Below are 136401 nucleotides of genomic sequence, written 5' to 3' on the forward strand. Positions count from 1 at the left end.
TAATTTGTAATATATCCATAGTAATATATACTTTGTCCTAGCCATTTTGTTCATATGTTAAGAATTTTGAGAGTTTTTTATAATTGGTATTTTAATTTTCAGGCCTGATTAATCTTTAACTTATAAAGAACATTTAGATATTTTATCTTTATCACAACAAGATACCACAGGCTGTGACAGAAAACTTTCAGCCCTATTAAAACACACTCTTGGACACAATGTCCCATAACCTTTTATTTAAACAACCTTGGCTGAATGTGAGCCTGCTAGATGCTAGTTAAATCACCTGATAGCAACATGACCAATATGTTATTTGTGTGTACAGATGGATGAAAGTTATTGTAGCTATTGCTGTTGTAGGCTATCTTGGCAGCTCATCTATACATTGCCACTTATTCCATGCATAGAATAGGTACATGCCAACATATTTTCTCTGTGACATTGTCAGTTGATGTCTGGCTGAATTAAGCTAATGGAAACCCCAGAAGGATCAACAGTGAGAGTTGCTGTCCCAGACCCACCCCTCCAATTTTACTTTATAATACACTTTACTGTTTACCATAGCGGCATCCTCAGTGACTATGGTAATAAACCTGACTGGCCATGTCAATACATGCCAAGTGTAAACTATGACGGCGGTAGTTGAATGGAAGCGAGAGGCGGGGTTGCAAAGAGATGCTCTTTATTATCCATCAGGTTCTTAACGATGGAAGCAGGAGTGTAATGACAGAGTGTGGCCAGTAATCAGCTGTCTGGTGAGTCAGCTCGGTGGAATTAACTGAGGGGTGTGACACCACAGTGGTCTCCATGGTGACTAAGGCTGTACCAAGACCTACTGGCCCTGTTAGTGTCACCAGTTCCACCACACCACCTCTCATACATAACAACATTTCCTCAAATCATTATTAAAACACACCAACAGTACGATGCATGCCTGACTTGGCTACAAATCCACTATTTCCTGTCTCCGTAGGCCTAATATGTGCTTACTATCCATGATCCCTTACCTCAGCTCTGCATATTCCTGCTTCTTCCTTTCCTCAGTTATGCATTTGTAAATAAACATGCACATCAACTCCAGCACATATAAACACTATATATATATATATATATATATATATATATATATATATATATACAAAAATAAAGCACACCGTTTTCTCTTTTTTGACAGATCACATTAACAATCATGAATAAAGTTACACAGCAGTGATAACTTTAATATTTTAAATATTTTAAATCTAGTACCTCATTATTGGGCAGTGGTGTTGATTGGTTTGGTCCAGCTTTCCTGTAGTGAACTAGTCCAGCTGACATTGATCGACATTAATTTCGTTTTTATCACAGAATTTCTGTGGGGAACAAAATTTTTTTCCACATTTTTTTCACAGAATACAGCTGACAGAGCAGTTAGAACTAGAGCAACTGCTAGAAACAAATAAATGGAACTCTTTAAATATTCTGGGGTCAATGATTGTCTCATATGCCCATCTTTCATAGTTACACTGCTGAAATACTAGGTCTACAGGAGAACTTCTCCTGTAAGTTTATATAATCGCAATACCTCAATAACCTCAATTCCCCTATGCCCACCCAAGATCTGTTTTTAGATGTGAAATGCATAGTTTAATTATCATTCAGCCCTTTTGATTAACATAATGCAGTGCTATTCTTGCTTCACATGGGGTTAAGTGATAAATCAACCAATAATTATTCAAGAAGAAATACAATATATATGGCATCCTATGATAGTACCTCACTGAAAATCACTGAGCTCTTCAGTTTGACAGATCTATCAAGACTTCATGGCTATGTGCTTGATGTTATACACCTGTAGGCAATGACTGTGGATGAAACACCTGCTTAATTGTTCAGAAGAAAACTAAAGAGAACCAGAAATGTAACCTTCTGCTTTAGGGTCCAAGTTGTAATGGACCACATGATGCAAATTTAGTGTTTTTGTCACCTTTACATAACAGTGGCCAAGTGTTAAATGTGCAGAGATGCAGTGTGTTAAAGTGCAGAGATGCCTATAATAACCACTAAGTGTGAGGACATAGCATTGCCTCTCCAGTTCTGCATTTAAAAAATACACTATAAGTGAAGAGCTAATGAACTATATCCAGTATATACAGTGCCCATAATAAGTATACAGTGTACAGCATTACAGAATGTACAAAGACAAGCAGAGGTTTTTGCAAGTACCACCTTTAAGAAAGCAAGTAAAATCACTGAATTACAAATGCTTGCTACAAAAATAAAATGCAAAACCCAGCACATTCAATATGCATTCATTTATTGTTTATATACAAAAAGTTAAACTGTGAGATTTCCTATCTTGTTCATCTTTAATCTGAAAGATTTATGTGGATGAGAGAATTAGACATAGAATAGGGGGAAATGCATGTTTAACCAGCATCAGCCAATTTCACCATAAGACTAAGGACATGAAAAACAACCAGTTTTAAGACCCAGCAGCAATAGCTTCAGCTGAAGCAAACACAATAATAAACACAGTTTAAAACTTCAGAAAAATCACTGAGCATTTAAATTGAGTTTCATTTCGTGAATGCTTTTAGAAAAACTCATGCAATTACAGTTATTACAAAGACAATGTGTGCAAAAATAGGTACAAGTGGTTAACAAACTGTTTTGATCAATCAGAGACTCTTTGCTTACTTGCTCATATGGTTAATTTGGCCATTTAAAAAACAAGGAGACCATAACGGAGGTACATTGTCTTAAGTGACCAAGGAATACTGTCATGTTTCAACAGCAACGTTAATGTATGCTACAGGCAAGCAACAGAGTCTCTGATAAATCATGGCAGCGATAAAGCAAAGGCAAATTTGCAGGAGACTGAAAGGCTATAGAGAAAACCCTGACAATGTTTGAAGATTTTAGCCAGTTTTGTTCCCTGTAGTCCATCATGGTGGCCTCCTGTGATAGCTAGTTATTGTGCAGAATTACTAAATGTGGCTTAATTCATCAAGTTACAAGCCTTAGGTAACAATGTGGACTTTTAACAATACCACCCTTTCCCTTTAAGTGTGATGCAGGACATTTCTTCTTTTGATGCAAATCTTCTCAACATGCTCAAAACTATGAAAGCACCAGTCAACATAAAGTATTGTGACTGTGATGTTCAAAATTTGCAGAAAAATATGAACTATACAAATGTTTTATGTCCCCTGAAATGCTTTTTAAGTAGATAAATGCAGTTGTTTTCCATATAAACCAAGACTACTCTAGACAAAGATAACATGAGTGAGTTCTGCAAGAGGCAAAATTGCATTAGCAAACCTAAATATATCTACATTCTTTTTTTGCCTAATTGTTTGATAATCTTCATGACTGACAAAACCATACACAGGACACTTAAACGGTAATCGAAAGTCTGCCTTCCCCTGAGTTGGTGATAGACGTTCGTCGGACTGTGCTCCTTTGCTCCTCCTCCATTGCACTCTCAATGTTCAGCAGAAGTGCATAAAACGTCCTCTTAAAATCCTTCCCCATGAAAGCATAAAGAAATGGGTTCATAAAGCTGTTTGCAGTGGCAAGAGTGGCAGCAATATTTTGTCCAGTGGGAACAAGACTGTGATATTTACTGTCAAGTTCCATGAAAGCAACAGTGTGAAAAGGAAACCAGCAGATAAAAAAGCAAAGAATCAGCACTGTCATAATCCTAAACGGCTTTTTGGACTTTGCCATCTGGTTGGTCTTCAGCTTTTGGATGATGACAGCATAACAGGTGACGATGACCAGGAATGGGATCACAAATCCAAAAATGAATCGGCACACTACAATGGTAATATGGTCTTGATTTTTAACATCTGTGTATCTGTAGTAACATGTTTTTATTGAAGTCATGTGATCTTCCTTGATGTTCCGGTAAATGGCTGATGGTGTGCTAAGCAGTGCTGAGACAATCCAAGCCAGCATGACTATCACAGAGGCCTTTTTTACAGTGCGCTGGTTCTGCGCCCACACAGGAAACATAACGACCACACAGCGGTCCACGCTGATGATGAGGAGGAGGAAGATGCTGCTGAACATGTTAATAAACATGATGAAGGACTGGAGCTTACACAAGAAGAGCCCAAAGACCCAGTCGCCTTTAACCAAGAAGACAACATGAAATGGCAGGAAGGCACAGAACAGGCAGTCAGACACGGCCAGGCTGAGGTACCAGGTTGTGTTGACCGACTTCTTCATCCTAAATCCAGTGATCCAAATCACCAGACCATTTCCAGTGACACCCAGCACAAAGATGATCACATTGGCTGTTGCTAAGATCACACACATCGCATCTCTGCATGATGGTGAAGACACTGTTGGGGTATCTGTTGTGTTGAGGTAGTCATAATCATAGTAATTTTGCATCAATTCGATGGAATTCATGATGCCTCTTAATTCTCTACAGCAAACAGAAACAGAAAATGTAGTTATTCTGACTTACAACAAAAAACTCTTTTAATGACTTCACTTCTTCCTAGATGCGGTTTGATAATGAGCTGTAAAATGTAAAGATTAAGCTAACAAAAAGAGAAAGACCTCTATGAGGATTAATGCTAAATTAAATAGGATTAATGATGCTCCTGAATAGTGAATATTAATAGTGGCACCTATGTGTCCAGCATTCAGTATCTTAAACTTGTATTAAAATGTGCAGATATTTGTAATAAAAAGGCTGTTGGGTTATATATTTCTTTTTATGGAACAGCCTAATTGCAGCGTCTTGCCCAGTATGGTACCCAGCCAGGACTCTCACACCAATTACACCAGTTACACTTTAAGCCCCACAGATGTCTGAGTCCAGTGCTTCCCACTGATGGCCTCTACAAGCCACCTAGAGAATGCTCAAATCATCTATGCTACTAAAGTGAATTTTCTTTTTTTCTTTTTTATCCTTCTGTCTCGACAAAATAAACCTGCTTGTTTCTTGCCTTGCTCCTAACTTTGACGAAATGTCATACACAGGTGTTTAAAAACTGCGTGTAGTTAAATGTACAAACAAGCCTAAAACAATACTAGTCAAAAAGGTTGTTCTCAGTTCTCTATCAGGGTAAAACAAATACAAAATAAATCATTCAAAAAGATTTTCTCTTCTACTGTCTAGATATTCTATTCAATCAGTATGAAGGTATTTCATGAGTTTGTATATATGATGCATTTGTGTAGACTGGTCATCTTCCCTTCACTTTGACTAGTCAGGATATGATTTGACAGGGTGTTTCAACCCAGTTAAGGGGACAGAACCAGACATGGAAGACTGATTCTTTCTTTATTCTTCTGTCCATATCTAATTTTCAGTGCCTCCTCATCTTTATCTCCATTTTTCTCCATATTATCTCCATACATGGTGTTACATGCAGTGTACACACAGTTTGCTATACTGTCTTACAGCAACCCAGTCACTGTTACCAGCTGTCTTCTGTTTGTGGTACTCAGCCAGTATTTCAAAATAGTATTTAATTCATGTCCAACCTAAAGACAATATCTGTACATTTTGGAAAGGTTTGCTACTTTGTATAACACATGTAAAACTGAAACTATCTGAACCAAATGAATCAAATGTATAATATTAAAGTGTGTAGGCATAACATTGGTTGGGACTTCCTGTGTAATACAGTAGGAGTATCTCACAAAGATATGCACAATACACATTATATCTACAATAATTCAATTTCTTAAATGCAACTTCCTGTATATTCTGTAAGGTGACTCTAGCCTATATGCACAGATCTGAATGATGATTGACTCACTTTTTGATGTCTCTCACTTTGGTGTCGAATTCGTGGTTTTAATGTCTGTAATGGAAAACCTTTTCGTGTTAGTAAAGCTTCCTATCATAGAGTTCCTTGCTGAGCTGAATGTAGTTTTCGGCTGAAAGAGGGTGTTGCAAACCACATAGTCACACTCCCCCTCCATCTACCACTGTCTGCTGCAGTGCCTCCACTGTTCTGTTGAGAAACTGGTACCAGAGGAGTTACACAGTGATAGAGCAGCAGATAACAAAATGGTTCACAGTTTATCAGTTAGATCAGCTAACGTCTCCAGCCACCACCATACTCCCCTTAACAATACACACACACACACACACACACACACACACACACACACACACACACACACACACACACACACACACACACACACAGAATACGTGTGAAGCTATATGATGCATGTGCAGAGGGTTCTTATAGTAAATCTATAAAACTTGAACTTGAACTTGAGACGTGCATATGTGTGATTGTGCAAGAAGACCTGTATATGTGACAGTTAGAGGCGAGGGCTGAAATGGAAAAGTACTAAGCAGAAGTGGCGCAAGGCGAGAAAACTATAAGTCTGTGTGTTGCGAAGTTATGCTTTGGATCTCACTCGCACAGCGCTGTGAAGTGACATCTCCAGAGCTCTGCATTAATAAAAGGCCACAAGGTAACGCACTGTTTCCGGTCTCTTCTTTCATGCATCAACGGACACGACAGTGTCTTTATCAAATCAAGCAGGAGTCTGTAGTGCATCTCTTTCTGAGACTTATATATTCTGTTGGGGGATTTAACTACAAAGAAGAATGTAACCCGCATACTACCAAAAAAGTCATGAAATCCTACTGAGATTTTGATCAAATTTATTCCATTAGTATGATTAGATGTCAGCCAGTGAAACAAGAGCAAACGTTTCAGGTTGACGTGCTATCGTCTAGATTTACCCAAGAAACGTAAATCTAGAAGAGTGTTTGGCTTCTCTAAATGGCGTGCCACAGGCGAAATGTGGTCTAATCTGCACTGATGTGTTCAATAATTCTAGTGCGTAACGCTGGGTTAGTTTTTCATCGGTTAGTTTGTTATGTATCGAGAGGGTTGGGGTATAAAAAAGAGGGGGAGACCGAGATAAATCACTATTACACAGGGAGATTTTTATATTTGTGATTTGGCTTCCATGTTTCCCATGGGGATGAATGAAGTCCTTAATCTTAAACTGTTTTTTGTTTGTTTGTTTGTTTTTGTAAGAGGGTACATTGCCATTTCTTAACATATTTTAATATATCTTTTTATTGCTTCTTGTTATATACACCCCCTTGGGATTGCACACACGTGCACAGGCTTTGTCAAGTGTTGCCATGTCTATTTAAACCCCTGTCCGTGTGCGCTTCCTTTGCTGGTCATTGTCGCTACGTAAGTCGTTTATCATATGTATGATATGATATACACATATCTGCCTGTGTATCGTACCTTGATTTTGTATTTCTCGTTGCTGATTTTTGCCTGCCCCTTGGATTTATCTGCCTGGTTTTGGATTGCTCTTCTGGTTTTGACACAGATTGTTCTTTTTCCAAGATTCGGATTTCCCCTTACCTTGCCCTTTTGGTTTGGAGCCTGGTTTGTTCAGCCACCACTGTGTTTAACCCTATTAAAGCTCCTGTTTTATTTCCGTAAGCGTCCGATTCTGCCAGGCCCGTCACACACTACATGTAATCATTTGTATTTATTGTTTTCCCACATTAGACAGACACCTTTTGATGGAGCTAATTACACAAGTGGACATTTACAGTTACACTGTTTACATTGCTCTTCTGGTGTTGACACAGGCTGTTCTTTCTCCAAGATTCGGATTTCCCCTTACCTTGCCCTTTTGGTTTCGACCCTGGTTTGTTCAGCCACCACTGTGTTGAAATGCATACACATGACTGTAATCTGTGCTACCATAATCACTCCTATGTAAAACCACATGAAAGAACTCTACCCAAACATTTGTATTTATTGTTTTCCCACATTAGACAGACAACTTTTGATGGAGCTAATTACACAAGTGGACATTTACAGTTACACTGTTTTTTATTAGTATATTAGCATTAGAAATAGTAATAGCTGCTATAACAGTAATATAAACTAATAATTTAATTTTGTTAATGATGCTAAAAAATAATCCATGTCAAATCCAGTTATAAGAGTATCTGGAGTGAAAAGGTAGAACAATGCAAGTAACAAAAACCATGTAAAAGATCGACTGAGGCATCAGTCTGAATCTGAACACACACACCTGGGTTGCATCTAATGATAAAGTTCAAATTACCAAACGTGTGGGATTCTGATGTTGCTTATAGTGTGAACCAAACAAACTACCTGGAGAACACCTTTATCAGTGGTTACAGGAGTATGCAGAGAGAAAAGGTAGAGTGTGTGATCTGCTCTGTTAATGTAACTGCACCTGCTTCTCAGACACACTGCATTCCCCCTCATCACTGTAACCCTGCTGTTCAGACTTATGTTTTTTTGGCAGGATAAAGGAATAACCAGCACAAAGAAAAGATTATTAACCCACAGAGAAGTACATCTGAGAACATTGATCTTTACATAGAGACCTGTATGGGATTGGGGATAGAAGTAATACAAATCATTGGAGAAATATGCTGGTTTGGGAACAAAATGAAAGGTTCTTGTGGTGACAACAGGAATATTCATAAGCTTTATGGTATTCCTGTGGGAATGGTAATAAAAAGACCATGGTATTGCTGTGTGTAACTTCCACATGGTTTAACCCAAAACATTCTCAGCTCCCGTATTGAAGTTTTGTCTGACTCTTGAGTGGGTTTTTTTGTATGATGGATGAAGTAGTGCTTAAAAACAGTTGTGATTGGCTGAAAGGCCTGTCAGTCAGTTCAGCATCAATCACTTCTCACATCATCCATTACTAGACAGAAAGCCAACATTATTAAGATGGATGTTCTGTCAGTTATTGATCTAAAATTGACCACTTACATTTTGAAATGAATGTGAAAAAGAATGACTGGAAACAGTCTGCACTGATCAAAGACTTCCATACTGTCCAGCACTCAGCATTACATGTTAGTTTGCTGAGAATATGTTGACTATGGCATTCTGGTATTGTGTTGTATCCTCTCTTGAGTGTGTTTTGCGTGTTATCTTGTTATCTGCATACATATCGGGACCGCTGTGTGTTCTTAATTTCCTTCTCATTATCTCTCTGTTTCTCTTCAGTTCCTCCTGAGGAGACTCTGTTCCAGAAGGAGTCCTCTTCTCCAGTGGTGTGTCATGCTACAGGTTTCCTCCCCAGAGGACTGATGATCTCCTGGAAGAAGATTGGAAAGAACCATGCATGAAAACGTGGAGCTCACAGAGACGTTACGCAACCATAACGGAACCTTCCAGAAGAGAATCATTCTGGCAGTCTAACCTGAGGAGCTGGACAAGAATGAGTACACCTGTGTAGTTCATCACAGTGGACTGGAGAAGGACTTAGTGTTAAGAGTGGCTGATCGCAGGGCCCTGAACACAGGTAGGAAAAATCTGACAAAAGGCTGTATATCTCTGTGTTCTAAATTATTAAATTGTACACACAGCTAATGGGAGTCTACAGTGATGTAACTCACTGGTGTTTCAGGTTGATGGTCGGTTCGCGTCATTGTTGGTATAGTTGTGGCTGTTCTCCTCCTGGTCTTTATTGCTGTTGGATTCTTCTTCCGGTGGAAGAATAATAAGAAGAGATCTGGTAAGGGAGGATGCAGTCTAATCTAATGTTAAAGAAAACAAATGATTTATTGAGCATAGTGGTTTTTATATGTACATAACTTGCTTTCCATATCAAAATTGATATTTGATACAAATCTGGTATCAAGTATTTTGTGATTCTGGTCAGGTTTTTCTTTAACCTCTAGATATGTTAGACTGATCTTCACCACACTGACATGTTTACCCTCATACTGTCATCTGTGCTATTCTGTTTTAAACAGATGTACACATTCACACTAGCAGTTCCTCATCACAGATCCAAAGGCAAACACGCAAAATACCCGTCTAAGAGTTAACAATGTTCACATAGTTAATACAGCTAATACTCACGTATTCCTACTACATCTGTCATGCAGTAGTTGATATATTCTACACAGTTTGTACAATAATTCCATATCTATCTTGTCTTTTTAGGCTTTAATCCTGTTTCAGGAAACCCCACTGCATGTAAGTGATACAGTGAACACTAATGGATTATTTCGTTCTATTATTCAGTTCCCTTCATTAATGTCTGAGTATTTAACTTTAACTCTGTTAACCTACAGGTTTTGAATCATCGATCACCAGCTCCCCCGATTGCAGAATTCAAATAGTACATTTGGTGTCAGCTGCATGCAGAAAACCACAAGACTGGAAATTACATTCCATGTACTTACCTTGACTGAACTTAAACTGCAATATTAGATACTCTTGAAATTGGCCGAGTTATTTTTTTCTTCCTATTGTTTATGCCACCAAAATAAGTACATCTGTTTTAAATCATTAGACAATGTAGATAAATTAGCTACATTAATAATGTAAGAATAAATCAAAGAATAGTAGTGGGATAAATAGTGATATTTTGGAACGAACTAAGAAGAGAAATAGACATTAAAAATAAGGATGATGTGAGTTGGGCACATTTATAAAACAAAAGAATGAGGTCAATAGAGTAATTGAAATAAATAGAAAGGCTTACTTCACAGAAAAGATAACTGAATATATAAAGGATTTTAACAAACTATGGAAATCCTTTAAACAGCTTTGAAGTGAGTGGCTTGGCTTGGAGTAGCTTGGAGAAATAAATAAAGTTTATATTAGTCAATGGAGTATCTGCCTGGTCAGACTGGCCTGTGGGGAGAGTTATGTGTCTGTAACTATTATAATCAAACAGGATTACTGGAGATAACTGGTCTCATAGTTGTGCTTGAGAAACATACGAACTAAGCTTAACAGTCTGGTTGTAGAAGGTCTTGTTCTACTGATACATGTTTAAGTGATTTTGTTAGGACTGAGCTCTGATACAGTGATGTGTATTAAGGTGCCATGTTTGCCATGTTTCACCTGCATCTTATTGTTGGGTTTGTTTATTTGTTTATTTATTGGATGAAGAACCTGTGTCTGAAACATCCTGCATCTTCTGCTTGTATGGAAACTTTGTGTAATTTATTACAGTTTTGAATCTCTACTTTTTTTTACTATAGTACATTCCAGTACATTGCTAAATATATGAGAGAGATTCAAAATCCATCAGCAGCAGTGTATATATATTTAGATTTCAATAGTATAGATATTTTAGATTAATAATTTATTAATGGACTATCTAGTTTTTAATACAAAATGTTAATACTTGTATTGTCTAATGAGTTTGTTTTTTTCTATGAATATTAAAATACTTGCCCATTTAACATGTGCTCTGTGGTTTCCTTGGAACTCACTTTAAGGCAGGTCATTAACCTGTGACAGGTAGTCAGTCAACTTTCAGATCTACCACATGCAGAGTGACACAGGACAGCTGAACATGCTGAAAACACTTAATGTGACTTCACAGGTGCTCCTGCTAAGCTTGGCCCTAAGCTAAACCCCAAAAAGACCTCAAAACATGAAAAGACATGAAAAGTGTTGTTTGTTTGTACTGGGAAAGAACAGATTCACTTGCAATGCTTCAGAATCCCTGTCAATATATAAGCAATTTTTAAAAAAATATCCAGCCATGCTGTATTTTTATCTCTGGTTCAGCACACCATGTGTTGTAAACAGTTCTGAGGATAAGTGGGTGTGTCTGTCTGTGTACAGGTAGCTCACCTGCACCTAAACAGCAAACAGTGGGTCTTAACCACATGATAGCCTGAGGTAGAACCACCTTTCCTTTCTGCTGTTACACTAGCAGCCGTTCTCTCTGTTCTTATTGCACTGCACTAGGAATAGTTTCCAACCTCCGCATGGATCCTCTGTTTATTTCACATATCCTACATCAACAACTACTGAGTGCTGGTCTCACTAGATACCCCTTGCTTTTTTCCAACCCATTTTTGTTGACTGATCACAGACGCTCATTTGAGGAGCTCTGTTAAAACAAGCCTTCATGACCTGAGAGTGTCTTCAGGTGAAACAGGGCCTGTCTTTGGCATAAACCTTTTTAAACTCTCTTCTCTGTTTGTTTTGGGTTTCATAAGGAACTCTTTAGAATGTGAAAGTATTCTAAAGAATTCCTCATAAAACGTGTTTATTTGCATATGTGCATTTACTCATTATGTGTATTTATTTATTTGTAATTAATTACCAATTTAATTAATTACAATTTTAGTTGAAACAATGACCATCTACTACCAGTCCATATTACATAATAGCTTTCTCCCTGTGACAGTGAGAGTTACCATGTTTTCTCTGTGACTCACAGCTATAAAAAGATGTGAGAAAAGTTAGTCAGTTGGGGGAAGCTCTTACCACTGTATGCTTAAAGGTGGTACTTGCAAAAACATCTGCTTTTCTTTGTACATTCTGTAATGCTGTACACTGTATACTTATTATGGGCACTGTATATACTGGATATAGTTCATTAGCTCTTCACTTATAGTGTATTTTTTAAATGCACAACTTTGCAATGTTGCAAAAAGGACAGGTGATGTTTTGTCCTCACACTTAGTGGTTATTATAGGCATCTCTGCACTTTAACACACTGCATCTCTGCACATTTAACACTTGGCCACTGTCATGTAAAGGTGACAAAACCACTAAATTTGCATGCATCACGTGGTCCATTACAACTTGAGCATTTAACACTCCCTAAAGCAGAAGGTTACATTTCTGGTTTAGTTTTCTTCTGAACAATTAAGTAGGTGTTTCATCCACAGTCATTGCCTACAGGTGTATAACATCAAGCACATAGCCATGAAGTCTTGACAGATGTGTCAAACTGAAGAGCTCAGTGATTTTCAGTGAGGAACTATCATAGGATGCCAAAAGCCAGTCCTGGTCAAGTGTGAATGTTATTGTGAAACAGAAGCATCTAGGAGCAATGACAGCTTAGTCACAAAGTGATAAACTACACACACACACACATACACTGCCAAATTCCACTGAGAGATAATACTTATGCTAAAGACATTGTAGAAAAGCATTTACTTCCAACATTGTGGGAAAAGTTAGAGTTTTTCCAACATGCCTATGCCCGTGCGCACAAAGTGAGGTACATAAAAACAGTGTCCTGCACAGACCTGACCTCAACTCCACTGAAAACCTTTGGGATTGGGATTTGAAACATACAGCAAGGCCCTTCCCTTCAACATCAGACCCTGACATCACAAATGCCCTTTTGAGGCATGACATCCTACAGACACATTCCACACTTTTAAAGGCCTTCTCTGAAGAGTTATAACTGCAAAGTGGTGGCTACCTCCATAATTTTGGAATGTCCCACATACTTGGAATGTCCCACATACTTGGAATGTCCCACAACTTATCTACTATAAACAGGTACATCAATTGGTTAAAACATGTAACAGCTGAAAACAGGGACCAAGCGTGACTTTTGAATGCAAAAGTTGAATGAAGACTAAAAAGAACTTAGAAGTGGCAGGGACCACACCACCCTGCACACGGAACACAATGGGCACCATGCCACCACCGTGCCCACCAATGCCTACATTGTGCAGCAGAGACACTTCCCTCCTGCATCTACAATCAGCAGCCACCTGGACAGGGGTTACTCAGTTCTGCCTGACTGTCTGGAACTGCTTCTGTACCATGATAAATATTTCTGTCAGTCCAACTTCAGGCTAATTACCCTAAATCCAGCTGTCAGGCCTAAGCCAGGACTTGACCTGATTTTTTACTGCAGTAATTCTCAACATAACTGGAGCCCAGTTTTTTACTCTGGGCAGAATATGCGCAACATTCATAATTTGCTGGATTCACTGTCCCCTGTCAGCTGAACGTATTCTGCCTACAGCTGGACTCACTGTCCCATGTCAGCCATACAGTACACAGTGTGAGGAGTACTGCTGGTGCTGACTTTGGTCTGCATCTCACAGGAATGAGAGAGGAGAGCATCAGGTGGCCATGTTACATATACAGTAGTGTGCAAAAATCTTAGGCACCTAAAGAACAGTTCATTTATTTCCTCCTGACAAGCTTTTGTTTGATAGTTTAATAATTACATTGATCAAAGGTTATTACTAGTATCAAGGTGAAGCAGTAAAATTGTAATGCATACAAAGTTCATTTTCACAATGATCATGTGTGACAGACGTGGAAGAGTCTGCAGAGGCTGTGGTGAACATTATGCTGCCTGCAGCACCATCCAACGTCTGACACTGGAATTTCTGAAACAGCTAATATATATATTCAATCTATATATGAGGGACAAACACAACAGGCTTATAAAGAACACAACATAATAATATAAGAGACACACACCACTGCAATGCCACTACTGTATAAGGGAAGCTAACAGCGGCAGTCACACAGACCAGAACATGGCGTGTTGGTCATAATGGTCATGTTGCTATCAGGTGATTTAAGTAGCATCTAGCAGGCTCACATCCAGCCAAGGTTGTTTAATTAAAAGGTTATGGGACATTGTGTCCAAGACTGTGTTTTAATGGGGCTGAGAGAGAATCTGGGAGAATTAAAATCAGAATAGTGCTGTTGGAAGGACAAGTACCTGCTCTGATTTACATCACGGTGTGAGGGCAGAACTGTGAACGCACCTGGAGTGCAATGGCAGAAGCAGTTTTCTATAATTATTTGCATATCTTTTAAATTTTATCATATTAATTATATTTTAATGGATATTGGTCAGTTCTATAGTTGAAAATCGCCTACCATGCAAAAATGTCCAGCCAATCATGGTCTTGTAGTCAGAAACCGACCTCAAGTATCTTGCATGTGCTTATACAATATTGAGACTGTAACCCAGGTTATGTTACTCACATGGGTTAGGGACTGTTTCCTTTATAATTCTTAAAAGCTCCATAAAGAAATCCAAGTTAAAACGTATAATGAGTGTACAGCCAGTTATACTGCAGAATTTTAAGTACATGCCTTAATGGGATATACTGAACCAGTCTTGCCAAAGGGTTGCACCTTTTGTTGCCAACTCAACATGTCCTGGCTGGTTATTTTTTTGCCACCCTGTGGATTACTGCTACAGCTGACCTTTCTCACTCTGCTGCCAACCGCATTTACAGAGATGTCTTTGCTTTCATCATCTATGTCTCAAAGAGTCTCTTCTTGAGCTTTGATTTAAGTTTGCAGAGTGCGTTGTGAGGCATGTGGATAAGCACAAATGGTTGGCAGAGCTGGTGCTACTGGCTAAAGGAACAAGAAGTGTCAGGGAAAGGAGTTTAAACAGAGCCCCTGTACAAACTTTATTTAGCTTTGTCTTTTGAGATCTCAATAGTAATTTTATTTATTTTTTGTTGGATAAAACATATTTTAACTCATCCAACCTAAACTGTGAGGAGTCGTGTCAGTGCTGTCTGTGGTCTGTAGCTCTCATGAGTGAGAGAGGTGGAGCATCATTATCTCATGCTGTCACATATACAGCAGTGTGCAAAAGTCTAAGGCACCTACAGAAAACTAGTTAGTTATTACTAATATCTATGTGAAGCAGCTAAATTGTAATGCACACAAAACAAAATACATTGTACCTGCTCACAAAGATAGAGGAGCATAATTGGTGTGTAATTTAAGCTTATATTTAGTTGCTTCTCCAGTAAACCCAGTACCAGTGATGGGGACCATAGATGTGAGAGCTTGTGAGAGTCTAAATGGGGATTGTTCAAGTTAGAGAGATGTGCAAAACAAATTCATGAGACCTTGTATAACTCTCACCTTGTATATATGTTTACTATGTAGATTTATGAAATGGTCTCCACAGACCATTCCATTTCAAATAAAGGATGTTTGAAAATGAACTAACTTGTTGATCTAGACTGGTAGGACCAGTCATAAAGCTTCTCAGCTGACAAGTCTACAGACCGGCCCACAGGTGAGGAACACTACATGATCACTCTAATTACACAAACACTATAAACCTTCACAACGTTCAGTCACTATCTCACAATACTTTATTTCTTTAGAGTGAGGTCTGATCTTTGAAAGCAGCTGATTAAAAATGGCAGAACAGAACAAGAAAGACATCACTAAGATAAGATAATGTGGACCACACTATATTAACTAAAAAGGAGATCTGTCATTTGCAGTTAGCTAATTATTTTTAAGCAATGTGCATGTGTGTTTGTGTGTGTATGTGTGTGTGTGTGTTTTTTGTGAAGATCTTCAAGGTCTTCAATGACCCCATCCATGGCCACATTCAGATGCATCCTCTGCTGGTGAAGATCATCGATACTCCACACTTTCAGTGCTTAAGAAACATCAAACAACTTAGTTATTATGGTTATATGGTTATATATATTGTTATTATGGTTATATATGAGGTTATTATGTCTTTCCAGGGGCTTCCCACAACTTTGGGTATAATAAAGTAATTGGGTACAATTACTTTATACTTGAAATACTTTATTGGGAATTATGACATTAGCTACAAATAACAGTATGGCGACAATGATAATTAATCTCATTTTTATTATCAGTGTGACACATTTAGCAGGGAACCTTGTAAAAAAATCTTCCCAAAAAAAAGAAAGAATAAATGAAGAGAAAGAGAAAGAGGAGAAAAAGGAACTCTGTGTGCAGATTGCAGGATTGTGTCATGACCTGGGTAAAATATTATTGACTATTAGTGTTTGACCATTACCAGTACTAGTGAGACTCTGCTTACATTATGGAGCCTGACATATAGGCACTGACAGTATATATATATATATATTTAGCCTGCCATGTGAAGTGGGAGAATCATTGTTTGTGGCCACAGCTGCACACACCTGCACCTTGTTTTGTTTATGTATTTAAACCCTTGTCGTAGTATGCAGGATTGTTGGTCATTGTGGATGTAACATGTTGATGTAATGTTCCTTTTGTCGTTGGTAAACGTATTCATGTTTTTTTATTGTAGACCATTTCATGTTTGGGTTTAGTGTTTGTAGTGCTTGTGAGTGCCATTATCGTTTTATATTTATACGTAAATAAATGTACGTCCCAGTCGCTGGAGTCTGTGCGTCCTGTCCCTCGCCCTGCGGTACTCGGGCCACCATGCATTATATATATATATATATATATATATATATATATATATATATATATATATAAAATCAAACACAAACAGTAAATAATATATATGTAGAGAGTGCATATATGTCAAGTTCCAAGATGTAAGCAGAGTCTCACTGGTACTGGTAATGGTACTGGTGTATTGTACAAACATAATGCAGAATACATAGAATAAAGTAGATGGGGAGTCAAGTCTATATGAGTTGATATTGTTTGATGTTTGAAGCAAATCAGTTCAATTAACATTTATTACACTTAATCCAGATTTATCGTGTATTTCTTATTTAAGGCCATGGTCCATTCTCTCATTTATTTGAGGAATTTATGAAGAAAAAGGAGCCAAACTCGAAGGTACAGCATTACCACTTGTATTTAATGTTAACTGTCTCATAAACCTAAATAAGTGTTAATAGTATTCAAATTTTAATTTGTTAATTAGTGTTATTAGTATTTTAGTATTCAACGTATTATTTATTTATTTATTTGGAAAAAAACATCCATCCATCACAAAATTATTCCATTGTTGTTTATTAATATTGTTTATTCTTAAATATGTGCTTTTCCTGAACATAATTTATGTATAATCCTGTTTTCAACTAAAACAAATTATAGAAATATAAAAACAGTCATAACAATATTGGACACGTTCACCTTCAAACTTTCGTTTTCTCGTTGAGACAGCATGAAGAGCAAGGATTCACAATGTTTGAAGACCTGATAAAAGACAGAGAATTTGCTAAGGAAATGAAACAATATAAAATTGACCTGCAGGATAGAGAATTCATCAAGGAGTTGATTCGTCGCAGGGGATATTCTAAGGTGAACATTCATATGAAACTCTGTTTTATACCAGACCATGCAGAGCCTTACAGGAAAATACATGAGGTGCATTTAAGACACATGCATTTTAATAGAATTTTAGTTGTTGGCATTTGAATGCACAAGATGGTGGAAACCGCTTCTTAGTCAGAAAAGGTGCCAACACTGACCTAGAAGACAAGTTCTTTCTCTTGTAATAAATTTAAAAACATCAAAAGACAAAGTTTACCTGTTGTCCTTATGACTGGAGAGTTTGGTTGGCCAAATCAGAGCACTAAATTGCAGTTCTGATTATTTTCCTTTGTGTTTCCTCATGTATATGAATCGTAATGGTCTTGTTACATAATAAATATTATTGTTTTACTTGTGTTGTCTGAAGACATTCATTGCTGGCTTTAGTTTAGCAGGCATTAGATTTACAATAAGAACCCTCTGCACATGCATCATATAGCTTCACACATATTCTGTGTGTGTGTGTGTGTGTGTGTGTGTGTGTGTGTGTGTGTGAACTGTATCAAATGTATCCCACGTGTTACTTTAACCTACGAGTGAAACTAAGTTAATATGCCTTTAACAATATGACGCAATCGTAAGAGCCGACGAGTTAGTGACGGAGCGTCACGGGACGCTCGCCTCTCACGAGTGACGTCGTTTGGCCAGCCGCATGCAGTGGGAGGGTCTTGTTTGTTTATTTGTAACCACGCCTACACACACCTGCACCTGCTTAGTGTTTTGTCTGTGTATTTAAACCCCTTTCATTGTGCGCACCCCGGTCATTGTCGTTGTTCAAGTCGTTTAAATGCTTGTCCTTATTGTCAATGTTAAATATATTCGTATTCATGTTCACCGCCTGTGTTATATGTGAGTGCCGTTGTCTTCGTATGTCACTTCGTGCGTCCTGCTCTTCGCCCTGCGGCACTCGGGCCATCACACAGACAGAATAGCCTCGCCCTTCCTCACGTAAGCACAACGCTGAGAAGCCCAGGATGTCAGTTCTGCTTAAAAAAGCTTAAAAATAAGAAGATTGTGATAATTATAGTGAAACTAATTAGTGGAACTTAAACTCAATACCTGAGAAAACTGTAAAATGTAATACAACATTGAAGGCATTAATTCTGAGGTGTCATTTTTTTATAAGGGGATTTTCTATTATAGTTTTTTTCCCCTCTTATAGATCATTCAAGATTCAAGGGCACATACTACTCCTAGAACCTGGTCCATATGCCCTCCTTAGTGTTACACCTGTGGTGGAAATTTGAATAAACAGCAAGTCAGACGTGATTAAAAGAGTAATTTAATAAAGAAAATAGAACATACAAAACACAGCTGTGTGAGAGCTAATGCTCTAAAGCAAAAGCTCTAAAGGGGTAGAATGACTCTGCTCCTTATATCTAAACTTCACATCCCGGAAGGGATGTTCTGTTGTCCTGTTTACCCATTTCCTGCTCCTTATCGCGATAAACACTCTTGCACATACCGGGATGCTTTGTTCCACCAGGACGGACACAGTTTTCTAGCTCCTCTTTATCAGCATTAGTCGCGCGACACATGCAAAATCACGAAGCAGGTGATTCAGCAGTTGTTTTGTTCACACAATATACAGAGACAGAGTGTGCAGACTAAACTATTCATATAGGATTATATGATGGAAAGGATTAACATGATTATATATGAATCACATGATAATACATGATCAAGTAATATTTTCCATCACACACCCATTACCTGGTCAGATCAGAGAGGAGGGACACACAGGTTACAACCCATTTAGGAGTACATTCATCCTCATAGGTTCCTCCTGAGTTTCCATATACTGGTTTCAGTACATCATCTTTTACTGTACCATCAGGAGGACAGTTGAGGTCATGGCATTATTTAAAATGCTCTCTGAAGCAGGCTCGAGAACACATGCCTCCTGTCTGTTCCTTCGGGTGTGCAGTATATCAGTAGGTGAAAATCGCTGAGTTACATGTATGAAATCACGTTGTTACTTGACAGCTCAGTATTCTTGACAGCAGCTGTGATTTCATACTTTGCTTATTTGCAGTATAAGACATCAGGGCCTGCTGTCTGATGGTCACTTACCTCAGTGTCGTGCTGCTGAAGTACAGCAGGGAACATCGGCGTGCAGGGGAGGCTACACCTGCTGATCTGAAGTTGTGTGAACCATCAGAAATCGTATTTTGGTGTGAACCATACTGGTATTGTATATTACAATTTATATTAAAGTATTTTATGTGTCATAGGTATGAAAACTTCTAAAGACCCTTCTTCTCTCAACCATTAACTTCCTTTACTGCCATTTCTAACTAAAATTTTTCACTGGTATATTTAAACTTGTCCTGACGTTAGGTGATACTCCTAAGGGAAGGTGTTAGTCCTAATGGCAGGTGTTACTCATGCAATGTTACAAAATATAAATGTTTCAGTCAAAGGTTAAATAATATATTTATCATTCTGGTTTGATTAAAGATTCTTTCATGACTTTGTGGTTGAAGTTTGGTTTTCGATGGATCACCATACTGTGATCACGAAAGCCCTGCTTTTCCTCATGTTTAGTATTCATTAGCATGTATGTAGCTGGCTAATGGTTAGGCTAGTCGGGCAATTGTCAATATATTCAGAAAACGTATCAAAACAATATTTAGGCAGTAGGCTAAAATGATATGTTAAATGAAATATGTGAATTATTGGACTGATGTTCTGTCTTGACAGCATCTGATCTGTTACAAACATTCAGCTGCTACTAATACGTAATTTTAGTGTAAATATGGAAGCTTGAATCCGAGTTAGCCTCCCTCTGTCCAACTGGGTTAATTATTACGTAGTTACTGTAGTTATATATTAAACTGGATGTCCTGGTCTAGAATTTTTTACCTTGAAATTTTTCTATGCTATTTGTGATCTGAAAGGCTGCAAACAGTATATTGATAAATTTCCCCCTAGCAAATTATATCCTAATGTTTTGAATTTTACCAACTAACAATTTTAAGGAAGGAAGTTTATTACAAAAAGCAAACATTAACAATGTCTGTAAGAGCATCTGCTAAATGCAATGTAACATGTCTAAACTGTTCCAATTCAAGTACAAAATAATTTCAGCAAATTTATAACTACACCAATGTTATACAGGCCAGATAGATTTTATTACACTGCTTGAGCTTTGCTTGTACAATAAGGTGTTGTTCAAAGTGTGTGAGTGAAGTGATTATACAATCTTTTATTTTGCCCCTCAACCTTGTTCAACATCACTAGACATTTTATATGGAAATCTGACAGTTAACACAGAAGACTACATATAAAAACGTATTCCAAATAACTAACCTTCCAACATCTTTAATATCATAAATGGCAATATGTAATGACATCCTGTTTTTAGTGGTATAGTAGTTTTGTGGATTATTGATTATTTTTGTTGTTTTTTGTTTCGTTTGTTTCTTTTATTATTTACTTTTAAACTTGTGCCTGCCCCCCACACCTTTTTGTTTTCTTTGTGTTCTCCATCCTTCAATAACTGTCCATTCCCTGAAGCATCAAGTTTCTTTGTCAGCGAGTTGCCTAGGAGCACCTGTAACCTCCTGTGCTTGTTGCTTCCAGGTATCAGTGTAGTAGATGCAGGATAGTGCTGTTTCCACCATACTCTGTTGACACAGGAGGGTGCTGTGCCCTGAGCTCCAGATGTTTATCAGTAAAATTGTCCTTCAGTGGCATCAGACCATTTAAGTTGATCTTCATTTCTCGAATGCTTTTGGAACACTTGCAGAACTACATGGTTCTTCGAAGACATGTCAAATTGTTCACAAACTGCCTTGACTAAGCAGAGACACTTTCCTCATTTGCTCATGTGGTTCATTTGACCTTTCAGAAAAGAAGTAAAGGAAGCGTGTGGTTTTCCGTGGAAAATATTATTCATGTTTCAACAGCAGTTAAGAGACAGCAGAGATAAAAAAAAAAAAAAGGTGCAAGTAAAAATGTGGGCTTGATTTGTAAAAATATCACTTGGGTGTCTTGTCTCACCCAAGTGTGTTGCAGGACATTTCTTCTTTTGATGCATATCTTCTCAACATGCTCAAAACTATGAAAGCACCAGCCAACATAAAGTATTGTGACTGTGAGGTTCAAAATTTGCAGAAAAATATTAACTGTACAAATGTTTCATGTCCCCTGAACTGACTTAGTGATAGACGTTCCTCGGACTGTGCTCCTTCACTCCTCCTCGATTGCACTCTCAATCTTCGACAGAATTGCATAAAAGTTCCTCTTAAAATCCTTCCCCATGAAAGCATAAAGAAATGGGTTCATAAAACTGTTTGCAGTGGCTAGAGCGGCAGCAATGTTTTGTCCAGTGGGAACAAGACTGTGATATTTAGTGTCAAGTTCCATGAAAGCAACAGTATGAAAAGGAAACCAGCAGATAAAAAAGCAAACAATCAGCACTGTCATGATCCTAAATGGCTTTTTGGACTTTGCCATCTGGTTGGTCTTCAGCTTTCGGCTGATGACAGCATAACAGGTGACAATGACCAGGAATGGGATCACAAATCCAAAAATGAATTGGCACACTACAATGGCAATATGGTCTTGATTCTTAACATCTGTGTATCTGTAGTAACACGTTTTTATTGTAGTCATGTGATCTTCCTTGATGTTCCGGTAAATGGCTGATGGTGTGCTAAGCAGTGCTGAGACAATCCAAGCCAGCATGACTATCACAGAGGCCGTTTTTACAGAGCGCTGGTTCTGTGCCCAGACAGGAAACATAATGACCACACAGCGGTCCACGCTGATGATGAGGAGGAGGAAGATGCTGCTGAACATGTTAATGAACATGATGAAGGACTGGAGCTTGCACAAGAAAAACCCAAAGACCCAGTTGTCTTTAACCATATAGATGACATAAAATGGCAGGAAGGCACAGAACAGGAAGTGAGACATGGCCAGGCTGAGGTGCCAGGTTGTGTTGACCGACTTCTTCATGCTGAATCCAGCGATCCACATCACTAGACCATTTCCAGTGACACCCAGCACAAAGATGATCACATTGGCTGTTGCTAAGATCACACACATCGTATCTCTGCATGATGGTGAAGACACTGTTGGGGTATCAGTTGTGTCTGGGTAGTCATAATCATAGTAATTTTGTATCTCTTTGATGGGATTCATGATGTCTCTAGATTCTGTACAGAATCAAGAAACAGAAACAGAAAATGTTATTCTGACTTACAACAAAAACCTCTTTTAATGACTTCACTTCTTCCTAGATGAGGTTTGATAATGAGCTGTAAACTGTAAAGATTCAGATAACAAAAAGAGCAAGACCTCTGTGAGGATTAATCCTAAATTAAATAAGATTAATGATGCTCTGATGGCCTCTGATGCTACTGATGGCCTCTACAAGCCACCTAGAGACTGCTCAAATCAGCTATGCTGATAAAGTGAATTTTCTTTCTTTTTTTTTTTATCTTCTATCTCAACAAAATAGACTTGCTTGTTTCTTGCCTCACTCCTAACTTTGATGAAATGTCATACACAGGTGTCTAAAAACTGCATGTAGTTAAAATTATTTTGTTGTTACAAACAAGCCTAAAACAGTACTAGTCAAAATGAGGTTCTCTATCAGGGTAAAACAAATACAAATAAATCATTCAAAACATTTTCTCTTCTACTGTCTAGGTATTCTATTCAATCAGTATGTAGGTATTTCATGAGTTTGTATATATGATGAGATTTGTGCAGACTGGTCATCTTCCCTTCACTAGTCAGGATATGCTTTGACAGGGTGAGTTTCAGCCCAGTTAAGGGGACAGAACCAGACATGGAAGACTGATTCTTTCTTTATTCTTCTGCCCATATCTAATTTTCAATGCCTCCTCATCTTTATCTCCATTTTTCTACATATTATCTCCATACTTGGTCTTACATGCAGTGTACACACAGTTTGCTATACTGTCTTACAGCAACCCAGTCACTGTCTTCTGTTTGTGGTACTCAGCAAGTATTTCAAAATAGTATTTAATTCATGTCCAATTTAAAGGCAATATCTGTACATTTCGGAAAGGTTTCATACATTGTACAACACGTAAAACTGAAACTATCTGAACCAAATGAATCAAATTCATAGTACTAACTGTGCAGGCATAACATTGGTTGGGGCTTCCTGTGTAATACAATAGAAGTATCTCACAAAGATATGCACAATACACATATCTACAATAATGCAATTTCTTAACTGCAACGTCCTGTATATTCTGTAAGTGACTGTAGCCTATATGTACAGATTTGAATGATGATTGACTCACTTTTTGATGTCTCTCGCTTTGGTGTAGAATTTGTGGTTTTAATTTCAGTAATGGCAAACCTTTTCGTGTTAGTATAGCTTCATGTCATCAAGTTCCTTGCTGAACTGAATAAAGTTTTTGGCTGAAAGAAGGTGTTGCAAACCACATAGTCACACTTCCCCTACACCTACCACTGTGTGCTGCAGTGCCTCTACTGTTCTGTTGGGTAATTGGCACCAGAGGAGTCACACAGTGCTAGAGGTAACATGGAGAGCTAAAAATGATTCACAGCTTATCAGTTAGATCAACTAACGTCTCCAGCCACCACCATACTCCTCTTAACAACACACACACACACACACACACACACACACAAGCTATATGATGCATGTAGAGAAGGTTCTTATTGTAAATCTAATGCATGCTAAACAAAATCCAGCAATGAATGCCTTCAGACAACAAAAGTAAATCAATAATATTTATGTAACAAGACTATTACAGTTCATTAATCATGACAGATCATCATGCACATCATACACAATCTACAGGAACTGCAGAATGAAAGCATGACTATGCAGATTACAATATATATTTACACTGTGCCTGAGCATCAGAAATTGCATTTTTTGGACTAAAATATATCCAATCTGGAGCTGAATTAAATTTGCTGATTCTGTTTTAGCTCTTGATCAAGATTATCATCAAGACTAGACATAATTTGCATCCATAAGAAAATTGGTCAGAACTTGATCATAATCGCAGACAGAGGTCTCACTCCTTACCTTCAGTTCAAGTACTTAGAAAACCTGAGTGTATTTACATTTTTTTTCAACTGGAACATTACCTACTTAAAAGAATAGTTAGTTATGGAACTGCATTAATTTCTTTACCACAGCTCCAGATGAGGGCCAGATGTGAGTGGAAGCTCTGCATCCATAGAGCTGGAGCATGACAGGTAGTGGCTCAGCGTGCATTGCTCCTCTCCTATTGCATTCACCATCTTTGAAACCAGCGAGCTCTTGAACTTTCTCCTGAAATCGTTACGCATGAACACGTAGAGTATCGGGTGAGGAAGCTATTTGCTGACACAATCAAGGTGCCAGCTCTGAGTGAGATGGGGATGACCTCAGCATGGATGCTTTGGTTCAGCTCAATCAGCACTAATGTTTGGTATGGAAGCCAGCACAGGAAAAATGTCACAATGAGTGCTGCCATGACCTTAAACAGATCTTGCCATCTGGTTGCTTCTCAGTTTGAAGATGATGATGGAGTAACAGGTGATGATGATCAGGAACAGGATGAGGATTCCAATAAGGAACCGGCTTGTAGCGATGGTTTCATGACTGTACTGACTAGTGCTATAGTTGTTCAGGCACCAGCTTGTGCCCAGATGTTGCTGAACATTGCAAAAAATGATGGATGGAATGCTGCAGAGACGACCCAGGATTAATGCTTGAATTAATAAAATAATTGCTGTATGTGCAGACATAACAGGAAATGCCTTAGACGTGCATATGTGTGATTGTGCAAGAAGACCTGTATATGTGACAGTTAGAGGCGAGGGCTGAAATGGAAAAGTACTAAGCAGAAGTGGCGCAAGGCGAGAAAACTATAAGTCTGTGTATTGCGAAGTTATGCTTTGGATCTCACTCGCACAGCGCTGTGAAGTGACATCTCCAGAGCTCTGCATTAATAAAAGGCCACAAGGTAACGCACTGTTTCCGGTCTCTTCTTTCATGCATCAACGGACACGACAGTGTCTTTATCAAATCAAGCAGGAGTCTGTAGTGCATCTCTTTCTGAGACTTATATATTCTTTGGGGGGATTTAACTACAAAGAAGAATGTAACCCGCATACTACCAAAAAAGTCATGAACTCCTACTGAGATTTTGATCAAATTTATTCCATTAGTATGATTAGATGTCAGCCAGTGAAACAAGAGCAAACGTTTCAGCTTGACGTGCTATCGTCTAGATTTACCCAAGAAACGTAAATCTAGAAGAGTGTTTGGCTTCTCTAAATGGCGTGCCACAGGCGAAGTGTGGTCTAATCTGCGAACCGCACTGATGTGTTCAATAATTCTACTGCGTAACGCTGGGTTAGTTTTTCATCGGTTAGTTTCGTATGTATCGAGAGGGTTGGGGTATAAAAAAGAGGGGGAGACCGAGATAAACCACTATTACACAGGGAGATTTTTATATTTGTGATTTGGCTTCCATGTTTCCCACGGGGATGAATGAAGTCCTTAATCTTAAACTGTTTTTTTTTTTTTTGTTTGTTTGTTTGTTTGTTTTTGTAAGAGGGGACATTGCCATTTCTTAACATATTTTAATATATCTTTTTATTGCTTCTTGTTATATACATTTTCCTTTTCGGCTTCATTATATTTATTTTTCTTTTACTGTTACTGTCCCTTTAAGGTTTACATTTATCGCATTTAGCTGACGCTTTTATCCAAAGCGGTTTACAATTATAACTGAGTACAACTTGAGCGATTGAGGGTTAAGGGCCTTGCTCAGGGGTACAGCGGTAACTTGGCAGTGGTGGGGCCTGAACCAGCAACCTTCCACTGAGCTACCACAGCCACCTTTAAGGCACTAATTACTCAACGTGAACGTCAGTTTTAGCCTATAAAAGGTAAGCCTATAACAGATGGTTTCTCATGGTAACCTGAAACGTTTATTATTGTTTCAGTGCCTACCTGTCACGGACTGCTCCTCCCCCATAAGCCACATGGTACGGCCCGCTAAGTGTGGGGGATCCACATGTGTATTGTTTATCTGTTTTGTAACCACACCCCCCTGGGATTGCACACACGTGCACAGGCTTTGTCAAGTGTTGCCATGTCTATTTAAACCCCTGTCCGTGTCCGCTTCCTTTGCTGGTCATTGTCGCTACGTAAGTTGTTTATCATATGTATGATATGATATACACATATCTGCCTGTGAATCGTACCTTGATTTTGTATTTCTCGTTGCTGATTTTTACCTGTCCCTTTTTTGGATTTATCCACCTGGTTTTGGATTGCACTTCTGGTTTTGACACAGGCTGTTCTTTCTCCAAGATTCGGATTTCCCCTTACCTTGCCCTTTTGGTTTCGACCCTGGTTTGTTCAGCCACCACTGTGTTGAAATGCATACACATGACTCTAATCTGTGCTACCATAATCACTCCTATGTAAAACCACAAGAAGGAACTCTACCCAAACATTTGTATTTATTGTTTTCCCACATTAGACAGACAACTTTGGATGGAGCTAATTACACAAGTGGAAATTTACAGTTACACTGTTTTTTATTAGTATATTAGCATTAGAAATAGTAATAGCTGCTATAACAGTAATATAAATGAGTAATTTAATTTTGATAATGATACTAAAAAATAATCCATGTTAAATCCAGTTATAAGAGTATCTGGAGTGAAAAGGCAGAACAATGAAAGTAACAAAAACCATGTAAAAGATCGACTGAGGCTAGATCTGTTCAAACATACCTGAAGAGTAAAGGAAAACATCTTACATGTTTAACTTGTTTGTGTGTGTTTTCTGAATGCCCATTAACAACTGTTTAAATAGGTGTTGTTAGTCACTCTGCACAAAACAATCCATTCATAAGAACACTGGTAATGTAAGCATCAAATTAATAATTACACAGTTTTAAAATATAGATGTGCCCCACATACTGCAGTATTTTAGGCACTAAAACAGTTTTAGAGTCTATATATTTAATGGACTTCTAATTGCACAATAGCCTCTTTAGAAAATATGCAAAATGGTGAGCCCTTTCACTAAAAACCCACAATGGTGTCATGTTTGCGTATCTGCAGGGGTTCACACAGTACAGGTGATGAGATGGCTGTGAGATGGATGATGATGGAATCAAGAGAGGATCCATACAGTACAGCTATTACGGAGAAGAATACATCAGTCTGGATCTGAACACACACACCTGAATTGCAGCTAATGATAAAGCTAAAATTTCCAAACACGTGTGGGATTCTGATGTTGCTTATAGTGTGAACCAAACAAACTACCTGGAGAACACCTGTATCAGTGGTTACAGGAGTATGCAGAGAGGAAAGGTAGAGTGTGTGATCTGCTCTATTAATGTAACTGCACCTGCTGGTCAGACACACTGCATTCCCCCTCATCACTGTAACACTGCTGCTCAGACATGCTGCATTCCCTCTCATCACTGTAAACTTGCTGCTCAGACACACTGCATTCCCTCTCATCACTGTAAAGCTGTACCTCAGGGGTAGGTGTACCTTTGCAGAAAGAGAGACTAAATAGGCTCCAGCTGATCTAGCTATGGCAGCACAGTTAAAAGGATAGAGTGAGAAGGAAGCACAGGCATGAGGGCACACTGGAACATCAGCACTCCACCACTCTCAGTCTATAAACCAAAAGAGAGTGACCAACAATGGTGCACACACTGACAGGAGTTTAAATAGACAGACAAACATACAACAGTAAACCCTGTGCAGGTGTGTGCCTAACCCTGTTAGCTCTTGTCTCTGGTGTGAAGGAAACCACCCGGCCAGTTCCTGGCTCCGTTGTGAGAGATGCCGCCTGGCCATTTCCCGCCTCTAGCGCGAGAGACGCCGCCCGTCCTGACCCAGTTCCACTCCCCGGCACGAGAGACGCCAGCCGTCCTGAGCCTGTTCCCAGTTCCCAGCATACTGGATGCCGCCAGTTCTGTTCCTGTTTCCGGCATAATGGATGTGCCACTTCTGTTTCGTGTGTCACTCCATTCCTGTAGTGGTGCAGCCCCGCCTCTGGACCCCCCAGACCCGCCGCCGCTGAATGCCACGTCACCGGACCTGCCAGTTCCTGTTTCTGGAGTGGAAGAAGCCACTCCACAAGTCCCCGTCCCTCGTACCAGGCCATTCCCTGTGGTTTCTCCTCGAGACTCCACTGTGCCCCTAAATGCTAATACCATGTGCCTCCTAAGACGCTTAGGACTCCTTCGGCAACACCTCGCAGCAAGCCAGTGACTCTTAAGCCCTCTCTGTCGGCCTCACGGACCCCTACGACTCCTATTTCTACACCTTATATATCTCCTCTGCTCCTTCAGACTGCAGCGCCAGACCCCATTACTGCCCCCTTGTCTGCTTCTGTGTCTTCAGTTCCTGTGTTGCCTACTCCTGTTCCTGGTTTTGTCCTTGTCCCTGTTCATGTGTCTATTCCCATTTGTGTGAAGATTGTCCGTCCTGTTACTCTGCCTTGTGGTATTGTTGTTGCCGTACCTGTACCCGTTCCCGTCCCAGTACCTGTACCATGCCTGCCGTGTATTTTGTTCCTGTGTCCATCTCTGTCATAGTTCACATCATGTCCTCTGTTTTTACCTCTTCCCCCGTGCGTGACACCAGTTTTTCTCCTCTCCTCTCTCTGCTTGTCTCTGTGCTCATCTCGAATTCCGACCGGGTCTCCAGTGACTCCTTTTCCCCATCAGGCTCCTGTCCTTTGGTCTGTCCCTACTGCACTGCCTGTCCACGGTTTAACCCTGAGACCGACACATATCCCTGGTCCTGTCGCATTCCATGTCCGCAGTCCTGCCCTGTCTCCTATGCCTGTTTGTAATCCTACCCCTGGCCCGGCTTCTACTTCTCTGTTTACTCCCTGTGTCCCCTCAGCTGTTTCCTGTCCTGCCTCGTCATCCCTAGCTCCTCCTTTTATTCCGGTCCCTGCATCGTGTAGCCCTTTTGTTCCAACTCCCTGTCTTGCCTGAACTCCCACCCCTGTTCCACCCTCTGGTATTATGCTTGTTTTTGTTCTTGTTCCTGTTCCTGTGTCCGTTCTGGTACCCTTGTCTGTTTTTGTTCCTGTCCCTTTGCCCCTGGTCTGTTTTGAAATGTTTCTTCCTGGTTCTGTTTTGGTTTTGGTGTTCCGGGTTTTGCGGGCCCTGGTGTTGCGCGCGTTGGTGGGGGGTTCTGTCATGAATGGTCACCTTCCTGGCATCACTGTTTCTTTAGTTTTTCTGTCGTGTCTTTGTTTTTCCTTCACTTCCTTGTTCCTTTCCTTGGTTTCGTTTTCTCCGCCCCTCATCTGCTCTTCAGTTCCAGTCCGTGTTTTAGTTATCTCTGTTATGTTCACCTGCGTCTGATTATCCTTGATTGTTTTGGTTATTTTAGCCCTGGCTTTTGTCTTCTAGTTTGTTGGTTATTTTGGTAAGTTACGTTTGTTCTGTTGTGTTTAAATTCTGCTCGTGGGACTGTTGTCGCCATTGCTTTTCCATTTGTTCAGTTTGTGTATTATTTTTGCTTCATCGTTTTTCCTCCTTGCCTTGGTTTATTTTACTCTCCATGTTTGTGTTTCACTCACTTAATAAACCACCTCCTGCATTTGCATTCTGCCTCTTGCCTGTTTCTATTGGGATCGATACACCTACCTCACTCTGCCTGCTAATGACTTCTGCTAGTGCTGGAGTAAATGGGTCTAGTCCTAATAATGTTCTAATTATTAATAACATTAAACAACTGACATTGCTTGTTGTAATAAACTTGCTTTCTTAAAATTGTTAGTTGGTAAAATTCGAAACGTTAGTAGGACATAATTTGCTAGGGGGGGATTTATCAATATACTGTTTGCAGCCTTTCAGATCACAAATGGCATAGAAAAATTGAAAGGGGAAAAAAGTCTAGACCAGGACATCCAGTTTAATATATAACTACAGTAATTACATAATAATTAACCCACAGCGAGTTGGACAGAAGGAGGCTAACTCGGATTCAAGCCTCCATATTTACAGTAAAATTACGTATTAGTAGCAGCTGAATGTTTGTAACAGATCAGATGCTGTCAAGACAGAACATCAGTCCAATAAGTCACATATTTCATTTAACATATAATTTTAGCGTAAATACTGTTTTGATACGTTTTCCAAATATATTGACAATTGCCCGACTAGCCTAACCATTAGCCAGCTACATACATGCTAATGCCGGATGAATACTAAAACAAGAAGAAAAGTAGGGCTTTCATGGTCACAGTACGGTGATCCATCGAAAACCAAACTTCAACCACAAAGTCATGAAAGAAACTTTAATCAAACCAGAATGATAAATGTATTATTTTAACTTTTGACTGAAACATTTATATTCTGTAACATTGCATGAGTAACACCTCCCATTAGGATTAACACCTTCCCTTAGGAGTATCACCTAACGTCAGGACAAGTTTAAATATACCAGTGAAAAATTTTAGTTAGAAAATTGCAGTAAAGGAAGTTAATTCAGGTGCAGGTGTGTGTAGGCGTGGTTACAAATAAACATACAAGACCCTCCCACTGCATGCGGCTGGCCAAACGACGTCACTCGTGAGAGGCGAGCGTCCTGTGACGCTCCGTCATTAACTCGTCGGCTCTTACGGTTGCGTCATACTATTAAAGGCATATTAACCTAGTTTCACTCGTAGGTTAAAGTAACACGTGGGATACATTTGATGCACACACACACACACACACACACACACGTGTATACAGTGTGTGAGGAAAAAAAAAACATTAAAAAACGCAATAAGGAAGAAATTTGCCCTGAGATTATACGTTTAAGGTGTTTTTTTTCACAACAGGTATGAAATAATGACTTGCAGTCCACCTAATTTAATCAAACCTAGGCACCCACCCATGTCCCACAATGAAATATAAAGGCTGTAAATTCCCCTGCTGTTTGGCACTGTCATGCCAAGCCTGTTTGGTAGCGGGAGATGTTAAGTCAGTGGAGCAGAAACCACCTTTGATAAGGTGAAGAACAGCTCCCCCTGCTGGTGCATGAAAGCATCTCTGGTCTCTAGCCATTAACCCTTGTGTGGTGTTCGTATTTTTGTTAATCAGCCAATGTTTGCGGTTCTGGAGGGGCCCACCGCATTATTTGGTTTCTGAATCAATACAGCCATAACAATTTATGTAATAAAAATACCAGATGGTTTCTTTATGACAAATACTAGCAATAAAGACAGGATATATGATTAATATTTACCATTTACCCCTTTTAAATCATATTTATAAATGATAGTGCGAATTGTTTATGTGATAAAATGTAAAAACAAAAATGTAAAAAAGAAAAAAGGAAAATTCAATATCAGCATATCGGTGGAAAAACATGTTTATTTAGATTTATGTTAATTGAACACATTTGTGTCAGTATAAAAAACATCAGCCCCATTGAACACATACACATTGAACACATGTGGGGCAGAGTTTTTCTCTGTGTGTGTTGCATATGTATTTCCTGCACCTGATGCATGTGTATTCTTCCATGCATATGATGACACATCATCACAGGCAGCCCAGATCTTGAGTAGGTATTTTGCGGGTTTAGATGCTATGTATTGCCTGAAGGGGCAGCGGCCCCTAAATGACACCAGCTGTTCATCAGCAGTGACATTGGGGTCAGGGTTGTAAAACAGGGGGAGGCGGTGCACCCACTTGTCTCATACTGTTCTGATGGCAGCTAGCTTGTCTCTCTGCTGCCGAGCTGGTCTGTCATTTCAGTTATCGAAGCAGATAATCCTGGAAATTATTTGAAAGTTTTCTAGTGACCTTGTGGCACAGAACAGGTCTCTGCCAGTTTCTGCATCCCACAGGGATTCTGTGGATTCCCTTTGGATCGGAAAACTCCAGCAAGGTTAAGAAGCCCAAGGTATGCACATAAATGGGTTTGGTCCATGGCCTTCTAACCCTCTTGAAAAACATGCCTCTAAATTGGTGCAATCCAGAATAATTTTCTGGATGTCATCCAGGATGAACATTTCAAAAGAAGACCCGATGTCCTAGACTTGAATAACTGCCATCTGTCTTGGCTCTGGTTGCATCGTTATCACATTGGCAGACCTGCGGGGTGGCTCTTTCTTTGGCCAAGGAGACCATTCAATTTCACCATTTTTTGACATCCATATTTCTCCATATGCTATCTGCTGATGTCCTGACTGCTGTTGGGCTGGTCCTGCAGGGGGCTGCTGATGGGCTGGTCCTGTGGCTGGTCCTGCCTGATGGGCTGGTCCTGTAGCTGGCTGGTGAGGGGTTCCTGAGGCTGGTTGTTGACTTCTTCGTTTTGATGGTTGTTCATGTTCAGTTTCATCCTCTTCAGACTCACTGTCAGACTCTGAATTGACAGAAATATTATCTTCAAATTCAGAAAATTCCTCCTCTTCATTATTTTCCCAATGTTCTCTCTCTTCAAAAATAATTTCTAAGGCCTTCTGAACAGAGAACCTCTTTGCCATCTTGATCAACTGCTATGCATAGCCACACACACACACACACACACACACACACACACACACACACACACACACACACACACACACACACACACACACACACATACACAGATATTTATTGGTTGTACTCCGCCAACAATTTTGAGGAGTGTGAGAAAATATAGAATAATTCCCGCAAAATAGAGGGTGTAATGTGCGGGAATTTAGGAGCAGACAGCTTGAAATATAACAATGTTGCAGTCTTGTCTGTGAGTAGTAGGACCTTGTGCGTGAACACATATGCAAACACACACACACACACACACACACCCACACACACACACACACACCACAAACACAAACAGACACTAACAGTAGGCCACGTAGGAGGTCACTTTTATTATGCATGAGTCCAGTGGACCTGCAAACCACTTGTGTAATATAAATGTGTAGGGAGGGTGTACAATGTGAAGTCATTAAAAATGTGTTATGATATATGTTCTTCACAGGAAATGACTTAAAGCCATAAAATCTGAGGTTGAAATAATAATCAATCGCAACATTTTTCTTTTGGTAAACATTGAAAATGGGTCCCACAGACCCAAACACCACACAAGAGTTAAACAGATCCTTGCCATTAAACAGATTTCAGATGAGTGCCATTTCAGTGAAGCAACGGTGATTCATTTCCAGTGATTACATGACATTCAGTTTGAAGCAAAGCTCCAAAACAGTATTTGTGAAACAGGAGTTTAAAAACTTGAGACATGTTTCTAAAATCTGCTCCACACCACACTGACCCACCTGGACAAAGGGAGGGGTAATTATATTAAAATGCTGTTTGTCGACTACAGTTCAGAATTTAACACTATCATCCCCTCCCTACTCAGTACTAAGTTAGAAGATCTAGGACTGCATACATACCTGTGCGACTGGATCTCCAACTTCCTAACAGACAGACCACAATCAGTACGGGTGGGCAACTGTGTCTCATCCACCCTCACCCTCAGCACTGGAGCTCCTCAGGGTTGTGTCCTAAGCCCCCTGCTCTACTCACTGTACACCTACGACTGTACAGCCACTTCCAGCTCCACCATCATTGTCAAGTTTGCTGATGACACCGTCGTCATGGGCCTGATCTCGGACAACGATGAGAGGGGCTACCTGGAGGAGATTAAACACCTGGAAAACTGGTACCAGGAAAATAATCTCCTCCTAAATGTCAGTAAGACAAAGGAGCTGATCGTGGATTGCAGCAAGAAGCAGGAGCGGCACTACCAACCTGTGGGGATCAGTGGAACCACGGTGGAGAGAGTAGATAGTTTCAGGTACCTTGGTGTTCACATCTCGCAGCACCTGTCCTGGTCCCGCCATACCAACTCCCTGGCAAAGTAGGCTCTTCAGCGTCTTTACCACCTCAGACGCCTAAGAGACTTCAGACTGCCCTCCAAGGTACTGCGGAACTTCTACACCTGCACTATCCAGAACATGCTCATGGGGAACATCACAGTCTGGTTTGGGAACAGCACCAAGCAGGACAGACAAGCACTCCAAAGGGTGGTGCGTTCAGCAGAGCGCATCACTCATACGGAACTTCCTGACCCGTAGACCATCTATTACAAGCGGTGCCAGACCAAGGCCAGGAGGATTGTGAAGGACCCCACCCATCCCAACAACAGGCTCTTCTCTCTGTTGAGGTCAGGGAAGCGCTTTCGCTCCCTGAAGACCAAGGCAGAGAGACTGAAGAGGAGTTTCTTCCCACAGGCCATTTGGGCCCTGAATCAGAGAAACTGATAAACTATGGGGACCACCACCACCATATAACATGTAACTGTAAATATGTTCAATTGGAAGATGGAACTGTACACTGTGTACATACATATACATATATACATGTCCATATATACATATGCATTGTATATTGTGTATATAAACATAATATACATATATTGTACATACATTGTTTAATATATTTTATATATATTTAGATATATATTTCTCTATGCACCTCTGTTTTTTTTCCCTCAGTTTGGACAGAGCACTCTAAAACCATTTCACTGCGAGTTATACTGTGTATGACTATGTATGTGACAAATAAACCAAGCTTGAACTTGAAATCTTTATTGAGCAAACCTGATCCTAGGTTCACACCCCACAACCTTCACCAGGAATAGAGCTTCAGGACAGTGCAGTGCATTGTTCTGTTTTATTTTACCTTGTATTAAATATCACAAATGAATAAGATAATAAGATGATAATAATAAGATGAATAAGGATCAAAAATCAAAACAATGCCTACTCTAACATAAAGACATATTTCAGTATTCTCAGTTCATGTCCATTTATACACCATTTATATATGATAGTCCTGAATCTAAATTATTTCATTCTCTGTTTGATAGAAATGGTTTTAAAATGTTTAGACATTAAACATTAAAAAAAAGGAGCATTCAAACTCATCAAACAAACAAATATCATCCCTCCTGGTCTTCTTTGAATTTCAGAGGTCAACGTGGTAGTAAACATACACATTCATATCTATTTAAACAGCTCCTACAGTAGATATTAAGGTCTGGGGGACTCAGTTTTAGTTAAAGGACTTTTGTACCATATCCTAATGGTTTTGTACCATATCCTAATGCTTTTTTGTTGTTGTTGGTTTTTTTTTTCTGTTCTTCCTTCAGTTTTCCAATGAGTCTTAAAGCAAAAAAAATGAGAAGAGTGTGTTCCTATGTTTTGCCCCAGTTCAAGTTTTAGTATTTTTTTACCTGGTAAAATTGTAAATAATATTCTTGGTTTCCATTTTGCTCTATTAGGTGAGCTCATCATCTCATTTTTCATTTCCTTCCTCAGTTCTTCATTTGCCCCCCTTTATCTATCTAAACTTTGTAGCCTAACACAGGAGATGCTCGTTGGGGAGGAACAGTGGCCCCATCTCCTCTCTTCCCACCATGCTCTTTGTTTGTGTTTCTACCTGCCCATGTTCATTTGTTGCCCCTGGCCCCGCCCCCTACTCATGTTAATTCCCTTCCCGTATCCATCTGACTGTTCCTTATTCAGAACCAGGAACCATCAGTCAAGGCAGACAAATATGCTTTGCAGTTGTACAGTTAGTACCACCAACATTATGCTGGTATGCTGGTGGTATTTGTCACGGGACGCTCCCCCCTACGAGTCACGCGTTATGGCTTGCCACGTGCAGGGGGGTTCACCTTGTTTGTGGTCACGCCTTTTGTGATTGAATGCACCTTCACAGGGTTTAATGTCATGTCTATTTAAACTCAGCTAGTGTGTGCATGGTGTTGGACATTGTTAGGCTGCTGTTATATGTAAAACACATGTAGTCATTGTTAAATGTTATTGTGATCTGTGTTTTATTACATATGGAAGTCTTTCATTAATATTGTGTATGAGTGCCAACGGTGTTGTTCGTGTCTTTCGTTAATAAATGTTTCACTTTATCGAGTGAGTCTGTGCGTCCTGCTCCATGCCCATCGACACTCGGGCCAGCAGAATTGTTACAGTATTAAGCATAAAGTGGTAAGAGTTTCCCCCAACTGACTAACTTTTCTTATATGTTTTTATAGCTGTTAGTCACAGAGAAAACATGGTAACTCTCACTTTCACAGGGAGAAAGCTATTATGTAATATGGACTGGTAGTAGATGGTCATTGTTTCAACTAAAATTGTAATTAATTAAATTGGTAATTAATTACAAATAAATAAATACACATAATGAGTAAATGCACATATGCAAATAAACAAGTTTTATGAGGAACTCTTTAGAATACTTTCACATTCTAAAGAGTTCCTTATGAAACCCAAAAAAAACAAAACAGAGAAGAGAGTTTAAAAAGGTTTATGCCAAAGACAGGCCCTGTTTCACCTGAAGACACTCTCAGGTCATGAAGGCTTGTTTTAACAGAGCTCCTCAAATGAGCGTATGTGATCAGTCAACTAAAAATGGGTTGGAAAAAAGCAGGGGGTACCTAGTGAGACCAGCACTCAGTAGTTGTTGATGTAGGATATGTGAAATAAACAGAGGATCCATGCGGAGGTTGGAAACTATTCCTAGTGCAGTGCAATAACAGCAGAGAGAACAGCTGCTAGTGTAACAGCAGAAAGGGAAGGTGGTTCTACCTCAGGCTATGATGTGGTTGAGACCCACTGTTTGCTGTTTAGGTGCAGGTGAGCTACCTGTACACAGACAGACACGCCCACTTACCCTCAGAACTGTTTACAACACATGGTGTGCTGAACCAGAGAAAAAAATACAGCATGGCTGGATATTTTTTTAAAAATTGCTTATATATTGACAGGGATTCTGAAGCATTGCAAGTGAATCTGTTCTCTACCAGTACAAACAAACAACACTTTTCATGTCTTTTCATGTTTTTAGGTCTTTTTGGGGTTTAGCTTAGGGCCAAGCTTAGCATGAGCACCTGTGAAGTCACATTCAGTGTTTTCAGCATGTTCAGCTGTCCTGTGTCAATGTGCTTGTGGTAGATCTCAAAGTTGACTGGCTACCTGTCACAGAGGAAGTACACCATAGTAACATACCAGGCTTGGACTGTATACTTTGAAAATGTTTTGGTGTCTGAAAATTGTTTACATGCTACATTCACAGACCATCATGACTAGACTAACTGTTGTCAGCTTTAATTTTACAGGTAGCTGAAGTCAGCGTTATTAAAAAAAAAAAAAAAAGGTTTAGTAGAGTATATTTCACCTGTATATTTTTGTAAAGGTTAAAAGTGTTAACTTGTAGCACAGAGTATATACAATTTGTGAAAAATCATAATACTGGTGTGTTTATACTGTTAAGAAATTTGAAACAAAGAGGGAGGAGACATCCTTTTAAACAGCTGGTCCCGGGTGGAGAATGGGGCGAAGACTTCCCTTTAAACAGCTGATCCTGGGTTCCTAAAGGGCTGCATTCTCCCTTTTGGCTGGATCTCCATCTACAATACACATAATATTGTATTATGTGACATTGTATTTGAATAATTATAGAGATCCCAATGATGTAAGTGGGGAATGAAGAAATATCCCTGATAGCTAGGTTTAGTCTACCCCCAAGTGGTGAATAGACGTGTCATCATGGCCTTGTCCCGAATCATTGGTAAAAGAGCCTCTAGAGGTCTACAGTAGTGACTAGAATGGGCAAAGCATTCTGTGTCGAACACCCTGGAGCTGTTTCTGAACCTAAATACTAATGACATGCCTTAAAGTGAGTTCCAAGGAAACCACAGAGCACATGTTGAATAAGCAAGTATTTTAATATTCATAGAAATAACCAAACTCATTAGACAATACAAGTATTAAAATTTTGTATTAATAACTAGATAGTCCATAAATAAAATTATTAATCTAAAATATATATACTATTGAAATCTAAATATATATACACTGCTGCTGATGGATTTTGAATCTCTCTCATATATTTAGCAATGTACTGGAATGTACTATAGTAAAAAAGTAGAGATTCAAAACTGTAATAAATTACACAAAGTTTCCATAGAAGCAGGAGATGCAGGATGTTTCAGACACAGGTTCTTCATTCCTATAAATCAACAAATAAACAAACTCAACAATAAGTTGCAGGTGAAACATGACAAAAATGCCACCTTAATACAGATCACTGTATCAGAGCTCAGTCCTAACAAAATCACTTAAACATGTATCAGTAGAACAAGACCTTCAAAAACCAGACTGTTAAGCTTAGCTCTTAAGTTTCTCATGCACAACTATGAGACCAGTTATCTTCAGTAATCCTGTTTGATTATAATAGTTACAGACACATAACTCTCCCCACAGGCCAGTATGACCAGGCAGATTCTCCACTGACTAATATAAACTTTATTTATTTCTCCAAGCTACTCCAAGCCAAGCTACTCATTTCAAAGCTGTTTAAAGGATTTCCATAGTTTGTTAAAATCCCTCATATATTCATTTATCTTTTCTGTGAAGTAAGCTTTTCTATTTCTTTCAATTACTCTATTGACCTCATTCTTTTGATTTATAAATGTGCCCACCTCTCATCATCCTTATTTTTAATGTCTATTCCTCTTCTTAGTTCGTTCCAAAATATCACTATTTATATTACTATTCTTTGATTTATTCCGGCATTGACAGGTAAGTAGCTGGCTAATGGTTAGGATAGTTGGGCAATTGTTAAAATATTTTGAAAACTTTTCAAGACAATATTTAGGCAGTACACTAAAATGATATGTTAAATGAAATATGTGAATTATTGAACGTGGACTGAAGTTGTGTTTTGAGCCTGTTTTTCAGCCTCCGATCTGTTTTAAACTTTCAGATGATCTTTACTAATCCTTAATTTTACTGTAAATATGGAGGATTTAATCTGAGTTAGCCTCCCTCTGTCCAACTCACTGTGTGTTATTTATTACATAATTATTGTAGTTATATATTAAACTGGATGTCCTGGACTAGATTTTTTTCAATTGAAATTCATTTTCTTTGGTGTTTGTGATCTGAAAGGCTGTAGACAGTATATTGATAAGATGTGGTGGACCTTAGACAATCTAAATCTCAGGGTCTCCCTCGCAAATTATGTACTAATAACGTTCTGAATTTGACCAAATAACAGTTTTAAGAAAGCAAATTTATTACACAAAATAAACATTAACAATGTCAGTTGTTTAATGTTATTAATAATTAAAACATTATTAGGGCTACACCCATTTACTCCAGCACTAACAGAAGTCATTGGCAGGCAGAGTGAGGTAGGTAGGCTATGCAGGTGCGTGGTATAAAGGAAGATTCAGACAGGCAGGTAGGGGAACAGGTAGAACAGGTTAATATTCAGATGAGCTTACCCGCATGTGTCAGTCAGAAGCTGCTGCATTTCTGACTAAGGACGCTGTGGTCTGTACATCAGGGAGGACAGTTGAGGTTGTGGTATTATTTAAAACTCTCACTGAAGCAGGCTGGAGAAACACATGCCTCCTGTCTCTTCCTTCGGGTGTGCAGTATATCAGTAGGTGAAAACCACTCAAAGTTACATGTATAAAATCACCTTGTTACTGTATTTATTGACAGGTCAGCATTCTTGATGGCAGCAGATATTTCATACTTGTTTTATACTGGAAATAAGCAACTAGTTTAAAAAAAAATAACTAAGTAATGCACACATCTGCATACTCGTCGGTGCTCTCGAAACCTCTATTCACTAATATTATAGTAAGAACTGGAATCGGCAGGAACACAAGAGACACTAACTCACAGAAAGCTTCGTTTCTCAAGGTTTCTCATGCACGCGGTATAGTGGGATAACATTAAACTAAATGGAAATTGCGTCTGGTACGGCGCCATGCTCACTGTGAAAAACTACGGTTTATATACTTTAAGTAGTTCATGGGTACATTACATTAATACACTATTCTATAGAGTCTTTAATATAAAGTATTAATTTCTTTGAGTTGATTCACTTTTTTCCACCTTTTGTAAACAATTTAAGAAAGCTTGATTCTAAATGTCTCTCAACATCAAATCAGTATTATTTTGATCAGTTGTCGCGAGGCTTCTGAAAGTTGCGAGGATCATAGGTTGCTGCCTACACTTATTATTTGGTAATACGACACTGTTTATAATTCAAAATTCTTTTCAGTGAATTTTGATCACTATAGTGTATTTTAGATCTACCTTTAACGCGCTTATCAATGTACTTTCTCTTCTGACATTGCTACATAAAATGCTGTATAAGGTAATACCTTTTTAGATTATCTAGTTATATTTAGTTTTTACGAGATATCAAATTATGTCCTTATAAATTTCGATTTCTTGATATTGCGATAGATTAATTCCATTATCTCGAGAAAACGTTTGTGTCGAGATAATGAAACAAATAATTTGAGACCTCGATTAAACAAAATTAACTCGTAACGCTAAAATGAGGTGGAAAAAGGTGCAAATTCAGTGCTTCTGGACCTTTTACTACATCCAGCTTCGTAATCACAATCGAGGACGAGGAAACCGATCTGGCTTGGTGATCGCAATATTTTTTTTCATGAAGTTGGTACAATGGCGATAAGTGTCATCAGACTTTGAGACCAACAAACAGGGAGATGATCATGGGCTACAGCTGGGTACAGCAAGACCTTTCTGTAAAACGGGTATTCGGTTTCTTGTAGTATAGCCGGCTTAGCTGGGTTAACTCATATAGTTCTTTGATGGTCGCTTACCTCAGTGTCGAGGGAACATCGGAGAGTTCAAGGGAGTCTACACCTGCTGATCTGAAGTTCGTCTGTCTCTGTAATCGGTGGACAGCTTGGAGCGTATACAGCGGAGCATAACAAGGGACGTTTGTAAATTGCGTGGACTGTCAGAAATCGTATTTTGGTGTGAACCATACCGGTATTGCATGTTACAATTTACATTAAACGATTTTATGTGTCATAGGCATGAAAGCGTCCCTTCTTCTCTCAACCATCAACTTCCTTTACTGCAAATTTGTCCTATCGTGAGGTGCTCGTCCTAACGGCAGGTGTTACTCCTGCAACGTTACAGTATATGAATGTTTCAGTCAAGGTTAACCCTATTGTTTTTGTTCGAATCAACGTTTTTCACAACTTCGTGATTGAAAGCTGGTTTTCAATCAAACCGCGATCATGAAAGTCCTGATTCTCCTCGCGTTTAGCATTTATTCGGCATTAAGTAGCTGGCCTTATGTTTAGGTTAGTCGGACCAGTGTCAAAATGTTTAGAAAATGTATTTAGTGGTTATCAGTGCCGGATGAAATCCTGTGGAGGCCCCTGTAGGCAGTCGAAATCTCTGGACCCCTTGCAAATGATCTCCTAATGTTTTTAATTTACCAACAAAAAATTTTAAACCAATTTTTTTACACAAAACACAATGAAAAGAGTGAAAGAATTCTTAGGTCTCAACAAAAAATGCGCAAAACTGCCTGAACAAGATAGATTCGCTGTTATGGTAGAAATTACACGGCGAAGTTAACAATTTAATCGAAACTCAGAAAAGCTAGCTAGCTAACTAGCTAACTCGACGATGTTCTCGAAGCTTCTACTATTCCACTAGGATGTGAACTCGCGAGACACTGACTCACAGAAGGCTTCGCGAGGTGTCTCGTGTGCGCGCTCTTGTGGGGTAACACTGAACCACGTGAACTAAATAGTGAACATTTCGCCGCTAGAGGGACTGTGTCTGGTACAGCTCCGTTTACACTGTAAAAAACAATGTATGGTTTATGTACTTTAAGTTGTGAATAGGTACATTACATTAATACAGTGTTTACTCTATAGAGTCTTTAATGTAAAGTTTTCATTTCTTTGAGTTGATTCTTTTTCCCCTATTTTTTGAAAAAAAAAGAACACAATTGTATTTGTCTTTCAAGATCAAATCAGTCCTGTTTTGATCCGTTGTTGCGAGGCCTCTAAAAGGTATGAGGACCATAGGCTAGTGCCTACTCTGTATATTTGTTAATCAGACACTGTTTGGTATACAGTATTTTCAAGCATACACACTGAAGTATGACATCAAGACAATATTTAGGCAGTAGGCTATAATTATATGTTAAATAAAATTATATAACTTAATTATGTGAATAAGTGAACATAGAAATATGGAGCATTTAATTAGCCAACCTCTGTCCAACTCGGTGTTTAATTATAATGTAATTAATGTAGTTATATATTCAACTGTATATCCTATATATTGTTTATCTACATAGGTCCTTTATTTAAAATTTGTAGCATAACCACCTTGCGATCAATCAGCAAGCACTCTGCGAACTACTGGTTGGGCAACTGTGCTAAAGAGTGCCGCTTGTACAGTGTGATAATTATAACAGATGGAAGAAATTGGCCTTTTCATTTTCTTCTGCAAAGATTTTGGATCTGAAACATTTATGTCTGAGATTCATGTTTTAATAAAAACAAATGGTTGTGTTTTTCCTCTTTACAGACAATTATACTCTACATCATGTCTGCAATGCAGTTACTCCCAGAACAGATTTCTCAGAGTGCACTGCTGCTGTTCTGGTGGATGGTAAGTGGATAAAGAACATTACAGCTAATGATCCACTACTGGACTACAAAAAAACTACACAGATTCAGCAGAGAATTCAGGAGATCTTCAAAGACAATGAGGCTACTGGAATGGGACCCTTTATTCAGACTCAAGGTAAGGATGAAAACACTCAGAAATAGCATCACAGTGACACTTAACAACATTCATTATTACAGTCTAGTAGTGAGTATCAATGGAAACCAGCCGTCAGACAGCAACAGTATGATGTATTCTGTACCTCTGTCAGTCTAAAGTGTACAGCTTCCTCACGTGTTGTTACTTTGTTACACAGTTAATTAGCAACAGCAGAGAAAATGTATACACATAACTGTAATCTGTGCTACCATAATCACTCCTATGTAAAACCACATGAAGGAACTATCCAAACATTTGTATTTATTGTTTTCCCACATTAGACAGACACCTTTTGATGGAGCTAATTACAAAAGTAGACATTTACAGTTACACTGTTTTTTATTAGTATATTAGCATTAGAATGTTAGTAGTTTTTTTTAAATATATGTATTAGTAATAGTTTTCTTAGTGTGCTCTCTGTGAACTGATTGCATGAATGCTAGGTGTCACTATGACCTAGTGCTACAGGAGCTTAGTCATTTGTGTATGAATTTGAGCATTGTGACTGACATCATAACTGTTCCTGAATCAAATAATGGGAGACATTTTAATTAATGTATTATATTGTTTATATTGTACAGTTTATATAATTGTACTTGCTATTCTGTTGTCAAGTGGCCTAGGGTCTTAAAGGAATATAAACAATAGTGTATCTGAAAACTATAAACGTTACTATTATAAACAAAACAGATATTATGTAAGGTTTAAGTCGAGGACATACAGAGAAACACAGTCATCCTCTAACAGCTCTGTGATGTCCTTACTCCACTTTAAAACAAATACAAAAACAAAAACCCATATACCTCTTTATGTTTTGTTCACACTGTATTAGATTGTGGAATGCTGCTACCTTGTGGCTCATTATTAAATGACAATAAATTTATTATAAAATGTAACTTTTGTGTATGGCTTAGTTTTATAGTCAAGAAAGAAAATTGTAATTGCCACTATAACAGTAATATAAACTAGTAATTTAATGGTGATAATAAAAAATAATCCATGATTAAGTCCAGTTATAAGAGTAGCTGGAGTGAAAAGGCAAAACAATGCAAAAAACAAAAACAATGTAAAATATCAACTGAGGCTAGATCTGTACAAACAGTCCTGAATAGTAAAGAAAAACATCTTACATATTTAACTTGTTTGTGTGCGTTTTCTGAATGTCCATTTACAACTGTTTAAATAGGTGTTGCTAGTCCAACTACTCACAAAACAATCCGTTAATAACACTGGTAATGTAAACATCAAATTAATAATTACACAGAGTTTTAAAATATAGATGGGCACCGCATACTGCATACAATTTTTTTAGGGGATAAAACAATTTTAATTTAGTGTCTATATATTTAATGCACTTCCAAATACATAATAGATTCTTTAAGAAAATATCAAAACGGTGAGCCCTTTCACTAAAAAACCCAAATGGTGTCATGTGTATCTCTCTGCAGGGGTTCACACAGTGCAGGTGATGTACGGCTGTGAGCTGCAAGATAATGGAACCAAGAGAGGATACATGCAGTACAGCTATGATGGAGAAGACTACATCAGTCTGAATCTGAACACACACACCTGGACTGCAGCTAATGATAAAGCTGAAAATACCAAACAAAAGTGGGATTCTGATGTTGTTTATAGTGTGGGCCAAACGAACTACCTGGAGAACACCTGTATTGAGTGGTTACAGAAGTATGCTGAGAGGAAAGGTAGAGTATGTGATCTGCTCTGTTAATGTAACTGTTATCTGCATACATATTGAGACCTCTGTGTGTTCTTAATTTCCTTCTCATTCTCTCTCTGTTTCTCTTCAGTTTCTCCTGAGGTGACTCTGTTGCAGAAGGACTCCTCTTCTCCAGTGGTGTGTCATGCTAAAGGTTTCTTCCCCAGAGAAGTGAAGATCTCCTGGAAGAAGAACGGAAAGGACCTGAATGAGAACATGGAGCTCACAGAGACATTACCTAACCACGATGGAACCTTCCAGAAGAGAAGCATTCTGACAGTCTCACCTGAGGAGCTGGACAAGAATGAGTACACCTGTGTAGTTCATCACAGTGGACTGGAGAAGGACTTAGTGTTAAGAATGGCTGATCGCAGGGTCCTGAACACAGGTAGGAGAAATCTGACTCTAAAAGGGAAAAAATGCTGTAAATCTTTGCATTCTAAATTATTAAATTGTACACACCACTGATGGAAGTCTACAGTGATGTGACACACTGGTGTTTCAGGTGGAGGGTCGGTTGGTGTTGGTGCAGTTGTTGTAGTGGCTGTTCTCCTTCTGGTTCTCATTGGTGTTGTATTCATCTGGTGGAAGAAAAAGACTGAGAAGAAATCTGGTATGGGAGGAAGGAGTCAAATATATGTTAAAGAAAACTATTTCTTTATTGAGTATAATGGTTTTTATATGTACATAACTTGCTTTCTATATCAAAACTAATATTTGATACTAATCTGGTATCAAGTATTTTGTGATTCTGGTCAGGTTTTTAACCTCTAGACATGTTAGACTGATCTTCACCACACTGACATGTTTACCCTCAGTGTCAGATTATCCTCAGATTCTTTTTTTACTTTTTTTTACACCTGCTACATCTGTCATGTAATAATTCATATATTCTACACAGTTTGTACAATAATTCCATATCTATCTTGTATTTTTAGGATTTACTCCTGTTTCAGGAAACCCCACTGCATGTAAGTGATACGGTGAAACTAATGGATTATGTAGTTATATTATTCATTTCCCTTCATTAATGTTCCCTTCATTAATGTCATTCAGTTCCTGTGATGGTGAGCGTCAAGGAGGCAGATGCATTTGCAGAGAAGAGCGAGATTTATTCAGGGCAAATCCAGAATCAGAGTCGTAGTCGTAGTCCAGGGTCATAGTACCAATACGGAGAGTCGGAAAATACATGATAAACAAAACAAACACACGGAGGCAAACAGGGGAAGCAGGCTATAATAAAGACTAGGGAAAACTTGGGGCTAAGAAACATGGAGTACAAACCAACACAACTGTACAAACACATTCAGATGAACAGCCAAGACACAGGGCACATGAGAGGGTTTAAATACATGAACTTAACAGGGTAGAAATGAGGGACAGGTGTTGAAAATCAAACGAGGGGAGGAGAAAATGAAACTATGGAATGGAACTAAAAAACACAAGACAGGGAAAACACGGAACACAGAATCTGGGAGGGACTGTTAGTGACAGTTCCCTTCATTAATGTCTGCGTATTTAACTTTAAATCTGTTAACCTACAGGTTTTGCAGCCTCCTCCGACTGCAGAATTCAAATAGTAAGTCTTTTTATGTGAACCAGATTTGGTTCAACTGCATGCAGAAAACCACAAGACTGGAAATTACATTCCATGTACTTACCTTGACTCAACTTAAACTGCAATATTAGATACTCTTGAAATTGGCTGAGTTCTTTTTTTTCTTCCTATGTTTATGCCACCAAAATAAGTACATCGGTTTTAAATCATTAGACAATGTAAATAAATTAGCTACATTAATAATGTAAGAATAAATCAAAGAATAGTAGTGGGATAAATAGTGATATTTTGGAATGAACTAAGAAGAGGAATAGACATTAAAAATAAGGATGATGAGAGTTGGGCACATTTATAAATCAAAAGAATGAGGTCAATAGAGTAATTGAAAGAAATAGAAAAGCTTACTTCACAGAAAAGATAAATGAATATATGAGGGATTTTAACAAATTATGGAAATCCTTTAAACAGCTTTGAAGTGAGTAGCTTGGCTTAGAGTAGCTTGGAGAAATAAATTAAGTTTATATTAGTCAGTGGAGAATCTGCCTGGTCATACTGGCCTGTGGGGAGAGTTATGTGTCTGTAACTATTATATTCAAACAGGATTACTGAAGATAACTGGTCTCATAGTTGTGCATGGGAAACTTAAGAGCTAAGCTTAACAGTCTGGTTGTAGAAGGTCTTGTTCTACTGATACATGTTTAAGTGATTTTGTTAGGACTGAGCTCTGATACAGTGATCTGTATTAAGGTGGCATGTTTGCCATGTTTCACCTGCAACTTATTGTTGGGTTTGTTTATTTGTTGATTTATAGGGATGAAGAACCTGTGTCTGAAACATCCTGCATCTCCTGCTTCTATGGAAACTTTGTAATTTATTACAGTTTTGAATCTCTACTTTTTTACTATAGTACATTCTAGTACATTGCTAAATATATGAGAGAGATTCAAAATCCATCAGCAGCAGTGTATATATATTTAGATTTATATAGTATATATATTTTAGATTAATAATTTATTTATGGACTATCTATTTTTTAATAATTTTAATACAAAATGTTATTACTTGTATTGTCTAATGAGTTTGGTCATTTCTATGAATATTAAAATACTTGCTTATTCAACATGTGCTCTGTGGTTTCCTTGGAACTCACTTTAAGGCAGGTCATTAGTATTTAGGTTCAGAAACAGCTCCAGGGTGTCTATTCACCACTTGGGGGCAGACTAAACCTAGCTATCAGGGATATTTCTTCATTCTCCACTTACATCACTGGGATCTATATAATTATACAAATACAGTGTCACATAATACAATATTATGTGTATTGGAGATGGAAATCCAGCCAAAAGGGAGAATGCAGCCCTTTAGGAACCCAGGATCAGCTGTTTAAAGGGAAGTCTTCACCCCATTCTCCACCCGGGACCAGCTGTTTAAAAGGATATCTCCTCCCTCTTTGTTTCAAATTTCTTAACAGTATAAACACACCAGTATTATGATTTTTCACAAATTGTGTATACTCTGTGCTACAAGTTAACACTTTTAACCTTTACAAAAATATACAGGTGAAATATACTCTACTAAACCTTTTTTTTTTTTTTTTTAATAACGCTGACTTCAGCTACCTGTAAAAGTAAAGCTGACAACAGTTAGTCTAGTCATGATGGTCTGTGAATGTAGCATGTAAACAATTTTCAGCCACCAAAACATTTTCAAAGTATACAGTCCAAGCCTGGTATGTTACTATGGTGTACTTCCTCTGTGACAGGTAGCCAGTCAACTTTGAGATCTACCACAAGCACATTGACACAGGACAGCTGAACATGCTGAAAACACTGAATGTGACTTCACAGGTGCTCATGCTAAGCTTGGCCCTAAGCTAAACCCCAAAAAGACCTAAAAACATGAAAAGACATGAAAAGTGTTGTTTGTTTGTACTGGTAGAGAACAGATTCACTTGCAATGCTTCAGAATCCCTGTCAATATATAAGCAATTTTTAAAAAAATATCCAGCCATGCTGTATTTTTTTCTCTGGTTCAGCACACCATGTGTTGTAAACAGTTCTGAGGGTAAGTGGGCGTGTCTGTCTGTGTACAGGTAGCTCACCTGCACCTAAACAGCAAACAGTGGGTCTCAACCACATCATAGCCTGAGGTAGAACCACCTTCCCTTTCTGCTGTTACACTAGCAGCTGTTCTCTCTGCTGTTATTGCACTGCACTAGGAATAGTTTCCAACCTCCGCATGGATCCTCTGTTTATTTCACATATCCTACATCAACAACTACTGAGTGCTGGTCTCACTAGGTACCCCCTGCTTTTTTCCAACCCATTTTTAGTTGACTGATCACATACGCTCATTTGAGGAGCTCTGTTAAAACAAGCCTTCATGACCTGAGAGTGTCTTCAGGTGAAACAGGGCCTGTCTTTGGCATAAACCTTTTTAAACTCTCTTCTCTGTTTTGTTTTTTTTGGGTTTCATAAGGAACTCTTTGGAATGTGAAAGTATTCTAAAGAGTTCCTCATAAAACTTGTTTATTTGCATATGTGCATTTACTCATTATGTGTATTTATTTATTTGTAATTAATTACCAATTTAATTAATTACAATTTTAGTTGAAACAATGACCATCTACTACCAGTCCATATTACATAATAGCTTTCTCCCTGTGAAAGTGAGAGTTACCATGTTTTCTCTGTGACTAACAGCTATAAAAACATATAAGAAAAGTTAGTCAGTTGGGGGAAGCTCTTACCACTTTATGCTTAATACTGTAACAATTCTGCTGGCCCGAGTGTCGATGGGCATGGAGCAGGACGCACAGACTCACTCGATAAAGTGAAACATTTATTAACGAAAGACAAGAACAACACCGTTGGCACTCATACACAATATTAATGAAAGACTTCCATATGTAATAAAACACAGATCACAATAACATTTAACAATGACTACATGTGTTTTACATATAACAGCAGCCTAACAATGTCCAACACCATGCACACACTAGCTGAGTTTAAATAGACATGACATTAAACCCTGTGAAGGTGCATTCAATCACAAAAGGCGTGACCACAAACAAGGTGAACCCCCCTGCACGTGGCAAGCCGTAACGCGTGACTCGTAGGGGGGAGCGTCCCGTGACAAATACCACCAGCATACCAGCATAATGTTGGTGGTACTAACTGTACAACTGCAAAGCATATTTGTCTGCCTTGACTGATGGTTCCTGGTTCTGAATAAGGAACAGTCAGATGGATACGGGAAGGGAATTAACATGAGTAGGGGGCGGGGCCAGGGGCAACAAATGAACATGGGCAGGTAGAAACACAAACAAAGAGCATGGTGGGAAGAGAGGAGATGGGGCCACTGTTCCTCCCCAACGAGCATCTCCTGTGTTAGGCTACAAAGTTTAGATAGATAAAGGGGGGCAAATGAAGAACTGAGGAAGGAAATGAAAAATGAGATGATGAGCTCACCTAATAGAGCAAAATGGAAACCAAGAATATTATTTACAATTTTACCAGGTAAAAAAATACTAAAACTTGAACTGGGGCAAAACATAGGAACACACTCTTCTCATTTTTTTTGCTTTAAGACTCATTGGAAAACTGAAGGAAGAACAGAAAAAAAAACCCAACAACAACAAAAAAGCATTAGGATATGGTACAAAACCATTAGGATATGGTACAAAAGTCCTTTAACTAAAACTGAGTCCCCCAGACCTTAATATCTACTGTAGGAGCTGTTTAAATAGATATGAATGTGTATGTTTACTACCACGTTGACCTCTGAAATTCAAAGAAGACCAGGAGGGATGATATTTGTTTGTTTGATGAGTTTGAATGCTCCTTTTTTTTAATGTTTAATGTCTAAACATTTTAAAACCATTTCTATCAAACAGAGAATGAAATAATTTAGATTCAGGACTATCATATATAAATGGTATATAAATGGACATGAACTGAGAATACTGAAATATGTCTTTATGTTAGAGTAGGCATTGTTTTGATTTTTGATCCTTATTCATCTTATTATTATCATCTTATTATCTTATTCATTTGTGATATTTAATACAAGGTAAAATAAAACAGAACAATGCACTGCACTGTCCTGAAGCTCTATTCCTGGTGAAGGTTGTGGGGTGTGAACCTAGGATCAGGTTTGCTCAATAAAGATTTCAAGTTCAAGCTTGGTTTATTTGTCACATACATAGTCATACACAGTATAACTCGCAGTGAAATGGTTTTAGAGTGCTCTGTCCAAACTGAGGGAAAAAAAACAGAGGTGCATAGAGAAATATATATCTAAATATATATAAAATATATTAAACAATGTATGTACAATATATGTATATTATGTTTATATACACAATATACAATGCATATGTATATATGGACATGTATATATGTATATGTATGTACACAGTGTACAGTTCCATCTTCCAATTGAACATATTTACAGTTACATGTTATATGGTGGTGGTGGTCCCCATAGTTTATCAGTTTCTCTGATTCAGGGCCCAAATGGCCTGTGGGAAGAAACTCCTCTTCAGTCTCTCTGCCTTGGTCTTCAGGGAGCGAAAGCGCTTCCCTGACCTCAACAGAGAGAAGAGCCTGTTGTTGGGATGGGTGGGGTCCTTCACAATCCTCCTGGCCTTGGTCTGGCACCGCTTGTAATAGATGGTCTACGGGTCAGGAAGTTCCGTATGAGTGATGCGCTCTGCTGAACGCACCACCCTTTGGAGTGCTTGTCTGTCCTGCTTGGTGCTGTTCCCAAACCAGACTGTGATGTTCCCCATGAGCATGTTCTGGATAGTGCAGGTGTAGAAGTTCCGCAGTACCTTGGAGGGCAGTCTGAAGTCTCTTAGGCGTCTGAGGTGGTAAAGACGCTGAAGAGCCTACTTTGCCAGGGAGTTGGTATGGCGGGACCAGGACAGGTGCTGCGAGATGTGAACACCAAGGTACCTGAAACTATCTACTCTCTCCACCGTGGTTCCACTGATCCCCACAGGTTGGTAGTGCCGCTCCTGCTTCTTGCTGCAATCCACGATCAGCTCCTTTGTCTTACTGACATTTAGGAGGAGATTATTTTCCTGGTACCAGTTTTCCAGGTGTTTAATCTCCTCCAGGTAGCCCCTCTCATCGTTGTCCGAGATCAGGCCCATGACGACGGTGTCATCAGCAAACTTGACAATGATGGTGGAGCTGGAAGTGGCTGTACAGTCGTAGGTGTACAGTGAGTAGAGCAGGGGGCTTAGGACACAACCCTGAGGAGCTCCAGTGCTGAGGGTGAGGGTGGATGAGACACAGTTGCCCACCCGTACTGATTGTGGTCTGTCTGTTAGGAAGTTGGAGATCCAGTCGCACAGGTATGTATGCAGTCCTAGATCTTCTAACTTAGTACTGAGTAGGGAGGGGATGATAGTGTTAAATTCTGAACTGTAGTCGACAAACAGCATTTTAATATAATTACCCCTCCCTTTGTCCAGGTGGGTCAGTGTGGTGTGGAGCAGATTTTAGAAACATGTCTCAAGTTTTTAAACTCCTGTTTCACAAATACTGTTTTGGAGCTTTGCTTCAAACTGAATGTCATGTCATCACTGGAAATGAATCACCGTTGCTTCACTGAAATGGCACTCATCTGAAATCTGTTTAATGGCAAGGATCTGTTTAACTCTTGTGTGGTGTTTGGGTCTGTGGGACCCATTTTCAATGTTTACCAAAAGAAAAATGTTGCGATTGATTATTATTTCAACCTCAGATTTTATGGCTTTAAGTCATTTCCTGTGAAGAACATATATCATAACACATTTTTAATGACTTCACATTGTACACCCTCCCTACACATTTATATTACACAAGTGGTTTGCAGGTCCACTGGACTCATGCATAATAAAAGTGACCTCCTACGTGGCCTACTGTTAGTGTCTGTTTGTGTTTGTGGTGTGTGTGTGTGTGTGTGGGTGTGTGTGTGTGTGTGTGTGTGTGTGTGTGTGTGTTTGCATATGTGTTCACGCACAAGGTCCTACTACTCACAGACAAGACTGCAACATTGTTATATTTCAAGCTGTCTGCTCCTAAATTCCCGCACATTACACCCTCTATTTTGCGGGAATTATTCTATATTTTCTCACACTCCTCAAAATTGTTGGCGGAGTACAACCAATAAATATCTGTGTATGTGTGTGTGTGTGTGTGTGTGTGTGGCTATGCATAGCAGTTGATCAAGATGGCAAAGAGGTTCTCTGTTCAGAAGGCCTTAGAAATTATTTTTGAAGAGAGAGAACATTGGGAAAATAATGAAGAGGAGGAATTTTCTGAATTTGAAGATAATATTTCTGTCAATTCAGAGTCTGACAGTGAGTCTGAAGAGGATGAAACTGAACATGAACAACCATCAAAACGAAGAAGTCAACAACCAGCCTCAGGAACCCCTCACCAGCCAGCTACAGGACCAGCCCATCAGGCAGGACCAGCCACAGGACCAGCCCATCAGCAGCCCCCTGCAGGACCAGCCCAACAGCAGTCAGGACATCAGCAGATAGCATATGGAGAAATATGGATGTCAAAAAATGGTGAAATTGAATGGTCTCCTTGGCCAAAGAAAGAGCCACCCCGCAGGTCTGCCAATGTGATAACGATGCAACCAGAGCCAAGACAGATGGCAGTTATTCAAGTCTAGGACATCGGGTCTTCTTTTGAAATGTTCATCCTGGATGACATCCAGAAAATTATTCTGGATTGCACCAATTTAGAGGCATGTTTTTCAAGAGGGTTAGAAGGCCATGGACCAAACCCATTTATGTGCATACCTTGGGCTTCTTAACCTTGCTGGAGTTTTCCGATCCAAAGGGAATCCACAGAATCCCTGTGGGATGCAGAAACTGGCAGAGACCTGTTCTGTGCCACAAGGTCACTAGAAAACTTTCAAATAATTTCCAGGATTATCTGCTTCGATAACTGAAATGACAGACCAGCTCGGCAGCAGAGAGACAAGCTAGCTGCCATCAGAACAGTATGAGACAAGTGGGTGCACCGCCTCCCCCTGTTTTACAACCCTGACCCCAATGTCACTGCTGATGAACAGCTGGTGTCATTTAGGGGCCGCTGCCCCTTCAGGCAATACATAGCATCTAAACCCGCAAAATACCTACTCAAGATCTGGGCTGCCTGTGATGATGTGTCATCATATGCATGGAAGAATACACATGCATCAGGTGCAGGAAATACATATGCAACACACACAGAGAAAAACTCTGCCCCACATGTGTTCAATGTGTATGTGTTCAATGGGGCTGATGTTTTTTATACTGACACAAATGTGTTCAATTAACATAAATCTAAATAAACATGTTTTTCCACCGATATGCTGATATTGAATTTTCCTTTTTTCTTTTTTACATTTTTGTTTTTACATTTTATCACATAAACAATTCGCACTATCATTTATAAATATGATTTAAAAGGGGTAAATGGTAAATATTAATCATATATCCTGTCTTTATTGCTAGTATTTGTCATAAAGAAACCATCTGGTATTTTTATTACATAAATTGTTATGGCTGTATTGATTCAGAAACCAAATAATGCGGTGGGCCCCTCCAGAACCGCAAACATTGGCTGATTAACAAAAATACGAACACCACACAAGGGTTAATGGCTAGAGACCAGAGATGCTTTCATGCACCAGCAGGGGGAGCTGTTCTTCACCTTATCAAAGGTGGTTTCTGCTCCACTGACTTAACATCTCCCGCTACCAAACAGGCTTGGCATGACAGTGCCAAACAGCAGGGGAATTTACAGCCTTTATATTTCATTGTGGGACATGGGTGGGTGCCTAGGTTTGATTAAATTAGGTGGACTGCAAGTCATTATTTCATACCTGTTGTGAAAAAAACACCTTAAACGTATAATCTCAGGGCAAATTTCTTCCTTATTGCGTTTTTTAATGTTTTTTTTTTCCTCACACACTGTATACACGTGTGTGTGTGTGTGTGTGTGTGTGTGCATCAAATGTATCCCACGTGTTACTTTAACCTACGAGTGAAACTAGGTTAATATGCCTTTAATAGTATGACGCAACCGTAAGAGCCGACGAGTTAATGACGGAGCGTCACAGGACGCTCGCCTCTCACGAGTGACGTCGTTTGGCCAGCCGCATGCAGTGGGAGGGTCTTGTATGTTTATTTGTAACCACGCCTACACACACCTGCACCTGAATTAACTTCCTTTACTGCAATTTTCTAACTAAAATTTTTCACTGGTATATTTAAACTTGTCCTGACGTTAGGTGATACTCCTAAGGGAAGGTGTTAATCCTAATGGGAGGTGTTACTCATGCAATGTTACAGAATATAAATGTTTCAGTCAAAAGTTAAAATAATACATTTATCATTCTGGTTTGATTAAAGTTTCTTTCATGACTTTGTGGTTGAAGTTTGGTTTTCGATGGATCACCGTACTGTGACCATGAAAGCCCTACTTTTCTTCTTGTTTTAGTATTCATCCGGCATTAGCATGTATGTAGCTGGCTAATGGTTAGGCTAGTCGGGCAATTGTCAATATATTTGGAAAACGTATCAAAACAGTATTTACGCTAAAATTATATGTTAAATGAAATATGTGACTTATTGGACTGATGTTCTGTCTTGACAGCATCTGATCTGTTACAAACATTCAGCTGCTACTAATACGTAATTTTACTGTAAATATGGAGGCTTGAATCCGAGTTAGCCTCCTTCTGTCCAACTCGCTGTGGGTTAATTATTATGTAATTACTGTAGTTATATATTAAACTGGATGTCCTGGTCTAGACTTTTTTCCCCTTTCAATTTTTCTATGCCATTTGTGATCTGAAAGGCTGCAAACAGTATATTGATAAATCCCCCCCTAGCAAATTATGTCCTACTAACGTTTCGAATTTTACCAACTAACAATTTTAAGAAAGCAAGTTTATTACAACAAGCAATGTCAGTTGTTTAATGTTATTAATAATTAGAACATTATTAGGACTAGACCCATTTACTCCAGCACTAGCAGAAGTCATTAGCAGGCAGAGTGAGGTAGGTGTATCGATCCCAATAGAAACAGGCAAGAGGCAGAATGCAAATGCAGGAGGTGGTTTATTAAGTGAGTGAAACACAAACATGGAGAGTAAAATAAACCAAAGCAAGGAGGAAAAACACTGAAGCAAAAATAATACACAAACTGAACAAATGGAAAAGCAATGGCGACAACAGTCCCACGAGCAGAATTTAAACACAACAGAACAAACGTAACTTACCAAAATAACCAACAAACTAGAAGACAAAAGCCAGGGCTAAAATAACCAAAACAATCAAGGATAATCAGACGCAGGTGAACATAACAGAGATAACTAAAACACGGACTGGAACTGAAGAGCAGATGAGGGGCGGAGAAAACGAAACCAAGGAAAGGAACAAGGAAGTGAAGGAAAAACAAAGACACGACAGAAAAACTAAAGAAACAGTGATGCCAGGAAGGTGACCATTCATGACAGAACCCCCCACCAACGCGCGCAACACCAGGGCCCGCAAAACCCGGAACACCAAAACCAAAACAGAACCAGGAAGAAACATTTCAAAACAGACCAGGGGCAAAGGGACAGGAACAAAAACAGACAAGGGTACCAGAACGGACACAGGAACAGGAACAAGAACAAAAACAAGCATAATACCAGAGGGTGGAACAGGGGTGGGAGTTCAGGCAAGACAGGGAGTTGGAACAAAAGGGCTACACGATGCAGGGACCGGAATAAAAGGAGGAGCTAGGGATGACGAGGCAGGACAGGAAACAGCTGAGGGGACACAGGGAGTAAACAGAGAAGTAGAAGCCGGGCCAGGGGTAGGATTACAAACAGGCATAGGAGACAGGGCAGGACTGCGGACATGGAATGCGACAGGACCAGGGATATGTGTCGGTCTCAGGGTTAAACCGTGGACAGGCAGTGCAGTAGGGACAGACCAAAGGACAGGAGCCTGATGGGGAAAAGGAGTCACTGGAGACCCGGTCGGAATTCGAGATGAGCACAGAGACAAGCAGAGAGAGGAGAGGAGAAAAACTGGTGTCACGCACGGGGGAAGAGGTAAAAACAGAGGACATGATGTGAACTATGACAGAGATGGACACAGGAACAAAATACACGGCAGGCATGGTACAGGTACTGGGACGGGAACGGGTACAGGTACGGCAACAACAATACCACAAGGCAGAGTAACAGGACGGACAATCTTCACACAAATGGGAATAGACACATGAACAGGGACAAGGACAAAACCAGGAACAGGAGTAGGCAACACAGGAACTGAAGACACAGAAGCAGACAAGGGGGCAGTAATGGGGTCTGGCGCTGCAGTCTGAAGGAGCAGAGGAGATATATAAGGTGTAGAAATAGGAGTCGTAGGGGTCCGTGAGGCCGACAGAGAGGGCTTAAGAGTCACTGGCTTGCTGCGAGGTGTTGCCGAAGGAGTCCTAAGCGTCTTAGGAGGCACATGGTATTAGCATTTAGGGGCACAGTGGAGTCTCGAGGAGAAACCACAGGGAATGGCCTGGTACGAGGGACGGGGACTTGTGGAGTGGCTTCTTCCACTCCAGAAACAGGAACTGGCAGGTCCGGTGACGTGGCATTCAGCGGCGGCGGGTCTGGGGGGTCCAGAGGCGGGGCTGCACCACTACAGGAATGGAGTGACACACGAAACAGAAGTGGCACATCCATTATGCCGGAAACAGGAACAGAACTGGCGGCATCCAGTATGCTGGGAACTGGGAACAGGCTCAGGACGGCTGGCGTCTCTCGTGCCGGGGAGTGGAACTGGGTCAGGACGGGCGGCGTCTCTCGCGCTAGAGGCGGGAAATGGCCAGGCGGCATCTCTCACAATGGAGCCAGGAACTGGCTGGGTGGTTTCCTTCACACCAGAGACAAGAGCTAACAGGGTTAGGCACACACCTGCACAGGGTTTACTGTTGTATGTTTGTCTGTCTATTTAAACTCCTGTCAGTGTGTGCACCATTGTTGGTCATTGTTGCTACCTATGTGTTAATATTGATCTTTGTGAGACCCGCTGTAATGTTTGTTTTAAAAGTTACCATTAATATACGTTCTTCGTTTAATGTTAATGCATTGTCATGTTCATGGTCGACATTATATGTGAGTGCCACATTTGTCATCTGTGTTTTAAGTTAATAATAGTTCTACAACATCAAGAGAGTCTGTGCGTCCTGCCCCGTGCCCTGCGGCACTCGGGCAGACAGCGATACACTAACGTGATGTGATAGTGCTTAAGGGAAGGTGTTAGTGCTAAAGTGAGGCACTATTGGCAGGTAACTAACGGAGCATTTAACTAACTAAGTAGCTAACAGGAGATATTAAAATTGCACCAGTGCATGTATGATTAAGTGATAGTCTGGTCTAGCCAAATTATTTGGCTTCATTTACATTTTTCAAATGAACATTTTTTTCTTAAGCAAAGATTATAAAGGTGGTTACTGTTAATAACTGATTATCTGTTAAACCTCATAGCCACAAACTAAGGACACTGGACCTTTCTTGCATGGACAATGCAGATTACAAATCAACTATATTTCAGTAGTTACAAGAATATAAATAGCTTTGGTATTTTAATAATTAAAATTTTGGTTCTGTGTTGCACAGCCAAACTGAAGCTTCATCTATGACAAATCAAGTGTCCTGCACTGCAAATGTTTACAGTATTTTCCTGTACTGCACTGTAGGTGTTTATAGTATTTCCCTGTGCTTACCTTCACTGCAAAGTCATCTGCAGAGAGCTGCGAGCCACCAGGTTGTCCCTGGATTTTGTCCAACCAGGTTTTCAGAAGTTCAACCATGTCCAAGTGACCATGTGACTTGAGTCTGAAATGTTTTCCCTTCAATAAACCTGTAGAGTTTGCTCTCAAAAATTCTCTTTATAATTTTCTGTGCTTGTACAATGCCTTTGTTTATTGAGTTCAGGATTTCCCGAAGAACACAATCTGCATAACATAAGAAGGAACAACAATAAATACAAAGCAAGATACTACAATGAAATCAAGCAACCAAACACAGACATTTGCTAAAATAAGTGGACAACCTGTGAGATTCAGGTAAGCTTTGGGGTCCTTTACTGCAGCAGAAAACTCAAAGATCTCATCAGATGCTGTGAGTACATCTAAAATCCTGAAAACACCATCAATGAAAATGTATGATTAAAACAAGTTTCCTGATTGGTTAATACAGCCAGAATGTGTTGACATTTTTAGATGCTGATTACAAGGCCCAGAACAGTCAAAAAGGTTTTTCTTTTTCTTTCTCAGTGTATCTCTGTTTAGGCTAAAGGTTGTTGAAAAAACACATCAACTTTTATTAAGCAATTTCAATTAAATGTCTTTGACCTATCCAAGTGAGAAAGAGAGAGAGAGAAAGCAAGAGAGCAAGAGAGACAGTCCAACATGGAAAGTATGCTATGGTTTTATAGAATCAGAGTGAACTTACATGAGTTCAACTGCCTTTACAACCCTGTGCTGGTAGGCATTGTGGTGAAGGAGGTTCCGAACATGAAAGAGCTCGTACATGTTTAATGCTTCCTGATGGAGACAGAAGAAAAACTCAGAATGGTGATTGGACGTCATTCTAGAACAAACACTTCCCTGTTTATGGGATCACCTTGTCTCTCATGCAGATCTGCTCGGCTCCATCACCATCAGTGCAAACTCGTGCAAACACCATGTAACATTCGTGGGAGAAGTTGGATGTCATACTCAGATGGTGACGGTCTCTGGATAAATGAAATGATAAATAAAGGATAAATGTTGTAAGGTGGGCTCGAACCAAGATCGGTTAGGTGATGACACAGGCAGCCTAATGGGTGAGCAACCATGCTCTAATGATGGTGGGCCCATATGCAGAACAGTTAGATCTTTGAACAAGTAAAACAAAAGGAAAAACTAACCACCACGCCGAGCGTAGAAAAAGCCTGAAGTTTTGTTTATTTCGTGCTTTTGGTTTCTTTATTGTCTATGGATAATAAACCGCACTTCACCACAACCCCGCCTCTCGCTTCATCTGAGCCGCCTGCATCACATTTATTAGACCCAGAGACACTTAAGTCCTCACTCTTCAGTTATTCAGTGAACCTAAGTGGTATCACAATTACATCTTCCTTAACACTTAAAGATCTTTGAGTTATTATGGATCCCAGTCTCTAGGTCGAAGCTCATATAAATAATATTTCTAGGACCGCCTTTCTCCACATTAGGAACATTTCAAAGATTAGGAACATGCTTTCCTCATATGATGCATAAAAGCTAGTCCATGCATTTATTATTAAGATTGGACTACTGTAATGCCTTACAATCAGGCTGTACTACTACGTGCCTAAACAAGCTCCAGCTAGTCCAAAATGCAACAGCCAGAATATTTACTAGAACTAGAAAATTTGATCACATCACTCATATCTTAGGTACTTTACACTGGCTCCCAATAAAATTTCATATTGATTATAAAGTACTTTTAATTACCTGAAAAGCACTGAATGGTCTTACCTGCAGTAGCTTAGAGAACTCTTAGTGCTTTACGACCTGCTTAGTTCAAAAGGGTCAGGCTCTTTATTAGTAGCAAGAATAAGAAAATCTACCACAGGGGGCAAAGCCTTTTTCTATGAAGCTCCCACACTATGGAATAACCTTCCTGCAAATGTTTGAGATTCAGACACAATCTCAATATTTAAGGCTAGGCTGAAAACCTCAACAGTCAGGCATTTTATTAGCTACTTCCCATCTTAGGTAAAGGTGTAGATCAGGGGGTCCATGGGCATTGAGAGTTATGGTAAACTGGGATGTTATAATGCTGTCACTTCACCGCTCTTTTGTCACTCTCTTTTGGTTTATAGAATGAGAGTGGTGGAGTGCTGATGTTCCAGGGTGCCCTCATGTCTGTGCTTCCTTCTCACTCTATCTGTGCTGCCATAGCTAGATCTGCTGGAGCCTATCTAGTCTCTCTTTCTGCAGAGGTACACCTAGCCCTGAGGTACAGCTTTACAGTGATGAGAGGGAATGCAGTGTGTCTGAGCAGCAGGTTTACAGTGATGAGAGGGAATGCAGTGTGTCTGAGCAGCAGGTTTACAGTGATGAGAAGGAATGCAGTGTGTCTGAGCAGCAGGTTTACAGTGATGAGGGGGAATGCAGTGTGTCTGAGCAGCAGGTTTACAGTGATGAGAGGGAATGCAGTGTGTCTGAGCAGCAGGTTTACAGTGATGAGGGGGAATGCAGTGTGTCTGAGCAGCAGGGTTACAGAGATGATGCAGGAACTTGTTATTTTTCCTGCTGGACATGTTGTGCCAATAACAAACTGTTCAGAAAACTCTAAATAATCAATAATGTGAGATTTCTTGATTAAATCTCTTCCTTAAACGTAAATGAAAGTTCTAATGTATTAAAGAATACTCTCTGAGAAAACTGTAGCTTGCAATGACCACTCTATTTTCTTTCCACCAGCAACCCTACCACATACTGACTCAACATCTTGCGGTGAATGTTTCATTATTTTAATTATGTTCTTGGGTGTTTGATAACTTCATAGCCCAATAAAAGCAGCAGTTGCTCAGCCCTGTTGTGTTCTGCCTGTCTGATTGGCCATGATGAGAACGTCATTGACAAGAATGAAAACCACAGTGGTAAGTCCTACATTGAGCTTGGAAAAGAGACCAAAAGAGATGTTTCTTACAGAACCTCCTGATCAATTAAAAGTGTATTCTAACAGTGTCATATTCCTATCTTCCACTAAAATCTGATTACCTGAAAACTCTCTTTTTTCTTAAAATATTATACCAAATGTATATTTTGATTTATAGATGTATAGATATAAAACATGGTCCTGTTTCTGTGATCATAAACTTGGCTTCTCTCATTAATATATAAAGGAGTCTATGGATATTAGGAAATGGTATGTTAGAGGGATAGATTTAAATAATGTAAACAGGGACATCACACATTTTAAACTTTTAAATAAACACACGTTACATTTAATGTGAAAGCTGTCAGTGTGACAATATTCATGGCATTTGTTCCCTCAATCAGAACCATAAAAATTTATTTTTTATGTAATGTATGTGATCCATGTTAAAGTATTGTAATCCTGGTAGTAATCACCACATTTTAAACATGTACTGGTAATGTGAATAACTGCCTATTTTACTTGACCAGCTGCACAAACGCTATAGTCAGAGCACCCCCTCAACAGTGCAAGTCCTTATGGGTCATTCCTGCACCCTCATGAACCAAACACCTGTGTCACTGTGCTCGTGGCAGATCTGAAGGGTGATTGGTAGTAGCAAACCAGGCTTGGACTGAATACTTTTAAAATGTTTTGGTGGCTGAAAACTGAATACAGTTCAGTGTTACCCAGTGTGTACATGTTATGTTCACAGACCATCATGACTAGACTAGCTATTGCCAGCTTTAATTTTACAGGTAGCTGAAGTCAGTGTGTGTGTGTGTGTGTGTGTGTGTGTGTGTATATATATATATATATATATATATATATATATATATATATATGTGTGTGTGTGTGTGTGTATATATATATATATATAAAATTAATGTTTAGTAAAATATGTTTCGGCTGTATATTTTTATAAAGGTACAAAGTGTTAAATTGTAGCCCAGTGACTACATATTTTGTTTAAAATCATAATACTGGTGTATTTCTACTGCTAAGATATTTGAAACAAATAAAAAAACTTACTATTTCAATTCTGCAATCACGGGAGCTGGTGATCGATGATTCATCGCCAGAGGCTGTAAAACCTGTAGGTTAACAGAGTTAAAGTTAAATACTCAGACATTAATGAAGGGGACTGAATAATATAACTAAATAATTCATTAGTGTTCACTGTATCACTTACGTGCAGTGGGGTTTCCTGAAACAGGATTAAAGCCTAAAAAGACAAGATGGATATGGAATTATTGTACAAACTGTGTAGACTACAACTACTGCATGACAGATGTAGTAGGAATACTTGAGTATTAACTGTCTTAAATATGTATGCAGATAACACCCACAACACACTCAAGAGAGGATACAACACAATACCAGACTGCCATAGTCAACATATCCTTCAGCAAACTAACATGTAATGCTGAGTGCTGGACAGTATGGAAGTCTTTGATCAGTGCAGACTGTTTCCAGTCATTCTTTATCCCATTCATTTCAAAACATAAGTGGTCAACTTTAGATCAATAACTGACAGAACATCCTTCTTAATGTTGGCTTCGAGTAACGGATGACGTGAGAAGTAATTGATGGAGAACTGACTGACGGGCCTTCCCGCCAATCACAATTATTTTTAAGCACTACTTCATCCATCATACAAAAACAAAAAACACTCAACACTTCTAATGCTAATATACTAATAAAAAACAGTGTAATTGTAAATGTCCACTTGTGTAATTAGCTCCATCAAAAGGTGTCTGTCTAATGTGGGAAAACAATAAATACAAATGTTTGGGTAGTTCCTTCATGTGGTTTTACATAGGTGTGATTATGGTAGCACAGATTACAGTCATGTGTATACAGTTTCTCTGCTGTTGCTAACTGACTGTGTAACAAAGTAACAACACATGAGGAAGCTGTACACTGTAGACTGACAGAGGTACAGAATACATCATACTGTTGCTGTCTGATGGCTGATTTCCATGGATACTCACTACTAGACTGTAATAATGAATGTTGTTAAGTGTCACTGTGCTGCTGTTTCTGCGTGTTTTCATCCTCACCTTCAGTCTGAATAAAGCGTCCCATTCCAGTAGCCTCAATGTCTTTGAAGATCTCCTGAATTCTCTGGTGAATCTGAGTCCTTTTCCAGTAGTCCAGTAGTGGCTCATTAGCTGTAATGCTCTTTATACACTTACCATCCACCCGAATAACACCACTGCAATCTCGGAAATCTGTTCTTGAACTAACTGCAATGCAGATGTAATATAGAGTGTAATTTTCTGTAAAGAGGAAAAAACACATCCATTGTTTTTAATCAAAACATAAAAACATCATCTCAGACACAAATGTTGCAGGTACAAACCTTATCAACACAAGTACCTGTAAAAAGAATCAGACTTCCAGCTGAACTGGTCAATAAAGATCATTTGCAGAAGAAAACGAAAAAGACAGTTTCTTACATCCAATATAATCAAACTGTACAAGCAACACTTGAATTTGTAACTCTACAGAACAGTTTCCCAACGAGTATTACATGGAGTGTGTGATGGGCCTGGCAGAATCGGAAGCTTACGGATATAAAACAGGAGCTTTAATAGGGTTCAACACAGTGGTGGCTGAACAAACCAGAGTCGAAACCAAAAGGGCAAGGTAAGGGGAAATCCGAATCTTGGAGAAAGAACAGTCTGTGTCAACACCAGAAGAGCAATCCAAAACCAGGCAGATAAATCCAAGGGGCAGGCAAAAATCAGCAATGACAAATACAAAATCAAGGTATGATACACAGGGAGATATGTGTATATCATATCATACATATGATAAACAACTTACGTAGCGACAATGACCAACAAAGGAGGCATGCTCCAAGTGAAGGGTGTGGAGGGAGCATTCCTCAAAGACAACCCTTCCCTGGGGGCGTGGTTCCTGATGCTTTCCCTTCCAGGATAGTTCACTCCAGGCTGCCGTGAACACACACAGACAAGGCATGGCATTGCCCGGAGCCCACCCAGCACAAGGTGGGCCAGGAACTTCCCACCTGGGAGACCTCCCGGAATGAGGAAGAAAGGCCTGCCTCTCTGGGGTCCTTCCGGTATGCTTCCCAAAAAGGTAACGTGCCTAAAAACACACACATAAACATTACACATAAACACATACACATAAACATTAGCACCAATGAACACATATACATGGTGTTGTGCTGCAGCGCCTGCTAAGTCCGCAGTCGCCGTTAACGTGTCCTTGGGCCCATCGGACACATGGGGGTGCACGACCACCCTGGTTCCATACGTGTGACCTCCCTTAATGGTCCTCTTTAATCCTGACACTCTAGGAGCGTTCCAGAGGAACTCCCCCTCCGGGACTTTGGGCGGCCCTCTCCAGTCCTTCTCCTGGTGGGTCCGTAGAGGTAGAAGGACTCGGGCTCTAGCGTCTTTGGTCGTAGATCTCGCTGACTCTATCGCCCTAGGCCCCCACTAAAATTTTCCAGGGGGTGTTCCTCTCCCACTCCAGAGTTTCCGCGATCTTAGGTCGTGGTACAGTAACGGTGGCACTCACATATAACATTCACGGATAACATAACTTTATAATAGACACGGATAACTCACACAACCATAACCTCTACACAGACATTCAACATCACAGGGCTACAATGACCAACGGAGAGGTGCGCACTGACAACAGTTTAAATAAACATACATACACTTAACGTCCTAAACCCTGTACAGGTGTGCACCCTCACGGAGGGTGTGGCTACAAACAAACGAACCCCCTGCACACCGCAGGCCGTACCACATGACTCATGGGGGAGGAGCAGTCCGTGACAGAACCCCCTCCCAAGGGGCGCGGCTCCCGAAGCGTCCTATGCCTGGACAGCGAATCCCACGCCACCATGCACACACAAACAGATACTGCATGGCAGTGCCCGGTGCCCACTTAACCCAAGACGGGCCAGGAACCATCAGCCAGGGAGATCCCTGTGAATGAGGGAGAAAGGTAGAGTGCCTGCCTCTCTCGAGGTAATCTGGTATGCTCCACAATGTGACGTGCCTAGGAACGCACATTAGGTGCACACACATACAAACAAGAGTGCCATTCCACATAGATATAAGGCGCTGTGATGTGTCCTCAGACTCCACGAACACGCGGGGGTGCATGTCCGCCCTGGTTCCGGGGCATGCTCCTTCCCCGAACGGTCCTCCTCTCCTCTACCACTTTAGGAGAGCCGCAGAGGCGGTTTGCCTCCGAGACATTGGGCGGACCCCTCCAGTATCGCTGGCGAATACACTGAAGGGAAGGGACTCAGGCTTTAGCCCTGCCCTCCGGAGATCCCGACGACTCCACCCAACCTCCCTCTTTGCAGTCTGTGGTGTTTGGCGTTCTGTGGTGTTTGGTCATTCTTTAATGCTGCTGGCCCGACTGCTGCAGGGCGCGGGGCAGGACGCACAGACTTCCTCGTTCATGTGAGACATTTATTAACATGAAACAAACACTACACAACAGGCACTCAGAAACATTGGCAGTGAACATGATTACATGTTTTAACATTTAACAAAGTACACACTAACAAAGGTTATCACACAATCACAGACATTACTGCTATCGCAAATATTTACAACGATGGGTGTTGACGTTAAACGACAATGACCAGCAAAGGAAGCACACACGGACAGGGGTTTAAATAGACACGGCAACACTTGACAAAGCCTGTACACATGTGTGCAATCCCAGGGGGGCGTGGTTACAAAACAAATACACATGTGGATCCCTGAACTCCCCGCACACGCCGGGCTGTAACATGTGACTTATGGGGGAGGAGCAGTCCGTGACAGGTAGCTACAACCCCTTGACAAAAGGTATGTGGTTATGCTCAAGCCAAGAAAATTAAATGAAAAAAAACATTTACTGTACGTGCATGAAGAAAATAGCAGAATGTCTAAAAAATAGACTGTAGCCTGCACACTACTAGAAAAGGATCAGGAGAATCCAACAGAGCTTTTGATAAAATTTATTCCATTAGTATGATCAGATGTCAGCCACTGAAACAATAATAAACGTTTCAGGGCACCATGTGAAGCCATCTTTTACAGGCTAAAACTGATGTGCAGGTTGAGTAATTAGTGCCTTAAAGATGGCTGTGGTAGCTCAGTGGAAGGTTGCTGGTTCAGGCCGCACCACTGCCAAGTTACCGCTGTACCCCTGAGCAAGGCCCTTAACCCTCAATCACTCAAGTTGTACTCAGTTATAATTGTAAGCCGCTTTGGATAAAAGCGTCAGCTAAATGCCATAAATGTAAACCTTAAAGACACAGTAACAGCAAAAGAAAATAAATACCATAAAGCCGAAAAGGAAAATGTATATAACAAGAAGCAATAAAAAGATGTATTAAAATATATTAAGAAATGGCAGTGTACCCTCTTACAATAATAATAATTAAAAAAAAAACAGTTTAAGATTAAGGACTTCATTCATCCCTATGGGAAACATGGAAGCCAAATCACAAATATAAAAAATATCCCTGTGTAATCGTGGTTTATCTCGGTCTCCCCCTCTTTTTTATACCCCAACCCTCTCGATACATACGAAACTAACCGATGAAAAACTAACCCAGCGTTACGCAGTAGAATTATTGAACACATCAGTGCGGTTCGCAGATTAGACCACACTTCGCCTGTGGCACGCCATTTAGAGAAGCCAAACACTCTTCTAGATTTACGTTTCTTGGGTAAATGTAGACGATAGCACGTAAAGATGAAACGTTTTCTCTTGTTTCACTGGCTGACATCTAGTCATACTAATTGAATAAATTTGATCAAAATCTCAGTAGGATTTCATGACTTTTTTGGTAGTATGCGGGTTACATTCTTCTTTGTAGTTAAATCCCCCAACAGAATATGAATGAAATCTCAGAAAGAGATGCACTACAGACTCCTGCTTGATTTGATAAAGACACCAAAATGGGAAAATACAGAAAAGAAAGACGACTGAGTAAGTCAGATCTAGGATACGTTAGGTAGTCCTCAAAATTCACTGAAAATAATTTAAGTTACAGTTGATCAATATACTAATCGTTTGCCGCCTTTTAGCTCACAAAGGTTAAACAACTAGCCCACCATAAACAGTTGAATATATAACTACAGTAATTACGTTATAACTACACAAAGTGAGTTGAACAGGTGGAGGACATCTCCAATTAAATCCTTCATATTTACAGCAAAATTGGGGATTAGTAGAAGTAGCAGGTTCATGTTCAATAATTCACCTAAATTGTATAATTTCATGCAATTTATAATTTTAGCGCCGATTACGCGTCATTAGAACGTCATTAGAACCATTAGCCAGCTACTTATCTTACATATACGTTTACCGCATTTAGCAGACAAAAAGGACTTTGTCATTTACTCATAGAAACATCCTAACCAGTACAGTAGCTTACCTGCTAATGCCGGATAAATAACCGCGAGGAAAAGCAGGGCTTTCATAATCGCGTTACTGTGGTCCATCGAAAAGCAAACTTCAACCAAAGTCGCGAAATAATTACTTTACTCTTTATTTTACTCTTCGATTAAAACATTCGGATACTATTAACTCGTCTTGCGACATCCTGATACTCAACTGATATTCAAGTAACGTTACATAGAGCACAACCAATGAGAAAGGACGTAAAATTGCGTAGGAAAGGAGGGGTAGAGTTGTCCGTGCTTTAGCGATTCAATATGAGGGGCCGTTTAGGGGGAAACACTTGCACATACGCACACAACTTGCACTTTACTGCCAAACACTTGCGCATGAATATGAAACATTTTCACATAAATAATCTACTACTTTACAAATCTGTAAAGGAAGATTTTCATCTGAAAATTCTGAGATTGTTACTCCCTATGTTGTACCTATGTTATATGTTGTGATAAAACATCTTATTCATATAAAACTTATGTCATTGGCATAAGTTGGCAAATTTGTGGATAAAATGGCAAATTTGTGGACCTTTTTCACTGAGATTTGGCCTGAAAAAAAACCCAAAAAAACAGACAAGCAAAAAAAAAATTGCCTTCAAATTGAAATATTACGTATTACATGCTATGATTGTATTATGTTGCAGTTTTGTGTTTACTAAAATTAAATATAGGTCAGGCACTTCAATCTGTAAGGGAGGGAGGGAGGCCTTGAGTCAGGCACACCACTAATCAGGCTTAACGCACAACAGCTGGGCTAGACCTATCTAAGCCCAGTGACCCAGTCTGTCAGTGTTGGGTCTTTGCCAAAGTTCTGAGCCAAGCTCCTAGCTGGTAATTTTGGGTATTGAGGTCTGTGAGCCCTCGTACTACACCTCACTTCTGTGCTGCAAAGGTGTTTGTGTTTTTACATGTCCCCTCCCCTCTCCAGTTTTCCCCCTCAAATCTGTCTCTCTCCAAAGGCTTCCCTTAGCCATTACAGTTCCTCCCTGTTTTCTGGTTTTGTTTGGGAAGTTTTAGTTTGGTTTTCCCCAGGGCATCGGGGCTGCCATTCTTCCTGTGGCGTCCTTGGTTCTCCCTTTTCGGTGTGGTGTTTAGTTTTTTGCCTCTAGTTTTGTCATCCTCCATTCCTTTGAAGGGCGATATATTCACCGGTTGTTTTATAGCTGCTGCAATCTAGTGGGTATTTGGCCCCCTTGTAACAAAGTGGCCGGGATTCACTCCCACCTTTGGTTAATTACTTTTCTTGTTTACCTCTTCCACGATCTAACTGTTCTGCACATGGGCTCACCATTAGAGCATGGTTGCTCACCCAGTAGGCTGTTGGGGTAATTACCTAGCTGACCTGGATTCGAGCCCACTTTACACAATCTCTTCTCTTCACTGAGATTTCAAATGAATTAGCTTTTTTTACAGTGGACTCAATGGATTTCACTTTGGATTACTCCAACTACAGCAATTACACAGTGGATAACCTGACATATAAGTAGATGTCTTTTAGAGTACTCCCAACATGTTCTGGAGAAGTTCTGTGTATTGCGTTGGTGGTCATTAATGCAGTCATCTTCCTGCTGGGAATCGTAGGGAATGGCGTGGTGATCTGCATAACTGGCTTGAAGATTAAGAAGTCAGTCAACACAACATGGTACCTCAGCTTGGCCGTGTCTGACTTCCTGCTCTGCTTCTTCCTTCTCTTCAACGTCTTCTACATGGCCACGTCTGACTGGACCTTTGAAATCTTCATATGCAAGTTCATGTCCTTCATCATGTTGCTCAACATGTTCAGCAGCATCTTCCTCCTCGTCATTATTAGCGCGGTCCACTGTGGGGCAGTGATGGTCCCCATGTGGGCACAGAACCAGCGCACCATAAGCAGGGCCTAGTCTGGCATGGGTCATCTCTGCTGCCCTGAGCGTTCCATCCATCATTTTTCGCAATGTTCAGCAACATCTGGGCATAAGCCGGTGCCTGAACAACTACAGCATTAGTCAGTACAGTCATGAAACCATCGCTATAAGCTGGTTCCTTGTTGGATTCCTCATCCCGTTCCTGATCATCATCACCTGCTATTCCATCATCATCTTCAAACTGATTGTGACATTTTTCCTGTGCTGGCTTCCATACCACTCGTTAGTGCTGACTGAGCTGAACCAAAGCATCCATGCTGAGTTCATCCCCATTGCACTCAGAGCTGGCACCTTAATCACATCAACAAATATCTTCCTCAACCCGATACTCTACATGTTCATGGGCAACGATTTCAGGAGAAAGTTCAAGAACTTGCTGGTTTCAAAGATGAATAAAGCAATGGGACAGGAGGGACGCATGCTGAGTCGCTACCTGTCACGCTCTAACTCTATGGATGCTGGAACTTCCACTCACATCTGACCTTCAGCTGGAGCTGTGGTAAATAAATGAATGCAGTTCCATAACTAACTACTCTTTTAAGTAGGTAATAAAAAATGTATGTGGTAAATACACTCGGGTTTTCTAATTACTTGAACTGAAGGTAGGGAGTTAGACCTGTCTCTGATTATGGTCTAGAGTTCTCACCACTTTTCTTATGGATGCAAATTATGACTAGTCTTGATAATAATCTTGATCAAGAACTAAGACAGAATCAGCAAATTTAATTCAGCTCCAGATTGGATATATTTTAGTCCAAAAAATGCAATTTCTGATGCTCACGCACAGTGTAAATATATATTGTAATCTGCATAGTCATGCTTTCATTCTGCAGTTCCTGTAGAGCGTCTATGATGCGCATGATGATCTGTCATGATTAATCAACTGTAATAGTCTTGTTACATAATAAGTATTATTGATTTACTTTTGTTGTCTGAAGACATTCATTGCTGGATTTTGTTTAGCATGCATTAGACTTACAATAAGAACCTTCTGCAAATGCATCATATAGCTTGTGTGTGTGTGTGTGTGTGTGTGTGTGTGTGTTGTTAAGGTGAGTATGGTGGTGGCTGGAGACGTTACTTGATCTAACTGATAAGCTGTGAATCATTTTTATCTCTCTCTTTTAGCTCTAGCACTGTGTGACTCCTCTAGTGCCAATTACCCAACAGAACAGTAGAAGCACTTCAGCAGACAGTGTTAGGTGTAGGGGGAGTGTCACTATGTGGTTTGCAACACCTTCTTTCAGTCGAAAACTTTATTCAGCTCAGCAAGGAACTTGATGACATGAAGCTATACTAACACAAAAAGGTTTTCCGTTACTGACATTAAAACCACGAATTCTACACCAAAGTGAGAGACATCAAAAGGTGAATAAATCATCATTCAAATCTGTGCATATAGGCTACAGTCACCTTACAGAATATACAGGAAGTTGCTTTTAAGAAATTGCATTATTGTAGATATAATGTGTATTGTGCATATCTTTGTGAGATACTTCTATTGTATTACACAGGAAGTCTCAAACAATGTTATGCCTGCACAAATAGTACTATGAATTTGATTCATTTGGTTCAGATAGTTTCAGTTTTACATGTGTTGTACAATGTACCAAACTTTTCCAAAATGTAGATATTGTCTTTAAGTTGGACATGAATTAAATACTATTTTGAAATACTGGCTGAGTACCACAAACAGAAGACAGCTGGTAACAGTGACTTGGTTGCTTTAAGACAATATTGCAAACTGTGTGTACACTGCATGTAACACCACATATGGAGATAATATGGAGAAAAAATGGAGATAAAGATGAGGAGGCACTGAAAATTAGATATGGACAGAAGAATAAAGAAAGAATCAGTCTTCCATGTCTGGTTCTGTCCCCTTAACTGGGTTGAAACTCACCTTGTCAAAGTATATCCTGACTAGTCAAAGTGAAGGGAAGATGACCAGTCTACACAAACGCATTATATATACAAACTCATTAAATACGTACATAATGATTGAATAGAATACCTAGACAGTAGAAGAGAAAAATTTTTGAATGATTTATTTTGTATTTGTTTTACCCTGATAGAGAACTGAGAACTATCATTTTGTCTAGTATTGTTTTAGGCTTGTTTGTAACAACAAAATAATTTTAACTACATGCAGTTTTTAGACACCTGTGTATGACATTTTGTCAAAGATAGGAGCGAGGCAAAAAACAAGCAAGTTTATTTTGTTGAGATAGAAGAATAAAAAATAAAAAATGAAAATTCACTTTAGTAGCATAGCTGATTTGAGCATTCTCTAGGTGGCTTTTAGAGGCCATCAGTGGGAAGCACTGGACTCAGACATCTGTGGGGATTAAACTAACTGGTGTGATTGGTGTGAGAGTCCTGGCTGGGTACTGGCCTGGGCAAGACGCTGCAATTAGGCTGTTCCATAAAAATAAATATATAAACCCAACAGCCTTTTTATTACAGATATCTGCACATTTTAATACAAATTTTAGATACTGAATGCTGGACACATAGGTGCCACTATAAAAATTCACTATTCAGGAGCATCATTAATCCTATTTAATTTAGGGTTAATCCTCAAAAAGGTCTTGCTCTTTTTGTTATCTTAATCTTTACAATTTATCCAACCTCATCTAGGAAGAAGTGAAGTCATTAAAAGAGATTTTTGTTGTAAGTCAGAATAACATTTTCTGTTTTTGTTTGCTGTACAGAATCAAGAGACATCATGAATTCTATCGAAGTGACACAAAATGAATATTATTACTATGACTACCCCAACACAACAGATACCCCAACAGTGTCTTCACCATCATGCAGAGATGCGATGTGTTTGATCTTAGCAACAGCCAATGTGATCATCTTTGTGCTGGGTGTCACTGGAAATGGTCTGGTGATTTGGATCTCTGGATTTAGGATGAGGAGGCGGTCAACATAACCTGGTACCTCAACCTGGCCGTGTCTGACTTCCGGTTCTGTGTCTTCCTGCCATTTCATGTTGTCTACTTGGTTAAAGGCGACTGGGTCTTTGGGCTCTTCTTGTGCAAGCTCCAGTCCTTCATCATGTTCATTAACATGTTCAGCAGCATCTTCCTCCTCCTCATCATCAGCGTGGACCGTTGTGTGGTTATGTTTCCTGTGTGGGTGCAGAACCAGCACACTGTAAAAAAGGCCTCTGTGATAGTCATGCTGGCTTGGATTGTTTCAGCACTGCTTAGCACACCATCAGCCATTTACCGGAACATCAAGGACGATCACATGACTTCAATAAAAACGTGTTATTACAGATACACAGATGTTAAAAATCTACACCATATTGCGATTCATTTTTGGATTTGTGATCCTGTTCCTGGTCATCGTCACCTGTTATGCTGTCATCATCCGAAAGCTGAAGACCAACCAGATGGCAAATTCTAAAAAGCCGTTTAGGATTATGACAGTGCTGATTCTTTGCTTTTTTATCTGCTGGTTTCCATTTCACACTGTTGCTTTCATGGAACCTGACGCTAAATATTACAGTCTTGTTCCCACTGGACAAAAAATTGCTGCCACTCTACTCACTGCAAACAGCTTTATGAACCCGTTTCTTTATGCTTTAATGGGGAAGGATTTTAAGAGGACGTTTTATGCAGTTCTGTCGAAGATTGAGTGTGCAATCAAGGAGGAGCGAAGGAGCACAGTCCGAGGAACGTCGATCACCAACTCAGGGGAAGGCAGACTTTCAACTACCGTTTAAGGTGTATTGTGTATGTTTTTGTCTGTCGTGAAGATTATCAAACAATTAGGTAAAAAAGAATGTGTAATTATTTATATTTGCTAATGCAGTTTTGCCTCTTGCAAAACTCACTCATCTTATCTTTGTCTAGAGTAGTCTTGGTTTATATGGAAAACAACTGTATTTATTTACTTAAAAAGCACAGTCAATTCAGGGGACATGAAACATTTGTACACTTCATATTTTTCTGCAAATTTTGAACATCACAGTCACAATACTTTATGTTGACTGGTGCTTTCATAGTTTTGAGCATGTTGAGAAGATTTGCATCAAAAGAAGAAATGTCCTGCATCACACTTAAAGGGAAAGGGTGGTATTGTTAAAAGTCCACATTGTTACCTAAGGCTTGTAACTTGATGAATTAAGCCACATTTACTAATCTTGCTAAATAGCTAGCTATACTGTATACAGCTATATACAGTGTGGGACAGTTTTGTACCTCACACACTTCACACTGCAGGAGGATGGGAAGGTTTTTGAAAGGATCAGGAGATTCATGGACATGAAGCTGCACAGGGCAAGTTAGGTAGGTGTCATGAAAAATTAGGACTTTGCAAATACACCACATCTGATTTACAGAGAAAGTGAAAAATGTCATTGTCCACTTCTGTCAAAAACTTCAATGACTTCTTTGAAAACATTGTTGGGTCTCTCCAGCATGATTTCATATTCCTAAAGAATTAATATGCAGCTCCTCTATGTATAACTCTTGTGTAAGTACAATGATTAACTGAAGTATGTGAATTGTGTGGGATTGTTTACACTTGATACTAGAATAATGTTCTCTCCCATCAATTGCCACAAGTAGTAATTCATCACAAGTAGTAGATTTGATTGGGTGTATTCAGTTTAGTGTCTGCTTCCCTTCCCCAATACTGCTGCTGCGTTTGGGCTGATCTCTCTTCTCTTCCCCAACACCGCTGCTGTGTTTGGGCTGATCTCTCTTCTCTTCCCCAACACCGCTGCTGTGTTTGGGCTGATCTCTCTTCTCTTCCCCAATACTGCTGCTGCGTTTGGGCTGATCTCTCTTCTCTTCCCCAACACCGCTGCTGTGTTTGGGCTGATCTCTCTTCTCTTCCCCGACACCGCTGCTGTGTTTGGGCTGATCTCTCTTTATATAGCCAAATGTGATGCTGCACCTTCTCACACAGTCAGAGCGTGGTGCAATGCTCAACCATTTCACTGCGAGTTATACTGTGTATGACTATGTATGTGACGAATAAACCAAACTTGAACTTGAACTTTTATACTTCAAAATGTAATAATATACAAAATGTAATAGAAACATACAAATCTAAATATAGGTGTAGTTATAATTTTCCTTTATTAATGCCTGCAAAATGACTGATATTACACATATAATATACTGTATGTGTCTGTGTTGTACATTATTCATGCTACTTACGGGTACATATGTAGTAAAGAATATACGAGCTTTTATTTCTGCCTGCTGGTGCTAATGGTGTTAACAAGCTTTCTTGGAAAAAGAAGGTTTCATACAAAAGTGTGACACTGTAAAAACAATTAGTTGTTTATATCTACTTTTATAATATTATTAATCTATTTGATTTCATTTTGAGGGCAAGTACATCCATGCAGTTAATCTCTACTGTGTGGTCCCTGCTGACCTCTAGTGGTTAACTAGTATAGATTTCAAAGAGCAGGACTGATGTGTAACATAAACTTTTTTTAAGCTATTTTATTTATCAGGAAGAACTAATTATGTCTCATGAAGTAGGGCCTATTCAGAGAAATAGATACCTAAAAACGTCTATTTGGTAAATGGACTTGATAAAATGGACCAGTTTATAAAGTAGTTGTACCTAAAGGGAGCTGTGACTGTATATTTTTTATAAGTTCCATTGACGAGTTCACAGACTGAACATAAATGAATAACGCACATATACAAAAACAAATACACAATAAGGTATTTCCTTACACTATGAGTTTTCTGTTTTAATAGTAATACTGTTGTAATATCATACCGCTGACATAAATGCTAGAACTAAATGTTTCTTCTTCTCAGCAATTTTCTGCCACAGCCTGTGGCGTCTTGTTGTGATAAAGATAAAACATCTAACTGTTCTTTATAAGTTAAAGATTAATCAGACCTGAGAGTTAACACCTAATCTAAAAACTCTCAAAATTCTTAACATATCAACAAATTGACTAGGACAAAGTATATATTACTATGGATTATATATTACAAATTATGGATTAATATATATATATATATATATATATATATATATATATATATATATATATATATATATATATATATATCACAAATGGTTGGTTGATGGGTTGCAAACAAAAAAGTTGAGATTGACATGTTTCCATTTTTTATTTCTTGTCACACATTGTTTACATTTGGCTTTCTTAACTTTCCCATAACTACTGATGAGTATCAACAAGATGGACAGACTCAGACACCTGTTATGTACCAGCCAGTGCATAATAGTTAGTCAGTGTGCCACCACTGACACGAATGGCTGAAAACTTAAATGGACTGGAATGTCAACTGGAAACTGGCAGTATGATTGTGTAAGAAACAGTGTTACTAAAAGCGAAGGTACCGGAACTGTCACGGTACGGCCCCTCGTCCCAGACGCCTCGGCGTGCACGTGCGTGTGTGTGTTTGTTCGTATGGCCACGCCAGACTGTGCTCCTTCCCTCCTCCTCGATTGCACTCTTTATATTCGACAGAATTGCATAAAACTTCCTCTTAAAATTCTTCCTCATGAAAGCATAAAGAATCGGGTTCATAAAACTGTTTGCAGTGGCTAGAATCTGAGCTATTGTTAGTCCAGTAGGAACAAGACTGTGATATTTAGTGTCAAATTCCATGAAAATGTCATGATCCTAAGCTGTTGTTTGATATTTGCCATCTGGTTGGTCTTCAGCTTGCAGATGATGACAGTATAACAGGTGATGATGACCAGGAACAGGATCACACACTACAATGGCAATATGCTTGATAGATTTGATTAACCTACCAAAAACACAGATTAGCTCACTAAAGCAAGTGCATTATCTAGCTTAGCTAAGACATTGGTTATTATCAAAAGGGAGCACTGCTAACTAGTTAGTTAGCTATATACATGACAAGCTAGTAAAATGAAAAATATAACTAGTAGCTAGCTAGCTAATCAAACGGCCTTGCTGTAAATAATTCAATAGAAAATGTTATTTTCATTTTAATTCACATATTCTTTTTTTTTTTTTTTCAGTAGCTAAGATAATGTGAAATCTTCAGGGAGGTCCATTAGGTGGTGCTTAGCCTCTAATTGTAATAATGGGTGTAATTTATTCACATGAATTTGAGATGTTTTGACTAAGATGCTTCAGCATTGGCTTGCTGAACACATGCTCTAATTATCTAATTATTGAGTTTTTCTTTATTTCTTTAGCTCCTTAGTTTGAAACTAATGCTTGCTTCACCTGTTTTTTGCCCATTCTCCACCTGTGACAGAATAATTGACTATTTTGGGAGGCAGCAAGTTTTTTGCTCCACCACTTTGCGCTTTCTCACCTTTGGACTGTGTTGTCTGCAACTTTTAGGGTGGTGCTCCCCCTACCCCATTTGGGGATATGGTTCAACCCAGAGCTCTCCCTATGTGCATGGTTTCTGTGGACCTCAGCCAGGAGACATGGTTTGTCCCCAGGGCTCAACAGTGCTGCTCCCATAGCTTGCCAGAAAGCATGTGTTGTCTCTAATTTTTGAGGGCTTGAAAGATGGTGTTGTTGAGAGAGTCAGTCCACACCAGATCAAGAGACGAAGCACAGGCTAACAGCAGCCTAACACAGATGACCAAGGGTCTGGAGTCTTGAGTCACCTTGGTTCCTAGAGTAGGCTCCCCTCTGGATTTTCTTTTGGAGGCAGGGGAGCCCTGCCCTCCAGAATCTGACCGGTCCATACCTGGTGACTGTGTGGATTCGAAGGTTGATCTGGAGGGCTGCCCAGGTGGCTGACGATTGTAGATGCAGATGGGCACTGTCTCTGTTGCACCCTGTAAGCATAGGTGGGCATGGGGTGGCATGGTGCCCATTGTGTTCCTTGTTCTGTGTGCAGGGTGGTGTGGTCCCTGCCACTTCTAAGTTCTTGGTAGTCTTCATTAAACTTTTGCATTCAAAAGTCAAGCTTGCTTACGTTTTTAGCTGTGACATGTTTTAACAAATTGATGTACCTGTTTAGAGTAGACAAGTTAATATTATCTATACTTTATGGCCAAAGGTATGTGCGACATTCCAAAATTATGGAGTTAGCTTCCTCTTTGCGGCTATAACTCTTCAGAGAAGGCCTTTCAAAGTGTGGAATGTGTCTGTAGGATTTTATGCCTCAAAAGAGCATTTGTGATGTCAGGGTCTGATGTTGCATGGAAGTTTCAAATCCCAATCCCAAAGGCTTTCAGTGGAGTTGAGGTCAGGTCTGTGCAGGCCACTGTTTTTATATACCTCACTTTGTGCAGAAGGACATAGGCATGCTGGAAAAACTCTAACTTTTCCCACAATGTTGGAAGTAAATGCTTTTCTACAATGTCTTTTAGCATTAGTATTATCGTTCAGTGGAATTTGGAGGTGTATGTGTGTGTGTGAGTGTGTGTGTGTGTGTGTGTGTGTGTGTGTGTGTGTGTGTGGTCTATCACTTCATGACTTAGCTGTCATTGCTCCTAAATATGCAGAGATGCAGTGTGTCAAAGTGCAGAGATGCCTATAATAACCACTAAATGTGAAAACATAACATCACCTGTCCTTTTTGCAACATTGCAAAGTTCTGCATTTAAAAAATACACTATAAGTGAAGAGCTAATGAACTATATCCAGTATATACAGTGCCCATAATAAGTATACAGTGTACAGCATTACAGAATGTACAAAGAAAAGCAGATGTTTTTGCAAGTACCACCTTTAAGAAAGCAAATAAAATCACCGAATTACAAATGCTTGCTACAGAAATAAAATGCAAAACCCAGCACATTCAATATGCATTCATTTATGGTTTATATACAAAAGGTTAAACTGTGAGATTTCCTATCTTGTTCATCTTTAATCTGAAAGATTTATGTGGATGAGAGAATTAGACACAGAATAGGGGGAAATGCATGTTTAACCAGCATCAGCCAATTTCACCATAAGACTAAGGACATGAAAAACAACCAGTTTTAAGACCCAGCAGCAATAGCTTCAGCTGAAGCAAACACAATAATAAACACAGTTTAAAACTTCAGAAAAATCACTGAGCATTTAAATTGAGTTTCATTTCGTGAATGCTTTTAGAAAAACTCATGCAATTACAGTTATTACAAAGACAATGTATGCAAAAATAGGTACAAGTGGTTAACAAACTGTCTTGACCAATCAGAGACTCTTTGCTTACTTTCTCATATGGTTAATTTGGCCATTTAAAAAACATGGAGACCATAACAAAGGTACATTGCCTTAAGTGACCAAGGAATACTATCATGTTTCAACAGCAACGTTAATGTATGCTACAGGCAAGCAACAGAGTCTGATAAATCACAGCAGCGATAAAGCAAAGGCAAATTTGCAGGAGACTGAAAGGCTAGAGAGAAAACCCTGACAATGTTTTAAGATTTCAGCCAGTTTTGTTCCCTGTAATCCATCATGGTGGCCTCCTGTGATAGCTAGTTATTGTGCAGAATTACTAAATGTGGCTTAATTCATCAAGTTACAAGCCTTAGGTAACAATGTGGACTTTTAACAATACCACCCTTTCCCTTTAAGTGTGATGCAGGACATTTCTTCTTTTGATGCAAATCTTCTCAACATGCTCAAAACTATGAAAGCACCAGTCAACATAAAGTACTGTGACTGTGATGTTCAAAATTTGCAGAAAAATATGAACTATACAAATGTTTTATGTCCCCTGAACTGCTTTTTAAGTAAATAAATGCAGTTGTTTTCCCTATAAACCAAGACTACTCTAGACAAAGATAACATGAGTGAGCTCTGCAAGAGGCAAAATTGCATTAGCAAATACAAATATTTACACATTATTTTTTACCTAATTGTTTGATAATCTTCATGACAGACAAAAACATACACAAGACACCTTAAATGGTAGTTGAACGTAGGCCTTCCCCTGAGTTGGTGATAGACGTCCCTCGGACTGTACTCCGTCCTTCCTCCTCGATTGCAATCTCAATCTTTGAGAGAATTGTGTAAAAGTTCCTCTTAAAATCCTTCCCCATGAAAGCATAAAGAAACGGGTTCATAAAGCTGTTTGCAGTGGCTAGAGTGGCAGTAATTGTTTGTCCAATGGGAACAAGACTGTGATATTTAGTGTCAAGTTCCATGAAAGCAACAGTGTGAAATGGAAACCAGCAGATAAAAAAGCAAACAATCAGCACTGTCATGATCCTAAACAGCTTTTTGGACTTTGCCATCTGGTTGGTTTTCAGCTTTCGGATGATGACAGCATAACAGGTGACGATGAGCAGGAACGGGATCACAAATCCAAAAATGAATCGGCACACTACAATGGCAATATGGTCTAGATTTTTAACATCTGTGTATCTGTAGTAACACGTTTTTATTGAAGTCATGTGATCTTCCTTGATGTTCCGGTAAATGGCTGATGGTGTGCTAAGCAGTGCTGAGACAATCCAAGCCAGCATGACTATCACAGAGGCCTTTTTTACAGTGCGCTGGTTCTGCGCCCACACGGCAAACCTAACAACCACACAGCGGTCCACGCTGATGATGAGGAGGAGGAAGATGCTGCTGAACATGTTAACGAGCATAATGAAGGACTGGAGCTTACACAAGAAGAGCCCAAAGACCCAGTCGCCTTTAACCAAGAAGACAACATGAAATGGCAGGAAGGCACAGCCAGGCTGAGGTACCAGGTTGTGTTGACCGACTTCTTCATCCTAAATCCAGTGATCCAAATCACCAGACCATTTCCAGTGACACCCAGCACAAAGATGATCACATTGGCTGTTGCTAAGATCACACACATCGCATCTCTGCATGATGGTGAAGACACTGTTGGGGTATCAGTTATGTCGGGGTAGTCATAATCATAGTAATTTTGTATCTCTTTGATGGGATTCATGATGTCTCTTGATTCTGTACAGAATCAAGAAACAGAAACAGAAAATGTTATTCTGACTTACAACAAAAACCTCTTTTAATGACAATAGAAATTTTATTTTCAATTTAATTCACATACAATTTTTTTTTTTTCAGTAGCTAAGATAATGTGAAATCTTCAGGGAGGTCCTTTAGGTGGTGCTTAGCCTCACAAGAATTTGAAATGTTTTGACTAAGATGCTTCAGCATTGGCTTGCTGGACACATGCTCTAATTATCTAATTATTGAATTTTTGAATCTTTATTGCTTTAGAACCTTAGTTTGAAACTAATGCTTTCTTCACCTGTTTTTTGCCCATTCTTCACTTGTGACAGAATAATTGACTATTTTGGGAGGCAGCAAGTTTTTTGCTCCACCACTTTGCGCTTTCTCACCTTTGGACTGTGTTGTCTGCAACTTTTAGGGTGGTGCTCCCCCTACCCCATTTGGGGACATGGTTCAACCCAGAACTCTCCCTATGTGCATGGTTTCTGTGGACCTCACCCAGGAGACATGGTTTGTCCCCAGAGCTCAACAGTGCTGCTCCCATAGCTTGCCAGAAAGCATGTGTTGTCTCTATTTTTTGCGGGCTTGAAAGATGGTGTTGTTGAGTCCACACCAGATCAAGAGACGAAGCACAGGCTAACAGCAGCCTAACACAGATGACCAAGGGTCTGGTGTCTTGAATCACCTTGGTTCCTAGAGTAGGCGCCCCTCTGGATTTTCTTTTGGGGGCAGGGGAGCCTTGCCCTCCAGAATCTGACCGGTCCACACCTGTTGACTGTGTGGGTTCAAAGGTTCATCTGGAGGGCTGCCCAGGTGGCTGCTGATTGTAGATGCAGATGGGCACTGTCTCTGCTGCAACCTGTAGGCATAAGTGGGCATGGGGTGGCATGGTGCGCATTGTGTTCCGTGTGCAGGGTGGTGTGGTCCCTGCCACTTCTAAATTCTTGTTAGTCTTCATTAAACTTTTGCATTCAAAAGTCACGCTTGCTTACATTTTTAGCTGTGACATGTTTTAACAAATTGATGTACCTGTTTAGAGTAGACAAGTTAATATTATCTATACTTTATGGCCAAAGGTATGTGCGACATTCCAAAATTATGGAGTTAGCTTCCTCTTTGCGGCTATAACTCTTCAGAGAAGGCCTTTCAAAGTGTGGAATGTGTCTGTAGGATTTTATGCCTCAAAAGAGCATTTGTGATGTCAGGGTCTGATGTTGCATGGAAGGGCCTTGCTCTATGTTTCAAATCCCAATCCCAAAGGCTTTCAGTGGAGTTGAGGTCAAGTCTGTGCAGGCCACTGTTTTTATGTACCTCACTTTGTGCACAAGGACATAGGCAATGAATGTGGAAGAAACGCCTGCTTAATTGTTCAGAAGAAAACTAAAGAGAACCAGAAATGTAACTTTCTGCTTTTGGGAAAGTTAAATGCTCAAGTTGTAATGGACCACGTGATGCATGCAAATTTAGTGTTTTTGTCACCTTTACATGACAGTGGCCAAGTGTTAAATGTGCAGAGATGCAGTGTGTTAAAGTGCAGAGATGCCTATAATAAGCACTAAGTGTGAGGACAAAACATCACCTGTCCTTTTTGCAACATTGCAAAGTTGTGCATTTAAAAAATACACTATAAGTGAAGAGCTAATGAACTATATCCAGTATATACAGTGCCCATAATAAGTATACAGTGTACAGCATTACAGAATGTACAAAGAAAAGCAGATGTTTTTGCAAGTACCACCTTTAAGAAAGCAAATAAAATCACCGAATTACAAATGCTTGCTACAGAAATAAAATGCAAAACCCAGCACATTCAATATGCATTAATTCGTGGTTTATATACAAAAGGTTAAACTGTGAGATTTCCTATCTTGTTCATCTTTAATCTGAAAGATTTGTGTGCATGAGAGAATTAGACATAGAATAGGGGGAAATGCATATTTAACCAGCATCAGCCAATTTCACCATAAGACTAAGGACATGAAAAACAACCAGTATTAAGACCCAGCAGCAATATTTTCAGCTGAAGCAAACACAATAATAAACACAGTTTAAAACTTCAGAAAAATCACTGAGCATTTAAATTGAGTTTCATTTCGTGAATGCTTTTAGAAAAACTCATGCAATTACAGTTATTACAAAGACAATGTATGCAAAAATAGGTACAAGTGGTTAACAAACTGTCTTGACCAAACAGATACTCTTTGCTTACTTTCTCATATGGTTAATTTGGCCATTTAAAAAACATGGAGACCATAACAAAGGTACATTGCCTTAAGTGACCAAGGAATACTGTCATGTTTCAACAGCAACGTTAATGTATGCTACAGGCAAGCAACAGAGTCTCTGATAGGTCATGGCAGTGATAAAGCAAAGGCAAATTTGCAGGAGACTGAAAGGCTATAGAGAAAACCCTGACAATGTTTTAAGATTTCAGCCAGTTTTGTTCCCTGTAGTCCATCATGGTGGCCTCCTGTGATAACTAGTTATTGTGCAGAATTACTAAATGTGGCTTAATTCATCAAGTTACAAGCCTTAGGTAACAATGTGGACTTTTAACAATACCACCCTTTCCCTTTAAGTGTGATGCAGGACATTTCTTCTTTTGATGCAAATCTTCTCAACATGCTCAAAACTATGAAAGCACCAGTCAACATAAAGTATTGTGACTGTGATGTTCAAAATTTGCAGAAAAATATGAACTATACAAATGTTTTATGTCCCCTGAAATGCTTTTTAAGTAGATAAATGCAGTTGTTTTCCCTATAAACCAAGACTACTCTAGACAAAGATAACATGAGTGAGCTCTGCAAGAGGCAAAATTGCATTAGCAAATACAAATATTTACACATTATTTTTTACCTAATTGTTTGATAATCTTCATGACAGACAAAAACATACACAAGACACCTTAAATGGTAGTTGAACGTAGGCCTTCCCCTGAGTTGGTGATAGACGTCCCTCGGACTGTACTCCGTCCCTCCTCCTCGATTGCAATCTCAATCTTCAACAGAACTCGATAAAACTTACTCTTGAAATCCTTCCCCATGAAAGCATAAAGAAACGGGTTCATAAAGCTGTTTGCAGTGGCTAGAGTGGTAGTAATTTTTTGTCCAGTGGGAACAAGACTGTGATATTTAGTGTCAAGTTCCATGAAAGCAACAGTGTGAAATGGAAACCAGCAGATAAAAAAGCAAACAATCAGCACTGTCATGATCCTAAACGGCTTTTTGGACTTTGCCATCTGGTTGGTCTTCAGCTTTTGGATGATGACAGCATAACAGGTGACGATGACCAGGAACGGGATCACAAATCCAAAAATGAATCGGCACACTACAATGGCAATATGGTCTTGATTTTTAACATCTGTGTATCTGTAGTAACATGTTTTTATTGAAGTCATGTGATCTTCCTTGATGTTCCGGTAAATGGCTGATGGTGTGCTAAGCAGTGCTGAGACAATCCAAGCCAGCATGACTATCACAGAGGCCTTTTTTACAGTGCGCTGGTTCTGCGCCCACACGGGAAACCTAACAACCACACAGCGGTCCACGCTGATGATGATGAGGAGGAAGATGCTGCTGAACATGTTAACAAACATAATGAAGGTCTGGAGCTTGCACAAGAAGAGCCCAAAGACCCAGTCACCTTTAACCAAGTAGACAACATGAAATGGCAGGAAGGCACAGAACAGGAAGTCAGACACGGCCAGGCTGAGGTACCAGGTTGTGTTGACCGAGATCTTCATCCTAAATCCAGAGATCCAAATCACCAGACCATTTCCAGTGACACCCAGCACAAAGATGATCACATTGGCTGTTGCTAAGATCACACACATCGTATCTCTGCATGATGGTGAAGACACTGTTGGGGTATCTGTTGTGTTGAGGTAATCATAATCATAGTAATTTTGCGTCACTTCGATGGAATTCATGATGTCTCTTGATTCTGTACAGCAAACAGAAACAGAAAATGTAGTTTTTCTGACTTACAACAAAAACCTCTTTTAATGACTTCACTTCTTCCTAGATGAGGTTTGATAATGAGCTATAAACTGTAAAGATTAAGATAACAAAAAGAGCAAGACCTCTGTGAGGATTAACTCCAAATTAAATAGAATTAATGATGATGCTGAATAGTGAATGTTTATAGTGGCACCTATGTGTCCAGCATTCAGTATCTTAAATTTGTATTAAAATGTGCAGATATCTGTAATAAAAAAGCTGTTTGGTTTATATATTTATTTTTATGGAACAGCCTAATTGCAGTGTGTTGCCCAGGCTGGTACTCAGCTAGGACTCTCACACCAGTCACACCAGTTAGTTTAATCCCCACAGATGCCTGAGTCCAGTGCTTCCCACTAATGGCCTCTAAAAGCCGTCTACAGAATGCTCAAATCAGCTATGCTACTGAAGTGAATTTTCTTTTTTTCTTTTTTATTCTTCTATCTCGACAAAATAAACTTGCTTGTTTCTTGCCTCACACCTAACTTTGACAAAATGTCATACACAGGTGTTTAAAAACTGCATGTAGTTAAAATTATTTTGTTGTTACAAACAAGCCTAAAACAATACTAGTCAAAATGATAGTTCTCAGTTCTCTATCAGGGTAAAACAAATACAAAATAAATAATTCAAAACATTTTTCTCTTCTACTGTCTAGGTATTCTATTCAACAGTATGTACGTATTTAATGAGTTTGTATATATAATGCATTTGTGTAGACTGGTCATCTTCCCTTCACTTTGACTAGTCAGGATATACTTTGACAGGGTGAGTTTCAACCCAGTTAAGGGGACAGAACCAGACATGGAAGACTGATTCTTTCTTTATTCTTCTGTCCATATCTAATTTTCAGTGCCTCCTCATCTTTATCTCCATTTTTCTCCATATTATCTCCATCCTTGGTGTTACATGCAGTGTACACACAGTTTGCTATACTGTCTTACAGCAACCCAACTACTGTTACCAGCTGTCTTCTGTTTGTGGTACTCAGCCAGTATTTCAAAATAGTATTTAATTCATGTCCAATTTAAAGACAATATCTGTACATTTTGGAAAGGTTTGGTACTTTGTACAACATATGTAAAACTGAAACTATCTGAACCAAATGAATCAAATTCATAGTACTAACTGTGCAGGCATAACATTGGTTGGGACTTCCTGTGTAATACAATAGGAGTATCTCACAAAGATATGCACAATACACATATCTACAATAATCCAATTTCTTAAACACAACTTCCTGTATATCCTGTAAGTGACTGTATCCTATATGTACAGATTTGAATGATGATTGACTCACTTTTTGATGTCTCTCGCTTTGGTGTAGAATTCGTGGTTTTAATGTCAGTAATGGAAAACCTTTTTGTGTTAGTATAGCTTCATGTCATCAAGTTCCTTGCTGAGCTGAATAAAGTTTTCGACTGAAAGAAGGTGTTGCAAACCACATAGTGACACTCCCCCTACACCTAACACTGTCTGCTGAAGTGCTTCTACTGTTCTGTTGGGTAATTGGCACTAGAGGAGTCACACAGTGCTAGAGCTAAAAGAGAGAGATAAAAATGATTCACAGCTTATCAGTTAGATCAAGTAATGTCTCCAGCCACCACCATACTCCCCTTAACACACACACACACACACACACACACGCTATATGATGCATGTACAGAAGGTTCTTATTGTAAGTCTAATGTATGCTAAACAAAATCCAGCAATGAATGTCTTCAGACAACAAAAGTAAATCAATAATATTTATTATGTAACAAGACTATTACAGTTGATTAATCACGACAGATCATCATGCACATCATAGACACTTTACAGGAACTGCAGAATGAAAGCATGACTATGCAGATTACAATATATATTTACACTGTGCGTGAGCATCAGAAATTGCATTTTTTGGACTAAAATATATCCAATCTGGAGCTGAATTAAATTAGCTGATTCTGTCTTAGTTCTTGATCAAGATTATTATCAAAACTAGTCATAATTTGCATCCAAAAGAAAAGTGGTGAGAACTCTAGACCATAATCAGAGACAGGTCTAACTCCCTACCTTCAGTTCAAGTAATTAGAAAACCCAAGTGTATTTACCACATACATTTTTTATTACCTACTTAAAAGAGTAGTTAGTTATGGAACTGCATTAATTTATTTACCACAGCTCCAGCTGAAGGTCAGATGTGAGTGGAAGTTCCAGCATCCATAGAGTTAGAGCGTGACGGGTAGCGGCTCAGCATGCGTCCCTCCTGTCCCATTGCTTTATTCATCTTTGAAACCAGCAAGTTCTTGAACTTTCTCCTGAAATCGTTGCCCATGAACATGTAGAGTATCGGGTTGAGAAAGATATTTGTTGATGTGATTAAGGTGCCAGCTCTGAGTGCGATGGGGATGAACTCAGCATGGATGCTTTGGTTCAGCTCAGTCAGCACTAACGAGTGGTATGGAAGCCAGCACAGGAAAAATGTCACAATCAGTTTGAAGATGATGATGGAATAGCAGGTGATGATGATCAGGAACGGGATGAGGAATCCAACAAGGAACCGGCTTATAGCGATGGTTTCATGACTGTACTGACTAATGCTGTAGTTGTTCAGGCACCGGCTTATGCCCAGATGTTGCCGAACATTGCGAAAAATGATGGATGGAACGCTCAGGGCAGCAGAGACGACCCATGCCAGACTAACCATCACCAAGGTCCTGCTTATGGTGCGCTGGTTCTGTGCCCACACGGGGACCATCACTGCCCCACAGTGGACCGCGCTAATAATGACGAGGAGGAAGATGCTGCTGAACATGTTGAGCAACATGATGAAGGACATGAACTTGCATATGAAGATTTCAAAGGTCCAGTCAGACGTTGCCATGTAGAAGATGTTGAAGAGAAGGAAGAAGCAGAACAGGAAGTCAGACACGGCCAAGCTGAGGTACCATGTTGTGTTGACTGACTTCTTAATCTTCAAGCCAGTTATGCAGATCACCACGCCATTCCCTATGATTCCCAGCAGGAAGATGACTGCATTAATGACCACCAATGCAATACACAGAACTTCTCCAGAACATGTTGGGAGTACTCTAAAAGACACCTCCTCATATGTCAGGTTATCCACTGTGTAACTGCCATAGTTGGAGTAATCCAAAGTGAAATCCATTGAGTCTACTGTAAAAAGAGTTAATTCATCTGAAATCTCAGTGAAGAGAAGAGATTGTGTAAAGTGGGCTCGAATCCAGGTCAGCTAGGTAATTACCCCAAAAGCCTACTGGGTGAGCAACCATGCTCTAATGGTGGGCCCATGTGCAGAACAGTTAGATCTTGGAAGAGGTAAACAAGAAAAGTAAGTAACCAAAGGTGGGAAGTGAACCCCGGCCACTTTGTTACAAGGTGGCCAAATACCCACTAGATTGCAGCAGCTATAAAAGAACTGGGGCATATATCGCCCTTCAAATGAATGGAGGATGACAAAACAAGAGGGAAAAAACTAAACACCACATCGAAAAGGGAGAACCAAGGACGCCACGGGAAGAATGGCAACCCCGATGTCCTGGGGAAAACCAAGCTAAAACTTCCCAAACAAAACCATTTTATCCACAAATTTGCCAGCTTATGCCAATGACATAAGTTTTATATGAATAAGTTGTTTTATCACAACATATAACATAGGTACAACATAGGTAGTAACAATCTCAGAATTTTCATATGAAAATCTGCCTTTACAGATTTGTAAAGTATTAGATTATTTATGTGAAGATGTTTCATATTTATGCGCAAGTGTTTCCCAGTAAAGTGCAAGTTGTGTGCGTATGTGCAAGTGTTTCCCCCTAAAAGGCCCTTCATATTGAATCGCTAAAGCACGGACAACTCTACTCCTCCTTTCCTACGCAATTTTACGTCCTTTCTCATTGGTTGTGCTCTATGTAACGTTTCTTGAATTTGAGTATCAGTTGAGTATCAGGATGTCGCAAGACGAGTTAATAGTATCCGAATGTTTTAATCGAAGAGTAAAATAAAGTAATTCTTTCGCGACTTTGGTTGAAGTTTGCTTTTCGATGGACCACAGTAACGCGATTATGAAAGCCCTGCTTTTCCTCGCGGTTATTTATCCGGCATTAGCAGGCAAGCTACTGTACTGGCTAGGATGTTTCTATGAGTAAATGACAAAGTCCTTTTTGTCTGCTAAATGCCGTAAACGTAAATGTAAGATAAGTAGCTGGCTAATGGTTCTAATGTGGCGTAATCAGCTCATTGTCAAAATGTTTAGAAAATGCGTTTAGTGTACAGTACTTTCAAAAAATACGTGCTGATGTTTAACCTCAAGACCATATTTAGGCAGTGCGCTAAAATTATAAATTGCATGAAATGATACAATTTAGGTGAATTATTGAACATGAACTGAAGTTTCCGAACCGGGGCAGACGTGCACCCCCGCGTGTCTGTGGAGTCTGAGGACACGTCACAGTGCCTTATGTCTGGAATGGCGCTCTTGTTTGTATGTGTGCGCGCCTAATGTCTGTGCGCCTAAGTGCTTCACATTGTGGAGCATACCAGATTACCCAGAGGCAGGCACACTGCCTTTCTCCCTCGTTCACAGGCATCTCTCTGGCTGACGGTTCTTGGTCAGCCTTGTGTTAGATGGGCACCGGGCACTGCCATGCAGTGTCTGTTTGTGTGTGCATGGTGGCCTGGGATTCGCTGTCCAGGCACAGGACGCTTCGGGAGCTGCGCCCCTTGGGAGGGGGTTCTGTCACGGACTGCTCCTCCCCCACGAGTCACGTGGTATGGCCTGCGGCGTGCAGGGGGTTCGTTTGTTTGTAGCCACTCCCTCCGTGAGGGCGCACACCTGTACAGGGTTTAGGACGTTAAGTGTATGTATGTTTATTTAAACCGCTGTCAGTGCGCACCTCTCCGTTGGTCATTGTAGCCCTGTGATGTTGAATGTCTGTGTAGATGTTATGCTTGTGTGTATCATGTTCAGTTTCATGTGAGTTATCCGCGTCTATTATAAAGTTATGTTATCCGTGAATGTTATATGTGAGTGCCACCGTTACTGTCTCCCTCCGTCGAGGGAGTCTGAGTGTCCTGTTCCATGCCCAATGGCACTTGGGCCACATGTTACAGAATGACCAACCACCACAGGACGCCTACTTCCCGTTCAAGAAACGGACCACTTAGTGGACGGGGCTTATGCACGTCCCAACCTGCAGCCTGGATCCCAGGAGAATGGGGAGAGTACCACGACCTAAGATTGCAGAAACTCTGGAGTGGGAGAGGAACACCCCATGGAAAATTTTGTTGGGGACCTAGGGCAATAGAGTCAGCAAGATCAACGACAAAAGACACTAGAGCCCGAGTCCTTCTTCCTCTACGGACCCACCAGGAGAAGGACTGGAGAGGGCCACCCAAAGTCCCGGAGGGGGAGTTTTTCTGGGACGATCCTAGAGTGGCAGGATTAAAGAGGACCATTAAGGGAGGTCACACGTATGGAACCAGGGTGGTCGTGCACCCCCGCATGTCCAATGGGCCCAAGGACACATTAACGGTGCCTGCGGAGTTAGCAGGTGCTGCAGCACAGCGCCTTGTATATGTGTTGATTGATGCTAATGTTTATGTGTATGTGTTTATGTGTAATGTTTATGTGTGTGTTTTTAGGCACGTCACGTTGTGGGAAGCATACCGGAAGGACCCGAGAGAGGCAGGCACTCTGCGTTTCTTCCTCATTTGGGGAGGTCTCCCAGGTGGGAAGTTCCTGGCCCACCTTGTGCTGGGTGGGCTCCATGCAATGCCATGCCTTGTCTGTGTGTGTGCACAGCGGCCTGGAGTTAACTATCCTGGAAGGAAAAGCATCAGGAACCACACCCCCAGGGAAGGGTCGTCTTTGAGGAATGCTCCCTCCACACCCTTCACTTGGAGCATGCCGGAATACCCCGAGAGAGGTAGGGATGCTGCCTTTCTCCCTCGTGTATGGAAGTCTCCCCAGTTGGCGTTTCCTGGCCCGCCTTGTATTAGGTGGGCACCGGGCTTGGCCGTGCTGTGTCTGTCTGTGTGTATGTGCACGGTGGCCTGGGAATCGTAGCCCCAGAGGTGGATGCTTCGCTGTGTTTTTTCCTCTTTACAGAAAATTACACTCTACATTACATCTGCACTGCAGTTACTTCAAGAACAGATTTCCCAGATTGCAATGGTGCTGTTCGGGTGGATGGTAAGTGTATAAAGAACATTACAGCTAATGAGCCACTACTGGACTACTGGAAAAGGACAGATTCAGCAGAGAATTCCAGAGATCTTCAAAGACAATGAGGCTACTGGAATGGGACACTTTATTCAGACTGCAGATGAGGATGAAAACATGCAGAAACAGCAGCACAGTGACACTTAACAACATTCATTATTACAGTCTAGTAGTGAGTATCCATGGAAACCAGCCATCAGACAGTAACAGTAAGATGTATTCTGTACCTCTGTCAGTCTACAGTGTACAGCGTCCTCATGTGTTGTTACATTGTTACACAGTCAGTTAACAGCAGCAGAGAATCTGTATACACATGACTGTAATCTGTGCTACTATAATCACTCCTATGTAAAACCACATGAAAGAACTACCCAATCATTTGTATTTATTGTTTTCCCACATTAGACAGACACCTTTTGATGGAGCTAATTACACAAGTGGACATTTACAGTTACACTGTTTTTTATTAGTATATTAGCATTAGAAGTGTTAGTAGTTTTTATTTGTATTAGTAATAGTTGCATTAGTGTGCTCTCTGTGAATTAATTGCATGAATGCTAGGTGTCACTATGACCTAGTGCTACAGGAGCTTAGTCATTTGTGTATGAGTTTGAGCATTGTGACTGACATCATAACTGTTCCTGAATCAAATAATGGAAGACATTTTAATTAATTTTTATAGTTTATATTGTATAGTTTATAATATTGTACTTGCTATTTTGCTGTCAAGTGGCCTAGGGTCTTAAAAGAATGTAAAGACAGTTATTATGTAATAGTTTTAAGTCAAGGACATACAAAGAAACACAGTCATCCTGTAACAGCTCTGTGATGTCCTTACTCCACATTAAAACAAATACAAAATCAAAAAACCCACATAACTCTTTATGTAATGTTCATGCTAAGTTTGGAACAGATTGTGGAATGCTGCTACCTTATTAAATGGCTCATTATTAAATGACTTATTATATTTATTATAAAATTTAACTTTTGTGTATGGATTAGTTTTTCAAGAAAGAAAATTGTAATAGTCACTATAACAGTAATATAAACTAGTAATTTAATGATGATAATGATGATAAAAATAATCCATGTTAGGTCCAGTTATAAGAGTATCTGGAGTGAAAAGGCAGAACAATGCAAGTAACAAAAACAATGTAAAAGATTGACTGAGGCTTGATCTGTTCAAACATACCTGAGGAGTAAAGGAAAACATCTTACATGTTTAACTTGTTTGTATGTGTTTTCTGAATGCCCATTAACAACTGTTTAAATAGGTGTTGTTAGTCACTCCTCACAAAACAATCCATTAATAGGAACACTGGTGATGTAAGCATCAAATTAATAATTACACAGTTTTAAAATATACATGCGCCCCACATACTGCAGTATTTTAGGCACTAAAACAGTTTTAGAGTCTATATATTTAATGCACTTCTAATTGCACAATAGCCTCTTTAGAACATATGCAAAATGGTGAGCCCTTTCACCAAAAACCCACAATGGTGTCATGTTTAGATATCTGCAGGGGTTCACACAGTGCAGGTGATGTACGGCTGTGAGATGGATGATGATGGAATCAAGCTATGACGGAGAAGACTACATCAGTCTGGATCTGAACACACACACCTGGATTGCAGCTAATGATAAAGTTAAAATTACCAAACGTATGGGATTCTGATGTTTCTTATAGTGTGAACCAAACAAACTACCTGGAGAACACCTGTATCAGTGGTTACAGGAGTATGCAGAGAGGAAAGGTAGAGTGTGTGATCTGCTCTGTTAATGTAACTGCGCCTGCTGCTCAGACACACTGCAATCCCCCTCATCAGTGTAAACCTGCTGCTCAGACACACTGCATTCCCCCTCATCAGTGTAAACCTGCTGCTCAGACTTATATTTTTTTGTGAGGATAAGGGAATAACCAGCACAAAGAAAAGATTATTAAACGCACAGAGAAGTACAGCTAGGAACATTGATCTTTACATAGAGACCTGCACAGGAATGGGGATAGCAGTAACACACATCAGTGGAGAAACCTGCTGGTTTGGGAACAAAATTGAAAAGGTTCCTGTGGTGACAACAGGAATATTCATAAGATTTATGGTATTCCTGTGGGAATGCTAATAAAAATACCATAGTAATAGTGTGTGTAACTTCCACATAGTTAAACCCAAAACATTCTCAGCTCCTGTATTGAAGTTTTGTCTGACTCTTGAGTGTTTTTTTTTTTTTTTGTATGATGGATGAAGTAGTGCTTAAAAACAATGATTGGCGGAAAGGCCCGTCAGTCAGTTCACCATCAATTACTTCTCACGTCCTCCGTTACTCGACAGAAATTCAACATTAAGAAGGATGTTCTGTCAGTTATTGATCTAAAGTTGACCACTTACGTTTTGAAAAGAATGGGATAAAGAATGACTGGAAACAGTCTGCACTGATCAAAGACTTCCATGCTGTCCAGCACTCAGCACTACATGTTAGTTTGCTGAAGGATATGTTGACTGTGGCAGTCTGGTATTGTGTTGTATCCTCTCTTGAGTGTGTTGTGGGTGTTATCTGCATACATATTTAATACAGTTAATACTCAAGTATTCCTACTACATCTGTCATGCAGTAGTTGATATATTCTACACAGTTTGTACAATAATTCCATATCCATCTTGTCTTTTAGGCTTTATTCCTGTTTCAGGAAACCCCACTGCACGTAAGTGATACAGTGAACACTAATGGATTATTTAGTTATATTATTCAGTTCCCTTCATTAATGTCTGAGTATTTAACTTTAACTCTGTTAACCTACAGGTTTTACAGCCTCTGGCGATGAATCATCGATCACCAGCTCCCCCGATTGCAGAATTCTAATAGAACGTTTTTTTATTTGTTTCAAATATCTTAGCAGTAGAAATACACCAGTATTATGATTTTAAACAAAATATGTAGTCACTGGGCTACAACTTAACACTTTGTACCTTTATAAAAATATGCAGCCAAAAAATATTTTACTAAACATAATATATATATATATATACACACACACACACACACACACACACACACACACACACACTGACTTCAGCTACCTGTAAAATTAAAGCTGGAAACAGCTAGTCTAGTCATGATGGTCTGTGAACATAACATGTAAACACTGGGTAACACTGAACTGTATTCAGTTTTCAGCCACCAAAACATTTTAAAAGTATTCAGTCCAAGCCTGGTTTGCTACTACCAATCACCCTTCAGATCTGCCACAAGCACAGTGACACAGGTGTTGGGTTCATGAGGGTGCAGGAATGACCCATAAGGACTTGCACTGTTGAGGGGGTGCTCTGACTATAGCGTTTGTGCAGCTGGTCAAGTAAAATAGGCAGTTATTCACATTACCAGTACATGTTTAAAATGTGGTGATTACTACCAGGATTACAATACTTTAACATGGATCACATACATTACATAAAAAATAAATTTTTATGGTTCTGATTGAGGGGACAAATGCCATGAATATTGTCACACTGACAGCTTTCGCATTAAATGTAACGTGTGTTTATTTAAAAGTTTAAAATGTGTGGTGTCCCTGTTTACATTATTTAAATCTACCCCTTGAACATACCATTTCCTAATATCCATAGACTCCTTTATATATTAATGAGAGAAGTCAAGTTTATGATCACAGAAACAGGACCATGTTTTATATTTATACATCTATAAATCAAAATATACATTTGATATAATATTTTAAGAAAAAACAGAGTTTTCTAGTAATCAGATTTTAGTGGAAAAGAGGAATATGACACTTTTAGGATACACTTTTAATTGATCAGGAGGTCCTGTAAGAAACATCTCTTTTGGTCTCTTTTCCAAGCTCAATGTAGGACTTGGCACTGTGGTTTTCATTCTTGTCAATGACGTTCTCATCATGGCCAATCAGACAGGCAGAACACAACAGGGCTGAGCAACTGCTGCTTTTTTTTTGGACTATGAAGTTATTAAACACCCAAGAACAAAATGAAAATAATGAAACATCCACTGCAAGATGTTGAGTCAGTATGTGGTAGGGTTGGTGGTGGAAAGAAAATTGAGTCACTGCTGCCATCTGGTGGAAATGAGAGGTCATTGCTAGCTGCAGTTTTCTCAGAGAGTATTCTTTAATACATTAGAACTTTCATTTATACTTAAGGAAGAGATTTAATCAACAAATCTCACATTATTGATTATTTAGAGTTCTCTGAACAGTTTGTTATTGGCACAACATGTCCAGCAAGAAAAATAAAAAGTTCCTGCATCATCACTGTAAACCTGCTGCTCAGACACACTGCATTCCCTCTCATCACTGTAAAGATGTACCTCAGGGGTAGATGTACCTCTGCAGAAAGAGAGACTAGATAGGCTCCAGCAGATCTAGCTATGGCAGCACAGTTAAAAGGATAGAGTGAGAAGGAAGCACAGGCATGAGGGCACCCTGGAACATCAGCACTCCACCACTCTCAGTCTATAAACCAAAAGAGAGTGTCAAAAGAGAGGTGAAGTGACAGCATCACAAAATCCCAGTTTACCATAACTCTCAATGCCCATGGACCCCCAGATCTACACCTTTACCCAAGATGGTAGTTAATAAAATACCTGACTGTTCAGGTTTTCAGCCTAGCCTTAAATATTCAGATTGTGTCTGAATCTCAAATATTTACAGGAAGGTTATTCCATAGTGTTGCTACTGATAAAGAGCCTGACCCTTTTGAACTAAGCAGATTGTAAAGCACTAAGAGTTCTCTAAGCTACTGTAGGTAAGATCATTCAGTGCTTTGCAGGTAATTAAAAGTATTTTATAATCAATATGAAATTTTATTGGGAGCCAGTGTAAAGTACCTAAGATATGAGTGATGTGATCAAATTTTCTGGTTCTAGTAAATATTCTGGCTGTTGCATTTTGGACTAGCTGGAGGTTTTTTAGGCACATAGTAGTACAGCCTGATAGTAAGGCATTACAGTAGTCCAATCTTAATAATAAATGCATGGACTAGCTTTTATGCATCATATGAAGAAAGCATGTTCCTAATATTTAAAATGTTCCTAATGTGGAGAAAGGCGGTCCTAGAAATATTATTTACATGAGCTTCGACCTAGAGACTGGGATCCATAACACCTCAAAGATCTTTAAGTGTTAAGGAAGGTGTGATTGTGATACCACTGAGGTTCACTGAGTAATTAAATAGTGAGGACTTGGGTGTCTCTGGGTCTAATAAATGTGATGCAGGCGGCTCAGATGAAGCAAGAGGCAGGGTTGTGGGGAAGTGCGGTTTATTATCCATAGACAATAAAGAAACCAAAAGCACTAAAGAAACAAAACGCACAGAATAATCGCTGGGTCGAAGGCAGCGCAGCGACGTTCAACAGCGAAGTTGAGGGCTCATCAGTTAATGTACAGCGCTATCTTTGTGTACCTGTGGGTTTTAAATAGACACACAATTAGCAGGGACAGGTGCGCACAATCAATACTCCGGGGATGAGGAGTGAGGCTGGGAAGTGGAGTGATCTCCCTATCTCCTTCAAGCTGGTCCAAAGACCTCGCCAGCCTCCTGACATGTGGCCGGCCCAGTCTTTGCCGAGCAGGCTTCCCCAGATGCTCTCTCTGGAAGGAGGCAGTGAGATTGGGGTCCAATGCCTGGAAGGCCGGTACCCAGCTACGTTCTTCTGGACCATACCCCTCCCAGTCAACCAGGTACTGAAGTCCCTTCCTACTCTGATGCAAATCCAGCATCTTATGTACCCTGTACGCTGGCCCTCCATCAATGTCGATGGGGGGAGGCGAAGGACCTGGGGGGGTGACCCTCCTCTGCAAGGGCACCCTCCATCACCGGTTTCAGGGCGTACAAGTGGAAAGCCTGAGACACCCCCTTAGTAAACCCACACGATACGTGACATCATTAACCTGCTCTAGTATGGTGTATGGGCCTCCATATTTTGCCTCCAACTTCCCTGAGGGGCCTGCCCGGCCGTCTTTTGTAGAAACCCACACCTGTTGTCCCGACTCGTATCATGGAGTCTCCCCGTGTCTCAAATCTGTCTTCCTTTTATAGTTGGCGATTGCTTTCCGTAGGTTCTGATGTGCTTCCTCCTGCTCACTTTGCACCATTCCTCCACGGCCGGCTGGTGGGATGTGGGCACATTCCATGGATAACGCGCTGGCTGATACCCTCAAATCAGACACACTCAAAAGGGCAGAGGGAGGCCTCGATTCAACCACACTACCACACCACTAATCAGGCCAACAGCTGGGCTAGACCTTATACAAGCCCAGTGAACCAGTCACTCAGTGCTGGGTCTTTGCTAAAGTTTTAAGACAAGTTCCTAGCTGGTAACTTCAGGTATTGAGGTCTGTGAGCCCTCATGCTACACATCACTTCTTCCCTGCGAGGGTGTCTGTGTTTTTACATGTCCCCTCCCCTCTCCAGTTTTCCCCTCTCAAGTCTCTCTCTCGAGGCTTTCCTTAGCTATCCTCCTCATTTTCTGTTTTTTTTTGGGAAGTTTTAGTTTGATTTTCCCAAGTGTATATTTTTTGCTGTAATTACCAGAACTACATTTTTCTGCTTTCTATTTGCTGAACAGAACCAAGAGGTACCATGAGCCCTACTACAACAAAACAAGATATCAATTACATTGATTTTCTATGATGTCGCATCCACAAACCTGAAAATGCCTTTTTTATAGTGTGCTGGTTCTGTGCCCACACAGGAAACATAACGACCACGCAGCAGTCCACACTGATGATGATGAGGAGGAAGATGCAACAAATTCATCTTCATCAAATTAAATATATTCGGAATCTGAAGAACCAGCACTGGAAAATGCACAGTCTAAGTCAGTCATAATGATGTTTGATAGCGGCAATGTCCAAGACTGACGTCACTCTGCAACTTTCTGCAATATTCAGAGCAACATCGGTTTTTCTGTCAATGTACCTGAAGCCATCATTTTTAAAGAAATGAACATTGGTATTTTAATTTTAGTTCACATATACATTTTTACAGTAGCTAAGATAATATGTAATCTTCAGGAAGGTCCATAGGTTGTGCTTAGTCTTTAATTAAATGTAATTGTCTCATTACATAATAAACAATATTATGAACTAATGTGTTTTACTTGTGTTGTCTGAAGACGTTGTTCATGTGAATTGCATTAGTTTCAGATTAGGAAACTTCTGCATATGCATCACTTGGCTTCACACATTCTCTCACTCTCGCTCTGTGTGTGCGTGTTTAAGGTGGGGATGGTAGTCGGAAACGTTAGCTGACCTAAGTGATAAATTGTGAATTATTTTTTTTTGCTCTCTGCTGCTTTACTACTATGTAACTCCTCTGGTGCCTGTTACCAGTGCTGGATTATCTTGGAATTTCGACTGCCTAGCAGCCTCCACAGGGATTAATCTGGTACTTTGTGTTACTCAACAGAAAAGTAGAGCCATTGCAGCAGTCAGCAGTCAGCGGTAAGTTGCACCATCCTCTTGTATTCTAAAAGTAGCGTTCAGCTCAGCAAGAAACTTGCTAACATGGCATTTTATTGACAGGAAAGGCTTTTTCTATTACAGACATTAAAACCTCAGATTCTACATTGAAGTGATAAATAGACATCAAAAGGTAAGCCAGTCATCGTTCAGATCTGTGCATACATGCTTTGGTCACCTTCTAGAATATACAGGATACAGAAAAGAAATTAAATTATTGTATGTTTATTGAATTTTGTGCATATCTTTGTGAGACGCCATTACTCTCATTGGACTACCCAACCAATGTTATGCCTGCACAGTTTAATACTAAGTACCTCCTACTTGTTTTATTCCTTCACAGATGAAGATTCCATTTGTTTAATTCAGATATTTTCAGTTTTACATGCGTCTTGTGAGTATCAAACCATTTCAAAATGTACCGATCTTGTCTTTAGATAGGACATGAATTAAATATTGAAATACTAGCCTAGAAGTTTACTGCTTTTTTGGAAGCAAAGATAAAAAAAACGAGAAAGTGTCAGTCTTGAATGTCTGGTTCGGTCACATTAACTGAGCTGAAATGCACTCTGTCAAAGCATATCCAGACATAATGAAAGTGAAGGGGAGGCTGGAGAGGACTCCAAATTATTCTATAAGGAAGTGTGCCATGTTGTTTATGTATTGTGGCATGATATGGAAGAAAAGTGCTGGAGCTACCTCTGACAAGCTTAGTTGAGGAATTTGTTAAGTGATGTCATTGGACGAGTGCTATGTGGAAAATCAGGCCTTAGGTCAGAAGATACCTGGAAAGCAAAGAATGCAAGAAGGCAAATGATGGCTAGTTTTATTTGTGAGCAGAAATTGGATGCAAGGCACCCAGCAGCAGCATCGCAAGGAAGGCAATGCCAATGGCTTCACTGGGAAAGTGGAGAAAAGGAAAATCACCTGGCAAGAGCTGTGGGATGTGGATGCGAGTTGCATCAACTTTTTGCTTGGAGCAACTTGCAACATCCTCCCAACTCTCCAAAACCTGGGACAGTGGGGAGGCAAAGACATTAAGTGTAAATGATGTGCAAGTTGGCACACTGAAGCATATTTTAACAGTGTGTAAGGTTAGCTTGTCACAGGGTTCCTATACATGGAGACACAATCAACTGCGTAGTGTATAGGAGTATTTATTTGATAGTAAGTGCCTAGACTTGATCATGTTGCCAAGTGGCATTAGTAATAAAGGGAATAAGTTTGTGTGAGAGGGATGATGTGTTGAAGCATACACAAGCAATCTGGAAATTATTTGTAGATGTATGTAAAAAAGTACAGGTCCCACAGTGTTCTGCGTTAAGTATGCTGAGGCCAGACATGGTGTTGTATTCTGAAAGTAAATGGATAGTTTTTTATTCAGTTCCATTTGAAGATGCAGTGGATGAAGGTTTTGAAAAGGAAAATGCTGAAGTACACAGACTTGGTGGCTGAGGTGAGCGAATGCATGTTTGCAGGTGCTTATAAGACCAGTAGAGACAGGTGTCAAAGGATGTGTAGATGTCTGCCACTGCTTGTACAGTTCAGCCTTTGAAGCCATAAATTTATAGAAACTGTAAAGGAGTTATCATAAGTAGCTGAAAGGGCTAGTCAGTAGTTGTGGAGGAGGAGAGCTCAGTCTGGATTGGGGTAATGCACCCTAAAGTTGGAGTGGCTGAGATTGTCATGTCATTGTGTAAAGTGGTAGATCCAGATGGAACTGGTGGCATGGAGCAGGTATTAATGGTGCTGGCTCTAGTCATTGTGGAGGCCAGGATGGGTCTGAGCATGGCACTGAGCATGCATTAATGATGGCAGTGGGGCTGAGTATGGCCTTAGTTGCTGGGAAGGCCATCATGGATCTTACGGGTTGTGTTTGTTAGTGGCATAGTGCTTAAAGAGGTGCAGCTGGTTTAAAGTGAGCTTGGAAGGGAGTGAGGCTGGGACACCAAACCTCACTTTTGAGCCTTCGGGCTTAATTTAATGAAAAAATGGTTATCCTGTGTATATGAAACATATAAAGTCTGAGAGCTCATTTACTTATCTACATATCAACTGAATAGAATATCTAAGCAGTAGAAGAGTTATAATTTTTATAATTTTTTATTTTATATTAGTTTTATCCTTATAGAAAAGTGAGTCCTTCTAAAAACTATCATTTTGACTAATCCTATTCTTAGGCTTTATTTTAACAGCACAAAAATTCAGTGCAAGAACTACCTGGAGTTTTTAAACACAAGTTTAAGATACTGAATGATGGACACACGTGCCACTATAAACATTCACTATTCAGGAGCAGCATTACTCCTATTTAATTTAGGATTAATCCTCACAGAGGTCTTGCTCTTTTTGTTATCTTAATCTTTACAGTTTACAGCTCATTATCAAAACTCATCTAGGAAATGAAGTAATTAAAAGAGGTTTTTGTTGTAAATCAGAATAACTACATTTTCTGTTTCTGTTTGCTGTACAGAATCAAGAGACATCATGAATTCCATCGAAGTGACGCAAAATTACTATGATTATGACTACCCCAACACAACAGATACCCCAACATTGTCTTCACCATCATGCAGAGATACGATGTGTGTGATCTTAGCAACAGCCAATGTGATCATCTTTGTGCTGGGTGTCACTGGAAATGGTCTGGTGATTTGGATCGCTGGATTTAGGATGAAGAAGTCAGTCAACACAACCTGGTACCTCAGCCTGGCCATGTCTGACTTCCTGTCCTGTGCCTTCCTACCATTTTATGTCGTCTACTTGGTAAAAGGCGACTGGGTCTTTGGGCTCTTCTTGTGCAAGCTCCAGTCCTTCATTATGTTCGTTAACATGTTCAGCAGCATCTTCCTCCTCCTCATCATCAGCGTGGACCGCTGTGTGGTTGTTAGGTTTCCCGTGTGGGCGCAGAACCAGCGTACTGTAAAAAAGGCCTCTGTGATAGTCATGCTGGCTTGGATTGTCTCAGCACTGCTTAGCATACCATCAGCCATTTATCGAGATGTCCAGGAAGATTATATCCAGCCAATCAAAAAATGTTTCAACAATTACATGGAGGATGAAGTCCATATTTCCACCATAGTGTGTCGATTCATTTTTGGATTTGTGATCCCGTTCCTGGTCATCCTCACCTGTTATATTGTGATCATCCACAAGCTGAAGACCAACCAGATTGCAAAGTCCAAAAAGCCATTTAGGATCATGACAGTGCTGATTGTTTGCTTTTTTATCTGCTGGTTTCCTTTTCACACTGTTGCTTTCATGGAACTTGACACTAAATATAAAAGTATTACTTCCATTGGACAAGTAATTGCTGGCACTCTTGCCACTGCAAACAGCTTTATGAACCCGTTTCTTTATGCTTTCATGGGGAAGGATTTTAACAGGAAGTTTTATGCAATTCTATCAAAGATTGAGAGTGTAATCGAGGAGGAGGGACGGAGCACAGTCCGAGGGACGTCTATGACCAACGCAGCGGAAGGCTTACGTTCAACTACTGTTTAAGGCGTCATGTGCTTTTGTCTGTCATGAAGATATCAAACAATTAGGCAAAAAAAAAAGTAGAATGTTTTATATGTTTATGTAGTATTGTCTCTTACAGCCTCATTCATATTATTGCTAGTCTTTGTTCGAGTACTCTGTTTTAGGGTAGTCCATATTTATTTGTAAAACATTTTTTACTGAAAAAAAAAGCAGTTAGTTCCAGGCACATAAAAGATTTGCACTGCTCATGTTTTTCTGGCAATTCTTTAACATCTCCACAGTCACAATACTGTATGTTGACTGGTTGACACGGTTATGAACATGTTCAGAAGATATGCATCAAAATAAGAAATGTGTTGCAACTCACTTGGGAGATGCAAGACACCTAAATAATATTTTTACAGTCAAGCCCACATTTTTACTTGCACTTTTTTTTTTTTTATCTCTGCTGTCTCTTAAATTTGCTGTTGAAGCATGACTCATATTTTGCCACTGAAAACCACACACTTCCTTTACTTCTTTACTAAAAGGCCAAATGAACCACATGAGCAAATGAGGAAAGTGTCTCTTTGCCTTGGTCAGTCAGGCAGTTTGTGAACAATTTGACATGTTTTCAAAGAACCATGTAGTTCTCCAAGTGATCCAAAAGCATTCAAGAAATGAAGATCAACTTAGTGGTCTGATGCCACTGAAGGACAATTTTACTGATAAACATCGGGAGCTCAGGGCACAGCAGCCTCCTGCATCTACTAAACTGATATCCGGAAGCAACAAGCACAGGAGGTTACACGTGCTCATAGGCAAGAAAGTGCAAAGGCACAAAGAAACTTGATTCAGAGAATAGACAGTTATTGAAGGATGGAGAACAAGGGGGGGAAGGAGGGGGGGCAGGCACAAGTTTAAAGCTAAATAAAGGAAACAAAATGGAAAAATAAAAAAATAAATAACCCACAAAACTGCTATACCAGTATTGTTTTTTTTAAAAGGAAGAAAAAACAGGATGTCATTACATATTGTCATTTATGATATTAAAGATGTTAGAAGGTTAGTTATTTGGAATACGTTTTGACATGCAGTCTTCTGTGTGTTAACTGTCAGATTTCCATATAAAATGTCCAGTAATGTTGGAACAAGGTTGACCGGCATAAAAGATTGTATAATCACTTCACTCACACACTTTGAACAACAACAACAACAACAACAACAACAACAACAACAACAACTTATTGTACAAGCAAAGTTCAAGTAGTGTTTAAAAAAATAAAAATAAAAATCTCTGGCCTGTGTAACACTGGTGTAGTTATAACTGGCGGAAAGTTTGTGCTTGAATTGGAACAATTTAGACATGTTACATTGCATTTAGTAGATGCTCTTATCCAGAGTGACTTTCAAAATTGCTTTGTTACTCATAGAATGCATCCTAGCCAGTACAGTAGGTTAGAGTCCAAGATACCTTTGAGCTAAAACACTGTTGAAATACAGGGATTAATGCTGATGCCTAGAAGTGCAAAATACATAAGCTTTCTCAGACAACAATCAGTGCAATAAACAATAAGTACTAGTGTTAGACAACATAGGAACCATCAACATCAGTGCAATATACAATACCCTACGATAAGTCCTAGAGTTTTAGTCAGTCAACATAGGAGCAGGGTCAGTGGTCAATGAACTAATCCACAAAGATGGGTCTACCTTTGAGATTACAGGAGACTGCACAAGTACCCGGGCAGCTTCCTGTGAGACAAAGGGCCGAATCCTTCATATGTTACAAAGGAGAAATCGCTCATCAGCGTCTTTACCACCTCAGACGCCTAAGAGACTTCAGACTGCCCTCCAAGGTACTGCGGAACTTCTACACCTGCACTATCCAGAGCATCCTCACGGGGAACATCACAGTCTGGTTTGGGAGACTGGCACCAAGCAAGACAGGCAAGCACTCCAAAGGGTGTTGCGTTCAGCAGAGCGCATCACTCATACGGAACTTCCTGATCTGCAGACCATCTTTTATAAGCGGTGTCAGACCAAGGCCAGGAGGATTGTGAAGGATCCCACCCATCCGAACAATAGGCTCTTCTCTCTGTTGAGGTCAGGGAAGTGCTTTCGCTCCCTGAAGACCAATAGAGAGAGACTGAAGAGGAGCTTCTTCCCACAGGCCATTTGGGCCCTGAATCAGGGAAACTTATTAACTGTGGGGACCACCACCACCATGTAACATAACTGTATATCTGTATATATATATATATATATATATTTATATTCAATTACCTTGTTACACAACAACTGTAGATATGTTATTATACGAAATGGATCTGTACATTCTGTAGATTGTGTACATATATACACAACCATATACATTGTACATTGTGTATATAATCATAATATACATATAATGTACATACATTGTTAATATATTTTGTACATACATAGAATATATATATTTATCTTGCATATATATATTTCACATATAGAGAATATCTATATTTCTCTATGCACCCCTGTTTTCTTTTCCGCAGTTTGGACAGAGCACTCTCCAACATTTCAGTGCGAGTTATACTGTGTATGACTATGTATGTGACGAATAAACCAAACTTGAAACTTGAAACTTGAAACTTGATTAATGAACTGTAATGGTCTTGTTACATAATAAATATTATTGTTTTACTTTTGTTGTCTGAAGACATTCATTGCTGGATTTTGTGTAGCATGCATTAGATTTACAATAAGAACCTTCTGCAAATGCATCATATATAGCTTTGTGTGTGTGTGTGTGTGTGTGTGTGTGTGTGTGTGTGTGTGTGTGTGTGTGTGTGTGTGTGTGTGTGTGTGTGTGTGTGTGTGTTGTTAAGGGGAGTATGGTGGTGGCTGGAGGCGTTAGTTGATCTAACTGATAAGCTGTGAATCATTTTTATCTCTCTCTTTTAGCTCTAGCACTGTGACTCTAGTGCCAATTACCCAACAGAACAGTGGAGGCACTGCAGCAGACAGTGGTAGGTGGAGGGGGAGTGTGACTATGTGGTTTGCAACACCTTCTTTCAGTCCAAAACTATATTCAGCTCAGCAAGGAACTCAATGATATGAAGCTTTACTAACACGAAAAGGTTTTCCATTGCAGACATTAAAACCACGAATTCTACATCAAAGTGTCAAACAGACAGTTGCATTTAAGAAATTTATATTTAAGAAATTGCATATTGTATATTTCATGTGTATTTTGCATATCTTTTGCATATGTGAGATACTCCTTTTGTATTACACAGGAACTCCCAACCAATGTTATGCCTGCACAGTTTAATACCATCAGAATCAGAATCAGAAGCACTGTATTTGGCCAAGTATGTGCATACACATACAAGGAATTTGTATTGGTGAGTGCACACATGTATGATGTAACCTACTAAAACCAACTGGACAGCACATATACCACAACACTATTTAACTATAACAGAAAGAAAGACAAAATATTAAATAAAGCAGAATATAGAATAAGGAATAGGTAAGCAATAAAAATAAAACTTAGAGTTACAAGAACTAAGGATATCTATACATGTGAGATATGTATATTAACATATATATCAGAAAAATAATAGAGTAGTATGAACATTGAATACTAACATATTGTGCAGTTGTGCAAAATAAGCATACCACAGGAGGAGATTAGTTTGTAAGTTCAGTTTTAAAGTGCAAAATGTCCACTGTCGTTGAAGAGTGCTACAGCTCTTGGGAAAAAGCTGTTAGCATGTCTAGTAGTGCTGGCTCTGATAGCCCTGAGTCTTCTACCAGAGGGCAGTGGCTGGAAAAGTTGATGTCCAGGCTGAGAAGAGTCAGCAATTATTTTGCTGGCACGTTTCATCAACCTGCTGGTATAAATGTCCTGGAGTGGTGGCAGGCTACATCCGATGATCTTCTCTGCCTTCCTGATTATGTACTGGAGATTGGCTCGTTCCTGTGAGGTGGACAAACCAAACCAGATGGTTATAGATGTTTTAAGGACAGACTCGATGATCGCTATGTAGAACTGGATCATCAGACTCTGAGGCAAGTTGAATTTCTTTAACTGTCTTAGAAAGTACATTCTTTGCTGTGCTTTCTTAGTGATGGAGATTATGTTCTCCTCCCACTTCAGATCCCTGGATATGGTAGTGCCCAGGAATTTGAGGGACTCCACAGTGGAAACCACAGAGACATTAATGATGAGGACAGGTAGGATGGGGGGGTGATGTCTAAAGTCGATCACCATCTCCACCGTCTTTTCTGTGTTCAGCAGCAAATGGTTGCTGCGGCACCACAAAACCACTTCCTTTCTGAATGCAGACTCATCTCCATTGTTTATAAGACTGACCATGGTGGTGTTATCTGCAAACTTCAAGATTTTCACAGCTGGTTCATTGGAAACACAGTCATTGGTATACAGACTAAAAATGAGAGGTGAAAGCATACAACCTTGTGGTGCTCCTGTGCTTAGGGTCCGAGGATCTGATGTGTGCTTCCCTAGTCGCACCTGCTGTTTCCTGTCAGTCAGGAAATCCACGATCCACCTGCAGATGGAATCTGGCACCAACAGCTTGGATAGTTTAACCTGCAGCAACTCAGGCACTACAGTGTTGAACACCGAGCTGAAGTCCACAAACAGAACTCTAGCGTAGGTTCCAGGGCTGTCGAGGTGTTGTAGTATGAAGGTACTATGTACCTCCCACTCATTTTATTTCTTCACATGAATTTGATTCCGTTCATTTGGTTCAGATATTCTCAGTTTTACATGTGTTCTAAAAAGTACCAAAACATTCCAAAATGTAAAGACATTGTCTTTAAGTAGGACATGAATTAAATACTATTATGAAATACTGTCGGAGTACCACAAACAGAAGATGGCTGTTAACAATTATTGGGTTGCTGTAAGACAGTATAGCAAACTGTGTGAACACTGCATGTAACACCTAGTAAGGAGATAATATGGAGAAAATGGAGATAAAGATGAGGAGGCACTGAAAATTAGATACGGACAGAAGAAAAAAGAAAGAGTCTTCCATCTCTGGTTCTGTCCCCTTAACTGGGTTGAAACTCACCCTGTCAAAGCATATCCTGACTAGTCAAAGTGAAGGGAAGATGCCCTGTCTAAACAAACACATTATATACACAAACTCATTAAATACTTACATACTGACTGAACTGAATACCTAGACAGTAGAAGAGAAACAAATATTTTGAATTATTTATTTTATATTTGTTTTACAGCAGAATGTAGAACTAGATGTTTCGCTAGTACTGTTTTAGGCTTGTTTGTAACAACAAAATAATTTTAACTACATGCAGTTTTTAACAGAATAAAAGAAAATTCACTTTAGAAGTACAGCTGATTTGAGCAGTCTCTATGTGGCTTGTAGGGACCGTCAGTGGGAAGCACTGGACTCAGACGTCTGTGGGGATTAAATAAGTGGGAGCCAATGAAAAGCAGGTGTGTTTAAGAACCAATAAACTGGTGCCTGTGAGTGAGGAAGTGGAAGGAAGCTGAGACTGGTGTGATTTGTGTGAGAGTCCTGGCTGGCTACCGGCCCGAGCGAGACACTCAAATAATGCTGTTTCATAAAAATAAATAAATATACAAACCAAAAAGCCTTTTTATCACAGATCCCTGCCCATTTTAAGACAAGTTTAAGATGCCTTTAAATATCTAAATGCTGGACACACAGGTGTCACTACAAACATTCACTATTCAGCATCATCACAAATATTTAATTTAGGATTAATCCTCAATTTTAATGATTTTTGTTATCTTGCATTTTTGTACATTTTATAGGTCATTATCAAACCTCATCTAGAGGGAAGTGAAGGAAGTCACTGCCAGACATTTTTGCTGTAAGTCAGCAGAACAACATTTTTCTGCTTTCTATTTGCTGAACAGAACCAAGAGGCACCATGAGCCCCACTGCAACAGCACAAGATAACAAGTACAGTGATTTCTATGATGGCACTACCACAAACCCAAAAATGCCTTCAGCATCATGCAGGTATGCAGTGTGTGTGATATTTGCAACAGCCAGTGTGGTATTTGGGTTGTTCTTGTGGAAGCTCCAGTCCTTCATCATGTTCATTAACATGTTTAACAGGAGATTTCTCTTCATCATCATCACCATGTACTGTCGTGTGGTCGGTATGTTTCCTGTGTGGGCGCAGAACCAGCGCACTGTAAAAAAGGCCTCTGTGATAGCAATGCTGGCTTGGATTGTCTCAGCACTGCGTAGCACACCATCAGCCATTTACTGGAACAGCAAGGAAGATCACATGACCTCAATTAAAATGTTACTACAGATACACAGATGTTAAAAATCAAGACCATATTGCCATTGTAGTGTGCTGATTCATTTTTGGATTTGTGATCCCATTCCTGGTCATCGTCACCTGTTATGCTGTCATTATCCGCAAGCTGAAGACCAACCAGATGGCAAATATCAAAAAACAGTTTAGGATCATGACATTTTCATGGAACTTGACACTAAATCTCACAGTCTTGTTCCCACTGGACAAACAATAGCTCAGATTCTAGCCACTGCAAACAGTTTTATGAACCCGTTTATTTATGCTTTCATGAGGAAGGATTTTAAGAGGACGTTTTATGCAATTCTGTTGAATATAAAGAGTGCAATTGAGAAGGAAGGAAGGAGCACAGTCCTAGGAACATCTATCACCAACTCAGGGAAGGCAGACTTTCAACTAATGTTTGAGGTGTCATGTGTGGGGTTTTTTGTCTGTCATGAAGATTATTAAACAATTAGCCAAAAAGAAAAAAAATTTGGAAAGGTTTTATATGTTTATGTAGTATTGTCTCTTACAACCTCAGTCATACTATTGAGTAATGTATGATCAAGAGTAGTCTTTGTTTTAGGGTAGTCCATGTTTATTTGGAAAACATTTTTTACTGAAAAAAGCACAGTCAGTTCAGGGAGAATAAAAGATTTGCACTGCTCATGTTTTTGTGCCAATTCTTTAACATCTCCAAAGTCACAATACTGTATGTTGACTGGTGGCTTCACAGTTATGAGCATGTTAAGAAGATATGCATCAAAAGACGAAATGTCTTGCATCATCCAAGTGGCATTTTTAAAATCAAGCCCACATGTTTACCTAATGCTTGTAATTTGATGAATTACAAAACAAATTCCACCAAAGGACAATATTAATGCTAAACATCTGGAGCTCAGGGCACAGTGGGTTCGGCACCCTCCTATGTCAATAGAGTATGGCAGAAAGAGCACCATCCCACATCTACAAGCAGTAGCCACTACAAAGTTACACAAACTCCAAGGCAACTCGCTGACAACACAGTGCAAAGGTGCAAACAAATCTGATAACACAAAGACACTCAGTGCTTCTGGGAATGGACTGTTATTCTGTCAAGGGTGGAGAACATACAAAGAATATTTGTTAAAAGAGTGTGTGGGGGGGGGGGTTGTGGAGCAGGTGCGAGTTTAAAAGGAAATATTGAAGGAAACAAACAAAAAAATTGAAACAAACGTAACATTAATAATCCACAAAGCTGTTATACCACAACTGGGTTTTAAAACCGAGAAAAAACAGGATGTAATTACATATTGTCGTTTACGATATTAAAGCTGTTAGAAGGCTATTTATTTGGAATATGTTTTTACATGTAGTCTTCTGTTTGTAAACAGATTTACCAAATAAAATGACCAGTGTTGATGTTAAAGGTGTATAATAAAATTATATAGTCACTATTTTCTTTTCTTTTTTTTAATGGCAACTGTGTATATACATTACTTTTTAATTACAATTTATTGTACAACCAAAGCTCAAGTATTGCATTAAACTCTGTATGGCCTATAAAATACTGGTGTGTTACTGTTTACTGGAATTGGAACAATTTAGACATATTTTATACATTCTATCATTGTTTGCTCTTATAGGCTTTACTATTGTAATATGTGGCAGGCTAGAGTTTGAAAAAGCAACATGAAACTTATATAATGGAATAATGAATAAATAACATTAAAAACCAGTAAGACCAGTATGAACAATTACTCCCCTAAAGGTTAATTAGTTTCATTAAATACCACTAAACGCACAACTAGAGCACAATACCACAAGGTTACTATAAAATATCATCAAAAACCAACAGAATCAAATACATTACTGAACAAGAACTACTACCAACAACACATACCATTAGACTGTCACAGCAGACCAAAAGGAATCCAATAATATCCACTAAGAACTGCTAATCCCTAAAGGACTCTAATGTTTTATCTGCAGGGATCTTGTGCAATAAATGGGAAGTGCTAAATTTCTGGAAAAAAACAAATCAAAACACTCAAGTTATAAAACAAACAAACAAACAAAAAAAGATTCATGTATAGTTTCCCAGTAGTTAGTCACTGAAAGTTGAAGAAAGTTTTTTAATCAACACACACTGGCTCTGACACAATCACACTGCCAGGATGATCTATTTCAGTTTTCAGCCATTCTTCCCAGTTATTTCATTTTGCCACAGTCTTATTTTGATTTTATTAACCAACCAGTGCTAATAATATAACACATGGAATAATTAGTATGCACTCATGAATATTTAGCATTTGTCCAAGTCTATCAATCTTGTTGTGACCCTTATCAGTTATTGGAAAGTTAAGAAGATTTTGATAAATGTATAGTTCCTGTGACGTCGGAGGCTAGGCAGGACGCAGGAACGAGCCGAGTGTGACAAAGTGACGTTTACTGACACGAACAACAGCCATGGTAGCACACAGGCTAACGCAAGATTAATCACCGACAACATCCATTACTAAAAAAGAGATTTATATACACTCACGATAATGACACAAAATGAGGAGCGGGTGTGAAACACGGGGAGGGCGTGGCCATACGAACAAACACATACACACACACGCACACACGCACGAGGAGCCGTACCGTGACAGTTCCGGTACTGTCGTTTTCAGTAACACACACTGTTTCTCAGACAATCATACTGCCAGGCACACTGACTAATTATTGTTCACTGGCTGGTACATATCAGGTGTCTGAGTCTGTCCATCTTGTTGATACTCATCAGTTGTTATGGGAAAGTTAAGAAAGCCAAATGTAAACAATGTGTGACAAGAAATAAAAAATGGAAACATGTCAATCTCAATTTTTTTGTTTGCAAACCATCAACCAACCATTTGTGATATATATATTAATCCATAATTTGTAATATATAATCCGTAGTAATATATACTTTGTCCTAGTCAATTTGTTGATATGTTAAGAATTTTGAGAGTTTTTAGATTTGGTGTTAACTCTCTGTCTGATTAATCTTTAACTTATAAAGAACTTTTAGATATTTTATCTTTATCACAACAAGACGCCACAGGCTTTGGCAGAAAATTGCTGAGAAGAAGAAACATTTATTGCCAGCATTTATGTCAGCGGTATGATATTACAACAGTATTACTATTAAAACAGAAAACTCAGTGTAAGGAAATACCTTATTGTGTATTTGTTTTTGTGTATGTGCATTATTCATTTATGTTCAGTCTGTGAAAACATCAATGGAACTTATGAAGAATATACAGTCACAGCTCCCTTTAGGTACAACCACTTTATAAACTGGTCCATGTTATCAAGTCCATTTACCAAATAGACCTTTTTAGGTATCTGTTTCTCTGAATAGGCCCTACTTCTTGAGACTCTGCATAATTAGTTCTTCCTGATAAATAAAATAGTTAAAAAAGGTTTATGTTACACATCAGTCCTGCTCTTTAAAATCTATACTAGTTAACCACTAGAGGTCAGCAGGGACCACACAGTAGAGATAAACTGCATGGCTGTACTTGCCCTCAAAATGAAATCAAATAGATTAATAATATTATAAAAGTAGATATAAACAACTAATTGTTTTTACAGTGTCAGGCCTTTATATGAAACATTCTTTTTTTCAAGAAAGCTTGTTAACTGCATTAGCACCAGCAGGCAGAGATAAAGGCTCGTATATTCTGTATTACATATGTACCCATAAGTAGCATGAATTATGTACAACACTGACACATACAGTATATGATGTGTAATATCAGTCATTTTGCAGGCATTAATAAAGGAAAATTATGATTACACCTATATTTAGATTTTATATTTCTATTACATTTTGTACTTTATTACATTTTGAAGTATAAAAGCATTACACTAATGGAGAAAAGAAACACTAGTGATCTCCTGAGCATCTTGCAGTGTGAGGCCTTGGGACTGTGCACAGGACTGTGTTAATACACAAGTGTAACACTGGGCTCAACACTCTGTATAAAAATAATGTTATTAGTCTGTGCAGTCATTCAATTTACCAAGCTCTGACTGTGTGAGAAGGTGCAGCATCACATTTGGCTATATAAAGAGAGATCGGCCCAAACACAGCAGCGGTGTTGGGGAAGAGAAGAGAGATCAGCCCCAACACAGCAGCGGTGCTGGGGAAGAGAAGAGAGATCAGCCCAAACACAGCAGCAGTACACCCAATCAAATCTACTACTTGTGATAAATTACTACTTCTGGCAATTGATGGGTGAAAACATTATTCTAGTATCAAGTGTAAACAATCCCACACAATTCGCATACTTCAGTTAATCATTGTAATTACACAAGACTTATACATAGAGGAACTGCGTATTAATTGTTTAGGAATATGAAGTCATGCTGGAGAGACCCAACAATGTTTTCAAAGAAGTCATTGCAGTTTTTGACAGAAGTGGACACTGATGTTTCCTGTTCGCTATAAACCAGACGTGGTGTATTTGCAAAGTCCTAATTTTTCATGACACCTACCTAACGTGCCCTGTGCCTCTTCATTTCCATGAATCTCCTGATCCTTTTACAAACCTTCCCATCCTCCTGCAGTGTAAAGTGTGTGAGCTAGAAAACTGTTCCACACTGTTCTTCATGCTGCTGCCACTTTCTACAGTCAGATTGTCTAGCTGGACAGTGTTTCTTTGGGTGATTTGGTGTCCTTGATCTCTCCCTGAATGTATTTGCTTGTTGTGACCTTTGCCCTTTTTTCCTCTTATGTCATCCATGTTTCATGTGTTGTCTCCCACTGTACTGTCACTATTCACTATTGTTTGCTTGAAATGTAGAGTTAAACACAAGCTTGTTAATTCTTGTATTAGTAAAAGTGCAACGATTTACCAATTTAAGAATGCAGAATACAGGAAATGCACAGGAAACTACTATAAAAACAGTAATGTGTTTTGATGAGAGCTTTATGAATGTACTCACTAAAGAATTAATAGCAGCTTCATTACTCTGACTTTAGAAAGCACATAAGAGGGTTATGATGAATCTCAGAGAGTCCACTATGTAACACCTTCCTCCATTCAAACACCTGCCTGTCATACCTGTAGGAGCTGAAACCTGATCTCAGTAATTAGGAGGGATGTGCACATACTTTTGACCATATAGTGATATATATATAAATAAATCTACTACCTTTTGGCAAACCATTTTTTATTAATCAAATAATTTGGATTACATGTAAGTTTGATGTGATAACTTCAGTTCCACGAATAATTTAGGCTTAAAAAAACTGATTATACAAATGTTGAGCAGGTTATTTTAACAATGTAACATAAGCACAGACACTGTGAGCAATGTGTCATAATGACACGTCACGGAATGCTCGCCTCTCGCGAGTCACGTGGTTTGCGCGCTACGTGCAGTGGGAGCGTTGTTTTGTTTGTAAACACACCTGCACCTTGTTCCACTTTATATACATAAACCCTTGTCATTGTGTGCAGTGTGTTGGTCATTGGTAATGCAGCGGGGTGAGAGAAACGTTGGCGTCGTTATTGTAACTGTTCATCTCATCAGTGTTAATGTATTCGTGTTCTTCGTTCATGTTATATGTGAGTGCCGGTATGTGTTATGTAAATAAATGTTCGTCCATGTGGAGGAATTCTGTGCGTCCTGCTCCACGCCCTGTGGCACTCGGGCCACACCGTTACAACACAAAGACAGGAAAAGGACACACATGCTGTTTTAATAATTGTAAATGGTTAGGAATTGTAAATGGTTAGGAACTATGTGCTTATAAATAATTGTGTTGTCTATAGACAGTCAGGTATGTCTCATAGGATTACACAGAATTACACTGCAAATAATTAAAAATACATGTTTACTGAAGGAAATGAAATGTAGACTACATTCCCAGTCATCCTTTTGCTGGCAGTGAGAGATTTCTCATGAGGGTGATTTCAATTTCAATTTTTTACCCATTCTCAGAAAATGTTGCCAGCATGTTAAAGGTTAGCTAATTATACACTTATTTGTTAATTATACACTTCATTCATATAGCGAAATAGAGCATGAAAAAAAAAAGGTTTTAAGTCACCCAACCCTATAGTAATTAAAACAGAATAGATAGTCAGGCCAGTCAGGACGGGTGAGAATGGAGAAGTGAGATCGGGGGATGTTGTTGATGTGGAAAACAAAACAGTTTGCAGAAGTGCTCATGTAGAAGTCAGGATGTCAGTGTTCAGACAGCCCCGTGTTGCACAAGAGAGCCCTGCTTGACTCTTTATAAATGCTACGCATACAGCTGTCAAGGGTCTCTGGTCACTGGCAATCCAAAGCCACTGATTCCATGACAAGGTAAGCACTTCACTCTTATTTTCTCTAACTGAACAACAACAAATTATATAATTTATGTGGCTATCAGTTATGTGACAGAATCTGTAAAGGCAGATTTTCATATGAAAATTCTGAGATTGTTGCTCCCTATGTTGCACCTATGTTATATGTTGTGATAAAACAACTTATATAAAACTTATGTCATTGGCATGAGTTGGCAAATTTGTGGATAAAATGGTAAATTTGTGGACATTTTTCACTGAGATTTGGCCTGGAAAAAAAAACAAAAAAACAAAACAAAAATTGCCTTCCTATTTAAATATTACATATTACATGCTATGATTGTGTCATGTTGCAGTTTTGTGTTTATTAAAATTAAACATAAGTCAGAACATCAATCTCTTCTCTACACAGAGACTTCAGATGAATTAACCCTTTTGACAATTGACTCAATGGATTTCACTTTGGATTACTCCGAGTACGACAATTACACAGTGGATAATTTTACATATGAGGAAGTATCTTTTAGAGTACACCCAACATGTTCTGAAGAAGTTCTGTGTATTGCGTTGGTGGTCATTAATGTAGTCATCTTCCTGCTGGGTATTGTAGGGAATGGCGTGGTGATCTGGATAGCCGGCTTCAAGATGAAGAAGTCAATCAACACAACCTGGTACTTCAGCCTGGCTGTGTCTGACTTCCTGTTCTGCTTCTTCCTTCCCTTCAACATCTTCTACATGGCCACGTCTGACTGGACCTTTGGAATCTTTATGTGCAAGTTCATGTCCTTCATCATGTTCCTCAACATGTTCAGCAGCATCTTCCTCCTCGTCATCATCAGTGCGGACCGCTGCGTGGCGGTGATGTTCCCCGTGTGGGCACAGAACAAGCGCACCATAAGCAAGGCCTTGGTGATGGTTAGTCTGGCATGGGTCATCTCTGCTGCCCTGAGCATTCCATCCATAATTTTTCGCGATGTTCAGCAACATCTGGGCACAAGCCGGTGCCTGAACAACTACAGCACTAGTCAATACAGTCATGAAACCATCGCTATAAGCCGGTTCCTTGTTGGATTCCTCATCCCGTTCCTGATTATCATCACCTGCTATTCCATTATCATCTTCAAACTGAGAAGCAACCAGATGGCAAGATCCACCAAGCCGTTTAAGGTCATGACAGCACTCATTGTGACGTTTTTCCTGTGCTGGCTCCCATACCACACGTTAGTGCTGATGGAGCTGAACCAAAGCATCCATGCTGAGGTCATCCCCATCGTACTCAGAGCTGGCACCTTGATTGCATCAGCAAATAGCTTCCTCAACCCAATACTCTACGTGTTCATGGGCAACGATTTCAGGAGAAAGTTCAAGAGCTCACTGGTTTCAAAGATGGAGAACGCAATGGGAGAGGAGGGACGTACGCTGAGCCGCTACCTGTCACGCTCCAGCTCTATGGATGCCAGAACTTCCACTCACATCTGACCCTCAGATGGAGCTGTGCTAAAGAAATACATGCAGTTCCAGAACTAGATTAAAGAAATTAATGCAGTTCTGGATCTACCTATTTTTGTTCCAGTTGGAAAAAAAATGTGGTAAATAAACTCTGGTTTTCTAAGTACTTGAACTGAAGGTAGGGAGTGAGACCTCTGTCTCTGATTATGCTCGAGTTCTGACCACTTTTCTTATGGATGCAATTTATGTCTAGTCTTGATAATAATCTTGATCAAGAACTAACAAAAAATCAGCAAATTTAATCCAGCTCCAGAATGGATATAATTGAGTCAAAAAAAAAAAAGCACTTTCTGATGCTCAGGCACAGTGTAAATATATTTTGCACTGTGTGTAGTCATGCTTTCATTCTGCAGTTCCTGTAGAGTGTGTGATGTGCATGATGATCTGTCGTGATTAATGAATTGTAGCAGTCTTGTTACATAATAAATATTATTGTTTTACTTATGTTGTCTGAAGACATTCATTGCTGGATTCAGTTTAGTATGCATTAGATTTACAATAAGAACCTTCTGCACATGCATCATGTAACTTGTGTGTGTGTGTGTGTGTGTGTGTGTTGTTAAGGAGAGTATGGTGGTGGCTGGAGACGTTAGTTGATCTAACTGTTAAGCTGTGAATCATTTTTGTTATCTGCTGCTCTAGCACTGTGTAACTCCTCTGGTGCCGGTTAACCAACAGAACAGTGGAGGCACTGCAGCAGACAGTGTTAGGTGGAGGGGGAGTGTGACTATGGTTTGCTACACTCTCTTTCAGTGTAAAACTACACTCAGCTCAGCAAGGAACTCGATGACATGAAGCTTTACCAACACAAAAAGGTTTTCCATTACAGACATTAAAACCACAAATTCGACACCAAAGTGGCAGACATCAAAAGATGAGTCAATCATCATTCAGATCTGTGCATATAGGCTACAGTCACCTTACAGAATATACAGGAAGTGGCATTTAAGAAATTGCATTATTGTAGATATGTGTATTGTGTATGTCTTTGTGAGATACACCTTTTGTATTACACAGGAAGTCCCAACCAATGTTATGCCTGCACAGTTTTTATTACTATGTACCTTTATGAATTTATGAATTGGATTCATTTGGTTCAAATAGTGTCAGTTTTACCTGTGTTGTACAAAGGACTAAACCTTTCCAAAACATACAGATGTTGTCTTTAAGCTGGAAATCAATTAAATACTATTTTGAAATACTGGCTGAGTACCACAAACAGAAGACAGCTGGTAACAGTGACTGGGTTGCTGTAAGACATTATAGCAAACTGTGTGTACACTGCATGTAACACCACGTATGGAGAAAATATGAGACAAAAATATGAGACAAAATGCAGATAAAGATGAGGAAGCACTGAAAATTAGATATGGACAGAAGAATAAAGAAAGAATCAGTCTTCCATGTCTGGTTCTCTCCCCTTAACTGGGCTGAAACTCACCCTGTCAAAGTATATCCTGACTAGTCAAAGTGAAGGGAAGACGACCAGTCTACACAAATGCATCATATATACAAACTCATTAAATACCTACATACTGATTGAATAAAATACCTAGACAGTAGAAGAGAAAAAATGTTTTGAATGATTTATTTTGTATTTGTTATACCCTGATAGCGAACTGAGAACTATCCTGAGAACTATCAAAATAATTTTAACTACATTCATTTTTTAAACTCCTGTCTATGACATTTCATCAAAGTTAGGAGCGAGGCAAGAAACAAGCAAGTTTGTTTTGTCGAGATAGAAGAACAAAAAATAAAAAATGAAAATTCACTTTAGTAGCATAGCTGATCTAAGCATTCTCTAGGTGGCTTTTAGAGGCCATCAGTGGGAAGCACTGGACTCAAACATCTGTGGGGATTAAACTGTAACTGGTGTGACTGGTGTGAGAGTCCTGGCTGGGTACTGGCCTGGGCAAGCCACTGCAATTAGGCTGTTCCATAAAAATAAATATATAAACCCAACAGCCTTTTTATTACAGGTCTCTGCACATTTTAATACAAGTTTAAGATACTGAATGCTGGACACATAGGTGCCACTATAAATATTCACTATTCAGGAGCATCATTATTCCTATTTAATTTAGGGTTAATCCTCACAAAGGTCTTGCCTGTTTTTGTTATCTTAATCTTTACAGTTTACAGCTCATTATCAAACCTCATCTAGGAAGAAGGAAGTCATTAAAAGAGGTTCTTGTTGTAAGTCAGAATATCTACATTTTCTGTTTCTGTTTGCTGTACAGAATCAAGAGGCATCATGAATCCCACTGAAGTGACACAATATAATTATGATTCATATGACTACTCTGACATAACAGTTACCCTTCAAAAAGGCCCGACAGTCTCTTCACCATTGTGCAGAGATGCGATGTGTGTGATCTTAGCAACAGCAAATGTGATCATGTTTGTGCTCGGTGTCACTGGAAATGGTCTGGTGATTTGGATCTCTGGATTTAGGATTAAGAAGTCGGTCAACACAACCTGGTACCTCAGCCTGGCCGTGTCTGACTTCCTGTTCTGTGCCTTCCTGCCATTTCATGTTGTCTACTTGGTTAAAGGCGACTGGGTCTTTGGGCTCTTCTTGTGTAAGCTCCAGTCCTTCATCATGTTCATTAACATGTTCAGCAGCATCTTCCTCCTCCTCATCATCAGCGTGGACCGCTGTGTGGTTGTTATGTTTCCTGTGTGGGTGCAGAACAAGCGCACTGTAAAAAAGGCCTCTGTGATAGTCATGCTGGCTTGGATTGTCTCAGCACTGCTTAGCACACCATCAGCCATTTACCGGAACATCAAGGAAGATCACATGACTTCAATAAAAACATGTTACTACAGATACACAGATGTTAAAAATCTAGACCATATTGCCATTGTAGTGTGCCGATTCATTTTTGGATTTGTGATCCCGTTCCTGGTCATCATCACCTGTTATGCTGTCATCATCCGAAAGCTGAAGACCAACCAGATGGCAAAGTCCAAAAAGCCGTTTAGGATCATGACAGTGCTGATTGTTTGTTTTTTTATCTGCTGGCTTCCATTTCACACTGTTGCTTTCATGGAACTTCACACTAAATATCACAGTCTTGTTCCCAATGGACAAAATATTGCTGGGACTCTAGCCACTGCAAACAGCTTTATGAACCCGTTTCTTTATGCTTTCATGGGGAAGGATTTTAACAGGAAGTTTCATGCAATTCTGTTGAAGACTGAGAGTGCAATCGAGGAGGATGGAAGGAGCACAGTCAGAGGAACATTTATCACCAACTCAGGAAAGGCAGACTTTCAACTAATGTTTAAGGTGTCTTGTGTATGTTTTTTTCTGTCATGAAGATTATCAAACAACTACACAAAAAATAATGCAATGCAGTTTTGCCTTTTGCAGAACTCACTCATGTTAGCTTTGTCTAGAGTAGTCTTTGTTTATATGGAAAACATCTGTATTTATTTACTTAAAAAGCACAGTCAGTTCGGGGACATGAAACATTTCTACAGTTCATATTTTTCTGCAAATTTTGAACATCACAGTCACAATACTTTTTGTTGACTGGTGCGTTCATAGTTTTGAGCATGTTGAGAAGATTTGCATCAAAAGAAGAAATGTCCTGCATCACACTTAAAGGGAAAGGGTGGTATTGTTAAAAGTCCACATTGTTACCTAAGGCTTGTAACTTGATGAATTAAGCCACATTTAGTAATTCTGCACAATAACTAGTTATCACAGGAGGCCACCATGATGGATTACAGGGAACAAAACTGGCTGAAATCTTAAAACATTATCAGGGTTTTCTCTCTAGCCTTTCAGTCTCCTGCAAATTTGCCTTTGCTTTATCGCTGCTGTGATTTATCAGACTCTGTTGCTTGCCTGTAGCATACATTAACGTTGCTGTTAAAACATGACAGTATTCCTTGGTCACTTAAGACAATGTACCTCCGTTATGGTCTCCTTGTTTTTTAAATGGCCAAATTAACCATATGAGCAAGTAAGCAAAGAGTCTCTGATTGGTCAAGACAGTTTGTTAACCACTTGTACCTATTTTTGTACACATTGTCTTTGTAATAACTGTAATTGCATGAGTTTTTCCAAAAGCATTCAAGGAATGAAGCTCAATTTAAATGCTCAGTGATTTTTCTGAACTTTTAAACTGTGTTTATTACTGTGTTTGGTTCAGCTGAAGCTATTGCTGCTGGGTCTAAATACTGGTGGCTTTTCATGTCCTCAGACATATGGTTAAATTGGCTGGTTAAACATGCATTTCCCCATATTCTATCTCTAATTCTCTCATGCACACAGATCTTTCATATTAAAGATGAACAAGATATGAAATTTCACAGTTTAACTTTTTGTATATAATCAATGAATTAATGTATATTAAATGTGCTGGGTTTTACATTTTATTTTTGTAGCAAACATTTGTAATTCGGTGATTTTATTTGCTTTCTTAATGATGGTACTTGCAAAAACATCTGCTTTTCTTTGTACATTCTGTCACGGTATGGCCCCTCCCCCCTCAAGTCTGCATATGTGTGCGTGTTTCGTATCGTAAAAGTTGTCGGTGTTTGAGCCAAGTAGTGTTACTACGTGTATGTTTAATGTGTAAATAAAACGTATGTTTATGTTCAACGTGCCTCGTCCCCGCATCCTGCTTAACCCTCGTCCGTCACAGAAACACCGACCTACCGAGGATGCCTGGGAAAGGCAAAAAGAAGAAGGGAAAGAAGGGAAGTGAAGCTCTCCCACAGCACGTGCAGCGGAGTCTCCCGTGGTCATGGGCACCCTCCTGACTCCAGGTGCAGATCCAGGTACGGAAGCAGGGGAGGCATACGGAACCCCGGCGGGGGACCTGGACTGGTACAACGACTTCCAGTACTCAGAGTGAGACTCTGTGGATTCATACTGTCCAGCAGAGAGGCCTTCCCTCATCCTGGCCTCACTCCAAGGAACTACCGGGAGGGAGGAACCTGCTGAACAATTTTGTGGGGGCCCTGTGTATGGTCCGGGATCGAACGGTGCAAAGTCCTGCGGAGTACAGCTGGACCAAGAGGATTCCGCTACTCGGAGATGGACTCTGCTGGGTCCTAGCCTCCAGCACCCAAGGCACCGCCCAGGGCACGCCGCCCAGGTGTGAGCTGGCGAACAGAGTTGGCTAGCAGGGAGGCACTGTTGTCAAATATGGACACTCCCCTGCCTGAGGCGAGGAGCTCTAGAGCGTATGCGCCTACGCCGAAGCCTCTTACAGGCAAAAAGGCAGCGGCACTAGTACCAGAACCGGGACAGTCGCCACTACTTAGGCTGGCGAGGGACACTTCCCACCAGGATGGTCAGTCTTTGACCCAGCTGACGACTGGGGGACTGGCTGGACTTCCTTCTCCCTTCCCTGGACTCTTGAATGTGTGTGGGGACATTCATGTGCCTGTGCCTGTCACCGTGTCTGTCCCGATTACACTAAATGTACCGGTCACTTTGTTCCCCTTTGTGTCTGTGCCCGTTAGTGTGTGCGTCCCTGTCCTTCTCCCCGCTACCCTGTTTGCGTTGGCCCCTGGCGGGTTGTCTGGTCCTTCAACATCACCTTTTGGCGTCGGTCTCGGGGCCGTAGCCCGGCGCACTGGGAGTCGCGCCGTTGAGGGGGGGGCTTTGTCACGGTACGGCCCCTCCCCCCTCAAGTCTGCATGCGTGTGCGTGTCTGTGTGTTTGTATTGCCACGCCCTCTTGTGTTGTGCACCTGATCCTTGTTGTGTGTAACTGTCATGAGTGTATATAAGTCTCATTTCATATCGTCAAAGTTGTCGGTGTTTGACCCAAGTAGTGTTAATACGTGTATGTTTAATGTATGAATAAAACGTATGTTTATGTTCGACATGCCTTTGTCCCCGCATCCTGCTTAACCCTCGTCCATCACACATTCTGTAATGCTGTACACTGTATACTTATTATGGGCACTGTATATACTGGATATAGTTCATTAGCTCTTCACTTATCGTGTATTTTTTAAATGCAGAACTTTGCAATGTTGCAAAAAGGAGAGGCAATGCTATGTCCTCACACTTAGTGGTTATTATAGGCATCTCTGCACTTTGACACACTGCATCTCTGCACATTTAACACTTGGCCACTGTCATGTAAAGGTGACAAAACCACTAAACTTGCATGCATCACATGGTCCATTACAACTTGAGCATTTAACACTCCCTAAAGCAGAAGGTTACATTTCTGGTTCTCTATAGTTTTCTTCTGAACAATTAAGCAGGTGTTTCATCCACAGTCATTGCCTACAGGTGTATAACATCAAGCACATAGCCATGAAGTCTTTACAGATGTGTCAAACTGAAGAGTTCAGTGATTTTCAGTGAGGAACTATCATAGGATACCAAAAGCCAGTGCCGGTCAAGTGTGAATGTTATTGTGAAACAGACGCAATTAGTAGCAATGACAGCTAAATCACGAAGTGATAGACCACACACACAGACACACACACACACACACACACACACACACACACACACACACACACACACACACACACACACACACACACACACAAACACATACCATGAAATTCCACTGAAGGATAATACTAATGCCCAAAGACATTGTAGACAAGCATTTACTTCCACCATTATGGGAAAAGTTAGTTTTTCCAGCATGCCTATGCCCTTATGCACAAAGCGAGGTACATAAAAACATTAGCCTGCACAGACCTGACCTCAACTCCACTGAAAGCCTTTGGGATTGGGATTTGAAACATACAGCAAGGCCCTGCCATTCAACATCAGACCCTGACATCACAAATGCTCTTTGGAGGCATGAAATCCTACAGACACATTCCACACTTCTCTGAAGAGTTAAAGCCGCAAAGTGGGGATTAACTCCATAATTTTGGAATGTCCCACATACCTTTGGCCATAAAGTATAGATAATATTAACTTATCTACTATAAACAGGTACATCAATTTGTTAAAACATGTCATGGCTAAAAACAGGGAAGCAAGCGTGACCTTTAGTGCAAAAGTTTAATGAAGACTAAAAAGAACTTAGAAGTGGCAGGGACCACACCACCCTGCACACGGAACCCAGTGGGAACCATGCCACCATGCACTCCTGCATCTACAATCACCAGCCACTACGCTGACGAACCAGAAGCAAAAAGCACAGGAGGTTGGTTATACATGCTCCTGGGAAGCCCTCCAAATCAACCTTCGAACCCACACAGTCAACACTTGTGGACTGGTCAGATCCTGGAGGGCAGGGCGCCCCTGCCCCCAAAAAGAAAATCCAGAGGGGAGTCTACTCTAGGAACCAAGGTGACTCCAAACACCAGACGCTTGGTCATCTGTGTTAGGCTGCTGTTTGTCTGTGCTTCGTCTCTTGATCTGGTATGGACTGACTCTCTCAACAACACCGTCTTCCAAGCCCTCAAAAAATAGTGACAGCACATGCTGTCTGGCAAGCTATGGGAGCAGCACTGGTGACCTCTGGGGACAAACCATGTCTCCTGGGTGAGGTCCACAGAAACCATGCACATAGGGAGAGCTCTGGGTTGAACCATGTCCCCAAATGGGGTTGAGGGCGCACCACCCTAAAAGTTGCAGACAACACTGTCCAAAGGTGAGAAAGCGCAACGCGATGAAGCAAAAAACTTGCTGCCGCCCAGAATAGTCAATTATTCTGTCACAGGTGGAGAACGGGCAAAAAAAGGTGAAGCAAGCATTGGTTTCAAACTAAGGATCTAAAGAAATAAATAAAAACTCAATGTTCTCAAATAGAAAACAAAATAAATCCAACATATCATCACTAAACAACAAAGCTGTTATAAAGGAAAGGAATTAAAAGGAAACAAAAATTAGCCATATAGATTTCCTGACAAATAATAGGACAACATAAGACACCTGTGCAGAGGCATGGCACATATACCACAACACAAAGCATGTGACACTAAAATGACAAAACAAATCAAAACAACAAACAAAAGCCATGCATTGGCCACCACTGCTAAACAGAGACTGCTGGTGAGGGGGAACCATCACAAATAGCTAGCTAGCTTGCTAGTTAATTAATAAATTAACTATTTAATAATAATTACGTTATTAAGTGTCCACATACTTAAATAAGCAATAGGCCAAGGAATAGCTGTGGATATAAATATGTCAGTACTTGTTTAAAATCATAAAAAAAATTTAGGTACATAAAATGATGAAAAAAGCTAATGCGGGGTACGTTTTTGATGCGGAAAAAGGTAAAGTAATTCTTTTCACGATTTCAGGGCCAGGTAAGACCCATTGGACACGAGCTACAAAACAAGTGGTGTTTGACCACCATGACTGGAAAGAGTTCAGAAGATGGTGCATGGAGTTTGACTACGTTAACAAGAAAGAGCTGTGGTGTTCCTGAGGGTGTTCGTCAAGGGCGAACATTAATGGAAAAGCCAGAGACCTCCCTATGGCACATACAATGTCGTGGCGAAGATGATCTCCAAGGGTGAGGTAGACATTTGTTTCTCAGTGATTCATGGCCATAAACATCATGAACCTGGACCGGATATCAGGAGAGATTCAGTAATTAACTTTGGATGTATCAACTGGTTTATGTTGCAAAAGTATGTCAGCCTGATCAGTATGCTATTTAAACATTGAAATATGTTTTGTTTAACGATTCTTTAAAAGTGAGGCCCTCTGTTAAGTTTGAAGTGGATATTCGATTCCCATGCAAAGAAGGTAGTCACGTGTCAAAGGGAAACCGAGCCCAGTGTTGCTGCTGTGAGCAATAACCCCACCCCCACACCGCACACCCCACCCATCTAATATAAAGGGGGGGGGGCGTTGACTCGTCGAAACATTACAGCCTGAAACGATGAGTATAGAAACAGGAATGATATTCTATACGCCAACAATGAACTCATATGATGATGAAGTGGCTCTTACAGGTGTGAATGACAGTGAGAGTGGACCCTCTGAAACAAGCTTTAGTGAAAACATGAATAACAACGAAACAGATGGGTGCATCAACGCACTGGTGCTGGCGGTCATTTGAGCTGTGATCGGGAATCTGATGTATAGAATTATTGACGAAGATATGAGAGAAAACTGTCACAGCCGTGCTATTGACCATCAAAGTCAGCGTCAGCCTCAATGCACCTAAGCTGATAAAAAAAACAGTTCAAGCCATGGTTTATACATACTCTAGCCAGAGCTTTGAAGCTGTGCGGCATTCAGATACCTCCATCCTCTAGCAAGATTCAGGCAATCGCTGAGGTAGTAGTAACCGACCTGCATGTGCGGGGAGCAGGTACACGACGACGTCGTGGACTACTGGAAGCTGCACGAAAACCTGAACCCTGGTACTCGAGTCAAATGAGAAACCTTTTCGAAACCCGCTCCGGTCCTTCACCTGAGAAAGAGTGCCGAGGACGGAGTTGATCACGCTGTTCTGTAAAACCCTTGAAAATAGAGTCAGAACCGTAAACGTTACCGATAAGATCAAATCCGTATAGAATTTGGAAAAGCTGATGTGTGTAGTACGTTGTTGAGTCTAGCAGTCAGTGGAGTCAGTGGAGTTCTCTAGTATCAGAAGCCAATAATACATGTTATCCTTCACATATTTATATAGAGAAGTCATGTTATTTCTCATACGGTTAAAAACCCAGATGAATGTAAAAACGGGCATATATTATATATATTCACATATGTAATAGATGTATGTGTTTTGAAACTAAGTAACGATGAAAAGGTTGATGTATATAAAACCTTTGATTGCATGCTTTCATTTTTAATTGAACGTACCATAAACATAACCACTTTTGCTGAAAAGATGCTAATAAAGCCATAATCCATTCTAGCACTCTCTTCATTGTGTTTCAATCATTTCACCATGAATGAACATCTACTGAAAAATATTTACTACATTCTTTCAAACCCAGGATCCTGTGGAGGGGTTGAGAGTCTGCAAAGGTCCTTGGTGGATGAAATCGGTAAATGGGTTGATGATAAGGAAACCAAAAACTGGTTAGCAGCTCAGGATGTGTACACACTACATAAACCAATCTCTGTCAAATTTAAAAGAAACAGAGTCATTGTAAAAAACATAGATGAACAGGCTGATTTGGTGGACATGACCAATATAGCAGAACATAACGGGAACATGAAATTTATGTAAATGTGTATAGATACTTTCCAAGTATGCTTGGGCACGCGTGATGAAAAACAAGACAGGTGCCGAGCTTACCAAAGCCTTTGTTTCCATTCTAAAAGAAGTCAGAGTTCCTAAAAAACTTCAGACTGATGAAGGGAAAGAATTTTTTAATAAAAGTTTCAAAACATTAATGAAAAAACATAATGTCAATCACTTTGCTACAGGGACGGGACAAAAAGCATCAGTGTGTAAACTGTTCAACAGGACGCTGAAAACCAGAATGTGGAGATACTTCACAGCCGTCAATAAGAGAAATTACATCGATGTGGTACAGGACTTGGTTCGTGCTTATAACAATAGTTTTCACAACAGCATTAAGATGAAACCCGTTGAAGTGAACAAAGGAAATTCCTTCATGGTGTTTAAAACCCAGTATGGGTTGTTTCAACCAAAAAAAAGGTGAAAAAACTAAGATTGAAGTTTAGAGTCGGCAATACCGTCAGAATTTCACAATTAAAAAGACATTTTGAGAAAGGTTATGAGCAGACCTTTACGGAGGAATATTTTACAGCTTCTGAATGTCTAAGGAGAGACCCTCCCGTATACAAATTAAGGGATTTCGATGGGGAAAATATAAATGGGATCTTTTATGAACAGGAGCTGCAAAAGATTTTAGTGGGAAAAGACAAAGCCTTTAAAATAGAAAAAATTATATCTGAAAAAACTAGGAACCAAAAAAAGATGTGCTTGATCAAGTGGGTTGGGTGGCCTGATAAATTTAACTCCTGGATTCCGGCCGAGGACGTCCTTAACATTGTGAAAGGTTAAAAGGGGGGTGCTAAATCAAAATGAAATTATAATCCAATCACCATGGAAGAGAGTGGATTCTATGTGACTCTACCGAGCAACGCCTCCTAAGACATTTAACCCGATAATAAGAATTCATGCTACACAACCAAATTTCTGAAGCCTATAGAGTTGGTGGGAGGATGGTAGGTTGCACTTACCGAGGTACAATATCCACACACGTGGTACTCACTGAAGGAGCTGGATTTTTTAAATAAAATCTCTGCAGAAGGAGAAAATGGTATGGTATTTACATGTCTTCTGAACCAAGGGTATTATAATAGTATAGAATATCTGGTTAAGGAAATGAATAAGGAGATCTAAAATAAGGAGATATTGATCTAAAAATAGATTACCAACCCGTGTAACACAAAATTTGTCTGATGACTAGCAAACCCTATTCGCTATGGACTCAAGGAAACCTTTCACACATTCTGGGGCTGGATCATTCCCTGCCGACATTCACGCAGGGTTTTACACCATGTTCGTGTATACGGATATTATACAATATCAGAGAGTAGGGGACAGTCTTATTCCTTTGCTGAGATGTGTACATATAACTGGGAAGAACAACAAAATCATCAGTTTAACGTACGACAAGCCACATTACGTACCTGTTAGCAAATTTCTCATAAGCGATATTACCACTGAGGTGAAATCTGATCAAAACATTCATATACCCTTTCTGTACATGAAATTTGTGGCAAAGCTTCACTTTAGACCAGCGAAACACACATTTCCCATTTGATTAAATAAATAATCTTTTTTTTTAAAAAATAATAAAAAATGATCGGCGCAAGTTACATGAATCCTCAGATCTATGTGGACTATTACAAGCACCAGGCAGGGAATAGACTTCCCGGGTTTGCAGGAATCCCGATGATGTATGGTTCTGGGCTCGGTGTTATATTCAAAGCACTAAATAGGATCGCTCTCAAACCATTTCACTGTGAGTTATACTGTGTATGACTATGTATGTGACAAATAAACCAAACTTGAAACTGTACCCATTATTAAAAGAGGTGTTTGTATGTGTGTATATATATCGCTTACAAGAATGCTAGTTGTCCTCCGGGAAGGCATGCTGTATCCATAAATAAAAAACATAAGATCACCAATAGTAAGGTCAATGTGAAAAAGAACAGACAAAGAAGCAACAAGCGTTCTTCATCCTCTTCCTCTAACAAACAAAGAAAACAGAACATATTCTAACGCCTTCCTGTATAGTCTGTCAACCGAGTGCACCAAGTCAGAACTAGACTTTTTCACATTACCTTACACCCAAAGCTTTAATCTATCCCCAGATGATGATTGCGGGCAGCATTTGTCATTAACAAAGTCAGGAAATATGAGACTGCAACTCAGATTTAAAGACCCGCTCCCAAGGATCATAAATCTTGTTGTCTACATCAATATTGACAGTATTTTGGAAATTAACAATCGCAGCAACATACTCATCGATCATCAATAAAATAAATAAATAACATGGACACCAGAGAGCTCACGAATGTAATGAGAAGCTGTCGTGATATGGAGAGGATCTTTTGCGATGTGGTTCCATGCGACCAGCTGCCCAGGGTTAAACTGAGATGATTCCCTGCTTTATTCATTGTGAACACCCATGACAGCCACATGCCTGGAGAACACTGGTTAGCTCTGCATCTCAACAATGAAACCTCAGGTGAATTTTTCGATTCATTCGGAAACCCACCAAGCTATGAACCTTTCCCTCATTTTATTTATTCATTTATGAAAAAGAACTGTAAACAAGTTCAGAGTGTTGATTCTGTTTGTTGCGGACAACATTGTGTATTTTTTGGGTCAAAGGGCTAAAGGACGATCTTTTAATCAGATTATATTGATGTATACTGATGATTTAAAACGAAACGATGAAGCGGTAGTATCTTATGTGAAAGACATGCATCCTAGAATAAATAAGAACTGTACCTTTAATTGCATGCAATGCGCTAATACCTAAAAAGTTTAATTTACGGATGTAATGTGTGTAATGTGTGTACATTTTATTATTTAATTAAGTTTTTCGTTACAATAATAAAAACTAACGTGTTTACGTATTTAATCAAATTTCAACCAAGCGAAAAGGGGTTTAGAAACAGAAGGTCTGAGAATAGAAGAAGAATCGTCGCTGTCGGGTGACGAGGGAGTAGCGGGTGAAACAAATGGTGAATACAATTATTTAGATTTTTTAATGTCTGACAGTTTTCGACAAACACCATCATTAGGAATGGTTGAATACGGTATATTTAATTTGGCTACGGCATGCAGCATTTCGTACCACCCTAAAGGTCGCTGGTCATCAGATATCTTTTGGGTGGCGATTAAGTTTGTAATCAAGTCCAACATGCGTGATCCTTTAACTGTTATTCGTTTGCAAATAAACTCTCCTTAATCGTTCTACGATGCTACACCACCGGATTTTGCGATTTTGTCCATGATGTAGGAAGCATTTTTTCTAGCTCTCATAGGGACATTACCTATAACCTCTTTAGCGATTTCGTCCTCATGCATTCGACCGGCCTCTTCGTTTACCCCGGTCACCGGCTTATTTTCAGGTTCAGCGGGCAGGGTTAGGGTCACTCGAGCTATTTCTTCTTCTCCGCTTTTAACTATATTTAAAAATCTTTGCAACGCCGATGCGTAAACTTTAGCGTTTTCATAAGGGTCTAAGTTAGACCTGGTTAAAATGTGTTGCATCATTTCGTCGAGGTTGTTTTCCACGGTGTGTCTTAAATTGGTTTTATCGGACGCTATGTTTCTAAGTTTTTCCATCTGATGATGCGGTACCAAATACATCTTCTCTGCAGTATCCATTTTAATCTTTGCGAAATGCTATCAAACTACAGCAAAGCTAAGCAAGGGCAAGAGGAAACCTCCGGACTGATTAATAGCTTTTCTCTTTGTATCTATAGACGATCTTTTATTAGCAAACAGTTTTATCCACTTTTATGTCTTTTCAAAAGCCGATACAGACGAGCCGTCAGAGGGATGTTATCACAGAGTAGATTAAAAGCCAATTCGCAAATGGAAAGTATGAGATCCGCCGACGCCTTTCGTAATATACTCTGCCGGGGGGATGACTTATAAAGGGTATTCAGCATCGTTAGATTTGACTTTTTAAATTATTTTATTTATTTATTTTTAATATTTTAAAGATTTTTTTTCTTAGGAATGTACACCGCAGGGGTCTCCCAGGAAAACACGCTTGATCTAAGAAGAAGGTCTTCTGGCGTCTGATCTTTCAAGTCAACGACGCATAAAGCAAAACATAGATTGCTGTCAGATGTCTCATCTTCTTTCAGAAAACGTCTGATCTGAAGACGTTTGATAATTTATTCCTAACACCTAACTATCATCCATACTATCACTTGCCAGTATCTCAAGATTGCTCTGCATAGCTTTCTCGAGCGTGGTTAGAAAAGAGTCTAGTTCCATGGCCCCGTTATTCAACTCAAATTGTGATGAAACATTCAGATTAGGACCTTGAACTAGAAAATGTACAACATCTCTTGGACCAGCTTTTTCATTAACGGTATCCATCATGCCGTTTATAACCTCTAGAATGTAATTCTAAAATTCTGCAAAACTGTTAACGTTACCCAGTGAGGCAAAATTAACTCTCCTTCTAATTTCTGTGTTATTGAACTTTTCTCTACGAATTATTCTAATGTCAGGATCTATGCCATACCCCGTTTGTTCCTTTTCCATACGGTTTTCAGTATTATCTGAAGGGAGAAATTCTACATCAGTTTCATACATTCTAGGACTCTGTTCTTCGTTATCAAAACCAGTTGAAGAATTCTGTGAACCCGGCTGTTGAGCACGTTCAACACTTAAGAGCTTCTCATTTAACGCAGCCAAGTATTGATTCAGTTCATAGAAAATGTCATTTTGACTAACCTGTGTGTTTTCAGGACTCTGCAGTATGTATTCATTTTGACTAACAGATTCTGATGTTAAAGCTAAACTTTCATTCATCTGATTTATAGCATGTAGTACATAATGATTCAAAGAATCTTGTTTGCATAAACTATTTTGTAAATGTATTAAACTTTGATTCAGTTCATAGAAAATGTCATTTTGACTAATCTGTATGTTTTCTTTTTTTTTTTGAAGCGTTACCTAGTGGGTTATTATTCGGATGTTTCTGAGCCATAGTATGATACTGTATATTCACTAGGCATGTGTAACAACAATATTCCTTCTGATGTACACTGATTTAGAAATCTCAACACGTCATACAATGCAGAACCAAATCCACAGCCAGGACTGTATACAGGCGTAGAGATCAGTTTAGCAAATGCTCGATCCATAAGTTGTTTTTCATAACAGGTCAGACAACATACATTCCCGTTGTAAAAGACTGTCAGGAGGTGATGCTGCCGCAGCTGTTGCTTCTCTCACTTCCTGCTGTGTCTGATCCTGGTACAACGTGTCACTGTTGACAAATCACAATTGATAACAGCTTTTAGGAATCGAGTGGGGAAAAATATGGAATATTTTCAGTAATTAGTTAGAATTCTTTATCCAACCACTCACATGATGGGGGAGGCGTTCTTAAATCAGCCTCCCAGTCGAACAGACTCAACTCCTGATCCCCTTGGTTAGAACCATCTTAGAACAAAATTTGTATTCAATTATTCTAGTATAAATGTGATTAATAATCATGCTTTAAAAATTATACTTACGTGGTGATGGTGGCCTACAGTTTAGTGGTTGAACAGCTTGAACAGGCCTAGAGTTATTTAGACAATTGTCATAAGCCACAGTGACCTCTGCATTCGTTTCTAAAGACGTCGCCGGTTGTATGAGGTCCACTGAAAAAATTGTGAGCTAAGCCAGAGGGCTCGATGAATAGTGGTTGACGGTTGAGGGATCCACACCTTCTGGCTCTGTGTGATGAAATAATGCACTGCATAAACTATTAGACAAAATGTGGTATTTTAACATATGTTAGACTCCCTCTAGAATATATTACCTTGTATCAACTCATTCAGTATATAAACTGTTTCATCATCATCCTGTGTCCTTATATCTGCTGATAAAACATTTTAAATTAAAATGATAAATAAAATACATAAAATTAAAATGTATAAAAGTTCACAAATAAGAAATTACCTTGGTCAGCAATTCTCTCCACAAATTCAAGGAACTCCTGATCGTCTGAATCTATGAAAATACACAGAATTATAGACCGTGAGCATAAAAGATCGTCATGATGGTATCTTCTTTACCAGAACAAATAGATGTTACATCATGTATTGGTTATTTTAAGTAAATAGATTCACCTACTTTGAAGTTAAAGTTTTTCTATATAGCTAGCCATGAGAATAAGAATAGCTCTCGATCAAAAGAGTTTCAGTCGATCAAAATGTTTCACATACACAATGGTCATATTTCATGTTGATCAAAAATAGAATCAGAATAAAGACAATGTGCTTTTCCTAGCTATCTCGAAAAAAGAATAGATACGATAGTTTGTACATAATATGTAATGATTGTTTGTTAAAATATATGTTATCTAGACCTGAAATTAATTACGACGCTAAGCCCTAACGTGTTAAATCACACAACACATGATAAAGTATTTCAGCCATTAGCTAAATAAAAAATAGCTAGATACACATCAGCCTTTTTAGTAACTAACTAATATAAGGTATAGAGTGAATTAGTTAAGCATTACTGAATTGCTTACCTGTTGAAAACGGATGAGCCATGGCCATGTTCGTTCAGAGGTCCTGACAAACGTTTTCAGGTGTTTCGCTTACAATTACGACTGTGATCTAAAGGAGTGAAGTACCGTAAAACACGGCTTTAAGAAAGAAGTGTAGGTGGAGAAAAAGAAATGGTTTTCAGATAAAAGCTGTAAATTACAATCCACCCCTCTCCAACACCACTCTCAGATGTGGAATGCACTGAAAAGTGTTAAGGGCCCAAAGTGTGATAAAACTGTGGTAAAGTAACCACGTTTGTTTAGAGGTCACAGAAAAAAAATAAATAAAAGGAAACTGTGATGTTTTCTGAAAAGTTTTGCTTATTGCCACTGTTTGAGTACATCTGGCAAATAAGATGTAAAGAGGCATCAGGGAGAGGTGTCTGTCTGTGTGTGTGAGAGAGAGAGAGAGAGAGAGAGAGTGAACAAAACATAGCAAGTGGAAAACTGGTGTAGTATGAGACTAAAAACTTTAATTTTCTTTAACCATAATAATATTTCTCAATTAAAGAAACCTCTTCTACACAGGACTGGTCAGACCGCATGGTTGGGTGCAAAGAAAAAAGGCACCAAAATTTTATCTTTCTGGCCTAGTTCTGACCCTCGGAGGAATTTGATTTTGGGAGGGGGTTTCCTGCATGGTGGTGGTGATGGGTGGGGGTTGGTGTGAATTCTATCATTGTCATCTACCGCCCTCAAGGTTCCCTAGATCACTTCATTGATGAGCTCAACATCCTTCTGTGTCAATTCCCCATTGAAGGAAATCTACTCATTCTCCTTGGTGACTTCAACCTTCCATCAGACAAGCTGCATTCCTCCTGCATCCTTCCACTGTTGAGAGCATTTGGCCTCACCCTCAACCACTCTCCTCTGACTCACAAAGCAGGCAATGTTCTGGACCTGATCTTCACCCGTAGCACTACAACATCGGACATCACAGTCACCCCCCTCCACCTCTCGGACCATCACTTTGCATCCTTCTCTTTCCATCCAGTCCTCTCCAACATGTTCCTCCTTCCTCTGTCGCAATGTGCACTCCATAACTCCCTCTTCCCTTACTTCTACTGTTTTGTCCACCCTTCCTCACCCTGACTCTATCCTCTCTCTCTTTGAATACAGTTACAAATACTTTAATTTCTACACTCTCCTCATCAATGAATCTTCTGTGCCTTCTCTCCTCTAGACCCACTAAGTCCTCCCCACCTGCCCCTGGCTATCAGAAACACTTTGCTGCTACAGAAGAGAACTAAGGACTGCAGAAAGGCGGTGGAGGAAATCTCGCATAGATTCAGACCTTAGCTCATACAAGTCTCTCCTTTCCAAGTTCTCACTGGAAGTAACATCTGCAAAGTTATCCTACTACAGAGAGAAATTTGAATCATCATCATCTGATCCACACAAGCTCTTCACTATTTTTTTTCTCTCCTTAATCCTCCCCCTCCCCCTCCTTCCTCATCTCTTTCTCTGGAGGATTTTATCACCTTCTTTGAGGAGAAGGTTGCAGCAATCCGTCAGTCCTTTTCCTCTGTTCCCACTCCTCCAACCAACGTGCATTCCCCAACATCCAACACTCTGACCTCTTTTTCTCCTCTCTCCACAGATGAAATTCTTCAACTCCTGACTTCCAGCAATCCGATTACATGTCCGCTGGATCCAATTCCTTCTGGTCTGTTCCAGACAATCACAAGAGATCTGCTTCCTTTCATCTCTGTCATCATGAACAACTCTTTATCTTCCGGATACGTGCCTACTGCATTCAAAACTGCCAGGGTGGTACCAATCCTCAAGAAGGCCACACTTGATAGCTCCAGCGTTACCAACGACAGACCGGTATCACTTCTCTCTTTCCTCTCAAAAGCCCTTGAACGAGCAGTTTATAATCAATTGTCTCTTTTTCTCACCCAGAACCAGCTGCATGATCCCAATCAGTCTGGCTACAAACCGGCACATTCTACAGAAACGGCCCTCATAGCAGTGACTGAGAAACTTCATGCTGCTAAACCTGCCAAACAGTCATCTGTTATGATTTTTCTAGACCTTTCAGCAGCCTTTGACACAGTGAACCACAACATTCTTCTCTCTGTTCTTTCCAGGCTTGGTGTGACTGGCTCTGCTTGGAGGTGGTTTCAGTCCTATTTGGATGGATGGTCCTATCAGGTGACATTGAGAGGATCCACATCCAAACCGTGTAGACTCTCCACTCGTGTTCCACAAGGCTCAGTATTGGGCCCCCTTCTCTTCTCTTTGTATACTCGTTCTCTTGGTGATGTAATATCTTCTTATGGCTTCTCCTACCACTGCTATGCCGATGACACTCAATTATTTCTTTCTTTTCCACCCTCTGACACGCAGGTCTCCAGACGTATCTCGGCATGCTTGACTGACATTGCGTCATGGATGACAGCCCACCACTTGAAGCTCAACCCCAGTAAAACTGAGCTTCTCTTCATCCCAGGTACTCCTAACCCCTACCGTGACCTCACTGTTTCCTTTGAGAACTCCCTGGTATCACCATCCGAAGCTACCCGTAGCCTGGGCGTAACTTTGGACAACCAGTTGTCGTTTTCAACTCATGCTTCTAATCTAACCTGGTTTTGCAGATTCCTTCTTTGTAACATACGAAGGATTTGACCCTTTCTTTCACAGGAAGCTACCCAGGTGCTTGTGCAGTCTCTTGTGATCTCAAAGCTAGACTACTGCAACTCGCTACTTGCTGGTCTTCCTCTAAGAGCCATCAAACCTCTACAACTTGTTCAGAATGCAGCAGCACAACTAGTCTTCAATCTTCCGAAGTTCACACATTACTCCACTGCTGCACTCCCTTCATTGGCTCCCTATAGCTGCACGCATCAGATTTAAAACCTTGATGCTTGCCTACAAAGCCAAAAATGGACCAGCCCCTTCATACATGAGGTCAATGGTGAAAGCCCAATCCATACCTCGAGTACTTCGAACCTCAAGTACAGCTCGGCTTGAAATACCTTGCTTCAGGTCTCATGGACAACAAGCATCAAGACTATTTTCTGTCCTGGCTCCAAGATGGTGGAATGAACTCCCACTTGCTGTCCGGACAGCAGAGTCCATTGCAGTCTGCAAATGCAGACTGAAGACCCATCTATTTGCAGAATATTTAAAGGACAACTGACACTGCTCCCTTATTGACTGACTAATTTAATACTTATTGTAGGGCACTGTTTATGTTGTTTAACAAACTCTAGCACTTATTGTTTATAGCACTTATCATTGTTTAAGATAGACCTTATATATTTTGCACTTGTAGGTATCAGCATTCATCCCTGTATTCTACAGTATTCTAGCTCATTGGTATGTTTAATTCTAACCTACTATACTGCACTTGGATATATTCTATGAGTAAATGACAAAGCACTTTTGTTAGTCGCTCTGGATAAGAGAGTCTGCTAAATGCCGTAAATGTAAATGTAAATGTAAATGTAAATGTAAAGAATCAGCCAAAGGGAGGGGAGTGGGATGGGTGAGGGGCTATTTATTCATTTTTGTCAGAAGCTTTTTACTGCATGATAGGGTGAGGACTTTTGAGGAGGTGTGACTTCTTAGAGAATCAGCCAATGGGAGGGAGTGGGATGGGTGAGTGAGAGAGAGAGATACACACAACGGAGACCCTTACGTATGTTTGAGTATCAGTACATGACCGGCAGCTGAGCGGCGTGGAGGGTGAATGAGTGG

The 136401-nt window shown here is 39.7% G+C and overlaps 9 protein-coding genes, 2 long non-coding RNA genes and 5 pseudogenes across 21 annotated transcripts; 9 read left to right on the top strand and 7 right to left on the bottom strand.

Moving 5' to 3' along the window:
• Positions 1-2235: 2235 nt before the first annotated feature.
• Positions 2236-5855, bottom strand: LOC113568920 (chemerin-like receptor 1). Its single transcript, XM_035526545.2, has 2 exons — positions 5766-5855; positions 2236-4417 (listed from the first exon to the last, which is right to left on the bottom strand). Exon 2 carries the CDS (start codon positions 4399-4401, stop codon positions 3379-3381), a length of 1023 nt encoding a protein of 340 aa, XP_035382438.1. The 5' UTR covers positions 4402-4417; positions 5766-5855; the 3' UTR covers positions 2236-3378.
• Positions 5856-9039: 3184 nt separating this feature from the next.
• Positions 9040-11115, top strand: LOC145656936 (uncharacterized). The gene is made up of 4 exons (XR_014122590.1): positions 9040-9300; positions 9406-9513; positions 9948-9980; positions 10079-11115. It is a non-coding gene; the product is annotated as an uncharacterized LOC145656936 (long non-coding RNA).
• Positions 11116-21757: 10642 nt separating this feature from the next.
• On the bottom strand, positions 21758-24188 carry LOC113568827 (chemerin-like receptor 1). Its single transcript, XM_026996983.3, has 2 exons — positions 24086-24188; positions 21758-22963 (listed from the first exon to the last, which is right to left on the bottom strand). The coding sequence occupies exon 2, from the start codon at positions 22947-22949 to the stop codon at positions 21993-21995; it is 957 nt and encodes a 318-aa protein (XP_026852784.2). The 5' UTR covers positions 22950-22963; positions 24086-24188; the 3' UTR covers positions 21758-21992.
• A 736-nt stretch (positions 24189-24924) lies between these two features.
• On the bottom strand, positions 24925-26800 carry LOC113568855 (chemerin-like receptor 1; annotated as a pseudogene).
• An 11652-nt stretch (positions 26801-38452) lies between these two features.
• Positions 38453-42297, bottom strand: LOC118241482 (uncharacterized). The gene is made up of 3 exons (XR_004776117.2): positions 41472-42297; positions 40107-40246; positions 38453-38827 (listed from the first exon to the last, which is right to left on the bottom strand). It is a non-coding gene; the product is annotated as an uncharacterized LOC118241482 (long non-coding RNA).
• Positions 42298-43184: 887 nt separating this feature from the next.
• Positions 43185-53265, top strand: LOC113568574 (BOLA class I histocompatibility antigen, alpha chain BL3-6-like). Its single transcript, XM_035525954.2, has 6 exons — positions 43185-43428; positions 44898-45152; positions 45258-45554; positions 45672-45779; positions 48781-48788; positions 53071-53265. Exons 1-6 carry the CDS (start codon positions 43185-43187, stop codon positions 53263-53265), a joined length of 1107 nt encoding a protein of 368 aa, XP_035381847.2.
• A 2564-nt stretch (positions 53266-55829) lies between these two features.
• Positions 55830-68128, bottom strand: LOC118241445 (uncharacterized). 2 transcript variants are annotated; one of them, XM_081710283.1, is made up of 10 exons: positions 67879-68127; positions 64278-64562; positions 63509-63727; positions 62638-62670; positions 62478-62539; positions 59400-59511; positions 59229-59320; positions 58828-58913; positions 58499-58729; positions 55830-57645 (listed from the first exon to the last, which is right to left on the bottom strand). In XM_081710283.1, exons 2-6 carry the CDS (start codon positions 64333-64335, stop codon positions 59437-59439), a joined length of 447 nt encoding a protein of 148 aa, XP_081566409.1. In that variant the 5' UTR covers positions 64336-64562; positions 67879-68127; the 3' UTR covers positions 55830-57645; positions 58499-58729; positions 58828-58913; positions 59229-59320; positions 59400-59436. The 2 variants fall into 2 exon arrangements, with proteins under 2 accessions (XP_081566409.1, XP_081566408.1); XM_081710282.1 differs by lacking the exons at positions 55830-57645; positions 58499-58729; positions 58828-58913; ... (2 more) ...; positions 62478-62539; positions 62638-62670 and adding exons at positions 64021-64115; positions 65235-65419 and having other exon boundaries at positions 63595-63727; positions 67879-68128.
• LOC118241306 (chemerin-like receptor 1) lies at positions 66250-70285 on the top strand (annotated as a pseudogene).
• Positions 70286-72631: 2346 nt separating this feature from the next.
• On the top strand, positions 72632-73540 carry LOC118241442 (chemerin-like receptor 1; annotated as a pseudogene).
• A 2292-nt stretch (positions 73541-75832) lies between these two features.
• LOC113568921 (chemerin-like receptor 1) lies at positions 75833-83582 on the bottom strand (annotated as a pseudogene).
• A 242-nt stretch (positions 83583-83824) lies between these two features.
• LOC145656938 (uncharacterized) lies at positions 83825-94469 on the top strand. 7 transcript variants are annotated; one of them, XM_081710342.1, is made up of 6 exons: positions 84206-84569; positions 90331-90373; positions 90491-90614; positions 90797-90880; positions 93582-93614; positions 93713-94469. In XM_081710342.1, the coding sequence occupies exons 1-6, from the start codon at positions 84484-84486 to the stop codon at positions 93829-93831; spliced, it is 489 nt and encodes a 162-aa protein (XP_081566468.1). In that variant the 5' UTR covers positions 84206-84483; the 3' UTR covers positions 93832-94469. The 7 variants fall into 7 exon arrangements, 4 of the variants coding, with proteins under 4 accessions (XP_081566468.1, XP_081566449.1, XP_081566478.1 ...); XM_081710323.1 differs by having other exon boundaries at positions 90331-90614; XM_081710352.1 differs by lacking the exon at positions 90797-90880.
• LOC118241307 (chemerin-like receptor 1) lies at positions 84614-87857 on the bottom strand. The gene has a single exon (XM_081710309.1). It carries the CDS (start codon positions 87833-87835, stop codon positions 86861-86863), a length of 975 nt encoding a protein of 324 aa, XP_081566435.1. The 5' UTR covers positions 87836-87857; the 3' UTR covers positions 84614-86860.
• Positions 94470-98164: 3695 nt separating the features above from the next.
• LOC118241428 (chemerin-like receptor 1) lies at positions 98165-102748 on the top strand. Of its 2 annotated transcripts, XM_081710300.1 has the most exons (4): positions 98165-98387; positions 98490-98538; positions 98749-98799; positions 100879-102748. In XM_081710300.1, the coding sequence occupies exon 4, from the start codon at positions 100893-100895 to the stop codon at positions 101907-101909; it is 1017 nt and encodes a 338-aa protein (XP_081566426.1). In that variant the 5' UTR covers positions 98165-98387; positions 98490-98538; positions 98749-98799; positions 100879-100892; the 3' UTR covers positions 101910-102748. The 2 variants fall into 2 exon arrangements, with proteins under 2 accessions (XP_081566426.1, XP_035382314.1); XM_035526421.2 differs by lacking the exon at positions 98749-98799.
• A 5053-nt stretch (positions 102749-107801) lies between these two features.
• LOC113569071 (chemerin-like receptor 1) lies at positions 107802-108650 on the top strand (annotated as a pseudogene).
• Positions 108651-114360: 5710 nt separating this feature from the next.
• Positions 114361-116443, top strand: LOC113568171 (chemerin-like receptor 1). Of its 3 annotated transcripts, XM_026996353.3 has the most exons (3): positions 114398-114509; positions 114903-114966; positions 115101-116443. In XM_026996353.3, the coding sequence occupies exon 3, from the start codon at positions 115136-115138 to the stop codon at positions 115967-115969; it is 834 nt and encodes a 277-aa protein (XP_026852154.2). In that variant the 5' UTR covers positions 114398-114509; positions 114903-114966; positions 115101-115135; the 3' UTR covers positions 115970-116443. The 3 variants fall into 3 exon arrangements, with proteins under 3 accessions (XP_026852153.2, XP_026852155.2, XP_026852154.2); XM_026996352.3 differs by having other exon boundaries at positions 114361-114509; positions 114903-116443; XM_026996354.3 differs by lacking the exon at positions 114903-114966 and having other exon boundaries at positions 114397-114509.
• Positions 116444-118081: 1638 nt separating this feature from the next.
• On the top strand, positions 118082-121144 carry LOC113568170 (chemerin-like receptor 1). The gene is made up of 3 exons (XM_035525956.2): positions 118082-119303; positions 120785-120796; positions 120902-121144. The coding sequence occupies exons 1-3, from the start codon at positions 118257-118259 to the stop codon at positions 121142-121144; spliced, it is 1302 nt and encodes a 433-aa protein (XP_035381849.1). The 5' UTR covers positions 118082-118256.
• Positions 121145-136401: the final 15257 nt, after the last annotated feature.

The sequence above is a fragment of the Electrophorus electricus genome, chromosome 1 (assembly GCF_041902795.1).
Source record: "Electrophorus electricus isolate QZ-2024a chromosome 1, ASM4190279v1, whole genome shotgun sequence".
NCBI lineage: Eukaryota > Metazoa > Chordata > Actinopteri > Gymnotiformes > Gymnotidae > Electrophorus > Electrophorus electricus.

Coding starts and splice junctions, on each gene's coding strand:
- LOC113568170 (XM_035525956.2), top strand. CDS start 118,257: ATGAATCCCACTGAAGTGACACAATATAATTATGATTCATATGACTAC.
- LOC118241428 (XM_081710300.1), top strand. CDS start 100,893: ATGAATTCCATCGAAGTGACGCAAAATTACTATGATTATGACTACCCC.
- LOC145656938 (XM_081710323.1), top strand. CDS start 84,484: ATGATCACATTGGCTGTTGCTAAGATCACACACATCGTATCTCTGCAT. Junction 84,570..90,330: donor GGGGTATCTGTTGTGTTGAG/GTAATCATAATC, acceptor GTGTGTTTTTAG/GCACGTCACGTTGTGGGAAG. Junction 93,615..93,712: donor TTCAGGAAACCCCACTGCAC/GTAAGTGATACA, acceptor GTTAACCTACAG/GTTTTACAGCCTCTGGCGAT.
- LOC113568171 (XM_026996352.3), top strand. CDS start 114,941: ATGGATTTCACTTTGGATTACTCCGAGTACGACAATTACACAGTGGAT.
- LOC113568574 (XM_035525954.2), top strand. CDS start 43,185: ATGGTTGTGTTTTTCCTCTTTACAGACAATTATACTCTACATCATGTC. Junction 45,153..45,257: donor GAAGTATGCTGAGAGGAAAG/GTAGAGTATGTG, acceptor GTTTCTCTTCAG/TTTCTCCTGAGGTGACTCTG. Junction 45,555..45,671: donor TCGCAGGGTCCTGAACACAG/GTAGGAGAAATC, acceptor CTGGTGTTTCAG/GTGGAGGGTCGGTTGGTGTT.
- LOC113568920 (XM_035526545.2), bottom strand. CDS start 4,401: ATGAATTCCATCGAATTGATGCAAAATTACTATGATTATGACTACCTC.
- LOC118241307 (XM_081710309.1), bottom strand. CDS start 87,835: ATGGATTTCACTTTGGATTACTCCAACTATGGCAGTTACACAGTGGAT.
- LOC118241445 (XM_081710282.1), bottom strand. CDS start 65,336: ATGGTGGCGTGGGATTCGCTGTCCAGGCATAGGACGCTTCGGGAGCCG. Junction 64,563..65,234: donor CCTCCCCCATGAGTCATGTG/GTACGGCCTGCG, acceptor GTGTGTTTTTAG/GCACGTTACCTTTTTGGGAA. Junction 64,116..64,277: donor TTGTTGGTCATTGTCGCTAC/GTAAGTTGTTTA, acceptor TCTTTCTCCAAG/ATTCGGATTTCCCCTTACCT.
- LOC113568827 (XM_026996983.3), bottom strand. CDS start 22,949: ATGAATCCCATCAAAGAGATACAAAATTACTATGATTATGACTACCCA.